This window comes from Eptesicus fuscus, chromosome 22 (assembly GCF_027574615.1).
Source record: "Eptesicus fuscus isolate TK198812 chromosome 22, DD_ASM_mEF_20220401, whole genome shotgun sequence".
Taxonomy (NCBI): Eukaryota; Metazoa; Chordata; class Mammalia; order Chiroptera; family Vespertilionidae; genus Eptesicus; species Eptesicus fuscus.
The window spans coordinates 10,005,810-10,147,862 of record NC_072494.1 but is presented as its reverse complement, the minus strand read 5'-3'; the positions used below and the strand labels follow the sequence as shown (position 1 = coordinate 10,147,862).

Sequence of the window (142,053 nt, the reverse complement as noted above, 5' to 3'; positions counted from 1 at the left end):
AGCTTGCCCTTCATCATCCACCTGGAATGCCTGCCTATTCTTTCGCCACTGCCTGCTCCCTCCTCCTGATTAATGCCACCTTAATCCGGGTTCTTTGCTCAGCCCCACGTTCCCATATAACCACTGGAGAGACAGACAGTTCCAGGCAGGCAGACTGTGAATCAGCTGTGTATTTCCACATGTGGATTCCATCTCCCACAGCTCGGAGCCTCCCCTGAGGCAGGAGGGATGCCTCAGTTTTCCCTTGGGCTCCTCCAAGGCTGAGGCAGGGCTGGGAGATATTTGATAAATGCTATTCCCCAACTTGCTAAATAGCACCCATATTGAGACGGAGGAATTTAGGGAACAAAGACTTACCTAGAATCTTCAGAGCAAATGTTTGCGTCAATATGTTGTGTCCATCCGAATTATATAGGTTTACCTCGTAGCTGTCACTATCATTTCTTTGCAGATGTTTAATTTTCAGAGTTCCATTTTCAAATACTTGGTATTTTTCCTTATTCTCGTTAGTAATCATGCCATTTATACATCGTATAATCCTCCTTCCGTCTTTTTTCCATGCTATGTCATGTAGTATATTGTCCTTCTTTGGAGGATCAGGAATGATCACGATGTCATGGTGCAGGATACCCAGGACCTCGCTAGCTGGAGGAGCTACACCTATAAAAAGCAAGACAGTCTCTGAGGCCTTGAGACTCACTGCCAGGCACAGCTGGCTGTGACCTCTCGGACTCTGCACTCACTTCAGAGCCTCCAAAGAAGCTTGGAACGGTGGCAGTGGAGACCCGCACACCAACTTACCTTTGGTAGAAGGGATGAAAATCAGGAGGAAGCTGGCTAAGATCTTACATGCGAAGTTCATCTTGGGGGTTAGTTTCCTTATTGTGATTCTGAGCTTTAGCACAAGGAAGTAAAGTAAGACTGGAAGAACCCACCCCTGTGAGCTTAACCACGTGCCTCTCTTTTTTGCTTCTTTTACAGTAGCAGAGAGAGTGCGTGTACACACACACACACACACACACACACACACACACACACACACACACACTCACACACAGAGCAAACCAACGCTGCGGATGTGCTCCTTTGCCGAAGAAGGCATACTGAGGAGTGTGTGTTTTCTTCTCACTTTTTAATTCTCACCAGCACCTTGGGGAGTTTTATCCCCCATTGAAGAGACAGAAACTGAGAGGCTAAGTGAATCACTCAGCATCATCCCTTAGTTAACAGGGACCCCAATTCTACCAGGTAGCCCACCTCCTAATCATGCTGCTAAAATGTCTCTGACAAGACCACATGGAAATGTAGGTAGATGTTCAAAAGTGAATAGCAGCATATAACTATTTATCCTATGGTTATTAATACTAGGAAATGAAGACGTATGAGATAATTATAAAAGTGGATTTCTTTTTTCAAAAGGTGTTCTTGAGGTTCTAAAACTGTATTATGATAAAAGGAAACAAATATAAATTGAGTCTCAGCTCTAAATGTTTGAAATATCCAAATCTTATGTTCAGCATACATTTGTGTAACTCTATTAAAAATTCACAGTTAGGCAAATAAAAATGTGTTCCAAAACAAACAAAAATGCATAGAGACTATGAAATACTATTAAGCAACCAGGACAAATCATTAAAAAAACATTTAAGGTGGGTAACACTATTGATGGTGAGAGAAAGGAACCGATGAGGAGAGAAGGAGAAGGGAGGGCGGACTTGGAAGGAGAAAGGAAAAGGAAACTGGTGATGCAGGCAGAGTAGCAGAGTGTTGGGTACAGTGATGGGTGCACAGAGAGGTCTAGTCCCAGAAAAGGGGACACCCAAAGGCAGCGCCCCAAAATCAGTTTCCAGTGTTATGCTTCTGTAAGAGAGAGGGAGTAACAATCTTAAACACTGGGCTTGTTTTCTGTTTCAACTTTACGTACAGATACAGATATTATCTCCAAAACGTGGCCCAGGAAATGAAATTAAGCCAAGCAATGGATCTCAGCCACTGGGTCATAGGAAGCCTGAATAGAATGTTGGGCTCATGATTGTGTGACAAATCCCTAACTCACATCATCCACAAAAATGTGCTGTAACTGGGTTAAATATTTAGCCATTAAAACCTATAATAATATTAAAAAATATAAAAACATTTTTCACTTTTTTGAGTAGGAAAGGCCTGCCTATGTATACTATATGATCCAAGGGTAATAAGGAAAAGATGGACATAATTGACTACATAAAAAGATAACATTTATATATAGGCAAAGAGATGAACAAAAATGAAAAGACATGGCAGGAAATAGTTTAAATACATTTGAAAAATTATTAATATCCAAGAAATATATTATTCCTATCAATAAGAAAAAGAAAACTCCATTTTTTGAAATGGGTAAAGTATATAAATGAGCAATTTATAGGAGAAATACTTTATAGAAGAAATATCAATAAACATATGAGAAGACATCTAAAATCACCATAAAATACCATTTTCAACATTAAATTGTCAAACTCATAAAATATAAGAATGTAGGGAAGAAGAGGGACCTTTATACAATATTGGAGGAGTTTTAAATCCATACATCCTGGCCAGGGTAAAATTTGATATTTACCACAAATTTTAACATACATATATGGATAGATATATTTATTAAATAAAATTTTGACTTGAGAAATTTGTCATACCCAAATAGTTGCATAAATATGTAAAAATTCTGTTTGGGGGTGTTTGTTGGAGCATGTTTTGTAACAAATATTGAAAACAACTAACACTATATTCATATTATGAAATATTGTATAACAGTTAAAGAAGACCTAAGAGTAAGATTATATGATATGATTGATATGATATGATCTATATATACTAATAAAAGGGTAATATGCTAATTAGAGTGGTTGTCTTCCGGACATCTTTCCAGACAAAGCCGCAGTGGCTACAAAGGCCAAGGCTCAGGCAGCCATAACCAGCTGCAGTGGCAGCAGCATTGGGGTTATGGGGGTGGTGCCTCCAGAGGGAGGCCAGACGGGGGGCCAAGGCACAGGCAGTTTGGGGTGATCAGGCTGATAGGGGAGGGCAAGTTAGGGGCAATCAGGCTGGCAGGAGATCAAGGTAGGGGCGAGCAGGCAGGCAGGCAGTGGGGTTAGGGACAATCAGGCAGGCAGGCAGGTGAGTGGTTAGGAGCCAGCGGTTCTGGATTGTGAGAGGGATGTCCGACTGCTGGAAGTTGGACATCCCATGAGGGGTCCCAGATTGAAGAGGGTGCAGATTGGGCTGAGGGGCACACCCCCACTCCCCCCCTCCCACCAGTGCACGAATTTTGTGCACCGGGCCTCTAGTATATATATAAAAGCCTGAACGACTGAATGACCAGTTGACCGGTTGCTATGATGCGCATTGACCACCAGGGGGCAGATGCTCAACATTGGAGCTGCCCCCTGGTGGTCAGTGCGCTTAAAAATGAAGTCTTTGTCCTCTTTTAGAAATGCGGAAACTGAAACTCAAAGACTGCATGCCTCTATCCAGGAATCCAGCGTACGGTGGGGCTGGCCATTGGGCTCAGAGCTTTCTTCTCCATAATCACGTGATTATACAGCTGGTGACAGATGGGCACCTACTTCTTCTCGCAGACATTAATCCACGCAGGGACTTCTAGGCTGGGCGACTCTTGCGTCAGGAACCCAGACTTCACACAGGAGCGGTTTCCGTGGGTCGGTTCTGTCTTCCCTGCCGTGTGGGTGGAACACAAAAGGAAAAGAAAGCTCAGTGTTGGCCGAGGCGTGGGCTCTCAGACTCAGTCTCCCACACGGGATGTGCCTCGGCGGCTGACTGCATGAGGCTGCTTTGAGGGAACAGCCATCCCTTGCCTGGCAGTGAAAATGGCTGTGATTTGGAGCTGATACTGATGTGACCACCCAGACACAACCAAGCAGACTGGCTGCAGACAGACCCATGGCGTCGCCTCGCCGATCACCACGAAAGCCGTGGCGTGCTCCGTTTTCTCTCCTTTTCCACGCGTCTCACCTGAGCTTGTGGGAGGTCTAACAAGGCCCCAAAGAGAGGAGACGGATGCTGTGCAGGCAGGGAACCTGGACTTGGTGATGCCCCAGGAGGTGTGGGAGGCAGGATGACTGTGCCATCTCAGTAAGAGGCAGACAGTGCCCCCGCCCCCGAGTTTGGAGCTCAGGTCCCAGGGGCTGGGGACTAGGCTGCTGACTTGAATATGGGGGGCAGGCTCAGGACCCTCAGTTGAAATGTGGAGAGGAGACCAGTGTCCTGGGCAGTGCCTGGCCCCCAGGAGAACCTCAGCACTTAGCTCACCACTGCTGCCCGGTGTGGCTTCATGGTGGGGATACGCTCTGAGAAATGCGCCGTCGGGTAGTCTGGTTGTTGTGCGAACATCACAGAGTGCACTTGCACCCCGAGAGGGTACAGCCTCCTGCACACCCGGGCTCTATGGCCGAACCCAGTGGTTGGCAAACTGCAGCTTGCGAGCCACATGCGGCTCGCGAACCGCAGTTTGCCGCTCTGTTGATTAATGAGTTTGCCGACCACTGACCTAGACTCTTGATTCCAATAATTACAGGCTGTTGTTGTTCCTTGTGATTAAGCCCCTATCCCAGTGGTCAGCAAACTCAGTCAACAGAGCGGCAAACTGCGGCTCGTGAGCTGCATGTGGCTCACGAGCTGCAGTTTGCCGACCACTGGCCTAACCTATTGCCCTGGGCTGCATGCCCAGACAGCATGTTACTGTACTGAATACTGTAGGTAACTAGCACAATGGGAAGTATTTGTGTATCTAAACATATCGAAACAGAGAGAGGTACAGTAAAAATGAGAGATAAAAAGGGTTTCACCTGTGTAGGGCCCCTGCCCTGAATGGAGCTGGCAGGGCTGGAAGCTGCTCTGGGTGAGTGAGTGTGTGTGCAGACTTTATAAACACTGCACACTGAGGCTACACTAAATTTATAAAACAACACGAGATTAAATCAAGCACAAGAGAGAATGATGCAGTCAAGAGACGGGGTAAACACCAGATGTGTGAGGCTGCTGCTGGCGGAACAGGCCCGCTGTGTCACAGCGGACTCCTTTACGAGAAGAGAGAGGACTTAGAGAACGGGGCGGGGCAGATGGAGAAGCAGTGACGCTGGAGGCTCTCAGGGCCTCTGAATACTATTCAGCAAGACAGTTGGGACTTTAGACAGATGAGAACTAGGACACTTCGTCTAGACGGTTTGGCCCAGTGGATAGCCTGTCCGCGCGAGGACCGCAGGGTCCCGGGTTTGATTCCAGTCAAGGGCATGTACCTTGGTTGCAGGTTTGGCCTTGGTCAGGGCACATGAGGTAGGCAACCAATGACGGTCCTCTCTCTCCCTCTATTCCATTCTCTCTAAAAACCAGTGGAAAGAATATCCTCGAACCCTTCCTAAGATTTCTTAGGTGTGTATTACTTTTCTCGGCTTCTTCTTTCTGTATAAAAAGAAGACTCCTCAGGATGGCTTAGCTAGGAGGCCCGTAGTACCTGGGAGTTTGTGATGTTAGGTGTGACACAGGGGACACAGGAAAACAGGGTTTCTCAGCTGCCAGGCTTGGGAACGCGAGCCCGGGTTTCGAGGAGATGGTGACAGCTGCCCTGATGGAGGGAAACAGACTGAGGGCCCAGGAGGCACAGAGCTGGCCCGACCGGAGGAGGGGCCCACGTGGCTTACACGGAAGTCCACGCAGCCCCCCAACAAACAGCACGAGCCCAATAAATGCTGGGTGCATGGACAGTTGAACAGATAAGGTGAGAGGCGTGGTGGCGAGGTGGAGTTCAGGCTAGAAGGCCCAGGTTTAAAGCGTGCGTTCTAACTTGTCCTACTTGCTGGCTGTGTGATCTTCAGGTCTCTCCTGGAGCCTCGGTTTCATCCTGTCTGAAATGGTGAGGTGGGGGAGGGGAACAGTCACGCCTCTTTCTCAGTTTAGCTCACAAAGTTGTGGTGAGGGCTAGATAAGGTCAGTGATGACGGACTGACCTGCACTCCGGAAACGCCGGGACCGTGGCCACGTAAAAACCCAAGGGGAGGTTTCTGGGAATACGATCAACCACGGCCAGATCCCAACTCCAGGAGAAGGGCATGATCTTCAGGGGCAGGTGCGCTGGGCAGAGAGAACCATCACAGCGATCACTGTTACCAACTCTGCAAATCTATCCCTTTCCAAACCTTCTGCTGTATTTCAAAGGACCTTAGGGCAGAGCCCCTGCCTGCTGCTGCCACCCTCTGGCCACAACCTGAACTTCACCCTTGCTAATTTCACTGCAGGTGGTTAGAAAACCTAACTTTGTACGCAAACTATTATGTATTTACGTAGTGTTTTCAGTTTACCCGTTTCCCCCTCAAAAATAATACAGGTTCACCTACACAGTGTCCTTGAAGCATAAGCATTTTAAAAAATTGATTTCAGAGAGGAAGGGAGAGGGGGAGAGAGAAACATCAGTGATGCGAGAGAATCATCAATTGGCTGCTTCCTGCACTGGGGATCGAGCCCACAACCTGGGCATGTGCCCCCAACTGGAACCGAACCTGAGACCCTTCAGTCCGCAGGCCGACACTCCATCCACTGAGCCAAACCAGCCAGGGCAGCATAAGCATCTCTGTAAGATGAAGAAATTAAATGGATTTCTGTGGAGACTTGGCCAGGAAATGAGCCCCGATTCTCTGATTCCAAGATTGGTGTTTCTTTCTGTGATCACTAGGGGGGTGTCAGTTGGTGCTAGGGTTACTAGACTAGTTCCCAGAATCTGAGCATGGCGCTCTCTGGACCTCCTCTCCTACCTCCCACCGGCCACCACAGCCCCAAACTCCCCACACAAGGGGGGACCACAAGGATGAGCAAGGCAGGCAGGGCCCCTGTCCTCCCAGGGATCTCAGACCGATGCGGGAGGTGCGCCTGGCTCCAGGGGCCACAAGACCCTTGAAAAGTCCGATAGGTTCAGGTGGAGAGGTAGGTGGTGCTGGAGTTGGACCTTAAACGACTAACGAGGTGCAGTTTATAAAGAGGTTGATGAAGGACATCGTGGGCCGAGGACCTGACAGCAGTGAGGCTCAGACTCCGGGAGGCGTCAGTGCAGTGGTGTTAGTGGTGGTGGTGGGGATTTAATAGTCTCTTCTATGCTTCATGTCTTCCACGTATCATTTATCAGATGTGTATTGTCACAGGCACATAGTCTGTTTGTGTCTCAGGATAATAGCAAAACCAAAACTTTTGTTACATGGTGTTCATTCAATGGAGACACAGATAATAACATAAATAAATAACATGTAAGTATTCAGCTAGTGAAAATTCGTAAGAGAAATAGGTAGGAGAGGGGACGGGCAAGGTGGGTGGGGGATTTGCACTTGTAGGTACTGAGGGCTCACTGAGGGACAGAGCCCGGTAAATATGTGGGGGTGAGACCCTCGGGGCAGGGGAATGGCTGAGCAAAGGCCCTGAGGTGAGACCCTCTTGCTGGGTCTGAGGACAGAGAGGAGAGAGGAGTGAATGGGGAGCGGGTGGGGGATAGGGGTGGGGGGTTGGGGGAAGGAAGGGAACTCAGAGAGGCAGAGTGGGGGCAGGAGGCCAAGGAGGAAGTCCTAGGAGGCTTTGTCCGGACCCTCAGTACTGACTGCTGTGAAGTCTGGTTCTTTCTGTGAGTTTAAAGGAATGGGAAAGGAGCCTTTTCTATAGTCTGACTTATAGATTTGCCTTTTTTAGATTCCACATATAAATGAGATCATATAGCATTTGTCTTTCTCTGGCTTATTTTGCTGATCCTACATTTCTCTAGGTTCATCCATGTTGTTGCACATGACAGGGTTTCTCCTTTTCATGGCTGAATAATATTCCATGACATATACAATATTCACACAGTGGAACACTGAGGTTGTTCCCATGCCTTGTCCATTGTAAATAATGCTTCATTGAACATGAGGGAGCATATATATCTGTGAGACGGCAATTTCACTTCCTTCAGATATATTCTCTGAAGTGGGATTGCTAGATTGTATGGCAGCTGTTTTTAATTTTTTTAGGAACCTCCATACTGTTTCTATAAAGATTGTACCATCATGTTAAGTGTTCTTATGACAAAACAAAGGGACACAAGGAAACTTTAGAAGGTGCTGGATATGTCTATGGCCTGAATCGTGGTGATGGTGTGATGGGTCTGTGCATGTGTCCAAACTCATCAAATTGTCTACATAAAGTATGTGCAGTTCTTAGTCTACCACTTGTACATCAATAATGCTGATTTTAACAACCAAACGAGTTCCCGGGAAGGTCCCTGGGAAGGAGGTTGCCTCCAGGCCTTCCCCCCACCCCCATGGGCTTTGTCTGTAAACATGTAACTAATCTCTTTTCCTCCCCATGGGGCCAGGGAGGTGTCGGGTGCCCCACTTGTTCCAAGTGTGTATTAATAAGCTTGGAACCATATTGGCCGCTTTGTGGTTGGTTTTCTGCAGCCTTTTGCAGCCCGGAAAATGTCTCTGATTAGAAGCCCCTGCTGTTTTATCTCTTCCATGTGAAACCCAGTCAGTCTCCACACGTCCGCTGGGGGTTGGTGAGGAACATCGAGTGTGCAGCGAGGGGAAGGGAATTCGAAAGGGAGCTAATGTGGTCCGTGGGGAGTCGCTGGGAAGGAAGCCGCTCTGGAATGGGGGGAGGCGGGGAGCCTGCAGAAGGCTTTTGCACTGTGTATTCTGTGTATTACGTCCGCTCAAGGCAGGACCCCACGTCTGCTGAGCGCGCCCCCAACATGTACAAAGCGGCTGCGAGGAATGTTATTGTGTGCTGACTTGCAGGGGGAATTTTTCTCACAAGGCAGATTTGATTTCCTGAGAGCCATATGCCTGCTTTTCTTTTTCCCAAAGAGCCCGCAATCTCATGTGGGGGAAACTCGGAGTTTTATTGGCTTTCGGAGCCTGGGGAACTGGCAATGGTAGATAAATAGAGACCACATGGACCGGAGCTTCACAGCAGTTCCCTGGGCTGTGGATGGGCTGTGAAGAGACCCGTGGGCAGAAATGCAAACCGAGTGGTGGGAGAGCCACGGGTAGGAACCAGGAAATGCGGGCCCTGCGCCCGCTCTGAGCTCTGTGCATAACTCCTCCAAACCACACTTTCTCATAACGCGGGGGGTGGGGGGGGGGGAGGGCGCGGTTGGCCTGTTTATCTGGCAAAACCCGCATGAGCATCGACGGGAGCTCTGTGTGTGACACTGCTTCGGGACTCAAACAGGGAGCCACAGGTCAGTTATGGGTACTACACGAGGCTGTAACTTACAGTCTGACCAGAGTTGAGGTGTTCATTTGCCCACTTGTTAGGCACATATGAATTGAATGCTGTATTAGAACACTGTCTGAAAGTGGCAGTAAGCCAACTGAAAATACCTGACTCAAAATAGGGAAATGATTAGCTCACTCATTCATTCATTCATTCATTCATTCATTCAACCAGTAAGTTGACAACACTTTATCGAGTTCCTGCTATGTGCCAGTTGCTGTTCTAAGAGCTGGATTTGTAGCAGCAAACTGACAGCCAGGTTTTTATAGGATGTGTGTACTAATGGGAGATACAGATAAGAATAGCCGTAGAAATATATACGTGCTGTAAAGGGGATACTGGGTGACAGGGAAGTGCCATGTTAGGGAGGAATCATCCGGGTTAGCCTCACTGGAAAGGTAGCAGTTGAACAGGACCCTGAAGGAAACGGGGAGCAAACCAGGCAGCTGTCTGCTGGAAGAGCAGTCCTGAAAGAGGGAACAGCAAGTGCAAAGGCCTGCCATGGGAGTTAAAAGGTCAGGGGGATGGAGTGGGCTGAGTGGTGAGAGGTGAGGTCAGAGCGAGCAGAGGTCATGCAGGGCCTGGACATCATGGCGAGCACCTTGGAGCTGAGCGGAGAGCTTTTAGAGGGTTTGAGCAGAACAGTGGGGTGACCTGACTTAGGGTTTAAAAGGGTCTCTCGGTTCTCTGTGGAGAAGGTGCATCGAGACAAGAGTGGAGGCAGGGAGACCAGTGTGAAGGCTGTTGCCGGGTCTGAGTGGGAGGACTGGGAGGGAGCAGCGGCCTAGGAGAAGGGGTTGCCGTGTGCATGCAGCTCAAAGACAGTGGGTGGGACCTGCCTGTGGGTTGGATGTAGGGTGCAGGGGTATAACATGGGTCTAGGAGTGTTCAGGCCCCGCTGGATCCGTGAACTCAAACCATTAAATCGGGCCCTGTCTCTCTGTGTCTCTCAGCTCCGCTTTCTCCTGCACTGGCTTCGTTCTCAGGTGGGCCTCCCACGTGGTGGGAAACATGGCCACCAGCGACTCAGGACCCACTTCAGGAGGCTCTCTCAGAAGAGCAAGGAAGCTTTTTTCCAAAGTCTTCAACAACTGTCCTCTCTAATCTCATTGGCTTGAGCAAGGCCAGGTGCTCAGCCCTGAGCCAATGAGAAGAGCCAGGGCGTGAATGACTTTGCCAGGGTTAGGCCTAAGCCACAAGCTCCATTTCTGGGGGCTGGGAGGACTCAGGTCCCCCTCAGCATGTGGGAAGATGCAGATAACGGCAAGAAAGCCCAGTGTGGCGATGGAGAGAAGGGATGGGTGTGGGTTGGCCACAACAATGCACACTTCTGTCAGGGAAAGCGTAACAAGGGCATCCAGTGGGAATGGAGGGAGCACACATCAAAGATGCACATTGGCCTGGCCGGTGTGGCTCAGAGGTTGAGTGTTGACTCATGAACCAAGAGATTACCGGTTCGATTCCAATCAGGGCACATGCCCGGGTTGTGGGTCGATCCCCAGTAGGGGTTGTGTAGGAGGCAGCCAACTGATGATTCTCTCTCATCATTGATGTTTCTATCTTTCTCTCCTTCTCCCTTCCTTTCTCTCTAAAAATCAATAAAAACATTTTTTTTTAATGATGCACATTGGTGAACCATTATGTGTGGGGGCTGAGGGACAAGGGAGCCTAGAGAAATTTCTGGAACAGCTTAGGCAAGGATGCTCATAGAGATGGGGACCATGGGATCCAAAGTACATTTAGGTCGCAAATGGGTGAGATGATGACATGGGTTTTGGACCCACGCATGAGAGAAACACGTGAATGACTAACCACAAGTCAAGGCAGAAAGAAATCGATGTTAAAGGAGGGGAATAAGCAAAATACCCAGGGGAGGTGATAATTGTGGTGCCTGCAGGTCAGGCAGACGTTTGGATCTGGCTGTCAGCGGGCAGGCGAGGAGTTCCTCTGTCGTTGATAACGAGCTCTGCATTATCCACGCGCTGACCCACTGGGTGCGGAGCGTCCTTTTCAGCTGTCCACCCCCCCTCCGTGCGTGTGCCCGAGCTGCTAATGGTAACCCCATCTGACCGCACCGTTTCCTCTTCCTTCCTGCCCCAGGCTCAGCCTGCTGTTCCACCCAGGGAACAGCCAGGGAAGGTAGCCTGCAACTGAGGGGCAGAGAGCACTTAGTCTGGCTGCAGATGGAGGAACCTGGATGGCTTTCAGAGGAGAAGCATGTGGAGGAGGGGGGAGGGGAGGAGGGGGGAGGAGGGGCCCCACCCATAATTAAAGCCCAGCCCTTCTCATAAAGGAGAAACCAAATGCAACCCGTGCAGCTTCCTCCAAGACTGGGAGCTACAGAGAAAGAAATACATGCCCATCTGCAGAGGAAAGGGGAGAGAATGAAACGGGAATATGCTGCATCAGTTAAAGCTTCCTGGGAAAAGATAAAAGTGGCAGAAAATCCGAATGAGATCACACCAGCCGAAGCAATTAAGGGGAAAATAAGATGTGCTTTTACAAATATCAGGGGAAAGGAGATTATGGGGAGGAAATAAGACTTAATAAATGCAGAGGACCATGAAATTAATGATGACCGCTAATGGCTGAAACACCCAATTCGTTCTTTGTTAGCCTTTAACTAGAAAAACAAAGAGAAGAAATTGAGTGCTTAGAAAGGAAGGGCAACGGGAGAAAATTGGATGCTGACAAGGAGGAAGTGTCTACCCCAAGGTCCTCCATCTCTGCCAGCACGTTCTGCCAGGTAACAGCCCCAGCCCCGTGTGCGCACTGGGCTGGTGGGCGCCATGCTCTGTCTCCTGAGTTGAATGAACTGACAGAGCTGGGAATGAAGAGGCGAGTGAGGAGGGGAAACTAGGAGAGACCAGACCAGGCACTCCTACTCAGAGGTGAGTTGGGGAATATATATATATATATATATATATATATATATATATATTACATATTAAATAAATATATATTAAATATATATATTTAATTGATTTCAGAGAGGAAGGGAGAGAGAGAGAGAGAAGCTTCAATGATGAGGGAGAATCATTGACCAGCTGCCTCCTGCATGCACCCCACTGGGGACTGAGCCTGCAACCTTGGTATGTGCCCTGATGGGGGAATCGAACCGTGACCTCCTGGTTCATAGGATGACACTCAACCACTGAGCCACACCAGCCAGGTCCCCACACTAAACAGCAAAGAAAGTCGGCTGGCCCTCAGCATCATTCCTGCCCTGTGTCTCGGGCTCCCTCCCTCTCCCCTGCAGAGAGCCCTCTCAGGAGACTGGTCTGCTTTTGAGAAAGGGAAGGAAGTTCAGTGAGCCTGGGGTGTGCTGAGTGGACAGGAGTGGCTTCCCCTTGTTTGCTTCAGTGAGGAGATCAAGCTGATTTCTCTAACTTGCAGCCAGAGTCCTGACTAACACAGCCAGGCACGGTGACAGGCGCTGGTTACAGAGGCGTGACGACAAGGGGACAAGGGCGCTGCTCTCAGAGAGCTCGCTGCCGGCACGGGAGACACCCTGCAAACATCTGCCAGACGGTGTGGTGAGCGCAGTAATGTGGGCATGCGGGCGAGGTGCCCTGGTGGCTCAGAGCGGGCGGACCAGTGAAGGCTGCCGAAGGTCGCTTCACCTGCTCCTGACGGGTGGCTGGGATCCTGACAGGGGCAAGGGAGCACTTTCCAGGCAGCTGGAGCCCCTATGCGAGGGCCGAGGGCCCTGACACCACGTGGCACCCTCTACACCGGCCGTTCCCTTTCCTTTCTAAATCTTTCCACTATCTCCACCCCTGGCGGCCCAATATTCTCTTCTAACTCAGATATTCCTCACTAGAGAGAATTCTAGGAATAGATTAAGCTGCTGGCTAAACTCAAGTCTTAGGGACAGCCTCACCTCCCTGAACTGCTTTGCACAGAAGACTGAAATGTGAGGATAGTGCTTAACCAAGCATTAGATTTTCTGACTTGGAGGTTACAAGCCAGAAAGTCTAGATGGCTTAGGCCTTTGGAGGCCATTGGAAGCCCAGAGCACCCCCAACAGCTTCCTTCCTTCCTTCCTTCCTTCCTTCCTTCCTTCCTTCCTTCCTTCCTTCCTTCCTTCCTTCCTTCCTTCCTTCAGGGGCACACTGGGCAAGGTCCCTGCCCTCCCAGAGACTAAATCGCCACAGAAATGAGGCTATAACTGCAAACGGGAGAAGTGTAGGGAGGGAGCACGGGTACTGGAACTCAGGACCCTGGGGGGACATGGTCTGGCAGGCAGGTCAGGGGAGGCGGCCCTAAGGAAGCACCACTGACCGGGCTGGGAAGGATGGATGGGTAAGCCTTTCCTCAGCCAGGAGCAGGGGGGGGGGGGGGGGGCATTCCTCCAGGCATTCACAAGAGCAGGGGCAGCAGTCCATCCCCACCCCCTCGCTGTGGGAGAAGATGTGGGAAAAAGAAGGTCGTGTGGCTGGGATGGGGCATGAAGTGAGACAGAACTGGAGATGTGCACAGGCCCAGAGCAGGCAGGGTGAGGCCAAGATTCTTTTTCTTAAATTGTATCTTTATTGTTGAGATGTCCTCCAACGTCCTCCATTGCCCCCTCCACAGGCTCCCGCCCCACCCCAGGCCTTCACCACACTATTGTCTGTGCCCATGAGCTATGCATTATGCATATAAGATCTGCGGTTAATCTCTTCCCTTTCTCCCCCTCCTCCTTCTCTCTGAAATTTGCCACTCTGTTCCATGCTTCCAGGCCTCTGGACCTATTTTGTTCATCAGTTTATTTTATTCATTAGATTCCACATATGAGTGAGATCAAGTGATACTTGTCTTTCTCTGACTGTTTTATTTCACTTAGCATGATACTCTCTGGGTCCCTCCATGCTGTCTCAAAGGGTAAGAGATCCTTTTTTTTTTACTGCTGCATAGTGTTCCATGGTGTAAATGTACCGCAGCTTTTTTATCCACTCGTCTACTGAGGGGCGCTTGGGTTGCTTCCAGATCCTGGCTATTGTAAATAATGCTACTATGAACACAGGGGTGCATATATTTTTTTTCTGATTGGTGTTTCAGGATTCTTAGGGTATATTCCTAGAAGTGGGATTGCTGGGTCAAATGGCAGTTCCATTCTTACTCTTTTGAGTAAACTCCATACTGTTTTCCACAGTGACTGCACCAGTCTGTATTCCCACCAGTCCCAACAGCACTGGGAAGCCAATGAGAAGTATAAGTAGGGGTGTTTCAATCTGTGTAAAATAATTGGGAGTGAGGCCACATGAAATGGTTCAGGTTCAGATGACAGGTGAGGGTGGGGCTTGTGTTAGTGCAGGGGGACTGGAACTGTGGTGTGGGTGGGGTACGGAGAGGAAGAAATCACACATCAGGATGGAGAGAGGCTCCATTAACCAAGATGGGGACTCTAGGAGAGGACACATGGGCCCCTCAGCCTCAGCCCACCCTGTTCATGCCAACACTGTCACCATCGCCCGGATTGTCCTCTTGACCTATATTTTGATAATCAACAGCAAACCCAATGGAGGGTACCTGGCACAGTCGGACAACAATAAGACCTTGGTGTTGTAACTGTTACTGTCATTCTGTATTGTTTTTGCCAACATTTTGTGTGGGGGTGGGGGAGAGAAGAGGCTAATAATCAAGACAAAAGAACGGAAGAGGAGCTACCCACTTGAAAACATACTGAAGAGTCATACAGTGTTGGAATTGAAAGGGAACTTACTAAAAAAGATGTCTCTCCCAGAGCAACTCGGACCCTGTGGAAACCCCCCCTGCTTTGGCGTTTCCAACCCCTGGGAGCACACCGGCTCTGAGAGCAGCGGTTCCATTGTGAGGGCTCTGATAGCAGGAGACGGGCTTTCCGGCATTGAGTCGGGATTTATCTCTGCGCGACTTCCACCCATTTGTCTTGGTTCCATTCGCTGGAGGCAGAGCAGGTCAATGTCCCTTTTGAACGTGGTGCCCAGAAAGGGACACAGACTCCAAATGTGGTCTGACTTAGCGAAAGCCCTGTGGGGGATTTAGAGGAGGAAAAAATAAAGCCCCTGAGTTAATCAGCTTTAAAAAATGACAGTCATAGAAAGCGCCCATCGGCAGAACCTTAGAGACATAAACTAAACAGAACTTTCGAAAATACCCAGCTGGTCCCTTTTCCCGAAAAGGAAAATCACACCTAAATATGTCCAACTCAGCGATGCTGACCCAGTTTTTTAAGATCTCTGAAAGCAAGGGTTCCATGGATGTCTATGGCGCAGAGGTTTCTTACCCATCCATCATGATAACATATTTTCAAATCAGTGTTTTCTAGTAGGCTGATTTGTTTCTGCATTTTCCTCTCTCTTGCTATTATCTCACTTACCACATGCATTGTCTTCCTAATGAAGCCGCTTATTGTATCATATTCCGGGAGTGCCCTTCTCCTGCTCCGGAGTGCTCCAGTTCCTGCTGCCTTCATTAACCACACTTCCTCTATTATTTCCCTCTCTTTTGAATGGGATCCGTATTTATCCTTATATTGTTACATAATGCTCTGCGTGATGGATGTGTTCTCAAAACTGCACGCAAATCCAATCGTTGTGAATTGAGTCTCTTCAATTAGAAGTGCCTTCCGAATGCATTTCGAGTGTCATTATTTAAAGGCCCTCCGTGGGAGGCGGCCCCGGAGAACGGGAAACGCTGGGAAACGCCCAGATCTGGCTCTTTCTCTTACAACCTTGACTGGTTACTTCATCTGTAAGCCCTGCTTTTTTAAAAAATATATATTTTATTGATTTTTTACAGAGAGGAAGAGAGAGGGATAGAGTTAGAAACATCAATGAGAGAGAAACATCCATCAGCTGCCTCTTGCACACCCCCTACTGGGGATGTGCCCGCAACCAAGGTACATGCCCTTGACCGGAATCGAACCTGGGACCCTTGAGTCCGAAGGCCGACGCTCTATCCACTGAGCCAAACCGGTTTCGGCGAGCCCTGCTTTTTAAGCCGTGAAATGGGGATACTACACCGCCTCAAGATGTTGTAGAAGATAAATGAGCAAAGCAGCATTTCCGCACCCTGGGAAATGGATGTGCCTTCGTCTCTTTAAAGTGGAGGACCATTTTTTTAAAGTGGGTGATGTCAAAAATCTATTTTTCAGGTTCAGACATTTCCAATCACACATTCTCGCAGCGGCACCCAGCATCTATTGATTTCACTCTCGGGCTCTGCCCTCCGGGATCCCACCTGTTCTGGGCAGACCTTCTCATCTGGTCCAGACAGAGGGCGACATCTGCTGCTTTGCCGGGTCCCCGGGCGAAGTCACACTCCCTCTGCTCTCGCTGTCCTTGTCTCTTTCTGAATAGCTGTACCCGGCCTTCTTCGTGTTATCTGGGTCTTTTTGTTTCCCCAAAGCTCTTCTCCAGAAGGGGGCGATTTTGCCTTCACTGGAAGCATCCATCTCCCCTACGTGACCTGGAGTTGCCCCGAGAGGCGATGTCCACAGGCCAAGTGCAGAGCAGCCTCGCTGGGAAGTTGTTTCCACAGCCTGACGCACAGAGCAAGTCCCTTCAGCTCTCCGGGAGTCCGCTTGTCACCTGTAAAGTGAGCAAATACAGCGACATCCCTGGTCTCCAGGCCGGAGCTCCCAGTGCTTGGGACCCACAGTGGGAGAAACGGAGAAAACTATTCTGAACATTTTAAAAACTCGGAGAGAATGAGCTTTTACCCAGGCAGCGCTGCACTGGAGAATGCAAACTCAGTCTCTTGATCTGGCCGTCAGGATGTCCATAATGTGAGGGGTCACAGGTAAGATCGTGCTGCTCAGCACGTGCATCAGGCAGGATTCTCCGTGGCAGAGAGAGAAACAGTCTGATGAACGTCAGGAACATCTAAATGCCCTGGAGAGGTGTCGGCTAGCTCCAGGACAAGCAGAGAAGCCGAGGACCGGGCCCTGGGAACGGCAATCTACGGCAAACTGAGCGATGAGGCAGGCGCTCGGCAAGGCCACCCACAGGGGCCGCCGGGTTGGGGGTGCCGCTGGACCCCAGACACTGGCCCACGAGAACCGCCGCTCGAGGACGCAGGATGCTGCTGCCTCACAGGACGAATTCCAGACGAGGGCTGCTGCTCTGTGTCACTCACACCAGAGACAGAGTCCAGTCTTCACCTCCCCGAAGAAGTCTCAAAGGTGATCAGAGGTGGCCAGGGGTCCGGGATGGTGGCCAGTGGCTGTTTCTTCAGTCGACTTTATGTGGTTTCACTGATGACCAAGGAGAGGCCAGTGCCTGCGGACCCAGGGCCTGGAAGGCCAGGGAGGTGGTCGTGGGTCCTTCGAGGAGCTTCCTGGAGAATAACACAGACAGGGAACTCTGGTGCGTGTTTACCTCCTGCCAGACACTGTGCGCAGTGCATCATCTCCACTCTCCCCTCATTCTCTCAGCCCACCAATGACGTCACTTCACGGAGCAATAGGGGCAGGAAGTTATCTGGCCCCATCACAGCCAGTGGGAAGCCAGGCGGGAAACCTGGGTCTGTGACTCCCGAGCCTGAGTCCTTAACCAACACCCCTGCAGCTGCGCTGTCCCGGACGGTGGTCGCTGGCCACAGGAGCTACGAGCATTTGATTAAAATTCATTAAAATGGAATTGCGTTTCAAAATCCACTTCTCAGCCTGGCCGGTGCGGCTCAGTTGGTTGGCGTGTTGTCCCGTACACTGAAGGGCGGTGGGTTCCATTCCCAGTCGGGGCACATACCCAGTTGCGGGTGATACTTATGCTGCTGCTGCATGCAACTTTGGGGTAGGGGAACCCCCTGGGGGCAGAGCGGCGTTGGCTTCAGTTGGCATGGAGGATGCCCTGGGGTGTGCAGTCACCTTGATGCTCCGGGAACCCCTACACGGGCAGAAATTCCTGAACACGAAGCAGCGGCCTCTATTCTTTCCTCCTTTCCCTTTGCTTCTCTCCTTTCCCATCGTGGCACCTGCCAAATGTGAGTGGGTTTAAACCTGCTCTTTGAAAAGGTTGCGAGGCTCCCAGCTGCTGGGAAGTCGGGTTTTGAAGAACACATTTGCATCTTTTCTCAGCTGCTGCCTTAATTACACATAATAAAGGTGTCTCGTTATAGATGAATAGCTGATGAGCCTGAACTGTAACAAAAAGGTCTTGCCAAGAGCCATTTCCTTTGTCAAGAGAGGACTTGCTCAAAGGCAGCAGGGAAGCCGGGAAGCCGTGACTCATTCTTACGCCACCAGCGTGACTACGAGAAATTCAGAAACTCGGGTCCTGGGAGTGGCTGTCGCTCACACTCGGAGCAGCCACAGCGTCCTCAGCCGGGTTCTGCGCCCGCCACCGCTGCCTCTGCTAGAAACGTGTGACAGGAGAAGACCGTGCGTGACCGGTGTGCCAGGGTCAGCGGACTTTGCAGGCTGACCACCCGTTTTGTAAATAAAACTTTATTGGCACACAGTCACACTCATTTGTTTACACATACATCGTTGTGGCTGCTTTCAGGCTCCAGGGGTGGAGTTGAGTCGTTGCCACATTCAGGATGTGGCCCGGGAAGCCGGCAATGCCGTCTGCAATGCCGTCTGACCCTTTCCCAGCCCCTGGCTTAGAGGGCAGGAGCTGGAGTAGACAGGTCTCAGGCCTGCCCATTTGTAGTTTTTAATGTTTAGTAAAGTATTATTTGATGCCAGAGACAGTACCTGCACCAGGCGTGTGGAGTCCTGCTCTCTGCCACAGGGAGCGCGGGGCCTCAGAAGCTCAGGGGATGGGCACCAAAAGTGGCCCGAGGGGTCGGGGGACGCTTGCCAACGGAGGCAACTCCTGGGAGGCATGGGCTAGGAGAAGCAGCCAGAAGCCGTGTTCCCGGCAGGAGAGAGACCAGGAGACAAGCCCCGACCTGGTGGGTTTGAGGAACCCGGGGCAGTTGATACGGCGTGAACTCGGGGCAGGTGGGAGTGGGGGGGGGGGGGCAGGAGGGCCTGTGGGGCCAGAGCATGAACAGACTTGCTTGTTATGTAAGAAGCTTGCACTGCGTCCTGAAAGTGATGGGAACCAGGCAAGAGAGGGCTAAGCGGAGGATGGCGTAACCAGAGGTGCACTTAGGAGGCTCTTGTGGCCGCAGCCTGCACTGGGGCTTGGCGTGGGCCTGGGATCAGAGGCCAGGAGAGGCCGCCGTATGGAGATGACCTGGGGCCGGTCCAGGACCCCAGCGCCCAACTGCCGAAGGGCAGCACAGACCTCATGGCCTGTCTCTAGCCAATGGGAGCCTGGGAAGCTGTTTCCACTTCCTCCCTGTGCCAGGCGAGGGGGCAGGTGCCATCTGGGTCTAGTTTCATGAAACCGTGGCTCCAGGAGAGGGCAGTGGTTTCAGGCAGTGGCACCTCTGATTCCTGATTGAGCTCTGCCTTCGACCTTCCCTCATATCCCAGCCACCTTCAGCGCCTCCGACGCATCACGGCCACAAACTGGTGCCTGTGACTATGCCACGGGCCTTGGCGTCCAGCTGAAGGGCGGGTATTTGAGGGGCCCAGGCTCTCAGGCCTGTCCTGTTTTAAGCTAAGTGTTTAGGGCCTTGGCACCCGAAATGCAGCTGCATTTCAGAGGCGTGGGGTTGCCGTTCTCCAGGGGGAGAGGCCCCGGCAGATGTGGAGCTGTCAGCAAGGGGCAGCTGTGCCACCCAGATGTCAGCAGGAGATCGTCTGGGGCTCTTGGTTTGCACCAGACGCGGTGGCTTCCGTGCGACAGCACCCACACAGCGGAGCTCTTGGTACTTCACGTCTACCCTCTCCCTCGCTCACCAGTCGTGGGGCACTTTTGAGGATTCCAGGATGGGAGGGGGGTGCAGTGGGTCCCTGAGGGGCGGTGTGTGCAGAGGAGCTGGGCGGTGGGTGCCCTCTAGGGGTCCGGTTCCAGCCATGCGTCATGAAGGCTGGACCAGGAGAAGGTCAAGACAGGCCTTGTCTCTCAGAGGGTTTGTGCTGTGGGTGAACCCCCTGCATGCGAGGCGCCTAGGGAAGTTCCGAGGCGAAGTGAGGAGGACAGGTGGGGTGGGGCGGTGGGGTGGGGCGGTGAGGGGGGAGGGAGGTTGCGGCTGGGAGCTGAGTAAGCCACGTGGGGGATTCCTGCCCATGACGGGCTTTCACGGCTGTCTGAGGCTCCCCTTATACCTGGCTGGCACGGGGCTGAGTTAGAGGCTTAGGAGGCTAGCAGGCCATGCAGATGGGCAGCGTGGGCAGGTGGAGACTGGTCTCCATCCAAAGGGGGCGCCACGCCTCATCTCCAGCCATCGGTTGGGGACCTGGGGGACAGTGTCATCAGGTCTCCTGGCCCTTGAAGAGACCCAGATTCCTGTGGGCTCTCTCCTCCATCGGTCAGTTTTTCTAGGTCAGGCTGTGGTAACAAACAGCCCCCAAACGGCAGTGACACACAGTGAAGGTTCGTGGCTGTTCCTGCTACACATCCGTGGCAATGGCTGTGCTCTGTGTCTTCTCATTCCGGATCCAGGCCGAGAGCAGACGCCATGCCAGGTGGCCAGGGTCACTTCTGCTCGCTCACGCCCCATCAGCCCAAGCGTGTGCCTGGCCAAGCCTGAGCGAGGAGAGGATAAACGCCTTCTCCCCCCGCCTCCCCGGGAACACACTGCCGCTCACAGGGCCGCCGCTGGGAGGACAGAGCATCATTAAGGCAAGAACACGACCTGCCACTCTCCCTCTTCTTAAATGTTGGCAACAGAGTCAAAAGCATCGTAAAAGCTGGGCAGAGCCAAACAAAACAGAGGGAGACATGGGACTCCAATCTGCAGCCTTGATTTCCAGGGTCACAGATGGAGTGCACGGTCTTGCTCTCTGCCTGCCGCACAGACACTGCCTCAGTCCCCGGAGCTAATCCTCTCAAAAGGAGAGAAATAGTTCCTGTGCCTTGACGTTGGGGGTGAGTCCACACTGCCTCTGAGTAAGCTCTGCCTCCCTTTCATAGATGCTCGGAAGTCCCCTTTAAGCAATTCGTTCATAGATATTCCCCAGAATCTAGGTCGCTTGCCATTCTGTGATTTGCAGACTTTATCTCCTCCCATTTCTTGCATTCAGGACGTTCACATGGGTGGTCAGTCCTACAGGTAAAGCCAGGGCCTGCTCAGTGGGGTGCTTTTTGCTTGGTTTGTTTTGCGTGTGTGTGTGTGTTGTGTGTGTGTGTGTGTGTTTGTTGATTTTTAAAGAGAGTGGAAGGGAGGGGGAGAGAGAGAGAGAAATATCGATGTGAGAGAGATACATCGATTGGTTGCCCCCTTCAGGTGCCCCGACCAGATCCAGGGATCGAGCCTGCAACCTAGGCACGTGCCCTTGACTGGAATCCAACCCAGGACCCTTCCGTTTGCAGGCTGGTACTCTATCCACTGAGCCACACTGGCTAGGGCTCAATGGGGCACTTTTTGTAATTTGTACAAAGGCTTTCCTAAATCTGGGCCTGACCCGCCCCTCCCTAAATTAGCAATGACTGCTCATTATCCTCTGCCTCGTTTTTCTTTTATTGTGGACTGTTTAGAAGAGCCTTGTGGAGAGCTGCAGATTCATAGAGCTCCTGCCGGGAACTGTTCTAGACCCCGGATTGCTTTGGGGGGTAGGGGGGAGACAGACATCACTTCCTGTCCTTGGGTTCCAGACGGAGGGTTGACTGGTCTCGGTTGTGCTCTGGGGCACCTAGGGAATGCTGTGTCCTGTGCTAAGGGGGAAAAGCCGGGGGCACGGGCCCTGCTCTCCCCGAGGCCTGCCTGGTGGCGGCAGCAAGGGAACCTGCCTGCTGTGGCCTGCAGAGTGTCATTGGAAACAGCGCCCGACTCGGGGTGGTGGCCATACATTCAGAGCCTGGCGCCCTGGGCATCTCAGAAGTGTCTGAGGAGTACTTTGAGGGGGTGGAATCCTGCTGGGGCCTTTAGGTATTTAATGGGTCCAGGACATCTGCTCAAAGTGATTCTATGTGGCTTCATCCCTCCCTCCAGCCAGCATTCATCCTGCCTTTTCCATTCTGAGCACCAGTCTTCTTGATGGAGAGTTTGGAAGTCGAGTACAATTTGAAGAGTTCTGCTTTCTTGTGTCATCTGCTAGCAAAGTAACAATTAGCCCCAATTAGCCTCTGTTTCCTCCTGAGCCACCTGCTCACTGAGTCTTGCAGAGAGAGACCCACCTAAGCCTTCTCTGGATGTTTCTAAAACCTGCTTTCTCAATGGGTTTAGGGCCCTCCTGTGGCTGGGCCGTGGATGCCGCCAGGGTTGGGAGCCCCTTTCGGGATCCCTGTGACTTCCACTCTGCCGAGCAGGATGCCCAGAGTGAGGTTCAGGGAGGGCAGTTCTTCTCATTTCTTTCTTTACATTCTGAAAGATGAAAATGTCAGAGGCATGAGGAGAATTTATCGGACACCCGTGTCAAGTGGAATGAGACTCCCGCTGTCCCCACTCTATCTGGCTGCCGTCCAGCGCCGCCCCATGGGCCGTCCGAAGGCCGGGCAGGTGCCTTTGAGCCCTGAGGGCAGAGCCACCCGCCTATGCATGCGGACAAGCGTAAAAGGGACAGCTAGCTCATCAGCAGATGGCCGTCTGGTGGAATTCTCCGTGAGCCCTGTGTCTGCACACTCCCTGGGTCTCACCTTGTCCAGCCCCCAGCTGAGCCACTTCCGGTTTCTAGCCTCTGCTGCTGGGTTCCTCCCTCTACCTGTGTCTGACTCTCATAGACTCTCTTCATAGATCTGACTCACTCCTGTCACCCAGCTTCTGTCCTTAGATTGACCTTTCCCTGTCTGCTCTTGAATGGACCGGTTTTGCATCGCGTGTAGCTCCTGCTCCCAGTGTGCCCGTGCTGGTGGCCAGTTGCCTGCTGCCGGGCCAGTTTTGGCGCTTCCTGGCCTCGCCGCATGCTTTTTAGGCCTCGCACCCCCTCTTCTTACATCTGGTTGCACAACCCAGAGCACATGCCGGTCTCGCTTCCTTTCTCTCTCAGCTTCTCCACGACTCTCCCTGCCCTCGTGGCTGGTGGATTGCCGTGCAGGCACCTCATCTCATCTCTCCCCTTCCAGCCAGCTGGCCTTTCGAGGAAGGACACTTCCATGGCTGTCCCCCACCCCGTCCCCCAAGGCTAAGGAGCCCGCACAGTCACACTTGTCTCCCTGAGCTCAAAACCCCAAGATCGCTGACATCAGTACCTGCGCTACGTGCCGTGGACTCCCGGGACTACACATCTTATCTCTTCAGTTGTTTGTTCCTGGGGATTATCAGATATCCCTGTTTCCTGTTGTTTTCACTTCTTTTCTTTTATCAAGCTCTATAATTGTGCTGCTTTAGCTCATGCTTCCTTTAAAGAATTTTGGTTTTTAAACATGACAGAAGTTCAACTCTAACCAGCTCAAGTGATAGAATTTGTGGACTCATGTCACCCAAACTAAAGGGGCGGGAATAGGGATGGGCATCAGCGATGACAAAACTGGACCCTGGAGGCTCCGGGACTCTCCTCGCCCTCTTGTCCACCCACCCGCCCGTTGCAGGCAGCATTGTGCTCCCCAGGTGGCTTTTCTCTCCGGGCTGGGCGCACGGACTCCAGCAGCTCCTGGTCCACATATTCCCCATCGGAAGGGCAGGGCTTGCTTCTCAGTTCAAAAACCCTTGGAAGGCCCGGCCGGCATGGCTTGATGGTTGAGCGTCAACCTATGAACCAGGAGGTCACGGTTCGATTCCTGGTCAGGCACATGCCCAAGTTGCAGGCTGTGATCCCCAGTGTGTGGCATGTAGGAGGCAGCCAATCAGTGATTCTCTCTCTCAACCACTGCACCACACCGGCCGGGCTGTAGTTTTTACATCAGCTCAGCGGACCTGGACCAAGTCTCCAGCAACACGTTCACTGGCATAAACCGACCCAACACAACTTTGGCCTTGATCATAGCAACACACGGCACTGGACAGAAGCGGTGCTTATTGCTAGAGCAATGGTTTTCACAGTTTCCAGCGCAGCAGAAGCCCCTTTATTTATCACAAAGGAAATGGCCTGCAGAACCCCAGTATGTAGAACAGACATGTGCCCAGCTGCTGTCGAGGGCCCTTTCCTTGTGACACCCTCCACAGGAGCCCTGGGTGCCTCGGGACCCAGTGAACAAGCAACTGTAGCCGAAGAGACATCCTTGTTCCCTGGAACCGCCTTTGAAATGCCCCCGCATTGACTATGACTCGTACGTGTGTGCGATGTGGGTTTAATCTGCACCCCAGGTGGTCACTTCTCTCATTGGAAATGCACACCAAGAACTCTTGAGTTCTTCGCTGAAACTGGTTTGGCTCAGTGGATAGAGTGTCGGTCTGCGGACTGAAAGGTCCCAGGTTCGATTCCGGTCAAGGGCATGTACATTGGTTGTGGGCACATCCCCTGTAGGGGGTGTGCAGGAGGCAGCGGGTCGATGTTTCTCTCTCATCGATGTTTCTAGCTCTCTATCCCTCTCCCTTCCTCTCTGTAAAAAATCAATAAAATATATTAAAAAAATAAAAAAGAACTCTTGAGTTCTTCAGTGATCATCTCTAATAATCAACAAGGCTTGCTAATTAGCATAATGGATGGTAAAAATGCATTATATTGGGGACATACGTCATGGTCCAGAGAAAATGATTAAATAGAGAGGCTCCTCATCTTGTGAGAACAGGATATAAGAATCCAGAAGATGCGTACCTCTCGCCTGGCTCAGTTCTTGAACAATCCTGGGTGAAGGTGCGGAATCAGAGGATTCCTGTGCGCTTGACCTCCTGCTAGAGGGCCAGCAGAATTCCCTGTAGAGTAGTGTTGTCCGCTGCACAAACGCCTTCACGAAATGTCCTGTCGGAGCACCCCAAAGGACACAGAACTGGATTGTCGTTGAGACTATAGAACAGGTTTCAGGATGGTTCCTCTGCCTGCTTGATAATATACGTTTGTTATTTGAAGCAGAACTGAGTCTGACACCTGCCTTTGTTGTAGTCTGATAGCAAGTTTATGAAGGGGAAGAACAAATGTCGTCACCTCTCTAAGGTTGGATCCAACTTTTGTGGGGTCTGGGATAGACACATTTCAAGGGCCTTCTTTGAGAAGAAGCGTTAAAAATTACAAATACAGCCGAAACCGGTTTGGCTCAGTGGATAGAGCGTTGGCCTGCGGACTCAAGGGTCCCGGGTTCGATTCCGGTCAAGGGCATGTACCTTGGTTGCAGGCACATCCCCAGTAGGGGATGTGCAAGAGGCAGCTGGTTGATGTTTCTCTCTCGTCGATGTTTCTAACTCTCTATCCCTCTCTCTTCCTCTCTGTAAAAAATCAATAAAATATATTTTAAAAAAAAATTACAAATACAAAATTAGGTACAAAAGTAAATATTGATGCATAATGAGAAAAGAAATGATAACATATTTTGAATTTTAAAAAGGTAATACATGCCACGAGGATCTAGAGAACAACGTGATATTTTAATGAATAACTGGTATAGTTCCATAATAGATATGACTACATTTTTGGCTGCATATCTTTTATGGCCTCTTCATGGGACAACTATTCTGTAATATTTTCTATAGAGAGAATAAAATAATTCAGTCCTTGTTCTAACTTGATTGTTCAAAATTTTTTTGTGTTATTAACTTTTTAAATTAATAAAATATGCAACTTCAGTGGACATGTTCACTGTAGTTCTTCCACAGGATTTGTACCCTATAAATAGAGGACTTCTGATCAATTTGATTTTGCATAGTTTCTTCAAAAAAGAAAAAAAAAAACATGGACTATTTATAAACGCATACACTGTAGATAGAGCATATTCCTGACAGTTTCCTTTGCTAAGAATTGATGACACTGAATGCTCCTCCAATTACAACATTATGCACCACGATCAGAAGAATTTTCCACACCGGGTGTAGAGCTAATGGAAAGAAAGGAGCTGAAGGTGAATGAGATTACAGATTTTTATCATTTGTTTCTGTGTTGTGGTCAGAAAGCCCGCTATTGTAAATCATGATCTTATTGAAAAGAACACTAAAAATAATTCTACAGATGAGCTTCTAGTTTTGCACAATTAAAACCTCTTTTCTCTTCCTCTCCTTACAGCCACCCAGTGTGGGATGCTGTAGAACACGCTCATGTCAAGCTGGCTCTCTGGCCCTGAATCTCCCTTCACGTCAATATGTAAGTTTGCCCAGTGGGTGCTAAGATTATTCCTGCAAAGGGCAGATAGAAATCAGTTAACTACACATGACATATCTGCAAATCACACAAATACACCCCACCAAACCCCACCTAAATGTATTACCAACTCAACTTTCCTTAGCTGGATCCCCCAAATGCCTGTGGTCACTCATTGCCACTTGACAAGAGGGGAAATTGACCAAAAGGTTGTGTGTTGTTTTTTTAATTTTAAAAGTTTATTTTGGCATTGAGAAGACACAGAATGTGATCAACATTATCTTCAATCTCTCTTTAAAGGGCATGATCTGAAAATATTTTAACATATATTATGTAAAATCCACAGTAGTGTTATCTGGGAAAGTCTAGGAGATGATTTTCAGATATATAATAATTTTCAGATATATAAACTTCACATATTTTGACACAGAACTGGCGGTATTTTTTCGAATGCTAAATATGCTTACATTACACTACATGCTAAAAATCTCATTTCTACTCTATTCATCCCACTCATATCATTCAGGGAACAATTTGTTGGCAAATCTTACACTTTATGGTTGAACTTGTAAACAACTCAAACAGTAATTGAAATGCTCATATCCTCCTACTTTGACAAGAGTGTTAACAGAGAAATATGTGGAACCTAAAATCCAGAGCTTGAGTCTTGGTTCCACCATTTACTATGTCTGTGCAAAAGGGATTCTTAAAAGAAAGGGAGAGTAGCTTAATGGATTGTGGTTCACATATCTGTCCTTTGCAAAATTTATAGAAACAGCTACCATGTAAACAGATTGCTAGGGACTCGGGGCCTTGGAGGAGCCCATCAAACGAGAGCGCTTATATTTAGATTCATCTGTTTCACAGTCCATTGCCTCTGCACTAGACTTTTGGGGCCACCGATGTTTACCTAACTGGGAACAGCCCAATTGGCTTCGGTGGGTTTGCACCCGAGGGAGTAAGTAGAAGACTTTTATAAGCTCCTGCTTATAATCATCAGGAAAAGTCACATATAACTGCCAATTTATTTATTTATTTGTTTTTTAACAAAACTCCATGGCCATAAATGCAATTTAATGTAGTAGAAATTACTAAAATCCACAACAAAGGATTGGAGCATAAGGAAGGGTGGAGGGATTAATCACAGGAGGCTTTCTGGAAAGGATAAGTTTTGAGATAACTTTTGTAAGAGGTGAGACACACACACAAAAAGGGATGATGCATTCTAGGAAGATACCGAGGGTCTTAATACACTGAAAAACATCAACTTGTTTATAGGAAACAGCTTCAAGTTGGCTGGGACAGAGTGTTTGTGAAAACATAAAATTAAATTCTATTAAGATTGTTTCTGGACATAATGGAGTAACCGGTACCCAACTAGCCCATCAAGTGTAAACAACTAGAAAACTACATAACATTATATGAAGTAGTTATTTTTAGATATTGAACAGCAGGCATTTCAGGACTGTGATTCCTGAGAGAAAAGAATCAAGTGAGGGGAGCCCTACCATAACCCTGGCGTTTTACTTTCATACGGGCCGGAAGGAGGAATCCAGCCCTCTCTTGGTTGTAGTAGATTTGTTTTGGATCTTCTGTCCAAAGCATTCCCACCCCCTTTTCTAGAGAGACCTCTCCTTATCCACAGGACAAACAGAAGAGTTGCCTTGTTTTTATATGACCCCCGCCCCCCCGCCATGCCCACTCCCTACAGTTGATTGGTCCAGGCATGGACACCTAATCTCAGCTGGACCAATCATATTTCGTCCCTGGAATTTTTCAAAAGAGGACTTGATAGTGCCAAAGTCATTAAGTACCAAAGAGTCTCTACAATGGTAAAGGTGTGAGTACAGAATCTGCTAGTTGTTGCCAACCATGTTAGACACCAGCACAGAGGAAGATGAAAGACAGGTGATGGATGGGAGTCTGGGCAGTGCTCCCCTGTGTTCCAGCTGTTCCCAAGCCCAAATGCACCCCCTCCTTTCCCATGATTTGGTTATTCAGTGCTCTGTTCCGTGACCCAGAAAATTCCCCTGTTGCCTAAGTGAGCTTGAGTCACTTGCAGCGGAATCCTGACTAATACCCAGCAAACCCCTTCCCCCCCCCCCCCCGATTTCCTCTGATACACCCCTGGGCCTCTGTACCCTCCCCAGGTACACCTGTAGGGTGACACCAGGCCGGAACCAGCTGCCAGCCAAGGACCATAAACCCCAGCGCTGGTCCTGGCGGATGCTCACGTGCCGCTGAGCGCCAGTGTACCAGAGCCATGTGTTCATGGCAACAGCTGAAAGAGCCCACAGAAGTCTCATCCTCAGAGCAGGGGCCTCGGCTGCCAGATTGTCAGGACCCTGGGGGCAGAGCTTAATGTGCATAACTATTTGCAATGCACAGTTTCCTTTTTACTCATTTAGACTAAATTAAATTCATTTCGGGATTCTCAAAGTTATTGCTTATTGACTTCTTCCCACTTTACTTCAAGTTCTAGGTATATTCCCTCCCAAGCTGAAAGCCACTCCTGTCTGTCTCTACTCCCTGGATGCCTCAGCGGCCTGGAGAGGTTCTACCCCTTCAGTTTGTTAGGATTAGCAGAATGCTAACTCCTTAACTGCAGGGAAACTACACACACAAAAATAAAATCTGCAGTTCTGCAAAAAGGCAAACAATCTTAGAACTCCCCCCTCTACCCCATCTCAGCGTGCGCGCGCACACACACACACACACACACACACACACACACGCACATGTACACACACCAGGCCTGGCTGAGAGCAAGAAGCCCACCTCACACACACACACACATACACACACACGCACATGCACACATACCAGGCCTGGCTGAGAGCAAGAAGCCCACCACACACACACACACACACACACACACACACACACACACCAGGCCTGGCTGAAAGCAAGAAACCCACCACACACACACACACACACACACACACACACACACACACACACACCAGGCCTGGCTGAAAGCAAGAAACCCACCACACACACACACACACACACACACACACACACACACCCATCTGCAGACAGAAATGCTGGCATTCGTGAACTGTCACTGTGCGGAGGACAGCAGCTGTGCTATTCTATGATTTATAGAGTAGATTTGCATTTCCTTGCCTTTGAAGCTTGCCTATAATCTGCCACATAAATATTTGAAAGACAGGATGGTGGAAACAGACCTAAGCAGCTTAATCGAACACTTGGCAGGTAGAGGACTTGGTCTGGTGTTCATTTCAAACGGCCCCGTTGCCCCGGGGCATCTTGGTGTGTGTGTGTGTGTGTGTGTGTGTGTGTGTGTGTGTGTGTGTGTGTAAAATTGAAATGCAATGTTTAAACCCAGTTCTGCAGACAAAATCCCACTTGAAGGAAAAGCCCGTCAGAAGACAGGTTTCGTTTCATGGCTGGTCTCCTGGGCCTGAAGCTGACTGGCTTCCTAAACTCTGCTTGGGGGCGGGGGGGGGGTGGGGGGGGGGGGGCGGGAAGTGTCTCAGCCACTCCAGGAGCTCCACCTGTGCTAATGGGGTGACCTGAGCCCCGCCCCTGGCAGCCCCGAGGACACGGAGGTGCAGCTTCAGCAGGGACTAGGAGCACTCCTCTCCCTGAGACAATTGGAGCTTTCACTATCTCAGGGAACCCCTGGGGGGTGGGGTGCAGGGGAGCCTGGATTTTCCATGTGGTACAGAGTACTCTCTGGAGGTACTATAGGTTCATGTGAGGTGGCCATAGTCACAACGCGTTCTAGCTCATTATAAGCTCTAAGTCCTGCAGTAAAAACAACCTAAGTTTGTTAACTTAATTGTTAGAGCAGAAAATGTGCACTTTTATTTTCACAGTACTCTTATTAACACTCCACAGAATAAGCAGAAAATGGGAAATGGTGCCCCACTCAAATTCAGTAAGTATGTGCCGACTTTCTGTGTTAGAGGAGGGGGCGCCATAGGTGGTCTTTATCCTCAAGACAAACCAGGAATGCCACTCGGGGCCTTGGCCCTTAGCAGGGGCCAGACAGGGTTGGTGGGGACACTGAGGGATGGGGCGCCCCAATCTAAAAGGACCTAATAAGCCCTAGCCAGTTTGGCTCAGTGGATAGAGCATCGGCCTGTGGACTGAAGGGTCTGGCTTCGATTCCAGTCAAGGGCACATGCCCGGCTTATGGGCTCGATCCCCAGTGTGGGGTGTGCAGGAGGCAGCCAGCCAATCAATGGTTCTCTCTCATCATTGATGTTTCTTTCTTTCCCTCAACCTTCCTCTCTGAAATCTATAAAAATATTTTTTAAAAAAGAAAGAAAGAAACATCAATGATGAGAGATATTCATTGATTGGTTGCCTCCCTCTCGCCCTCTACTGGGGATCAAGCCCACAACCCCGGGCATATGCCCTGACCAAGAATCTAACATTGGCCTCCTAGTTCATAGGTTGACGCTCAACCACTAAACCACACCAGCTGGACACCCCTATCTTTTTATACCCCCAGTAGATGTGACCGAGGACATCTCTGCTACACAAGTTAGGCAGTGGCCAAAGAGGCCTTCACCCCCAGGGGTTCTTTGTCAAAGTGTGTTGGCTTTTCCTGTCTTCACTGGGCTGAGCCCACAGCCAAGCCCCTTGTCCCCTGGCCTCAGCAGCTGTGCCTCAGACCTGACCTGAGCGGGGCTGCAAGTCTGAGCAGGAGACCTGTGGCAGGTGATCTGTCCCCAGCCTGGGGCAGGAGCCGGGCTGGGTGCCAGGAGCAGTTTCGGGTCAGTCGTTAAGCACAGACTTTGCCCCAGCCAGGCAGTCACCCCATTCCTGCCTCAGGGCCTTTGTACTTGCTGAGCTCTATCTGGAATACCCTGCTCTTTACCTGACTTGCACTCCCTCTTCCATCCAGTGCACCTTCTTAGAGAAGCTGTCCCCTGATGGGCAGTGCAGCCTGCTCACTCTCTGCTATCCTGGCCTGTTCATTCCTTCCGACACTTCCAGCAACTACGGTGCCCTTGTTTATCTGTTTACATGCCGATTCTCTCTTTCCCCGCCCGAATGTTAGCTCCTCAGCTCCTCTAGGGGAGGGGTCTTGTGCACCGCTGTCCATGCATCTCGACAATGCCTGGTGCGTGGTAGGTGCTAATAGATACCCACTGAAGGAATAAGTGGAGTGAATGCTGCTGCCACAAGCCGGGTGCTGGCTCATCCAAAATACCCTCACTCCATGCCTCCCCACCACCCACCCCGGTTCCTCACAGAACCCCACATTGTGTTTGGCAACCTCCCCTGCTCGGGACTGTGCGTTCCACTGAGCCAGCATGTTTGCCCGTGTTAGTGGCTGGTTTCTGAAATGATACGTGACATCCTTTTGGCAGAACCGTGAGCACAAGTTTGCTGGGTCCGTCTAGGAGATTCTAGAAGAGGTTTATCCCTCATTGAAAAGGAAGCGGATGACGCCTAGGCCAGCTGAAGACCCCACCTCCTTGATGACATTACTGAAAACAAGACTCCTTGCTGTGGGGCATGATCAGTTTCTCAGTATAAGCCACTGTGAGTTGCATCTCTGTTACCTGCAGCCAAAGGCATTTGAACCCTAGAGACTGCGGCATATCCTGTCCCTTTGTCCTAGTGACTGCCACTGGCCTGTAGACCGGAACACCGGCTTTCATCCCCAAGGTGTGGCATCAGGTAGACAGGACCTGGTGAACTAGTTCCTTCCTTACTTCGTCCGTGCACCCAGCAAACCTCACTGAACCCTGTGTACCAGCCACTGTGTGCGCAATACTGACAAGGCAAGGTGCCCGCCCCAAAGGGGCCAGCGCCCATGCCCCTGGAGGAAGAGCTGTAAACAGAGACTGCCCATCAGTGCACCCGAGACAACAGAGGGTCCTTGATGCCACAGCAGAGCTGAGAGCAGGAGGGACAGGCACCTGAGAGCAGGGAGCTGGGAGGGCAACCGAGCAGGTTTCACAAAGGAGGTTATATCTGAACTGAGCCTTGGACAAAAAGCAAGAGTCGCCCAGATGGACGAGCCGGCCAAGCGTCTGTCAGGCAGAGGGAGCAGTATCCCCTGTTCCAGAGAACTAAAAAGTAAGCTGGGCCACCTACAACGAGCCAGGCCTTCTGCTCCGAGATCTAACATTCATTCTGCCTCTCTCATCTTGAGGGTTGTGTGCAAGGTAAATACTATCATCCCACTTTACACTATGGAAACCGAGGCTCCAAGTGGTGGTGACTTGCCCAAGGTCATACAGCCAGAAAGAGGCAGAGCCAGCTTTGTACACAAACATCGGACTCCAGAACCCGGATTCCTTCTCCCATCCCAGCAGCCCTCAGAAGTGGACCCTGCTTGGGCAGCACACACCCACCCAGTGACCCACCGCACTGAGCTGCAGCTCTGTGAGCGGAAGAGAAAAGTGAGTGAGCTGGCATTCTCTCCTGGGGGGTCCCTTTCCTTCCCCAGGGCTGGGGTGCATGGTTGATGGAGACAGTGGGCAGAAAAGAGAATGTAGGTGACCTAAAAATATCAATCTCTCTCATACTGTGTTTATTTAAGCTGAACGACTGTACTCGGCATTGTCATCTCACCATTTCCTTTTAAATCCTGACAGCTAAATATTATCCTAAAAATGTACCAGCCCACACATTTTTGTTAATCAGCCTGCTACTAGCATTACACAGATGGCAAAAGAAAGAAAACCCACCGGTAGTTACGACTAGCCTCCCAGTTACGGTAACTGGCCTTGCGCTCACAGGGACTGGGCTTCGAGAAGACGGCCTTAAATAATGACCAGGAAGATGAAATAAACGTTCAGTCTCCAGGCACTCTGGGGCACTGCAAGCTGGCCCCCCGGTCCTGCAGGCACCCTTGGTTGGCAAGCTCTCTTTTCCATGAAACAAGGGCTATGGCAGCCACCCATCATCATCATAGAATAATGGCACCAGCTAATTTCCTCGAGGCTTCAGGCTCAGCAGGGAAGGATGGAATATTGCAAGCCAGCAGAAGCCAACCAAGTGGTGATACAGTAGTTCTGTTTTACATTACATTAAGTGTTACTATTTCTGAAGGGAATATCTGTGGAGCGCTGGGGTAACCCATAGCAACCAGCTAATAAATTGTAACTTACACTGCCTCAGCTTATTGGAAGGGTGGAGAAAAACAGGGAGGGGGGAGAGATCAAAAATAAAAATAAGGCAAATGCTGGCAAAAAATGCCATATCCCCTCCCCCCACACTATCTTCCCTGTGCGCGCACGCGCACCCACACACACACATACAGGCTGCATCAGCATTCTAGCAAAATTACTTAAGGTGAAATGAGACAATTAGCAGCTCAGGGTTTAGAATTCTTGACCTTTGTGCTTATGTTTATGATAAGGGCTGCCTGAAAGCTCAGAAGGTGGACTTAAGTGTTTCCGACTCTGGGCCCCACCCTCTGCAAGGATGACCCTCTGCATCGTTTTACAGCCTCCTCCGAGGGTGACAGTCCGCAGCATCAAGCTTACACATGGAACTGAACATGCAGTTCACCTTTTCTCTCCTGCTGTCTGCAAATAGCTCATGCCTAATTGCCCTCATACTTCAAACTCCCAGGAGGCTGGTGAGCCTGGCTGCGCTGAGCCTACTCCCTGGCCTCTGCTCCCATGGATTCCGCCCATCCATTAGCTCCCGTTCCCTGAGCCATTCAGTCTTTTATCCCCTCCATCCGTCTCCCTGAGACTTGGACAATGGATCCATATTTACAGGGAATTATTCATGAGGCACTTCCAGGCCTTCAGACAGTGTGCTCACCTGTTAGGGCTGATTAACTGTGCACACGCCCTATCCGTCCGTGTGAACAGTGCTGAACTTAGTGAAATGGCTCCCTACTGTAAAATGCCCGTCATTCAGCCGCCTGGGAGGAAGTGACCTGGGATCCTACCACCTGAATGAGTGTCGCTGGGCACCTTTTCTCTCTCTTTTTTTTTTTTTTAAAAAAAAAACACATTTTGATTGATTTCAGAGAGAAAGGAAGAGGGAGAGAGAGTAGAAACATCAATGATGAGAGAGAATCATTGATCAGTTGCCTCCTGTACGCCCCCCACTGGGGATCAAGCCCACAATTATTGCACTCATGAAGCTTCCTGACTAGGAATCAAACCGTGACCTCCTGGTTCATTGGTTGATGCTCAGCCACTGAGCCACTCCAGCCGACTGGGCGCCTTTTTGTTTTTCTGCCCAGCCATCTCTGCTCTGTATATGGAAGAGGGATGCCAGGCAGTGTACCCACACTCAGGCTAGTGGGGCATCCTTGTCCCTGCCCCTGGGAGACTAGCACAGGGTACAGAGATGAGTGTGGGACTGGCATTGGGCACTCAGGAGCAAGAACCATCTCAGGCACTTACTCACTGGGCGTCATTTGGCAAAATCGTTTTGCTTCTGGGGACTTAGTTTCCTCACCCGTGAGTGAGGACACGTCTCAGTGAGCATGCTTTAGTCTGCAGGAACAGGAAGTCCAACTCTGAGAGAAGGGGACGTATTTTCTCACAGGCCGATGGGTGGGCAGGCTGGAGGCTCCGCTTCCCTTCCTGTGATTCTCTCCAGGGTGGGTTCCTTTCTTCCCAGGTTCTCCACACCCGAGCCTGTCTCTCTACTGCAGGGCTTGTCCCGCTGTATTGCAGTTTGTGTGTTTCTCTCCTCACCGAGACCCGTCACTCATCTCTGAAAGCCCCGCCTCCAGCTCAGTGCCTGGCACTATGTAGCCAGGATGAATGGATGGGTGGATGAATGAGTGAGTGATTCTAAGCAGTGCCACTTCTCAGAGAAGGAAAGGGGGATTTGGGGGAAAGAAAAAGCTGGAATATGTGTGAAAATGTTCTGTAAACTGTGAGATGCCGCGAAAACATTAGGAAATGTTACAATGATTAATTATTGCACTCAGGAAGCTTCCTGCTACAGAGCGGCTCTTGGATTGCTGGTGTGAGCTCCGCGGCTCACCATATAGCGGGGGGCTTTTGATGGGACAATGGAAGAAAGGCAGTTTCCCAGGAAAAGTGGATGACTTCTGTCCCCCGAAGGAAGAAAGACCTGACAGAGGGAGAGCACCATGGGGAGACACAGGAACTTACAGACGCAGAGGGAAGACTCCGTGTGAGATGGAGACAAAATGAAGTTGCGCTCCCACAAACCAAGGAGCACCTGGACCACCAAAAGCTGGAAGAGGCCGGGAAGGACCCTCCCCTGGAGGCTTTGGAGGGAGCATGGCCCGGCCCGCACCTTGATTTGGATGTCTATGTTATAGCAGCCGAAGGAAACACACACACACACACACACACACACACACACACACACACACACACACATTCTGTTGGGTATAAGCAGACACAGACTCTATTTTCTTTCCTGCACTGCCTTTCCATACCCACCCTATTAGGCCGTTGGCCCCCAGATGAAATCTCACGTGGATTCCATAGGTTTTCCTGGTCATTTCGAGACATTAAAAGTCCAAGTCTGTCTAAAATCAAAACCTCAGTCCTCATCCCATTTTCTCTTTCCACCTGTAGGGTTAATGGAACTCAGAGAAGGTGGAGAACCAGGGATATTTAAGGCAGTGAACTATTCTGTATGAAACTGGAATGGTGGTTACACGACATTAAACACTTGTCAAAGCCATTGAATGGACAGTGCAAAGAGGGAATCTTAATGTACACTTAATGGACCTTAATTATTGTAATAATTAAAATATATACTATATCACAAAGAAAGACTTTAACACCCACAGTGTAATTAATTACAAAGGTCAAGGAGTGTCCTTACAATAAAGAGAACCGAAGGTCATTCCCTTAGCCAAAGAAACTTGGCATCACCGTGAGGGCTGCTGACCTATGGCCCCTTGCTGTGTGCAGGGGGAGGCACACATTATCAGCTGCATAGTATTCTTGCCTCAACACTCAGCCTGACTGTAATCATGAGGAGACGATCAGCAAAACCTAGGACATTCAACAGGGCCACGATCTGAACTAATACTGTCAGTGAAGACAAAGAAGTCCAAGGCAGGAGACTCTTCCAGATTAACAGAGACTGAGGATATATAACAACCAAATTGCACTGAGTGAACTTCATTGGGTCCTGGATTATAAAAATGCTGTGATATACAATTTTTAGATAGTTGGGCTGCATAGTGGATAACACTTGCATTAATGTTGAATTTCTTCAGTGTGATAATGACATCTTTTTTTTTAAATTTCCCCTGGTTTCTCTTTTTTTAATTTATTTTTATTGATTTCAGAGAGGAAGGGAGAGGGAGATAGAGATGGAAACATCAATGATGAGAGAGAATCATGGATCGGCTGCCTCCTGCACACCCCCTACTGGGGATCGAGCCCGAAACCCGAGCATGTGCCCTTGACTGGAATCGAACCCGGGACCCTCCAGTCCGCAGGCCAATGCTCTATCTACTAAGCCAAACCAGCTAGGGCAATAATGACATTTTCGGAGAGTGCTTTATTCTTAGGAGTTATATAGCGAAGTGTCGTTATGTCTGAAACTTATTTTGAAATGGTTTAGCAAAAAAAAATTATGAATACACTGATGTAACACACACAACACACACCACTAAGAAACACACACACAGAGAAAAATGTGGCAAAATACCAACCAGTGGATCTGGGGGAGGGGTACGGAAATATTCAGTGCACTGTTCTTTCAAGCTTTCCGTCGCTTTGAATTGTTTCACTATGAACTATTAGGGGAAGACAGCAGATAAAGTGTTAATTCTAGTTGCTCATTAAGACATTGTTCCTGTTAGACGCTTACATTTGGATCCCCCCAATTTATGACTGTGCATTTGTCTTTGGTCTTCTTTCACCTGGGCTACATTAGAAAACTCGGGGTGATCCTGTTGGGGTACGCACATTTGTACAGATGCATCATTCTTGCAAAAACAGGAACTGGGCTCCTGCTGCATATTCCTGCAGGGCCTCTCTCTCTCTCCCTTTCTCCCCTCTCTTCCCACCAGAGACCTCAAGTGCCCCAGGCACTTAAGTGACCTTGGTCCCTGCCCTCTAGCCCTGCATGTCCTAGATAAGACTTCCAACGCCCACCTCCCACTGGGACGAAAAAGGACAGCGGGGCTAAAACTTAGCTTTGGTTTATCAGGCCCTCAATAGAGGTGGTGTTTGGACAGGGTTTCGGTGGAGGAGGGGCTCTGAATTGTGAAAGGCTCGGTCTGGCCCTGGCCGCTGAAACGCAGATCAGGCTGAGCCCGGGATGCTAGGCCCTTTGCCGAGTTTCTAGAAAGAACAGGTCCCTGCTGCTGCTTGTCCCGGAAGCCGGAGAGGCCAGCCCCTCCCACTGGCCATTGGCAAGTGGCCCTTTGCCCTCTGGAGTCTCCAGGCCTGGCTGTGCTCACGTACAAGAGCCACGCACCTCTGTGGGATTTCGCCTTCTTGAGACATCATCCCTCAGCTTTCCTTGAGTCCATTACTTGCTCCCAAACAGGGCCAGACTTTTCCACGGGCAGAACCAGTGAGGGGATTCTGATGACACGGGAGCCTGTGGGACCTGCCTCACTGGATGTTATGACAGTCAGACCTGACATCCACTAGGCATAGTGGGCAAAGCTCCGCAGGGGCCCACAGAAATGTTTTAACTTCTGGTAACATCAGAAGAAAAAATAATGAACTCTTAGGGTCAAAGGTTCGATTCTTCATTATGCCAGCACACTCATGACATGTAATTGGTAATATTTTTTACAGAGGAAGCCCTACCCCCACCCTCCAAGGAAAACCTGGCTCCTGGAAGGTCATGACCCAGCCCTGAGGTCTGGTTGGCTCTGCTCCCCACCCCGCCCCCAAACCCAGGGTCCCCAGAAGAAGCCCCGGGGGCCTCAGGACCTCCACTCTGTCCCTTCCTCTGCTGTGATGCCTTCTCAGCTCCTTTCCCCACGGCAGCTCAGGGCTCAGGTTTTCATGAATCTGCAGCAAAATGAGACAAAGGACAATGGGATGAGTTCTTCACCATTTAATTTACACCAGTGAAAGGACTTTTTTTTTTTTTTTTTTTACTGAAATCATGTACTTCTTTTCCTTTTTTTGTACTAAAATATCCTTTTGTCTGTAACATTATGGTAATGGCAGGTGATATGTATATACACATTTTTAATATTTTTATTAATTTCAGAGAGAGGAAGGGAGAGGGAGAGAGAGAGATAGAAACATCAATGATGAGAGAGAATCACTGATTGGCTGCCTCCTGTACACTGGGCATCAAGCTCACAACCCAGTCATGTGCCCTGACCAGGAATCGAACCATGACCTCATGGAATCAGCCACTGAGCCACACTGGCTAGGGCAGCAGGTGATGTTTGATGAAATAATGAATGACCATCATTTCACAACATGGAAAAGGTCGTTCTGTCCCTCCCCCAGTTCTGTGGTCATTGTACTGCTCTATGAAACCCTACACTCCGACAAGCACTGGCTTAGACCATTTGAGTTTATTTCCAAGATGCTCTCTCAGCTCATCCTTCCAGAAGCCATCTCTGGCCCAGGCTCTGGGCTCTGTAGGTCCCTGCCCTACTTATAAGAGGCCTCGCTTCCTCTGGTGCTTTTAGCATTTCCCCTGCGTCTCCCTGACCATCCTTCAGGAAGGTGGCCCGAACCTCACTGCTTCGTGTCTCCTCTGCTTGGCATGGTGCCGGCCACTGGTACCTGCCCAATCAGTCTTCGTTGACTGAATGAAGAAGTACATGGATTCCCAGAAAAATTAAGTTAATGGGTAGAATTTCTCCAGTGTTTAGTCTTTTTCTCTCTACATTTTTATTAAATCCTTGGCACCTGTTACTGCTTGTCCACTGGCCAGTGCTAGCAGATGACAGCAAGAATTAGCAACTAGCAAATGAATATTGATGGGCCCAGACGTCATGCCACGTTGAACAGTTTGTTTTTTTTCTATGGACAGGTGTTTGGGCTGATGGTTGTGGTTTTATATTGTGTGTCAGTGTCTGTACATTTGATTACATTGACCACTTCTAAGCAACTTAAGCACACAATCGCTAAATAGATAATTTCGTGCTAAATCGTAGGCTGTGTTTTGATCTTAAATTTATCAGTTTTTTGTGGTGCTCTGCGAAGGGGACCACGCCTGACGGGAACTCCGCTGTATAAACATGTTAGGGCCAGAACACAGAACTGCTGTGCTGCTGCATTGGGCTCGGGGGGCAGGTTGTAAATGGCATGGGGGCTCTCTGCGGTGATAGGAGCCTAAAAAGGAGGTGGGATACAGGAGGAAGGGTTGGCGAGGTGGGTACAGGCCAAGGCCAATGATCTGTCCCTGTTCCCCCTCCCATTGCTCGGGTCTGAGTTAATTGTCTCTTGTTTGTTCTTGCTGAGGCGTTAGGTGAATCCGTACTAGTGTCTGTGGATATTGAGGGCATAGCAAGTACCTAAAACAGTTATTATTGGGTAAAAAAGAAATGTCTCTGCCCCCCGTCCACCTCTCCCCCACACAGAACACTGGGGAGCAAAGGGAAGAAATCCTTCCTCTGTGATTCTTTATTTATCAGAAGGAAACATCTTTTCTAAGAGGCAGCCAGCAGATCTCCGCTCATGTTCTTGATCAGAATTGGGACGCATGTCCATGCCTAAGACACTTGCTGGCAAAGGGAACAGAATTATATATTTTTTTCCCCCAACCCACTGGCTTTATCCAGGTTTCACCCTCTGTCTACTGGTCCTCTGCAGTAAGGATATTTCAGGTCCAGGGTCCATCCAGGATCACCTGTTGCATTTCAGATGTCAGCCCTCTCTAGCCTTCCTTCCTCTAGGTCAGTCTTGGTCTTTCTCCGTCCTCTCTTCTGTGACATTTTGAAGAGATGGGGCCAGTTATTCTGTGGGACGTCCCTTGACTTGGGTTTGAATGATACTTCATTAGACTCAGGTTATGCATAGGTGGCAGGTGATCGTGACTTGTTCCTATTGGCGGTGTTAACTGTGATCACCAAGTCCTGGACATGCCCTCCGGGTTTCTCTACCGTAAAGTTACGATTTCCCCCTTTGTGATAAACAGCTAACCTGTGGGGAGAATATCCTGGGAACAGAATGACCTTGATTGGCTCAGACTAATCAAGGCTCACAGCCTTGGTGAGGGAAAAGGCTCTGACACCCCTGAGCACATGGCCACCACGTATCTGAACAAAACTGAGTCCCGTGTCAAGGAGGAAGTAGCAATCGTGCCAGCCAAGGTCACTCTACACCATAGGCTCTATCAAGCCTGGCCTACCAGAACACCAATCCTGAACTCTTGGGTAGTAGTGGGCAGAATGGAGCCCTCACCTCCTGCAGGAAGATAGTAACAATGGCTATCATTCATTTCTATCTCCTCCTCCTCCAACTCCTCCCTTATCCTCAAGCTCAGCCAATGACCCTGCCGAGAAAACAGAAGCAAGGAAGTTCCATAGTCTTCTACCTACATCTACCCACCCACTTACATCATTGCCCACATTTTCTGCTTTTCCTCCTACATTATGTGGGATCCATCTTGCTCCCAGCTCGGGCCAGTGCCTCCACTTGTATCCTAGGTCCCAGCCCCACTCATGTACTCAGGTACATCACCCAGCAAATCTCCCTCCTGTCTCTCACATCACTTGATTTTCCTCTCTCTACCAGATCCTTCCCTATCCATAAATGAATGGTCCCAACCTTAGGACACCTCTCTTGACTGCCCATCTTCTTACCCCTGTCCCTCTATTTCTCTGTTTCCCTCTATATCAGGATTCCTCAGAAGGGTTATCTACAGCCACGGCTCCAACTCCTCTCTTCCCATTCTCTCTTTAACTCCTTCCAAGCGGACTTCCATGTTTATTACTCCATCAAAACTGTTCCTCTCAAGGCAACCAGAGACCTTCATTGGCTAAAGCCAGTGATCAGTTCTCAGTCTTTATCTTACTGGATCAGTGATGATTATAATTAGGCATAATCGAGTCCTGCTTTCTCCCGGAAACACACTCTGTTTCTTGGTTTCCAGGGCTCCACACACGCCTGGTTTTTCTCCCATTGCACTGGCTGATCCTTCTCTGTCACATCTGCCATTCTTCTCCCTTTCCCAGTGTTATAGTGTCCCTCGGCCTTTTCTTGTCCTGCCTATACTCACCTCCCTGGTGTTTTATCAGTCTCGTGGCTTTAACGATCACCTGTATGCTGACGGCTCTCTTGATGTGTTTCAGCCTGGACATCTCCCCTGGACTCTAGACTCTAACGTTCACCTACCTACAGTACACCCTAATTCGAATGTCCTTAAAGCATCTCACATTTAACATGATTTGTTATCTATTGCTACACAGCAGACCCTGAAGCTTAGTGGCAATCCGGGCTGGTCTTAGCTGGATGATCCACTGGCTGGCCTTACCTGGGGTCACTCATGCAACTGAAGTCTTCTGGAGTCTTCACTGGGACTGGATGGTTTAAGATGCCCATGCTTATTGGCCTGGCCATTAGCTGGAGCAATTGACCAGGACACATTGGCTGTCCTCCATATGACTGACTCCCCAGCAGGTTAGGTTAGCCTGGGCTCCTTACAAGGCTGAGGCAGCATTCTAAGAAGGCAAGCCTCAATGGATGACTCATTGGGGTATTAAGGCAATCATCTCTCATCACGTCAAACAGCATCCATAGCCTCTCCTACCCCTGCCCCAATCTGCTCCACCTACAGTCTTTCCCATCTCAGTCAATGGCCATCCCATCTTTTGGTTGCTCAGGCCAAAACCCCTAGAGGCATTCTAGAACTCTTCTCTTGTTCTCACACTCCTCCTCACGTCCATCATCAAATTCTGCAAGCTCTTCCTCAAACACATATCCTGATCCAACCACTTCTCACCACCTCCTTTTCTACCACCCTCTGGCAGCTGCCACCATCTCTGGCCTGGGTTATGGGTCTGGCCTTGAACTGGTTTCCCTGCGGCCACTCTTGACACCCACAGTCTATTTTCAACACAGCTGCCTGAGCAATCCTGGGAAAACATTGATCAGATTGTATCACTCCTCTCCTCGTAACTCTCCAAAGTTTTTACAGGGGCCAACAAGCACCCACAGGACCGCACTCCCTGGTGCCTCCTGCCCCTCCCACGCACACGCCTTTACCCCTCTACCCCCCTGACCTCATTTCCTTCTACTCTCCGGCCCTGACTTACAGCTCCCGCCACGCCGGCCTCCTAGACGTTTCTCAGCGGCACCTGGTGCCCTCCGGCTCAGGGCCTCTGCACTTGCTCTTCCTGCCGCCCAGAATGTTCTTCCCTCAGACGTCTGCACGCAGGGCTCCTTCACCTCCTCTGGTCTTAATTCAGATGACACTTACCAGGGAGTTTCTGATTGCACCATTTAAAGGTGCAATGGCTCCTCTTCCAGCAGGCTTTTATCCCATTCCTGGGTTTAGTTTTCTCATAGTGTGGTAGGCAGTTAGACAGACATGAGCAGAGCAAGGACGATGGGCCAGGTACAGAAAGTCACCAGGGCGGAAAGCCCCTGGGTGCCTAGCAACGGGTAAAACTGGAAAACAAGGACCGTGCCCCCAGGGTGACCTCTCCTCCCCCAGCATATCACTGGTCATGGGGTGTAGACCCCCTGGCCTTCCATAAGGCTGGTCATGCAGTTCGGACCCTCCGTGACCTTTCCTCCCCTGGCAAGTCGCTAGCCCTGCAGTAGACCCCTCAGAGGAGAACCTAGGGGCTGAAGCGCGGCCTCCTTGGACTCCCACGCGGCCCTTGTACAAACTCCCTGAAGCATTGACCCCTAGAGAGAACATCTAGGCCTCAGTTGTGTTTCAGCTCCAGGCCCAGAAAAGCAGCAGCACCAGACAAGGGATGCATGGCTGACTTCAGGACCAGCTGCAAGGACTAATGACCCCCTGCCCTGGTGCTGACCAATCAGTGGAGACCACCACCCTGAAAGGACACACCTGGAAAACTGAGGAATATTCTATTGAGATCCTCCCGGCACTCCCCCAGGGAGCTCCCCTAAAACCCCCACGTTAAAAGCCCCCGGGAGGGAGGAACCAGCTGGGCTTTGTGGAGCACCCAGCGCCTGTCCCCACCCCCTCCCCCAGGCGAGTTTGCCTTTTCTCTCTCTTTCTCCTGAGCTCCAAGGGCCCTTCTCTTGCTGTAACTTGTTTTCTGAGCCTATTTCTTCCCCAGCTCACTTCTCCTACCTCTGTGACGTTCTAAATAAACTTTCTCTCACAGTTTGAGTCTTGGCTCTGAATTGTTTCTTAGCCAGAACTCAAGTACCCAGGTTTCTGAACCGAGGTCCTGTCTAACACCTGGTGCCATTTCGTCGGGGCCAACAATGGCACTTTCATCATTGGCACAAGGTTCACTCTGTGAGAGCGGGAGCTCCTTGTTATCTCTTTTGTCTACCAAGTACCTGGCACAGGGCCTGGCATTTAGTAGATGTTTAATCATATTTGTTAAGTGACTGAATTCATTGACCATCTACTATGTCCTAAGTATTACACCCAGTGTATGGCTGCTGTATTCCCCAAGCTAACCCTATTTTTAAAAAATGCACTATAACATCTCCTCATATAAAGCACCCATTTTACAGATGAGGAAACTGAGGCTGGTTGGTTAAATACATTATCAGAGGTCACAGAGCCAGTGGAAGAGGAAGTATGGAATTCAAGCTCTTAACTAGGAAGATACAGTCATTTGCCGTCCCTGTGTTCTCTCATGCCTTAGAGGGGGGTTGACAGCTTGGGGCCCTCTGGTCAGCATCTTCATGGTGTGACTGCCCACTGCCTTGCTGGAGTTGCATTGCTGATGCAATCCACGGTTATGAAAGAAAAGGAGAAGGGAGAGGGGAAGGAAGAGGAGGCAGAAGGGGAGTGTGGGACTAGATGGAGATGGAGGTCCCGGAGTCATCCAGCTGCCTCCTGAGTCTACAGTAGAATGCGTACAGAACCTCCAGGAAAGCACCTACAAAGAATAGAAAGAGAGCCGCTTTAAAATGGACTTGGAGCTGCCATCCCAGAGGAACTGCCTTGCACGTCCTCAAGCCTTTGGAATGTTAAAACAGGGCACAGTAACCTTAGGGCTGGGCCTAAAGCCACATTGTATCCCCAACTACTGTTTGCAAAGATAACAAGAAAGCAGATCATTTGACTACTAGACTGAAAGTAAAACACGTTGTTTAGAATTAGCATCACTAATTAGCTGGTCTGCACCTGTAGAAATGCCTCCTTCCACCGATGTAATCGGTCCCCTTCCCTTTCTCATAAATACCTCTTGCTTTGTCTCCTAATTGGAACACTATTTGTGTTTCTGCCTGAATCAGTGCTTCCCGACTAGCTAGCTATTCTTTTGGATCTCAAATAAATGCTTATTGCCTCTCTCTTTGGCTTTTATTTTTGGGTTAACACGCCCTTGGGAGGACTCGTGTGTTCCCTCCAGCTCATGGTACTCCTTTCAAACCCTGGGGTTAGGTCTGTTCTGTGTTCCCCTCCGTGGTAATGACTGACTTCCCCGGCTAAAAACGAGCCTTTTAATAAGCAGCAGAACTTGGGGAACAAATCGAACCCCACCCCATCTGTACTCCCAGGCAGCTCATTCCCCTCGGGCAAGATTAGGCCTCCTCAGATCTGATGTGGGATTCGGAAACGGTTGTGAGTTCCCACCACTGCACAGGGTGACAGGGCCTGCGGTGGGTGCAGATGAAAGGGAACCGCTGTCTGACATCTGGCAGCCAGGAGGGGCCGAGGCTCTGCAGAATTCCACAGGTCGGCCATTGTTGCAACGGGGCTGCTGACGGTCTGGGACTGAGAGAGACACACATTCTTTTTAATTTTATTTATTTTTTATCAGTGCAGGACCAAGACAAACGGCTGTGGTTGATAGAGTCTGGAGAAAAATAGCAACTGCTGTGTTTGGGTTATCATATGATAGCTCACAAAGAAAGGGGGCTTTGTTCTATGTTGGTTTCTTTAGTCAATTAAATATTTAAAATCTGCCATGAGGCCCCTGCTGTTTAAGTGGAGACACTTCACAGATATTTCATAGCCACATGTGTGGCTACTTAAGGATTTCTCTTTCTCCCTCTCCTTCTCCTCCTCCCTCCCTCCCTCCTTTCCTTCCTGCCTCCGGTCTATCTTCCTCCCCTCCTCTTCTCTCCCTCCTTCCCTCTCTCTCTTTCTCTCTTGCTTGTTCTGTCTCTCTCTCTCATTGCCCTCTTCTCTCTCCCTTCTTTCTTTTCTTTCCCTTCTTTTCCTTCCTTCCTCTTCCCAATTTTCCCCCTCCCTCCTTCCTTCCTCTTCCTTCCTTCCTTCCTTCCTTCCTTCCTTCCTTCCTTCCTTCCTTCCTTCCTTCCTTCCTCTTCCTTTCTTCCTCACCCGAGGATATTTTTTCATTGATTTTTAGAGAGAGTAGGAAGGAGAGGGAGAGACAGAGAGAAACATCGATGTGAGAGAGACACATTAATTGGTTGCCTCCTGCGTGCACCCCTGACTAGGGCTGGGGAACCTGCAGCTAAGGCATGTGCCCTTGACCAGAATCAAACCCAGACCCTTCGGTCTGTGAGCCGATGCTCTATCCACTGAGCTAAACTGACTTAGGGCACCAATTTTTCTTCTTTAGTTCAATCTTTCTCTTTCTACTTCTTTTTTTCCCTTTCTGCTCCCCTGCCTTTGTCCATAAATGGAAAATTGTAAGTAAGGAAAAGAAAGATTGGGGGGGGGGGAGGGCGGGTCATAGAAATGATAAGTGCTTATGAAAGAATCTTGTTTATGTTCATGTGTGATCATTTGAGTTGTGAACTCAAGGCACACGTGTGGGCTCCAGCTTAGCACTTCTCTGCCTTTGGCTAAGATCAAGCTTGGGAACACAGTCCGCTTCCTGTAAAGCCTCCGGGGAGATGCTGTCCCTGATTAAGTCCCAGGGGCCCAGCGTCTGGGCAGGTGGGACTTGGGCATCCCAGGGAGATGAGCAGTGGTGGCGGAGGACTGATGTCCCTCGCCAAGGGATTTTGTAGATGGCATGAAGGAGGGTGATCAGTAATGAAGGCTTTTGTGTACAAATAAAAACAAAAAACTCATCTCCTTTGACTCATGGAATAAGACTCTCTTCCCATAAGACCCCAAAGATCTGGCCTTTGCCTTCCTTTCTGAACTGTCCCTCCACCAGCCCCTCCCCCGCTCTCTCTGCTCCTGCCACACTGCCTTTGTCTCTCCAACACGCCCAGCGCTCCTGCCTCAGGGCCTTGGCACTTACTGTCCTCTGAGCCTGGAATGCTCTTCCCCCAGATCTCCCTGCGGTTTCAATTGCTCTAGCAAAGTCTTCCCTGTGAGTTTTATTTCTTTGAACATGGTACACATCATTGCTCTGCGGGCTGTGTCGGTGACTGCAATAGCTCAGGGTTTCGTGGGCCTGTTTCAGTTTCCTGTCGTCTCTGTCGGTGCTCACTCATGTTGTCTTATTTCCTGATTATATTTGACTGTGTGCTGGGAATTCCGTTTTGGCGTCATTGGAGGCCCAGGGCGATAGGCCCTTCTTCCTGAAAGGATTTCCATTGGCTCCTGGAAGGTGCCCGGTGCTGCTCCCAGCCGGGAACCAGTTTAACCCAAGTTCAAGGGTTAAACGTCCCCTCGCCTTCTGAGGCCACCCAAAGCTCAGCTGAGTTGTGTAGCTACTTACTGCATTTCCTAGCGGCCCTCAGGGCAGCAGGCCTCTGCGTCATGGTCCTCCTCTTCTCCTAGCTTTTGCCTAGTAATTCCCCAACACTTTACTAACTTTAAAAAACAACAACATATATATATATATATATATATTATTGATTTCAGAGAGGAGGGGAGAGTGCGCGAGAGATAGAAATATCAGCCGAAACCGGTTTGGCTCAGTGGATAGAGCGTCGGCCTGCGGACTGAAGGGTCCCAGGTTCGATTCCGGTCAAGGGCATGTACCTTGGTTGCGGGCACATCCCCAGTAGGGGGTGTGCAAGAGGCAGCTGATCGATGTTTCTCTCTCATCGATGTTTCTAACTCTCTATCCCTCTCTCTTCCTCTCTGTAAAAAATCAATTAAAAAAAAAAAAGAGAGAGAGATAGAAACATCAATGATAAGAGAGAATCATTTATCGGCTGCCTCCTGCATGCTCCACACTGTGGATTGAGCCTACAACCTGGGCATATGCCCTGACCGGGAATTGAACCGTGACCTCCTGGTTCATAGGTCGACGCTCAACTACTGAGCCAAGCCTGCTGGGCTCTTCACTAACTACTTTTTAACACTACTTAAATTTTGTCCAGGCATTTCAGTTGTTAATGGGAAAATGGGTCCAAATTTCCTGGTCTGATAATACCAAAAGCAGCAGTCCTTCTCCCCCCGCCACTCCCCCCCCCCCCCCCCCCCCCCCCGTTCCTCCCGTGACTCAATTCCTCATCCGATCTCTGTGCAAATGTCACTTCCTCAGAGAAGCATGGCTGTGCCATCGAAAATAGCCACCCATCTCCCTGCATGTTCTGCTTTATTTTTCTTCATGGCCCTTACCACCACCTGACATTTGGGGCACATTTATTTGCCTACTTGCTTATTGTCGGTTTCCCCAACTAGAATTGATTTACTCATTCATTTAACAAGTATTTTTTGAGTGCACGCATCTACGAGCTAGGCCCTGTTCCAGGCATAGGCACACACTCGAGAACAGAGACCAGCTTCTGGCCCCTGGGGAACCTACATGCCTGTGGGGAGCACAGACAATAAACAGAAAAATAAATGCAGAATTAAACTCTGCGAGGATGGGACACTTGCCCATGTTCTTTAGCACCCCGGGGTGTAGAACAGTGTCTTACGTTATGTTTTTGTTAAATATTTGTTGATATTTTTTAAAAGAAAAATTCTTGTTCTAATGTTATTTTTCAGTAACATTTAGTCACTGGTGTCTCAACTGTATGTTGGCTTACTGCTTTTTTTCTCTGAAGCATAGTAAGGGTTAAACGGGCTTGTGTGTCGGCTTGGAAATAGAATCACTGTATATTATATGACTGTTACGGGGAAATATGTGCTGAGTTCCAAATGATTAACTTCCAAGTGAACTTTGGGAAACTGTCAGCCAGGCTCCTTTACATTTGGGTGAGATGTGCCAGCGTCTTCGCACTCCTTTCCAGAAAGAGGTGAGGTGCCAGCCAGATCGGCCTGGCAGCCCTGGCGACCGGTGGGGAGCAGATGTCTCCAAGGGGGCCCCGCACCCGGAGGCTCTGTGCCCCGGACGCTCACGGTCGGTCTCGGTCGTTTGGATTCTTAGAACAGCGGATCGGTGGTGGCACGCCTTCCCTGTGCGAGGACAGAAGCTTTGTGATCAAACTCACGTGGTCCCCCCCCCACCAGAGGGGCCAGGCAAAATCCCTAAGAGTCCTCCACCTGGACCACTGCCTGGCTGACCGAGGCAGCCAGTGCTGGCAGCCAGCCCAGCGCCCTGGGACTCTGAGAGAGAGGGAAGCGGGGGTGGGGGGGGGGGGTCGGCCAGTGGAGCTCAGAGAAACCACGCCAACATGACAAGTGTGGCGGCATTCAGCCTGAGCCAAAATCCTTGCCTACGCACAGGCTCAGGGTCACGTGCCTGCTTTCACAAAGGGAGGGAGTTACCCCAGGAGGGTAGAACATAGGCCGCGAGCCAGAGCTGGGCGCGAGGAGAAAGAGATCTAAGGCTGCTGTTGGGTTAAAAAAAAAATCAGGATTTGCTGAATTTAGGAAAAGAGGAATGGAGAGCCATGAAACACTCAAGGTTGGGGTAGGCAGGAAAGGGAACTTCTTGAATGGAACACTGATGAAAAGGTGAACGCTTCTAACTCTTGATCTAGGTGACAAGCTATGTAGTTGAGGGACCCATCAATCAAAACCAGAAATGGGCTTGCACAGAGGAGATGGGATCATGAATTGGAGAGAAGCTGTCATGGAATTTTGAGCTGGAAGAGCCCATCTTGTTTAGTCTCACACACTGATGTTTGGGTGGGGCCTGGGAATCTGTACTTTTATTTTATTTTTGTTAATCCTCACTCGAGGATATTTTTCCATTAATTTTTCGAGAGTGTGGATGGGGAGGGTGAGAGAGAGAGAGAGAGAAAGAAGAGAGAGAGAGAGAGAGAGAGAGAGAGAGAGAGAGAGAAAGAAGAAAGAGTGAGTGAGAGAGAAACATTGATGTAAGAGAGACACATCGATTGGTTGCCTCCTACACTTGCCCGGACCAGGGCTTGGGATAGGACCTGCAGCCCAGGATCATACCTTTGACCAGGAATTGAACCCGAGACCCTTCGGTGTGAGGGCCAACACTCTAACCCCTGGCCAGGGCTGAGAACCTGTATTTTCAATGCTTGTGGAAGAGTTCATGCACAGCCAGTGTGGGACCCTCTGCCTACTCTAACCAACTTCATTTTCCAAAGAAAGCTGGGTCCAGCGAGGTCAAAAGGCAGCATAGGTGGCAGAGCCTGGACTAAGCCAGACGTTCCGGCTCCTGGCTCCCTGCGCCCGGACTGTGTGAGATTCATAACTAGTGACGAGAATAGCTAATGAGGACTGACTACCCTGGACCAGGGATTGTGCTAAGTTCTTTCTTTATATGAACTCATTTAATCCTTACAACCTCGCTGTGAAAGCAGGGGCCATTGTTACCTCCCCTTCTCGGAAGGAGGAGTGGAGGGTGAGCGAGGGGAAGTAACGTGACCAGAGTTAAGTGACAGTAAAGGCAGGTCTGAGGCCCAAACCCGGGCTTTCTTCTTCAGACCCGCTGTGCTCCGTCAGCCGGAGAACAGGCCAGCACAGCTTCGGGGTTTTGTGGAGGAAGGACCGAGTCTTATTCCTCCCGCTGGGAGAAACCAGTCTTCAGAGTTCATGGGGGCCGTCCAGCCCTTCTCCAACGCTAAGTGGTGCACCTCAGGTTCTCAGCACCCACCTGTGGGGGACGCCTCGGGGACCTACTTACCCCCTCGCCACCCTGATCTCAAAATATAACAGTCAACTCGATTTTTTTAAAAAAGGCAGATGGCATCCTGTGGGAGCTATTCCTAGTCTTCAGCTTGGGGACCCTGGCCTGTGTGGGAGGGTAATCACCAGGAAGAGAGCGAGCTATCAGGAGGGTTGTTGAGCGGCTGCTTGGGAGGTGGGGAGCTTTGCCCTTCCCACTTGGCATTTCAAAGTGCAGTAGAGCAATTAGCATCCGTGCTGTGAGCCCTGAGTGTCAGGCTGTCTTTACACGAAATGCCTCGCCCTCAACAAGACAACTTGGCTAACCATCCCCTTTCTCTCCCCACCCTCCCCGTTTGTATCTTTATATCACTTATGGTCTTTTCAAAAAATTTATCTTTATCGTTGAAAGTACAGATGTCCCCTCTCCCCCCCTCCATCGGCCCCCCTCCACGCCACTCCCTTCTGGTGTTAGATTAGCCTTTGATTACAGCTACAATAGGTCTGGAGACCTCCAACTGATAGAATCACTGGCCGTATCTTAACCTCAAACAAGTTTTGTGTTGTTGTTTTCCCACAGGGTTTCATTTATTTTGAAACACTAGCTTCCAATGGGGGGGAAAAAAAATTAGGAAGCATTCGACGAAAATCTGGATTTCCTGTTTTTCTTGAAAAGTAGGAAAATCAGGCAACACTAGACCTTTGTTCCCAACTGTGACGCTTTGCTGATGCTGTGAGTCAGCCTGGCTCCTGCAGGCTTCTGAGCTTAGTGCCCCGGGGAGAAGGTTCAGGAGGGAGTCTCCCAAACCATCCCACTGGGCAGCTGATTCCTGGCCGACCCAGGAGGGGCCTCAGCATTCCAATGTAAGATGTGACACACACACACACACACACACACACACACACACACACACACACAAAGTGTTCAGACCAGACACTTCTTCCCTTGTCATGGCTTTCTCCGCCTGCAAGTGAAGGGCCACCATCGTGCCCCTGTTCAGCCCTTACTTCATTTGTTTCCATGTATGGAGGGCAGAGGCATTCTTTTGATTGAATTTCCTCTCCCTGCCTTACAGTTAGCACAGCTCATTAAATATCTTAGATGGTTCATCACTGTGGAAATTAGGGAGATGCTGTGCCGGGAACCAGCCTGGGGTTGACAGGTCATTTAGAAGGATGCAACAGGTCAGTGTGGTAGGAGGTGAGGTAGGTTGAGAAGAAACAACTGAGAAGGAGTAATTGAGTGCAGGTCCAAGGACAGAGGACGTGGCCTGGCAGAGGCCCAGGGAGTAAATGCTTGGGAAGCACGGGGTTGGGCAGCTTGGGGGGGTCAGAGAACTCCAAATAAGACTTAGGTGGGGCTTTTGGAAGATTCCTTGACTCCCCCCTTTCTCTCCCCTCCATGTTCCATTGAGTCTCCTTTCAAAATGCTTCCAGACTCCACACATTTCTCTTAACCTGCATCTTTACCACCCCAGCCCTAGCCGTGGTCATCGCTCACCATTGTGACCATAAGAGCCTCCTTTTTAGTGCCCCTCCTCACTCCTACCCTCCAAAGCTCCATCCTGTCACTGCAGCCAGAGCCACCTAAACTGCCCCCAGCCTGTGAGGTCCTACAGGTTTTGGCCTCTGTGACCTTTTTGAAAACAACCCCCCACCCCCCTTCTCTCTCAGGCCTTTTCAGACACACCTTTTAGTTTCTGAGCATGTTAAGGAGCTTTGCACTTGGTGTTCCCTAACCTTGGAATGTTCTTCCTGCAGAAATCCCCAAGGCTCCCTCCCTCCCTCCCTCCCTCCCTTCCTCTAATCAGGTCTCTGATCAAACGCCACAACCTCTGTGAGGCTTTCCCTGACCGCCACACCTGGAACAGAATCCTCCTCCACACCCCCCACGCATGCACACACAATTCCCTTATCCCACTTTTCCTCAGAACACACGTCATGCTATGTTACACATTTATCTGGGTTTTCCTCTGGAATATAAGTGCTGTGAGAGCAGAGACTTTTCTTGGCACATAGCAGGTGCTCAGTAAACAAATGAAGGAGTCTAGCAGGGGGGGGGGAGGAAATGCCAGAGTTGGGGTTGTCTTGGGAGGAAGAGGTAATATTTAACGCACAAGAGGAGATTTCAATACAATACTTGGCATATGTGATAAATATTTAATCCAATTCAATTCAATTCAAGTATTTATAGTGCAATTACTATATGCAGGCCACAGTGCCAAGAGTTGTTTGCAATAAATGATTAAGGGCGGATCATGCTGGCCAGGGAGCGGGGTGGGGGCAAATAAGACCCCCTTAGTTATTTTTGAATCCCTCATAGCATGTTCTTCATTGCCCTGCATGCTGTGGGTCTTTCTTCGTTTCTCTCTCTCTCTCTCTCTCTCTCTCTCTCTCTCTCTCTCTCTCTCATAAATGAATTATCAGCCTATTCCTTCACTAAATCTTTTCACTATCATACTGTTCAGTAGGGTGAAAAAAGCATCTTACAAACCCATAGTCCCTTTCTGAGTTCTGAACTCCACCCAGCCCCCCAGTCCCCAATCTCTCAGGCCTCTGCAGGCACCACAGTTGCTTTTGGACATCTTCACTGCATGCCCGCAGGCAACTCAAACTCAGTCCTTTCAGCCCTATCCTACTCTCCTGATCTCAGCCTTTGAGGCTGAACAGGTTTTTCTGGCCCATCCTCACCCTCACCCCCAGGAGCCTACCTCCCCACATCAAGGGACCTGCTCACTCCTCTCCCTCCCTGTTGCCACTTCTGTGGTTTGGTCACCATTACCTTTTGTCTGGATTTCCGGCAACACCCCCAGACGCCTGTAGAACTCCCCTTCCATCCACCCTCCACTCCTAGGCCAGAGTGGTCTTCCTACAGTGGACAAAACCTCGCTTCGCTAAGGCCCTGGGCTAAAGTCCAAACGCCCTTAACAGCGTCCAGAGCGCTCCTGGTTCAGGCACCGGATTTCTCCTCTGCTCATTGTACTTCCTTACAGCCTAGTTTGGGCCCAACAGAGATTTCTGATCCTCTAAGTGGGCCACTCTCCCTCTCTCCCCTCTGGGTCTGCCAGGATGCTGAGTCCAAGGCCTGTGACTCCTCACTTTCCTCTCTCTTCCTCTGCTGCCTCCTCTGCTCTTTGATTCTTCCTAGAAGCCTTCCTGGGTGACCAACTCCCCCTCCTCCTCATGCCTCGACCCCCAACATAGGACTTATGTCCCTGCATGTGCTTTGTCAACACTTTTTTTCTTGCCATCCCTGTTTTATTGTCTCCTCATGAGACTTCAAGCTCCAGGAGGTCAGGGCTGTCCTGTTCTACCTTGGTCACCGTGTGAGATGCCTACCCAGCACCTAGGTGGGTTGGATAAGTATCAAATGAATGAAAATGCACTTGCTTGGATAGGACCTACTCGTGAAACAATGACAGCTTACAGTTACTGAGTGCAGAAGATGTGGCAGCACCATTCTGTTTTACACGTGTATCCCGGGCATCTCATATAACCATGACAAATGGGGAGACGGAGGTACAGAGTCCCGACCACGGTTTGTCTTGAGGAAGTGGAGGAACCAGGGTTAGAACCCAGGCTATTTCAGAGTCCAATTCGGTCTCAGCTTCTAGGAAGTTCGGTGCTAGAGCGAAGCGCAATATGGGTTGCACTACATGAAGAGGCGCACGGCCACTAAGAGGGCTTTGTTTTGGTGCCGCCCTCCTGGAGGCCCTGGGCTTTCGCGGGGCTTTGGGAAGGGCCTGTGCGCCTAGCCTGCGACCCGGGAGGCTACCAGCGAACCCCTGGTTAACTTTCAGGGCTGCTGGCCCGCACGCCAGATGTGTCCAGGTCCTTGGGTGGCCCTCCCCACCGGCAGGTGCGGCCTCTGCGTGCCCCGCCCCAGGCCCCCAACAGTCAGGTCCCGGCCAGGCCCCGGCCAGGCCCCCAGCCCCGCCGCGCGTCCCCGGGTCTGCGGGAAGGGGCGGGCCCGGGGGCGGTGCCTCTGGCCCAAGCAGCACCCGCGCCCCGCGCTCTCACTGCCGGTGCGGCGGCCCGGGCTGGAGGGGGCGGGGACTTGGGAGGGGCCGCGCGGCGGCTGGTGCCGTAGCCGGAGGACTGGGAGGAGGCGGCGCGTCCCCAGAGGCGTGCGCCCGGGCCAAGCGACCGGCAGACGGACCGGCGCGTAGAGGGAGAGGGCCGCGGGGAGGTGAGGATAGGGGAGCGGGGGCGACGCGGGCCCGGGCGGCAGCGGGCGGAGCGGGCCCCGGGAGGGCGCGAGGAGGGGCGGCGGCGGGCCGGGCGCCGGCTGCGCTCTGGGGTCGGCCCCAGACCCTCCTCCGGCCGGTCGGGCGCACAGCGAGCGTGTCCCGGCAGCGGAAAGCGCAGCCTCGGCGCCCTTCTCCCTCCGTCTCTTTTCTTTCCACTCAGCGGGAAATAAACACCCGGGAAGGTAAAACAATAGCGGGGCCACCAGGGACGCGGCGCGCGCCGGGCTCCCACGTAGGGGGCGGGAGCCGGGGTGGAACCGGGAGTGGCTGCCCCACCTCGGAGCCCCAGACCGAATTGCGCCCGCGGAGGGTGGGGCTGCCCGTGGCGCCGGGCTCGGCGGAGGCGAAGGGAATTCCCAGGAGTGAAGCATTTTGGCAAAAGTATGGCAGGCACCATCCGGCTGCCCACAATTGCCCTCTCTGGGCGGGGAAACTGAGGCGGAGGCCAACATAGCGACTTGACCAAGGTCAGAATGTAAAGCGTCTGTCCTGGTCCGGGCAAGGGACCCAGGTGTTGGGTGGGCTCTGCCCCTCCCTGGGTTTTGTGGCAGGCGTGTTGGGCTTTGATAAATCTTTGTTGTGTTTGTTTTAGAAATCTGCCGGCATTGGGGACCGCCTCAGGGCTCGGAAACGCCAACTGGCTTCGTGTGTACCTGGCAGGTCAGGGGCTGGTGGCAGCTCCGTGACCTCCCATCATGGATGGAGAGCACTTTTCCAAGAAGAAACCCAGGCAGTCGCTGTTAGCCAGGGGCGATTTGGCTGTGGAAGGTTTTGACAAAACCTGCCCAGTCCCCTGTGGGGAATCCGAATGAGGGAGAGTGCAGACACCTTCACTGGGAAGCCAAGGACATTTCTGTATAATCAGCGGATGAAAGGATTTTCTCAGACTCTTTTCCCCTTTTCCTGGAGGATTAACCCACCGCAATCTGTAATTCCAGTGGAAACCGCAAGGCACACGATGTGGCAGGAGCCCAGAGCGCCTGCAGGATTGTTCTGGACCCTTTCTTTGCATCGGGGAGTTTAACACGCCCCACCCACCCGTGGCCCTCCCGACTGCCTCCTGCTGATCTCTTCTCTTTAACCTTTTCTTATTTTCTGAGTTAAGTTCTCTTTCCAAAACTGTCCCCCGGAGCTGAGAGTGGATTGCCAGCAATGAGAGATTAAGTCCGGGGAGAGGAGGAAGCGCCCGTGTTGTGACTTCTCTCCGCTGCCGACATGAAGTGCTTTCTCCCGGTGCTGAGCTGTCTGGCTGTGCTGGGTAAGTGGCATTGCTCTCAGCGCGATCGATCGATGGGAAAGTTTAACCTGCTGTTGGTTCCTGTAATTCCGTGTGGTTCTTTCCCATCAACACCAGGAGATGTCGAGACACCAAGAGGCGGCCGGTGTGTGACAGGTTGTGTGGCACAGGTTGAGTGGCACGGGTTGGACTGGTGTACTGAGAGGCCCATTTCTGGCCGGGGAGGAATAGTGGAACAGCGTGTGCGGTCTGCAAGAAGGAACATTTGCTGCCCTTAAAGTGTCTGTCCCAGGCCTGGAAGGGGTGAGGTCCCCCATCTGCCCGTCAGTGGTTTGGGGACTCCATGTGGGTTGTGGGCTGGCTCCTTGCAGTATTACAAATGTGCTTGAGTGACTTCACCTCTGTCATGGTCCATGTAAATCCTTAACCCGACGTGGCGACATTATTCCTACTGTGTCCGGGAGGTGGGTGTGGTGATGCTGCGGGGGAGGTGGGCGTGGTTGGAAAGGGGTTGAGGGGTGCTTTGCCCTACCTAAGCAGTTTGGATACAAACACGTGTTTGAAGGGACTCGTCCTATGTCCCCTCACCAGGGAAGCTCCGATTGTGCTCTGGCAGGAGGAGAGGCTGGAGGGATTGGAGCTGCCTGGTTTGGGAAGGTATTAGGGTTCGTCTTTGTGCCCCCACAGACGGTCAGAATGCTTAGAGCTGGACGAAGACACTGGTGCTGAGAGGCAAACCTTGGACGCCTCTCTTAAGGCTTCTCTTCCCAGTGCCTAACACGTGTCCATCCTCAAATTCAGAACTACTTTCCCTGCCATTGAGCCCCGTCTTCAGTGAGGTATGTTAGGACGCACTGGGGCTCGGATAAGCTCCCTGGCCAGGATCTGTCTCTCTCTGCATTGCCCCAGGCCTCACACGTGGGCACACCTCTCCGGATGGCTGGGTCCCCTGCGTTCAGAACCGGCCGTCACTGCTGCCTGGGTCTCTGCACCTCCAAGTCCAGGTTTCTTGTGTTGATGAGGTTTGTCCAAGACCTGCTGGCAGTGGAGATTGCTTTCATGCCTTGTCTACACCCCGGTGAGAGTTCCCAGGTGGGTGGACAGAGAACGGAGCCTGGGGTTAGAGAACCCGAGTTCCAGTCTCGGCCTCACCGGGATTGACTGGATTGACGGGATTGACGTCTGAGCCTCCGTAGAATGGGACGAGGCCTCCACGGGCTATCATCTTTCTTGACAGTGAAAGGCTGTGAGTGTTCTGAACATCTTGACTGTTTTGAAAAACGTCTGAACACATCATAAATGTGTGCAGTCACTGGTTTGCAAACTTGGGTGGAGGTTGGAATCACTGGGGGAGCTTTTAAAAGTCCAGGCGGGCCCAGCCATCATGGCTCAATGGTTAAGCATGGACCTGTGAACCAGGAGGTCAGGGTTCGATTCCCAGTCAGGGCACGTGCCTGGGTTGTGGGCTCGATTCCCAGTGTGGAGCATGCAGGAGGCAGCCGGTCAATGATTCTCTCTCATCATTGATGTTTCTGTCTCTCCCTCTCTCTTCCTCTCTGGAATCAATTAAAAAATATGTTAAAAATAAAAGTCTAGGAGGCAATCCCAGACCAATTCAACCAGATTCTCTGGGAGGGTGGCCCAGGCATCTGACTTTCAGTCGTCCTAGGTAATTCCAGTGCGTAGCGCACGAAGGAAGCAATGTGTAAGTTCATTAGTGCCAGCCCTCCCTGCCCCAGCGCATGCACACACCCCGGGCCTGGCGGCAGAGCCTCTGCCCAGGTGTGGGTTAGGATAGTGTCTCCCATGTGCTCAGGTGGACTCAGAAGGCAGGAAGCGCTCTGTTCGCCAGTCCTAACGATCCGATTGCCATTTGTGATTCTCTGTTTGTCATTCGCTTAGTGTCTGGGTGCAAGTCAGTAATTAGTGGTTCATGTGGATTCAGGAGGACCAACAAGGAAAGCCCTCCGGGAGGTTCAGGTGTGGGGTGGGTTGTGTGGCGAAGGCGGGAAAGAGGCAGAGTGGTCGGGTGGGGCCCAGGGCTGAGGGAAGCACCAATGGGAAAACAAGGAGTGTGACATTTGTGCCTTTTGTTTCTTCTGGCTGCTCGAGGACTGTAAGTCCCGCTGCTCCCAGTGCTGGGCCGCTCTGTGGAGTGGAAGCTTGGGCCCTGCCACCTGCACTGTTGTCTTCCCTTCACTCCCAGCCTCGCGTATAAACAGGTGCCGTGGGGGACAATGAGCCTCAAGGTGGCCTTGAAGGGGAATGGTGGCAGGAGACGGACGTGGTGAAAGTGGGGAGGTTTGGAACTGTTGGACACACATTCATCTCTGCCTGGTCTTTTGGGCCCCACTGGGGACATCCCCTCTTTTCTCCTTCCTCAGTGGCTCTGAGCATGGTGGAGGGGACCTTGGAGAGCAGAAGGTATTTGGAGAGGGGACATAACCCACGGTGGGGTCTTGTTTCCTGCTTGCAGTCTGGCGTGGAGTGATTCATGGGGCAGCGTTCTTGCTGTGTCATGCAAATTAATGTGTAATGTGACTTTGAAACAGCAAAGAATCCCAGGTTTTATGCCCATGTGAGTCACACCCCTGGAGTAAAATTGTGTGTGTGTGAACAGTAGGATAAGGCTAAGTGCTCTGCAGAGTGAGACTGATCCGAGGTGCAGCCAGCCTCCTGAAAGGCAGTGTGAGTTAGGGAACCCTGGGGGATACAGGGTGGGTCTCCAAGATGCGTGTGGCTCCTCTAACATCATTAGGCCTGTGCTTTCTGCTCCCAGCTTCCTCCTTTCTCCTTGTCTGGGTGCTGACTCCTGCCCTTTTGACCACTGTCTTGTTTCTTCCTGTTGCTGCTCTGGGTTCCCATCCCACTGGGGAGCCATTGGCTGCCACAGCCACCCTTGTTCCCATTCTAAAGCCTGGACCTGGTTGAACCATGAGGAGGAGAGTAAAGTTCCACCATGGAGAAGGGGCAGAGGGAGAGAAAGAGCGAGCTGGTTGTGGCTGTGCCTGGGAGCAGCCTGTGTGAGTGACAGTGACACAGGATGATGACAACTCTGTGGGAGAGAGAGACTAGGATTTGTGTCTGAGGAACAGGGAGGGAACTATCAGGGAAGATGAATATGAGCTTTAGGCGCATAAAGCAAATTTCGATTTTGCATTGCCAGGAAGAGTTATGCCTCCCAGCCCAGTGCTGATGCTGCAAACAAGATGAAATCGCTTTAAAAGTGTTAGCCACAGAACACTCCCAATGGAGGCGGTTGGGACCTCTCTGGATCCATGCAGGAGAGCCTGTCGGCGGCTGATGGTTCTGTAGTCTTCTCTGATGGGAGAGGATTTCGCTTGGAGAGCGTGGGAAGCCTCTATTTGAATAGGAGGGGCTCAGGAAGCGATCACTTACTTCCCAGTTAGGAAGTTTCTTTGGGGAGCGACCAGAGGGTGTTTCCAACAGAGAGAGAAGGGAACTTGGATGTCCTGTGGGAGTGTGCCCAGAGGCAGGGCTGGGCTGATCAAAGGCAGAGGTAAGGAGGCAGAGAGGAGTGAGGTGGGTCAGGGCCCTCGGAGGAAGGATTCCCGGATTCCGAAGGGATAGATGAGGATAGTGATGTATGGGTGAACAAACACCCTCTCCCAACAGTAGTCCCAGAGGGAGTTCACCTCCCTTCCTTGGGGGCCTTTTGACAAGGGTGTCAGAGAAGGGAATTCTTGTCTGGAGGATTAGCATGGCTAATGATGGCCATGCTAATGGATGTCTTTCAAGTGTGTGATCATGGAGCCACCTCTGGGCTCCCAGGGCAGTGTTAAGATGTCTCAATTTCCAACATTTTTCATTGCAGCAAGATAAGAACAGTGGCAATATCACCTCTCCTAACTCAAGACTTACTGTGAAGCAAACCCCATCTCATTAAATCCTCAGCACAACCTTGCTGTGTAGAGACCTTGTCTGATCACCTTTCTGTAGATGAGGGTCCAGGGAGGTGGAGGAACTTGCCGGAGGTAGATCACTGTACCAGCTAGAAATGTGCTCCACAGTGGTAGGACCCAGGCCCTTTCTGTCTTGCACCATGTGCACGCCTCCATTCCCAAGGGCATCTCATGACCCTGATGGCCGTGCTGAGAGGGAAAAGGATAGGTAAAGGGCAGGCCCTCTTAATTTCAGGATACTTCTTGGAAGTTATACACATCACTTCTGCTTATATTCCCATTGGGTAGAATTTGATCACATGACCATACTTTGCTGCAAGAGAGGCTGGGAAATATTATTCTTAATTCTGAGTGTCCATGTGCGCAGCCAAAATCTAGAAATTCTGTTACTGTAGAGGAAGTAGAGGACAGATTTGGGGGACAGCTACTGGTCTCTGGTATAGTCACAGAGCTAGCCAGTGCCAGAGTGGGGTTTCGAAGCCAGAGCCATTTGTTTCCAAATCCTGTGTTCTTCCATCCAACAAGCTGTGCCCTCTGTGAGCGTGATGCTTTGTTGGGAGGGCACGAGCTAGATGAACCAACAATAGTTACATGGGAGGCAGCGTAAATCAGCACGTAATTAAACATTAAATGTTGTGGGTTTAGCCGTAGGACTGTAGTGTTTATAGAATGCTCATGTGCCAGTCACTGCTAAACAGTGTACATGGCATGACCTTCTGTAGAAAGTACTGAAGGGCCCTCCCTCTCTGTCATGTTCATTCCTGTAGCCCCAGAACTCAGCCTTGTGCCTGGCGCAGAGTAACCAGGTGTTCAGTTAAGTTGTTGATGAACGAAGTAGGTATTGTTTCTGTGTTGGCTCCCTCAGTCAAGATGGGGAAATTCGAGGCTCAGAGAGTTTAAATCCTTTTGCTCAAAGGAACAGAACTAGAACTTAGCAGAGCTGGATTGGAATCCATGTTTTTTGGCTATAGTGCTCACGCCTACTTCACCAGGCAGGGGTTCTCGAACCTTTTTTTGTGCCATGGATCCTCTTGGCAATCTGGTGAAGTCTCTAGACCTCTTCTTAGGATAACACTTTAAAGGGCATAGATACAAATGCATAGGATAACAAAGAATATAAATGGTATTGGAGCATAAGTTATCAAAATATTACGAGCCAAGGTTATGATGTAGCATTTAATAACATTACAGAACAAGGTCTAACAGTTACCATAATTTGGGCCTAATGAAAGTGAACATGCTACTTTTGAGCTCTCTGCATGTATCTGTTGTGACACAGTCACGGGCTACATTCATAATCAAAGGCACTGTTAACATGCACTGAGAGGTTGGTGCAGATAAAGATGTCGGGGGGTTTTGTGTGTTCTTTTTTCTCCCCATTTAAGTTCACATCCATTCTGAATTCCATCCACAGACTGTGAAGTTCAATGTCGGTGGTGGTTGTTGGGCAGAGGATTGGGGCTGTGCTTTCAGATGGCAGGGTTCGGAGGGGGCGGGCATTCTCTTCCCAGCAGAGTCCTGATAATTCAGAGTCAGACTCATAACGGTGCTAGAGTCGCCCTTTAGAGACTAGAGAATTGACTGTCAGTGGTTTTAGTACCAGTTCACGTGGGACAATGTGGACACGGAGGATTGGCTTGGATGTGTTGAGTTTGGAATCTGGGCTTAGCTTGGTTCCCTGGAGCCCAGGCCTGGGCCCTGCGTGAAGTGGCTCCAGGTGCTGGCCTTCCGTGGTCCCGGCCTTGTGCGTCCTGAGTTACGGCTCCTTGAGTCATATTTTTAGGTTCCTTTGGGGGCTCCTCATTCGCCACGATTGGACACCTGTTTCTTGGCTGTTTCAAAGGGAGCACAGCTATTCCTCAGAGTTGGTTTTTTTCCTTTAAGGAAATTTAGGACACCTGTGTGTGAATTCCTCCTGATTTCCAGAGGAATAAATGGCTGCAACACAATCAAGCTTATAGTTGTAGGAAATCACATTGCCAAGTTCCCTCATCAAGAACCCTTTAGTGAGGGGGCCACAGTGGCAGGCATTTAACAAAAGCCATGGCAATGGACTTCCCATAACGAAGCCTCAGTTAAGCGGGACTTCGTTTTTATTTTTGGATCTCTGCTTTCATAAAGGCGCAAATCACCAGGTGTGGTAGCAAGGGTTTCTTCTAGAAGTTAGCTTCCAGGCCACTGGCCGCCCAGGCTCTGCATCTTCCGCATCTGTAATTACAGGAGCAGAAGCGCATGATGAGCCTCAGGGCCCTGCAGATCCTAAACCAAAGATTAAATTATATTCATTCTACCCAGGCTGGAAGCGCATGTGGTCAGATGTCACATGTACTTTAAAAAGCTTTATAAAAGCTTTACAATAACGCGAGTTGAAACAAAGTTCCTGCCTAGCCCTCTTTTAACTCTAATTAAATTCACTCGGATGCCCCACCCACCACCATCCAGGTGACCCAGGCGTTGCTGGACACAACCCTGCCCCTGCCCCCGAGGAGATGATCATCTAAGGCCAGAGGTAAAGCAAAGAGCGAACCCCTTTGCAAGTGGCCAGGAAGACACTGATAGTGCATGGTGTCCGAGGACGGCTGTTCACTGTGGAAGGAGGCAAGGCCAGCGTGTGCTTGTTTTCAGCGGGAGGAGTGAGGCTGGACGAGGTCAGGAGTGGTCATTCTGAAAAGGCTCTCTGGACGAGCTGGAATGTCAGGCGTGCCTTCGGACATTGAAGGGTGAGGTCCTGGCAGAACTGGGGGGTGGAAGACACTTGGGCCCATGGGTAGAGCAGCCCCAGTGTTGGTGGGCCAGGACCCTCAAGGTGTAGCTTAGTAAGAATTGGAGAAGGTGTTTGGCATGGGGCCTGGGTATTTGGGCCAGAGACAGATGGAAGATGCCAGAGAGCTGTAAGTGGGAATCCCGGAGGACCCCTGGAGGAGTGGCCAGGGAAGGCAGGAGGCCTTCCTGGAGGGGCAGGTCCAGAGTGGAAGTGAAGGGACCTGTTCTTGTACCAAAGGACAAGCTTTTGTGTGTCCATCAAAACGTCATCTGGGCGAAGACACTAACAAAACGGTGAGCTCCCAGAGATTGTTGTCCAGTCTTCTAGGGGTGGCCTCTTCGCCCCAACTCTCAGGTCCCTAGGCCTCCCCTTTATTAAAACGGGGATGCCAGTGGGGTGCTTTCCCCCCACTATGATTCTTTTTTTTTTTTAAATCCTCACCCGAGGATATGTTTTCATTGATTTTCAGAAAGAGAGGAAGCAGGGGAGGGAGAGAGAGAAAGAGAGAGAGAGACCAGCTGCCTCTTGTACTGATCGGGGATTGAACCTGAAACTTAGGTATGTGCCCCGACTGGGAACCGAACCCACAACCTTTTGGTGTACGGGACAACGCTCCAGGGCCCCATTACGATTCTTTGATGTAGTGGAGTAAGGTCAGGATTGCCTTAAGTCGATGTTACTTTTGTGTATTTAATTCTGTTTTTGTTTATAACACCCATTTTCCCAGGAGTGTGGTCTGCTCCTCCTTTTTGTGGAGACTTCTCAGTTTGCTGTCTCTGCCCTCCACAAGGCACTGGGTCCCGCCTGTGGTGTGTCGGTGACAGAGGCTTGTCATGTGGGGGTTGCCAACCTCCTTCTCAAGGACCCCTTTTATTCACCCCCCTTCCCCCGGGAGCCTCATAAATTTGAAATCTTCCATCTCCCAGACAGACAGCATTTATTAAATATGGTATCAATCTGCTTTTCCTATGCAGCCATCAGTATGATCTCACACTTGATATAATCCAGCTCTAAAGCAAAATCAGTCTGGTGACCTGGGCTGCTGATGACCAAAGGACATAGAAGCCTGACCTGTTAGGTCCCTTAGCCCCTGTATCTTAGCAGTTATGGGGAAGTGGTGTCATTTTCGGTGTTTTTGAAATCTCTAAGGTGGCCAGCTTACGGACTCCCAAGTGTTATTCTGAGAGCTTAGGCAACTAGGTTTTTGTTTGCTTTGGATGGGACAGGGCCTGCTCATCATTGGCCATGTCAGGGAAGTTCAAGATGCCTCATGAATGTGACCAGTGTGCTGGTACAGAGAATAGTGACAGGCCTAACATGCGTGAAGATGCTATCCAGGCCCATTCGTGTCTGCACAGTGTGTTTGCCCATGAATTGGTTGCATTGGTGACCTTGATTGACATTCAGTAGGAAGAGGAACAGGAGACCTGGAGTTGAGTAATTCATTGCTTCAGATCAAACTATATCTATCCTGTCCTGGCCAGGTAGAACCGACTCCTTTTTTTTGTTTTGTTTTTGTTTTTAAAGACGTCCAGAGAATGACACTTCACAACCTCTTAGGTGTAACACCCGCATCAGGAAACCTTAATTTTGATTTGAATTAAGTCGTAATTTAAAAACAGCAGATAAAGTGCTTTAGGGTAAGCGTATATAAAAATAAAGCGATGAGAGATTGGTTTCAGTTTCACAAGGCAGCCTATACTGGTAAGCTTTATTTTTTTGAATTTTAATTTTTCAACAGAGATAACAGTTGAGTATAATTCTATTGTTAAAAAATCAAATAGTACAGACAGAAATTAAAATGTGAAAGTTCCCCTGTCTGTCCCATGCCCCATATTGAGTCTGATATATATTCCTTACAGTTGGATATACACATATATTTTTCTGACATAAATGGAAACATACAGAATATATTGTTCAACAACTTGATTTTAAAGGGGTGATTTACTTCCCTATTTTTTTAGGTTTAATTTTATGGCCAAATCAGAATTGATTTGGTTATTTTATAGCTAGTTGAAACTGTAATTTGTGAAATTATTGGGGATTCGTGAGCCTCATTCAATAGCTATATAATGGAATAATTTTGTCTTTATCAAGGGCAAGAGTCATAATAAAAACATAACCCTTAAATTTGAATGTATTTTACGAAAAGAATTGACTTGTTTATTCTGAATATTTTCTCCCAAAATACAAATTTAACCAGCTAAGCATACATATATTTTATTGACTATTTTAGTTCTAATTTTGAAGCTATGTTGAATTAAAATGAAGCCTATTTAAAGCTTGTTAAGAGGACAACCACAAATGCTGGGTTTTGTGTCTGATTCAATCAAGTGTCCTTGTTTGTTCACAGACTAGAACAAAAGTGAGGGTTTTCCTGACTTTTCAGTTCCCAAATGATTCTTCCATTTAGAATGAACTGGACCAGGGGCACCTCCAAGGCTGCTGGCTCCCAGACAGTCAAGACCTTAACCCCAAGAAAGAGAACTCTTCTCTCTAGTCCCGCAGAAGCAGCTCTTGCTGTAAAAATATTATTTATTTTTTAAAAAATATGTTTGTTTGTTTTTATTTCAGAGAGGAAGGGAGAGGGAGAGAGAGAGAAACATCAATGATGACATGCCCCATACGGGAGCCCACAACCCGGGCATATGCCCTGACCGGGAATTGAACCGTGACCTCCTGGTTCATAGATCGATGCTCAACCACTGAGCCACACTGGCCGGGCAAAATATTATTTCAAAGTGTGGGTTGCTTCTCAGGTTCACGGCTGTGACTTTCTTTAAAACCTCAGGAGCCACTGGAGGTTCACCTTTAGACCCGATTTTTAAAATAGTCGCTGTTTGGAGGGATGGTTGTTGGATTCACATACCATGGTCAACCATTCTTAAACATCCGTTGACCTGCTACACCCGTCCGGAGACCCCGGCTCTGTTAGAATCTTCCTACAGTCCTTCTCTAAGAAGACTTCCATCTGTTTGTTTACCCAATATCTGCGTGCCTGCTCCAAGCGCTCATTGTCCTGTTACCTCACATACCGAGAATTAGAAGGTAAAATCATGGTGAACACGTTAAGTAGTCACCTGATATGTATTTTAATCTTTAACAAATAGATTAATTAAGAACACTGGCATTAGGGAACTCTTTCTATCCCTAAGGTAAGTCTTTTTTGTTATTATTACTTAGAGTCCTTTCTTCCTGTTTTGTTCTCTTCTCTGGCAGCTGAGAGTCAGGCAGCCCCGATGGAGGGCCCTTTAGGAGGAAGAGATGAATGGCAGTGATGGGGGAGGTGGTGGAGGAGGGCCCATAAGGGCAAATTCTTCCTTTTGAAAATACGTGAGTCTATTGAGGAGGGCCCTCATTAACTGCTGGGGATGTTGTCTCGTCTATGGGAGTTGGGAATTTCATACTTAGCCCTGCATTTCTAGGAAGCCAGAACAAATGAGAAATAGAACAGTCCCATACTTCCCCGCAGGTAGGAGAGCGCATGCACCCCAGGCTTTTGGAGGACCCTTCTGCTGGGGTGTGGTGGTGGTGGTGGTGGTGGTGGTGGTGGTGGTGGTGGTGCGGTCGCTCTCTCCTGCTCTGTACTCGGCCGCTCTGAGTCCTTCCAGAGTGACTCTTCTCAGGAAGCCATGGGAGGGGAGGCTGAGGGACAGCTCAGGACCGTGGCCAGTGGGAGGCTTGTTTCCCAGAAGCTGCTGTGGGGGTCACTCAGTGGGGTGCAGGCTCTTCCGGGTAGGCACCGTGTCAGGTAGCCACCCCCTTTGCTTCAGCCCTGAGAAGACATCGCTTTGCACTTTTCTCGCGTGTCACCTCTTCCCCATGCATCCCCGAGTCTGCAGGTCCCAGGCAGGTGGTGCACTGGGCTGGTGGAGATGGCTTTAGCCCCCGAGCAGGTGGGGGCTGCTCCTGGGAGCCTGCCTGCAGGCCATCCTCCAGCCACAGGCAGTGCGCTGCCAGGCCTTTCTGGTTTTCCTCGTTGGTTTTGCTCCACAGTGGTTCTCTGTTGGTTTGGAGATGGATGGTTCTCTGTTGGTTTGGAGATGGATGGTTCTCGGTTGGTTTGGGGATGCGTGGCCTGTTGGAAATACTGCTTCACAGATGGACACGTCTGTTAGTATCTGAGAGGAGTCATTGTGTAAATAGATTCGTTCTAGGCTCACTCCGAAACAGACAGCCCTTTATGACACCGTTTAGAGATGATTTGCTGAACCGTTTCTTAATGTCTCCTGATGTTGCCGAACAGTTTTGCAATCTGCCTTCTGGCGTTTTGCTACAAAAGATCAGGCCCGCATTCCCAGCACCCTGCCCGCTCTTTTCCTTCCCTCCTCACTGCGGGTGATGGGCCGGAGCTGGGTGCTCAGGCACATCTCTGGCTGCGAGCAATGCCTTCCCTTCTCCCTTATCACTTGCCTGTCACAAACCCAGCCCTTCCGAGTAGCTCCCCTGGGCAGTGGGCGTCTAGAAGGGAGAGAGTAGATGGAGAACTAATGTGCCTCCAGACTTGAATTTGCTTTGGAAGAGTCTTTCTGGATCTCAGGCGTAATCCTCTTATTTTAAAGGGGAACTGTTCTGGAGGTGAGGACAAGACTGTGTTGGCCTGGGAGCGGGGAGAATGGACGGAGGGCTGGAAACCCCCATAACGGAAGAGGAGACTGGTGTGTGTCGTCTTTGTTTTAATTAAAACATTACGCAGCCCAAACATTGGCTTTCCCACTGGTAACCCCACCACAGAACTGTCATCTCCCATCGTTGGAATTTGGGGAGAGCCAGGCCTCATTTGACACAAGGCCAGATTCAGTCTCTGCTTTGGTGGGAAATAAGTAAATGTGAGCCCTGAGGACCGGTAGTTATGGGGGATTTATGATTACTGTGTTTGCCTCCGCGTCATCATTTGTTCAGCAGCCCCACGTCCTGGCGCTGGTGCGGTGCCCAGCAGAAATCTGACTCTGGTTTTCTTCTGCACATCTTCCCTTGGCAAATGCAGAGCCTTCAGCTGTAATCAAGGAGGCTCTTCCTCTGTCATCAGTAGCGGGATGCCTGAAGTCATGTGGAGGGTTTTAAGTAACTAATCTCTTAAGACACCCACAGCATAATCTTGTGGGTCCTGATCATCCCGCCTGCGTCCCAGAGATGTGCGAGGTTCTGCAATGAGGCTGGAGGGGGCCCTTGGCATCCTTTGGAGATGGTGACAGGTTTTTGTTTGCTTTCGGCATGGGGATGGGGCCTGCTGACCACTGGCCATGTCAAGAGAGTCCGGGACGCTCCAGGACTGTGACCAGTGTGCTGGCACAGAGAACGGTGACAGGCGCTGCTGTATCTGTGCAGCCTGTCCAGGGCTGGCTCTCCAGGAGATGCTGCAACGTAGATAACAGGCCTGCTGGTCGGTGGTGTCCGCTGGCACTTCTGTTAAATTATATCAGGGGTGCAGCTCTGGCCGATTTAGCTCAGTGGCTAGAGTGTCGGCTGTGGACGGAAGGGTTGCGGGTTCAATTCCCCATCAAAGGCACGTACCTCGGTTGCAGGTTCCCCAGTGCTGGTAGGGGCACGTGCGAGGCAGCCAATCGATCTGTGTCTCTCTCTCCCCCTCCTCCCTCCCTTCCACTCTCTCTAGAAATAATGAAAAAAAAAAATCCTCTAGTGAGAATTAAAAAAAAAACCACACAACACAAAAAAAACAGGGGTGCAGGCTCTGAAATGTTCACATTTTACTTATATCATTTATTAGACTAAATTGGATTATAGTTGCTCTTCAAATTGTCATTTCTTTAGTTTCTAGTTCCACCCCCTCCCTGATGTTAGCTCAGGTTCTTGCCACCAGAAGGGCCCTGCGGAAGAATTTGGTGACTGTTACTCTAAGGGCCGTCTTTGCTACTTTCTCTTAATAGGTAGAAGTCCTAACACAGAGACTAATGAGGAAGATGAGTTTCAATTAGTAAAGTGTCTGAATTAGCGAATATTTTCCGAGAATTCCATTGTTACTACTTTTAAGTGAATATTCTAAGGTAACCCAGGAGAATAGAGCGCCTAATACAGGTCCTTGGGGACCCTGCTTTAGGAGACCAACAAAGAATGATTTGCAATTAGCATGCCAATTGTTTATGTAAATGGTGTTTCTGAAATACCTCATTGTGTTGGAAAATAGTTTATTCTCTTAACTATTTTAAATGGTCCTTGTGAAGCCCCACCTACCTGCGCTGCTGGTAGCGTATATGTGGTGTGAGGACCTGTTTTGTGAAGACCTAAGGCAACCACATCAGCAGTGTCAGAAATTCCAAGCTAAGGAAGTGCCTGGTCCTCACCGCCCAAGATTAGTTAGCTCATTCTGCCAGAAGCTTCCAGCACCCTCGATTGTCTATTGTAACAGGAATTAATAAGTTAACCAACATCTAATGTGCTCTGCTACGTGCCTGGCCGTGTGCTACAAGGAGACACAGCCCTTATTCTTGTGTAGTTTATAGGTTAGCAAAGAAGTCAAGCAGTCACGAATGTATACACATAATTAACCACAGTAGTGAAGCTAGACTTACTTTCTCCAAGATTGAGGTTGCTTTTTAATTCTTGGTTTCATGCACTACACTGTAATATCTATGCCAACAGTAGGATGAGGAGGGGCTGGGGACATCAGGACAGGGGTTATGCTGTTGGTCCTGGTGTCCCCAGCCCCTCCTCTTCCTGCTGTTGGCATAGATATTAGTTGAACTGGAAGGCATCGCCACGTTTGTAGGTCAAGAACAGCAATGCCATACGGTTCAACCTGCTAGTTGCTCAGTCAATGTGTTGTATCGAGTGTTGAATGCATGTCGTAATCAATGAGCTTTTCATAGTAGGCTGCATTTAACACAGTTTTCTGTAGCCAAGGAAATGCCAGCTACAGTTTTAGAAAAGGAAATCCAATTTAAATTCTAATGCTGGTGCTGCCACTTAGAGCTATGTGACCTGGATCAAGTTTCTTTCTTTTTTTAAATGTAAAATATATGTAACATACAATTTATCATTTTAACCCTTTTAAAGTGTATAATTAAAGTAGCATTAAATGCATTTTAAAAAAAAAGGAAGAAAGAAAGAAAGAAAGAAAGAAAGAAAGGAAAAGGCAATCCAGAACTTGAAATAACTAAAACCCCGGACCTGTGATGCAGGGTACCGGGTACTGATGGGCCTCTAGGGCCTGGTGTTCAGTGTGGCTCTGTGCAGCCTGGGTACCTGTCCAGCCAAGGTGGAGGCATGTGTATTTTCGGGTCTGTAGTGCTGTCAGTAGCCCAAAGAATTGGGGGAATTGGCTGGAAAGCTGAGGTGGCAGGCACAGATGAGCAGGAAAAAGGAGGGAGACCTATCAGCACAGCCCAAGGAGGGCCCAGACCACGCGTGTTTTCATGCTCAGTAGATTTGTTTGTGCCCACGACATGCTCAGTTACCTGCCAAGCACCGCCCGCCTGCCCGCAAGCCTCCGTTGAGCCTGAGCAGGTGGGTGGCTGTGGACCGCTGGCCATCGGAGGCCGGGGTGAGCTGAGGAGAAGGCCCAGCTGGGCCCTGTGGGGAGCAGCCCAGTCCTCTGGCCTGGTCCTGCTCCCTCTCTGTGGAACTGGGAGTTGGGCCAGCCTACGGCTTGGACCGGAGCTTCCCAAACCTCTTCTGCTAAGTGCTTTTTTGCATCTGTTTGGATTTCTTGGCCCTCTGTCCAGTTGCTGTGCACACGTGTCCAATTGTGCCACTCTGTGATAATGCTCGCAATTTTCTCACACCCGCAGGGTAATTTCCGGTTCAGCTCAATTCCGCAGCTATTTGTTGAGTCCCTTATCTTATGTGCCAGCACAGGATGGGGGTGGCAAGTTAGGGAAAACACAAACATATGACATCGGTTCCTGCCCATGGCAGACACTGTTGGTTGCCTGCACAGTAGCCATCCTTTTCTCTTCTTCATGGCAGGGCCCTTATTTGCTTTGAACGCCACACTTGCCCTCTCCTTCCCACTCACGGAAAGGTGACCCCGCTTCCAGTCCCAGGGTAAAGACTGATTGATCTGAGCCAGCCATGGAGGCCCATGGTTTAGACATGGGTGTCTGACACAGTTTTGGCCAGTGAGCTATAAGGAGAAGTCTGCTGGGGAGGATTCTGGGAAAGACCTCTTTTCTGTTCAAAAGAAACACGGAAGAGCCCTGACCAGGTAGCAGCTGGGCTGATTAGAGCATTGTCTTAATACACCAAGGTTGTGTGTTTGATCCCGGTCAGGGCTCTTATTCTTTCTCTGTCTCCCTCTCCTCCTTCCTCTCTCTCTCTCTCTAAAAGCAATAAAAATAAAAATAAATAAAAAGAAAGAAAAGAAAAAAGAAAGGAAACATCAGGCAGCTGTCTTGTCACCATGAGGAAAGCAAGTCTGTGGAGGCCATCAGCGGGGACCAGATGGGAGGAACCGGGATCCCTGATGACAGCCAGGGCCGACCCAGCAGGCCGACCGCCACACTCTCTGTCCTCACTGTTTTCACCAGTTGAGTTGGTGTTTTCTGCCTCTTATAGTTGGAGGCAATCTACGTTAGACACTGCCTCCAAGGAGCAAGAAATAGGATTTCTTTTTATTAAACAGTGCAATTCAGATCATCATCAGAGGGCACACTGTTCAGAGCCTGTGGTTAGCCTTGTGGTAGGACAGTAGAGAGGTAGGGACATTGGGGCGAGGGACCCGAGTGAGGAGACTGTATTTGGAGTGGATCCTGGATCATGAGGTAGGATAAGGATTTGCGTAGGAGGAGTAGAAGGCATCCAAGGAGCAATGGCATGAGCCAACCTGTGGAAACGGGAGTGGACGTGGCCTTGTCAGAGAACCACGGGATTGTGTCCTGACTAATCCCACAGGCATCGTCTGCAGCACTGTGGATCGTGCACCTACACTGTGACCCCCCAGTTATGCAGTGGGGAGGTATCATGGTCCTTGAGCAGGGGAGACACTAAGACAGGGGACCTGGGGAGGGAGGATTTGGGAGACCTATACCAGGTCGATTGGAAGGGGAGAAAGGAAAAGCCGAGTGACCAGCGTAAGCTCCTGGAATAATTCAGTTGTAGGTGAGATTTAGTAGAAAGCAGCGGGAACGGGGGTGGGGGGGTGGGGGGTGGGGGACGGACAATGTCAAGGGACTTTTTTAAAGGAACAAGGTAGCTTTTAGAAGCAGCGCTGATGGGATGCTGAGGAGGAGAAGCCTGGAAGATGACTCCAAGAATTTGAGAAAAGACACAAAATGGAGATGTGGAAGAGGAAATTGATTTTAGGAAGATGCTGGCGTTTGCTATTGGGATTTTGTGGCAATAATGGAAGATCTAAGTAACAGGGCCTTGGATTCATGGGAAAATATGGGCTAGTCCTTGGGAATGAGAGGTCAGGGCTTGAGATGATGGGGCAGAGATGAGAGCTCACTAGATTTGCACACACTCCCGATTTTCCAGCCTCGCGCAGTTTGGTTGGGGCCTTGTGACCAGTGTTAGTCAATAACATGGGAGAGAAAGTGACAGGTGTCATCTCCTGGCCAGGCAGCTGGGAACCATCTGGGTGTTCCCCATCTCTTCTTCCTATGCCACAGCGACCTTGGGGCCGGGGCCCGGGGTGTGGCCACAAGGGGAGGAAGGTTGTCCTAGCGTCAGCCTTGTGTTGAGCCACCCCTAGGCAGGAAAGCCTGTGGAAGCCAGGTCTGAAGCTGTGACCGGGGGCACTGCTCACTGCTGTTTGGGAAGGACCCAGGTGGAATGAGGTCTCCAGGCCATAGTTCCCACCTTCTGCTGACTTGATGTGCTCCCGGCTCTGCCCACCTTCTTCTGACTTGATGTGCGTGGGCTGGAGCTGGCTGGCTTTCATCCCACCCCTGAGGCTCGCAGTGATGGTCAGGCCTTTAGCCTTCCAGGGAAGGGCTCCCTCCCTGCTCATGAGCTGTGCTAGTGAGGTGGCTGCTCTCCCAGGTCCCCCGAATATGTCAAGTGGCTTGCAGACGGGCGTGCTGTGGTGGCTGGTATCGCTGGTGACCAGCTGGAGCGCCTCAGTCGTCTGCCTAAAAGCAGAGCTTCGGGGAGGCGTTCCAGACCTCCAGGCTAGACTAGGAATGAGGTGCAAAGCCCGACTTGGTCCTCTTTCCCACTCTCGAGAGGTTCAAAATGTGCCTTTTCCTGAAGGCTCCGTGCAGCGCCTGGCGCTGGGCGTGCAGGGCTCTCTCTTTGTTGCAGCGCCGAGCTCACTTTGCCCGGCTGACTCACATTGTTTTCCTAAGGGCAGAGGCCCCGGCGGTGCTGGGAGGCTCTGGGCGTCTGGGTTTCGTCAGGCAGCGAGGAAAAGTGCAGACATCGAATCCCATCTTGCTTTAAACAAAGCAGAGCCAGACGCGAGGAAAGGGCCTTTATGCGGCGCCTGTCCCGCTCCGAGTGTGAGCCCCGTGGGTCCTGTTTCTCTTCTCCCTGAAAACTTGGCCCCATAAACACCCAGGAGACACCCCTTCAGACCTGGGAGGCAGCCGGCATCGGCCTCTCGGGGGCTGTTTATTTTTGAGTTTGAAAATGTAAAGACAGAGAGGGGCCCTTTCTTTGTCTAATGGAAAGTTGGTGTTCTTATTTTTCCTCCACTTTCGTTTTTCATATTTTAAAAATATTTTTATTGATTTGAGAGAGGAAGGAGAGGGAGAGGGAGAGAGAGATAGAACATCAATGATGAGAGAGAATCATTGATGGGCTGCCTCTTACGCGCCCCACACTGAGAATCGAGCCTGCAGCCCGGGCATGTGTCCTGACCGGGAATCAAACTGTGACCTCCTGGTTCATAGGTCGATGCTCAACCACTGAGCCATGCCGGCTGGACTTTTTCCTCCACTTTCAACAACATAGCGGGTTGCAAATGTTTGTAGATGCCGTTCTGTTCATGGGCAGCCACCCTGATTTTACCGCCGCGCTCCCTGCTTCCTCCATCAGGCGGAAGGCCCAGTCCAGTCCCAGGAGGAGGGTGACACTGGAGCCATCTGTCAAGCTGGCCTTTCCTTTGTCCATCTGTCCTTCCAGTCATCCATCCATCTGTCCACCCAACCAACATTCACTGCGTCTTTATGATTGAGTCAGCGGTGGGCTTTGGAGCAAGCTACTTAACTACTCCAACCGCCCATTCTTCTCATCTGTAAAACAGGAGCTACTCGCTGGGGTTACAGTGAGCCTGAGACGGGCCCTCTGAGCAGAGCGCTTTTCATCATGCCCGGCACATGGCACATGTGCATTCTTGTTGCCCAGGGCCAGGGGTGCCACCCTGGTCAGCTGACTGGCCACAGGTTGCCTTAGACACGAGTGGCCATTTGGAGGGTGGATTTAGGCCATAGTACATAGTTGCTGGGCCATAAAGGCATGGCCTTTGGACTGTATTGTCACCTCCCTCGGGGTAGCTCGCTGTTGGTGTGTCAGTCTTGCCAGGCCATTGTAGCTGGGCTCCAGAAATCTCAGAGCCAGTGACAGTACACACGGGCCACTGAGTGTTCACCAGCCCCTGTCGTCTGATGCTGAGAGCATCCGGGGCCTCACCGCATTGTTTGGGCATTGCTGCCCTGCCTCCCCTGCCCTTCACCTTTACCTTTTTGCCACCTGCCATACCTCTGCCTCTCCACGCCCCACCGGTGTGTAAGCCAATTTCACTCCAAGCCTTGTCGCCTGCGTAAGCTCCTGCTCCGTGCGTGCTGCTGTGACAGTCCTGCCTGTCCTTCAGCATTTCCTCCGTGTTGACGTCGTCTCGTGTACCTCGCTGAGTTTCTCAGAGAGCCTGCGCGGGCCATTCGAGGGCACAGGAGTGGCCGAGGATCTAGTCGGAGTGTCCCGGGGAAAGGGAGAGATTTGTCACTGATGGCGCACCAGGGGCTATGGGGAGAGAGCTGCGGTCCCTGAGTTAGGATCCCCTGAAACGGAGGCATCCGAGAGGCAGGGCACGCTGGTCGGCTACCAGGCTTCCCTGTGGGTGGCAGTGGCCCATGGCCTGAGGGCCCCCAGTGTGTTCCCTGCTTCCTTTGTTGTCCCAGCTTAGCTGTCTGCATTCTTGGGCACGGCCTGGACCATGCCTCTGGCAAGGTCAGTTTCCTGCGAAGGCTGCCAGCCCACACTTCCTGCCCCATTCGCCTCTCCGCCAGCCCAGCGAGGTGAGGAAAGTCTCACCTTCCCTGTTTCTGAGCCGAAAGCCAGCCCGTCTTGGCTGGTGGGTGCATTGTGCTAAGAGGACCTTTTGCAGTAAATTGGACACAATAAAGAACTGGCACCATCCACCGCCAGGCCTTTTAAAGTTCCTAGAAGTCTTTTGGGCCCATCTTCCTTCTGACCTCCCCCCTGCCCCCAAGTCACCAGCGGCCCCTGAGGTACTGACAGTGGTGATCACCAGAGGCCAGGCGGAGGAGCCGGTCCTGGCGCCTGTGGGGAGTGACAGGACTGCGGGAACTTGTGCTCTGTGTCACAGGGAACAGACCACAGAGTGCATAAAGGAGCCCCTGTCCTGCCCACTCAGCGCTGTTTCAGCCACTCTGTGCAGGGGGGCGGGGTGCAGTTATGGGAAGGCACTTACATGACCCCTCGTTGAGGTACAGGAAATGACAGGCCTGGAGCCACAGCCGGGCCTGGAGCAGTGGGCACGTCAGCAGCGGCCTAGCCCGGCCCTCACCACCCCCTCCACCCCTCAGGGCTGTTCCACAACCACCCCCAGCAGCCACATCCATGGGCTCCCCTCCCCCAGCCCCTCCACCCCACCCAGGCCGCAGCCTTTGTCCCTCATTCTCCCAGTGGCTCAGTACTTGCCTGGTCCTCCGGCTCACCCCGGCCTGGGCTGGTGGGAAGGTTTGTGGATGGACATGGGGCCCCAGAAGCCGACATTTGCTGACCCCGTGGTGCCCTGGGCTCTGTGCTTCACTCACACCTCTGGCGGCGGAGACATGGCAAGGCTGTGTGACTTCTGCAAGTCCCAGCCAGCGCAGACCACTTCTCGGAACTCTGGTTAGGGAAAGGGAACCCGGTTCTGTTTTAATCCGCTTTAGTGTGGTACAGTGGACATGGCACAAAATTCATCCATTCTAAGTGTGTAGGTCTCTGAGTGGTGACCGGTGTAAACACAGTCAGCCACTGTCACAGTTAAATATAGGACACTCCTGTCACCCCCACAAGTTCCCTTTTCCCACCTTCGGACCCCGCAACCCGGATCTGATTTCTGTGACCGCAGTGTTGCCCTGCCCATAATGAGGTCCACGCAGCATCCGACAGTCCGACGCCCGTGGGTCTGGCTTCTGGCCCTCAGCGCAGTGCTTTTGGGATTCGTCCATGTGGTTGCTTGTGTCTAGTTCATTCCTTTGGTTGCTGAGCAGCAGTGTTCCCTTGCAGGGACCTACACGTTTGTTTATCGGCTCCCCAGCTGATAGGCACCTGGGTTATGTCCAGTTTGGGGCTGCTACGAATACAGCTGCTGTTCTGTGTATCAGTCTTATGTGGCCATAGGCTTGCCTTTCTCTTGGGTGAGTATCAGCAGTAGTGGGATTGCTGGGTCGCGTGGCAAATACTGTATATGTTTAACTTTATAAGAAGCTGCCAGGTGGTTTTTCGAAGTGACTGCCGTCCCACGTTCCCACCAGCAGCGTATGAAGGGGGCCTGATTCATTTGACCTCTAACCTGGGGCCCTTCCGGTCATGCCATAGTGTGTAGCTGCTGAGGTGTGGTTAGTGGCTGATAACCCCGCTAGCCTGTTCCGAGTCTGCCCTCTTCACAGGGGGTTTCTGGAGAAGTTTAATGTTGGGAACCAGTTGGTTCTGGAGAGGATTCCTCCAGGAGGCCCTAAGGCCCTGGGGCAGCCTCCTCTTCTCCGCTGACGGCTGCCACCATGGGGACACCTCCCTGCTGGCTTTCCTCTGCCATCACTTGAGCTCCCGGTGGAGTTCCTGCTGCTGTAGCTAGATCCACATGCAGCCTGTGGCCCTGGGACATCCCACACCTGTGCTGTTCAGGCCTGGGCTGCTGGCTCCTGGCCAGAGCCGGAGTTAGACGCCCTCTCCCCAAGGGAGCCGAGTGCGGGAGCCACTGGGAGCCCTGGGAACGTGGCCTGGGCCTCCTCGTGCTTGGGGCGAGTTTGCTGGTGCGCAGGCCCGAGCAGGGCGGCTGGCGGCTGCCTCCTGGGACATCTCAGGTCTGGACCTCGCTGCTCAGGGCAGTCCTTAAACAGCCACCAGACGACTGTAGCTGCCGCATTGCTTTCCGGCTAGGTCCCTGGGGCTTTGACAGAGCCCACACCGGACAGGGGTGCTGTCCTGGGGTGGCATGTGGGGAAGTGGAGAGGAGTATGAAGAGCATGTGGTTGGGTTTTACTGTTTTCTTTCTCCAGCGGGCCGCCTGATAAGGAGGGTCCAGATGAAGGAAGCTCAGGTCCTCCTTCCTAAAGGATTGATGTCGCAGAGTGAGAGCGCTGAGCACAGACGTTCTGCAGCTCAGGGGTTTGGGAGGGCGGAGACCAGCTGGTGGACCCACCTGCTGGGCTGAAAAGACTCCTGCCCTTTCCCTGACTCCTGCTAACCTTATGGCCTGGACGAAGTCACTCCTCTTTGGACCTCAGCGTCCTCAGCGTGGAGTAGGAACAATTCGAGCAGGGGCTTGGCTGGTCAGCTGCACGGTGCACGGGAAGGCCCCTGTGGACAGGAAGTCCCTTCTTACCCGTGGCCAGTAGCCAGGGCCACATAGGCCTTGACTGGCCTCCCCGGTGAGCTGTGAGAGTTCAGGCTCACACCAGGAAGCCGCCCACCTCCTGTCCCCCCCTCTGGATCCCTGTGCCAGCACCTGCCGGAGGAGCATGTGTGATTGGGTGTCACTCCGACAGGCTGGCCCCGGGCAATGTCAGCTGAGAATGCGCCCGGCTTGGAAACTTCCTGCTGGCGCCCTCAGACTGACAGTAATGAATGCACAAAAGAGGCCTGAGCGGCCAGGAGGCAGGACTCAAGGACTGTCAGGGGAGTGAGTCCGGCCCCTGAAGATCACCTGAAGAGTGCTGTCCAAATGGGCTTTCTCCCTGATCCAGGGGCGGGGAGAGAAGAAGCTGGGGTTCCACGCTGAGGAGGCTGGGTCTTTAGACGAGGGACCAGAGCTCTGACCTGGGCAGCTGGCGACCTGGGTTCTTTGAGTCACTTGGTCAGGAACTAGTCGTGTGACCTAGGACAGGTTGACCTTCGTTTCAGTTTCTATAAATGAGGGGACAGGACTGGTGAGCGACTCCAGAGCCCTCGGTAGCTTTCACGTTGCATTTGCTGAACGAGGCTCCGCAGAGCAGCAGGCGCCACAACCCCAGCGCCTCTCACAGCTCACGGTGTGCTTGGTGTGCTTTTCGGACCTAGACAGGGTTTGCAGCCTCTTTGTCACCGAGGGTAAATCCCGGTGGTTAATGAATAATTGCTCCAGGGGCAGAGGTGGGGTAGTGAAGGCTGCAAGTGAGAGTGGGTGGGACACACACGTTCCACCAAGGTGAGGTCATTGCAACCAACAAAATGCAGAAGAACCTGAAAACGACTTTGAGAAGCAGTTTTTGCTGGGGCTCCCTGGCAGGTGGCCCTGGTGGCCCCCTGCTGACATCTGCCACCGAGTTCCCAAGGCCCCACATGGGTCGGTGATGGATGACCCTCCTCTTCCGAGGCAGCTCTGCCCTGAGCAGCTCTGGGCCCGCCCCTGCCACACCCTTCGGTTCAGGACTCCTCAGCTGACAGCGCCCGAGGTCCCAGCTCTAAAGCATTGACTTGAGCTTTTCCACGTGTTCTTATCCCTTTGAGCAAATCTGCTTCTTCCACTGGTGTGGGTGTGGCAGGAGTTTATAGCTCCCTCCCAGGGCAAGTTTTGCTCTGTCCCAAACCCCACTCTGTTTGTTTCTTTGAGGTTTATCTTCCATATCCCAGGAGGCCTGGATTTCACTTCCCAGGAATCCAGTGTGTGGATTCCTGTCCCTCAAACTTGGGGACTCGGGTCCCCCCTGCTCTAGCTGCTCGGAGGCACCCAGAATTCTGATATTATTCATCATGATTGATTACAGTTTCACTCAGAAGTATGCAGTATGACCTCTTATCCTTATTGACGTCATCCTGGGTCTTTTTTTTAAAAAACACAAGGACCAGGTTTTTTTTTCACTAAATTTTTTTGGAAATAGGTCATTCTTGTGCATATTAAAAAACAAACCTGGGAATATGAGAACAAATGTAAGCTGTATTTCAGAGTAAAACTTTATGGAACAAAAGCTTGAGTGATTTTTAATGGTGATCATCACATCAGTCATGCTTTTAAAATCTGATAACGTCTTATTCGCTGCTGCCATGCTGTAAAGGGTTATCAGAAATGCTAAGTTGATAACGAATGTTCCCAACTCTCTGACTTAAATCATAACACGAGTGGAAAGCTCTTCTCCTGCTTCCTTTTGTCCTCCACGCCTGCCTCCCTCTGCCTGCCTTCTCTCCCACCTCCCTCCCGCCTGTCCCCGGAGGCTGCTTCTACTGAGATCAGGGCTCGTTTTTCCCTGTGGATGCTGCTTTTCCTTATTACGGACAATTTCAAATGTAAAGTGGAGAGAATAGGATAATAAACCCGATGCACCCTCACCAGCTCCAACAAATATCAGCTCCTGGTTAATCCTGATTTTCTTCTGTACCCTCCTTTCCCCACCCTTCCTGTTGTGGGAAGCTCTAGTCTATTAAGCTGCATGTATTAGTATTTTATCTTCCCACTTAAAATTAATTTTCAGGACAACAGAGAGGTAACATTTTGTCCCCGTCAGATTGGTGGAAATTTAATAGTTGCACAATACCAGGAGTTGACTAAGACGTGGAACAAAAGGAACGCTTAAACACTGACCCTGAGAGTGTAAGTTGGTGCAGGGATATTGCTGACGGATTTGGGCAGTGCCTTGTGTGAGGGAAGGTACTCCCAGATGAACAGTTACATTACAAAGGTGAGGACCGTCAGGCCCCCAAGCCACATAAGGCCCAAGAAATCATTTGGTCTGGCCCTGCCAAGGCATCGGGGGTGAGTTAATTAAATGTTTGACCAAATGTCGCAGGGTAATTTTTAACTTGATAATTTTTTAGGGCCTGCGAATGACATTATAAATATCCAAATGGCCCTCAGCAGAGAAAAGGTTCCCCGCCCCTGATTTACAAGAATGTGTATTGCAGTGAAAGTTGGAAACCACTTACAAGTGAAATTCATCAACAGGAAAGTGACTTCCTTACATTGCCTATGATCTAGAGCAGTTGACATGATTACATTGGAGTGACGTATGTCAATATGGATTACACTCAAACATGTTGTCAAATAAAAAAAGAATGAGGCATAAGAGTACATATAGCGTAATGGCATTTTAAACAGTTTTAAAGCATGCAAAAACTATTGTTTTTGGATTCATATAATATAGCAATGCTTAAATATTCATGAGAGCGATAAATACTAAGTTCAGGATGCTATTTATGGGGGTGGGGGAGGAGGGGGTGATGGGATTGGGAAGGGAGAGAAATAGGGACTTGAGCAGTGTCCCCAATGCTTGCTTTCTTGAGAAAAAAGAAATCTACATAGAATGTGGCAAAATGCCATGATTTGACAGCCCTGGATGAGCGCAGGAATACTTTCCTGTATGCCTTAAACACTTCCTCGTTCAAAGATTGATTTAAGACCCGTGTCATTGTTCTTCGTCATCTGATGAACTTCAGATGGCCATGGTTGTCACATGATGTTAGCATCTACACTAAAGCTAAGAAACATGTCCAATCCTGAGGAAATGCATATTTCCTTTGTCATCTAATACAGTAGGTCATGGAGCCCCCTAAATGTAATGGATTCCTAGAGGCCCATGATTCCTTGTTTCCAGACGCTCACAGTGATAGAAAAAGCCAAGTAATGACGCCCTTCCTCATGGTTCACTCCACGAGGTTACAGAAGAAGCAGTTATGTTGGGTTCTTTTGCTTCGGGGAAGGTAAGCGGAGTGCGGTGGGGGGAGGCGGAGGAGGGCGATCCTTCCTTCCCCGTGTGTGGACGGTGCTTGATGTGGAGCCCCTCTGTTCATTAACACCTGTCTCCACACCTGAGCTTTGCAGTGCCGTGGGGCAGAAGAGCCGCGGAGGAGCTAGGTTTAGATAATGAGGAGTGGTTGACAAGATGTGTCTTGGAATTAAGGGCCCATCTTTCCCAAGGTCCCTGCCTGTCCATCTTCACCTCTGCTCACTGCTCACCTCTGATGACCCTTCCAGCCAGAGCCTACACCGCCCTCTCCGTGAACTCATCCTTTGTCCCTGGCTTTGCACACGCCTGTCCTCTTACGTGGAATGACTGCCTCTCCATACCCATTCCTGGGTGCCTGCCCGACTCCTGCTTACTTCCCAAGACTCAGGTTGAGGGGATCTTCCTGTGACGCCCTCCCTGACTCCCCGGGCTGACCCTACTCTCCCATAGCATCTGTACCCTCAGCTCTTTGTCTGATCGGTACTTGATTCCATGCTCGTCTCCCCACCTGTGACTTTTTTCTGGTCAGTGATACAGGTGGAATGGTTCAGGGTGCAGACTCCACATGTGGCCCTGGACAGGCTACTGACCCTCTGGGGGCCATGTTCATCTGCCAATGGGGATGAGAATGGCACCCGCCTCAGGTTGCTGTGAGGGTTACATGGGACGTTGGAGGCTTTTAGAGGGGGCCTGGCAAGATTCATTGCCCTGAGGGTGTGCTGATGCTACTGTTATTTTCCTGGTTCTTCCCTTCCTTATTCCTGTTCTTTGTCTTCTTCCTTCCCTTCTTCCTCTTCCATTTTCCTCCTTTTTAGCTCAGCAACACGGGAAGATAGAAAACACTGGAAGCAAAACCTACAGGTGTGAATGACTAATGGCGGGCTGGGGAGAGGGGGGCAAATTTTGGAAGGACTAATGAGAGTTGGATTAGATAGATGGGGAATGGAGCCAGAATTTGGAAGCCTTGAATACCAAGAAGAGGACTTTGGACTTGGGGGATGGGCGGGGTGCAGTCCCTGGGCTGTGTTCGGATGGTGGGAAGGGCCTGCCGTGGGAGCCGTGCCTGGCAGTGATTTACTGGGCGGATCAGCCAGGGTGGAGTAAGGACACCGGTTTAAAATAGGCTGGAGTCTTTAATATTGAAGAGCAGGATGCCTGGGTTGGGCTGGTGACGGTGACAAAGGGACAGAGGAGATTCTGGTGAGGAAGGAGCAGGACTCCCGGGGCTATTTGAGGGGGTGCCTGAGGGGGAGCTTCAGGGTTTGGCCCGAAGATTTCCAGCCAGTTGGACTGAGGAAGTCACAAAAAGACTGAAGAGAGCACTCATTTAAGAATTATTATTTTTAATACGTGTGGAATGGCTGAGTCTTTGGCATCCATTGGTGTGTGTTTTGGGAATACCCACTGTGGATGTCAGCAAGAGGCACTGTGGTCTGAAGCACTTTCAGGCAGGACAAGAGCAGGGGAGACCGTGCCCACCCGCTGTCTTCAGAGTGCTCTGCCTGGATTTGGGGGTGCAGGATTCTGTCCTTGACCTTTGTGCATTTTAGTGAGTTTTAATGAAACTTGAGGTTATACTCATCCAGATCCTTTAAAGTCATGGACATGACTTTGAATCAAGAGGGGACAACAGGCCCAAGCTGGTTTGGCTCAGTGGATAGAGCATCAGCCTGCGGACTGCAGGGTCCTGGGTTCGATTCTGGTCAAGGGCACATGCCCAGGGTTGTGGGCTCGACCCCCAGTGTGGGGCATGTAGGAGGCTGCCGATCCATGATGCTCTCTCATCATTGATGTTTCTCTCTCTCTCTCTCTCTCTCTCTCTCTCTCTCTCTCTCTCTCTCCCTTTCCCTTCCTCTCTGAAATTAAAATATATATATATATATATATGTATATATGAAAGGGACATCAGGCATGTTGGTTGATATGGAAGATAAAAAACAAGGCAGGCTAATGGAACAGGGTTAAATGCCAGATTCTGAGTCCAGCTGCCCTGAGGAGGAGGGAGAAGCTGTGGATGGAGGGCAGGTTTTAGTTGACCCATGTGATGTGGCCACCAAACAAAGCTGTCTTGTCTGCACTGAAAGAAATGTCATGTCTGGAACCGAGGGGTGACGGCCTGCTTGGTCCGTGCTGGTCAGACCACACCTGCACGCAGTTCTGGGCAACCCACCTGGCGGCCCAGAGGCAAACTGCAGCCCTTTGTAAGAAATGGGGACGGGCACTGAATCCACGTCACACACTCAGCCACTTAAGGTCTCGGGCTGTTCTGCCTGGAGAGGGGAAGCTTCGGAACGTCAGATGGTGAACTAACAGCCTGTGCGTCGCTCTGTAGCTTCAGAGCCCACTCCAGTGTGCCGTGCCCACAATGTGCTCAGGTATTGCCCGTTGAATTGATATCTGAGGGACTGGGCTTGTCCTGTGTCCCGGATCCCTGAGCCCAGTTTCATTCAAAGTAAAGAGGAACTGTCTCATGCAGGTTCCCACCTGGGCTGCCATCAGTGGGATGTACCTCCGCGGGAGGAATGTCCACAGGTGCAGTGGGTGGGTAGACCAGATGGCCCCAAGCATCGATCCTACTTTACATGATTCAGGACGTTTGGTGGATGAGAGTAAGGGGCGGGGGTAAAATCTGTGATCACTCAGGGTGGCCAGGAACAAGTAGTTTTGTAAGTGAAATCTGCTGGCAAACTTACTTACTTACAAGTGCACCCCCACCCCAAGCATGCTTTTTATAATTTCTAGGTAAAATGCCCTAATTTGAAATAGCATCGAGTAGAATTTAAGTTAATAGTGTGAATTGCAGTCCCATCTGCTCAGCCTTCATGGCCCAGCAGATCTGTGGAGCCATTTGTCACAATTTGTCTTAAAGCCAGGAAGAAGAATCCTCCTGGATGCTGTCCAGACTTCCCGCGGAGACGCCGGCTTAGGACGTGGAAGGGGTGGGTGGTGAGAAAGCAGGGTTGGGCAGCAGGAGGGCCGTGTGCTGGAGGCAAGAGGCGGGGTTCCAACTTCCCTCACTGGCTTGCTGTGACCTTGGTCATGCCACCTCTCAGGCCTCAGTGCCTAGGGTAGCAGGGCCTGGCAGACCATAGCTTCACCAAGTCAGGGCCAGGCTGGGTGACCTTCCATTCATTCATTCATTCATTCATTCACATTCATTCATTCATTCAGCTAATATTTCTGAGCTCCTGTTATGTGTCAGGCACCTTTCTCGTTTTGGAACCTAGGATGCTAAGGACATCGTCATCCATTTCATTGATTCCACTGGGGAGCGGCATTTCTTCGGGGCATAAGAACCATGTGCATGAAAACTGCCCTGAACTCCGGAGAAGGTGTCACCAGCCTTCCTCCTGGTGTGCTCGAGGCCTAAAAGGGAACTGGGGCCCCGCAGAAGTGCATGAGCATCAAGCTGTGAGGATGGATAGCTGAACAGATGCTTCTCAAAGCACCTTCGAGCATAGGAGGACTCGCCAACTGGGTGTGGGAACTCTTCCCGTGGGAGGTGACTGTGCAGTGGGGCTCTCGGGACAAGCGGGCCTGCTTTGTTGCAGGAGAGATGGGGGGAGGCCTCAGAGTGGGGCCCCTGTGAGGAGGAGAATTGTCTGGAGTGGAGGTGCACTGGGAAAGGGCATTCCGGGAGAATAACATGCAACCACAGGTGTATTCATCCCACAAATATTTATTGGGTACCCGCCGTCTGAAGTGCTGAAGGTCACACGCAGATGAGTGAAGATAAGGCTCTGGCTTCAGGTGCCCTAAGCCTAGCGAGGCGGGTGAGGGTGGAGGCACATTCAGTGCAGTGCAGCGGGCACACACACAGGGGCGGAGTGACTGACTGCCGAGGGGGAGGGGAGGCTTCCTGGCAGAGGTGACAATGAGCTGGGCCTTACGTGTGACTAGGTGACTAGGCGTTGGCCAGGGGTAGGGCGGAGAAAGTCCATTCCAGGTGAAGGGCTTTGAAATCGTCCTTACTGTGGGCGGCGGCCAGACACCCCATAACCAGGTGTTGTTCATTTGATTCTTGAAATGATGGGGGATACACTTCACTGCCCCCTGAAAGAGGATGGTCATCTCAGTGTTTGAGGATGAGAATCCTTTGTGCTTTAGCGGCCTCAAGCCTTTTCTGGAACATGGTGTGTGTGTAAAACAGAAGCAAGTCCTTTCTGCTCTGGGTTGGAGAGGTTCTGGAAAGGCTGAGGGGCTGGGAGGCGGAGGATGCAGCCCCGTGCAGAGGCCTGGGAGGTGACGGAGGCGGGACTGCAGGAAGGAGAGGAGGGAATGCGATGGAGCTCAGAGTGCCTGTGAATGAGCAGAATTTAGGGACACTTCCCTGAGTGAGGGGGGAATGGAGAAAAGAGAGAAGGGAGCTTGGACTCCTCTGTGCCGGGAAGAGAACTGGGGAGGGCAGACAACGTGGGGACTGCTTTGTAGGAACAGGCAGGATGGGCAGACACAGTGCATCTATTTCTGGAATTGGCAACTCAGGGGCTTGGTCAAGCTCAGTGACTTAAAATCAGCAAGTTTCCACCTGAAGTGAGTTTTGAGGTGGGGCCCCGACCTTTGGGGTTCTCCTGTTTAGAAGGAGGTTATCAGTTATCTAGTCTATGTAACCGATCATCCCAAATCTTTTTTTTTTAAATATATTTTATTGATTTTTTACAGAGAGGAAGGGAGAGGGATAGAGAGTTAGAAACATCGATGAGAGAGAAACATCGATCATCTGCCTCCTGCACACTCCCCGCTGGGGATGTGCCCGAAACCAAGGTACATGCCTTTGACTGGAATCGAACCTGGGACCCTTCAGTCTGCAGGCCGATGCTCTATCCACTGAGCCAAACCAGTTAGGGCCGATCACCCCAAATCTTAATGGTTTAGAGCAAGAATCATTTTCTTCTTTTTCAAGAATTCTGTAGGCCAGGACTTGGCTGGTGGTCTCAGCTCGCAGCAGCTTTCATTGGGTCACAGTCAGCCAGGGGCTGGGGCCCAGGGCCCGCATCTCACCCCGGGGTGCTGGTCACTCCTGTGGGCTGGCGTGGGCTTCCTCACAATCTGTCAGCCGCCTGCACGGCAGCCCAGAGCTCCACGTGGATGTCCCAGGGAGCCAGGTAGAAGCCTTGGATGACCTTGAAGTTACAGAGTGTCACTTCCGCCGTAGCTCTGAGCCCACCCAGATTCGAGGGGAGGAAACACAGGTCTCTCAATGGGAACAGTATCCAGGCCCCACAGAGCAGAGCCTGCGGGATGGGAGACCTTTGGAAACACCCTTTGGCTCAGTGGGAACTCACATCAACGGATGAACTGCGATTACAGGTAGAGGAGAGAGGAGGGCGCCCCCTGAGGTTTGTGGGCACCCGAGTGACTGGATGAGAGGCAGGGGAGGAGGCAGCCGGTGGCCAAGGAGGTGTGGCAGGGCCGGAGGAGGAGAACCAGGAGCCCAGGAGGTGTGCTGGGCACGCAGCCAGGCTTGCTGTGAGAGCTGGAGGCAGACCTGTGGGCAGGAGGGGGGTTTAGCCAGGACCATGTGGCTCTTCTTTCATTTCATTGTTTTCTCTACTAGCTTGAGCCCTCCCTCCTAGTTTCCCCTTAGATTTCTAAATGACATTTCATTAGGAAAAATTTTAAATTAGCTTTGTTTTTGTCTCCCTGTTTTACTTTGGCATGGCACGTGCTTTTATTCCTTTATTTCCGAAGAGGTGATGCATGCGCGTGCTTAATTAGAAAGGATACGCAAGGATGTAGACAGTGAAAATTTAGTCTGTTTCTCGCCCCCCGCCCCCAGGCACCCCCACCCCCTCCTCCCCGAATTAGGGGTTCACGTGCATCCTTCAGAAAACGTTCTGTGTTGCTGCCTCGGCCCGGGATCCTGTCCAGGCTTTCCCGAACCTGTCCTTTACACGTTGCTTCTAATTCAAGTCAGGTCCATTCCTGCCGGTGGTGCCTCTCTGCTTTGTGTGGTTTCTGAGTGTCCTTTTATTCCCCTGTCCTGACCCTGATGGTTTTTGTCCTGTCATTTCCCTGTACATGTCCCCGGCAGAGGGAAATGTGTGCAGTTAGGGGAGGCCAGGGGCTCTGAATTTTGGTGTCACAGAATCACTTAATCTTGGAGCTAAAAGGGGACTTTAAGGATTGTCAAGGTGTTTTCCCTTGGTTTGTTTGGTTTGATTTTAAATTTATTTTTGTCTTGTTTTGCATGCAGGGAATTCCAACCTAGAGAAGAGACTAAAAGATTCCCCTTCTTCCCCGCTACAACATCCTTCCCTCCTCCCCTCCCCCCACAAACCCCCAAACCAACTCTGCTGTGCTTCGGCGTGGGTGGTGACCTGAGACCCCTGTTCACTGATCCAGCTGTGGGCCCAGTGCTGGAACCCAGGCTACTGCAAATGGTTGGCGGTGGGGACATCGGCACTGTGCCAGGCCTGGGGCCCAGGTCTCCTTAGCTGGCCTTCCGGGGGACAGATGCAGCCGAGCTCGCATGGTACCCGGGGCAGCTCGCGGAAAGCCAAGGCAGTGTCTGCACTGCGCACCATCGATCCATAGCTTCTGAAGCTTTTTTTTTTTTTTTTTTTTTAAATCTGTGAGTGTCCACAAAATTCATCACTTTACAGTGAGCCTGCCAGGGATGCTGCGGTGCAGAGCTCTCCCCTTGCATCCCTGGGCCTCAGACTTCTGGAATTTTGCCTTAAAGTCAATCAAATGCCCTGTAAACACTGATGTCACCAACCCTGCCCCTGGGTTTTTATAACCTTTTTAAAGCCCCTGACGCCTCACCTGCTCCTCCCTGCAGCCCTTTCTCTTTCTGGAGTGGGCTGGTCCCTGTAAAAAGAATTCAAACAGCAGCTCCTTGGCCCCAGAAAGTCCCGGGGCGCTGGGGTCCGTTCTGTTGGCTGCCCAGGCACGGCGAGCTAATCCTGTCAGATGGGCAGCTCTGAGTTAATGAGGGCCACCTCTCTTTTGCCCCCTAGCGCATGGATTTCCTTTAAAGTGCTTCCCAGGTTTGGGGGGGACAGCAATATATGGCTGCAGAACGAATTGCCGGGCAGGATTAAAAACTAATCCCTCAGCAGCCGCGTGCCCATTGGCTGCCTTCTGGGTTTGCTTTCTCTCCCATCTCCGTGCTCCTCATTCAGTGTGCCCTGTGGTTGCTCATTCCGTGGTTATCTTGCAAGCGGCTCCTGAGTTGCTTTTAAGTCCTGGAGGATGTGTCACCATTCGATGACCGTCTGCTGTGCTGAGACCTGGCCGCCACCCGCACAGGCCCGCACCCGCACACAGAGGCCACTGATGAGCGCTCCGCTTCTCAGCACCCCGGGCTGGAGCCTGTGGGCATGGTCAGCGCTCTGGGTTCGATGACACGGAGAGTGTGTTAGATGCGCAGCTCTGGGAAAGCGATAACCTTCACACCTGTATCGTCAGAGCCCTCATTAACGCGGTCATTTCCTGTTTGCAACATCTTGGTTGTCTTCCCTCTCTTTTCTCAGCCAAGCCTTTGTTGATTGAGTTGCGAAAGTCTGGAGTCCCTGAGGGCTCTCCGGGAGCAGGCTCTGCCCCAGGTGACTTCTGCTGTGTCTTGACCTTTTGCCGAGGTGACTAGGTGACGTCCATTTGGGAGCTGTGGGCTGCAGCTGGTGCCGACGGAGGAGGACTGGAGACCAGGGGTTGGGAGCAGCCCTGAACTAACGGGCTTCCGGCATCTTTCCCAAATCGGTCAGTGGGTCGTCATGGCCTGTGAGGCACTTCCCACCTGAACGCTTGCATCCATCCGCTGTTTGACTCCTGTCTGCTCCCTCTGTCCTGCTGAGGACTGGCTGGAGGAGAGGATTTCCAGAGCGTTGGATGGGCCCCAGGAATAGATTCCCAGTCCAATGATGACCTCATCCACTTCCCCCCGCACCTACCCCTGCGCTATCTCCGTTCTCACACCCACCCAGACGCCCAGGCCTGGGAATTGTTCTGGACAAGCTCCCTGGACAGCCCACTGGCTCTCCACTCCTGATTGCATTTCCCAGCATCTGTTCTGCCAGACCCCCTGCCGCCACCCCGGTGACCTGCTCCAATTGGGGCCTCGGTAGCAGGCATCACCGCAGGCATCGTCTGCCAGGGCCCCTTTTTCTTCATTCCGCCAGAACCATGCTCCCCAGACAGAATATATATTCCTTTATTTATGCCCCTCAGCGGCTCCCTGTTCTCCTGGGCAAAGCCGCCTGCGTGTGGCACTGAGCCCACCCTGACCCGTCCCTTTCTGCTGCTTCACCCCGGCTCCCTTAGCCCCTGGTGTACCCCGCACCTAGCAATGGGAAACGGCTGCAGCTCTCTGGACCCCCGGCTCTCCCATGTAGCTCTGCTTATACTCGGTCTGCTCTCTGCCGAGGTCCTGGTTGTGCCCTCACCAAGCAGGAATGCCCGCTTGTCCTAAGTAAAACCTGGTATGAGGAAGCTCTCTTCCCTGAAGCCCCTCCTGACCCCTAGTGGCTAGAAGGGACCCTTGTCCTGTGTCCTCCAGTGTCCTTCCCAGCACAGGGGCACGCGGCAGCCTCTGTGTATACCTCTGTCGCCTTGACTGGGAGGATTGGGTCTTGCAGCTCATCAGCCTAGCACAGAGCCTGGCAAAGCAGAGGCAGGCTCAGTTCGGGTAGAATGAATGAAAAAGGAGCTTGGCGTCAGGCTGGGGCTGTGGTGCTGGCTCTGCAGCCACTGCGACAAGTTGTAAAACGGGGACGTATCCTTCCCTCACAAGATGGTTGTGAAGTTAGAATGAGAAGACACTTGGGCTCTAGTCGGTTTGGCTTAATGGATAGAGCATCGGCCTGCGGACTGAAGGGTCCCAGGTTCGATTCAGGTCAAGGGCACATGCCTGGGTTGTAGGCTCCATCCCCAGTAGGGGGCGTGCAGGAGGCAACCAATCAGTGATTTTCTCTATATCTTTCTCCCTCTTCCTTTCTCTCTAAAATCAATAAAAAATATTTTTTTTAAAAAAAAATAATGAGAAGTGATCCCGATGACTTGGGGAAATGCTGTGCGGTGCAGGGTTGGCTAAGTGCCTGGACTTCAGCAGGCCAGGTCCTCAGTCTTTATTTCCCTGTTCAGGTGACAACGGGAGAAAGCCTCAGTTTCAGGAGCAGCACCTCAGTACCCTGTCTTCTTGCTGAGGGCTTCTCACCTGGACTCCCATTAGGAGGGTGTGCTTGGGAGCGCCCACCGCATAGGGGCGGAGTGGCCACCAGGGGGCAGAGGCTTTGAACCCTTCCTGCTTTGGGGGGCGTTCAGCACATGTTTAGAGCCCAGATCCTGAAATCTGTCCCTCAGGGTTTCTCCAGGGCCTGGGACGCCGCAGCCCGCCCTCGCTCTCAGCAGGGACTTACGCACAGCCCTGTGCGGTGCGTCACGACCTTGGCCCTGCGTCACGACCTTGGCCCTGCGTAAGTCAGAGGCAGCCCGCAGGTTAATGTCTAAACTGCTTTCTCAGGATCCCTGCAGCCATCTGTCGTTCAGGTGCCTTCTTTGTGCCCTGGGAGGACGGTTTTCATCAGGGCTTGTGATGTCTGTCCATGTTGTGCAGAGGCATCGGGTTGAGAGGCAAGAGAACACGGTACAGGGCTCCGAAGGGATCCGCATGGATTTGAAAGTTTAATAACTCAGAAAATGAGGATTTTAGGAAAGCGAGTAAACAGCTTAAAAGAAAAAAAAAAATAGAGATGAGGCCAAACCTGTTCCACCAGGCCCTCACACAGTACCCAGCTCAAATAGAGGGCCGCTGATTAATCACGTGACACGCACACGCCTGCCAGGACACCTGGCCAGCCCGGCTTCAGCAGATTTTGCCATCGTTTTCTCTTTCAACTCCTCCCTATTCCATTAACTCCCTCCCCACCCACTGCAGACCCCTTGGCCACCCCCACCCTCTCCCACTGACATAACCTCCAATTCATCTTCACAAAAATATTCCTTTCCCTCTGACTTCTTTCTTGGGGATTGAAGGGGAGGGTGGTCTGAGAAGTGACTTTTGACCATCTGCCCTCATTACGAGAGAATCCATGCAGAGGGCAGAGAGCTTAGAAGACACAAAGTGCAAGCAAAGACAGCCACGTGCTACCTGCCTCTCTCTAGCATTTTCCTATCGACGAGCCCAGCTCTCCCCACACATACAGGGTGTGGGGTGTTTTTCTCTACAAAAACAGTTTTAAGTCTCTTAGAGCTCTTTTCTTCTTTAGCCTAGTAATGTGCTTTCAACATCTTTAGGTATTATTTTCTTTCTTTATAAATACATTTTTATTGATTTCAGAGAGGAGAAGGGAAAGAGAGAGAGAGAGAGAGAGAGAGAGAGAGAGAGAGACATCAATGATGAGAAAGTCATTAATTGGCTGCCTCCTGCAGGGCCCTGTACTGGGGATTGAGCCCACAACCCGGGGATGTGCTCTGACCAGGAATCAAACTGTGACCTTCTGGTTCATAGGTCAATGCTCAACCACTGAGCCATGCCAGCCAGGCCTTTTTAACAGCTGTGTAATATTTCACTGCTGGGGGAAGTGCTGTGATTTATGTGTCCGCTACCCTGTGGTTTAATGGTGAGGGCAGGAGCAGCTGGAGGATTGTACACATCCGGGCAAGGAAAGGGCAGAGGCAGGAGGAATGAGAGAAGAGAAGGGCTTCTTGGTTATAGCAAACACATTAGAAATAACCCAAATATCCACATTTTGGGACAAAGAAAATGTGGTGTAATCCTATGATGGAATACTATACAGCTATAGTAAAGGAAAGAACTAGAATTATATTTACACATACACATGTGTGTGTGTGTGTGTTATATGTAAATGTGTTTTTTAAAAAGTCTGGAGCAATATATCCCTAAATTATAGCAGTGCCAATCTCTGAGGAAATGCTGGGAGGGGAAAGTAGGATTAGGATTGATAATCAGACCAGACTGGAGGCTTGTAATATTTTAATTAAAATTTTTATGATGAATATTCCAGTTTATTAAATATTGGATGTTGACAATATTTTTGAAGTCACAGTTTAGTAGGCCTCTAGGTGGCAGCTTCAGCATTTAGTAATGAGTGCACTGGGCACCAGCTCAGAGGCAGGGGACCCCACCCGGGGGCTTGGGAGCTACTCTGACAGGACAGTGAGGCAGGTGCGGCTCCGCAGTGCGGTGCCCCAGGCTCCAGGTCGGTTTGGGGCAGAAGCAAACCTCTGGGTTTGCAGTCCTCTTGGCTGGCTCTGTCGCTGGTAGTCACACCTTTTTAGAAGTGGCATCAATAATGTAGCATTTATCAATCATCGACCTCAGACCGGCTCTATTTTAAGAAGCACTGGGGATGTGAGTGAAGGAATGAATGGGTGATATTTTTGTCCTTGAACTTGAAACCAGGCCAGGCCCTCCTTGTCTCACCTGACTGTGAATTTGGTCTTGCCCTCTGCTCTGTCCTCCACCTGCCCCAGGGATGATTCAAAAGTGCAAACCTGATCTGAGTCCTCGCTCTCCTAGCCAGCCTCTTCCTCCACTTCCCGTGCCGGGTGGGGGTGGGGGTTGACCTTACTGGTGCTCACTCCCGCCTGGCTCTGCTGTGCCCTCCAGTCATGTGACAAAAGACCCCGGCAAACATCTTGCTAATCCTGGAACGTGCTGAAATGTTTGCATGTGGCGTGCACTTCCCCTTGCATCCTTCACGACCCCATTCAAATGCCACTGCTTCTGTGAAGCCTTTTTAGACCTGCTTTCTCCTGAGTGGCCTGAACTTCATACCTCACTGCCATCACTTGCTGGTGTGTAATGATAGTTGTGCATTTCCTTTGGGAGTGTCAGCTTAGGATAAAACTAGGTTTTATTTCTTTTTCCCTCACAGTTTCTGCCCTGGTCCCTTCATGTAATAGGTACTGAAAATACGTCGGTTGAAAGTATAGTGTATGTCCTCGTTATCTTTGCCGTGTAACAAATTACTCCAAAACTCAGCGCCTTAAAATAATCATTTTGTTATGCTCATGGATCTGTGGGTCGCACAGCAGGGATGGCTCCTCTCTGCTCCACGGTGTCTGGGCCTCAGGTGGGATCATTCATTCCAAGGCTGGGAGGCGGCTGGCAGCCGAGGTCTGGGAGTGTATGAAGGCCGTTCACGCGCACGGCTGGCAGCGGGTGCTGCCTGTGGATCCCGAGCGGCCCAGTCTCTCCACGGGGCCTCTCCACGAGCCTTGGGCTCCCTGACAGCATGGCGGCCTCAGGACTCGAAGGCACAGGGCAGCAGGTGGCAGTGTGGAAGCTGCATCACTCTCTGTGACCTCGCCTTGAAAGTCACACAGTGTCACAGGCCTGCCCAGGGTCAAAGGGAGGGGACTAAACGCCACCTCCTGATGGTCTGGCCACATCGCAGAAGAGCGTGTGGAACAGGAGCCATCGCTGCTGTGTGTTTGGAAAACACAGCCTGCGGTGTGTGGGAGACCTCAGTTCACAGCTAGAGCTAATGTCAGCACGACTGCTGTTATTAGTAGAGTTAGTGGCATAATGCATACTGAGCACTTATTATGGGCTGAGTGTTAAATGTAGCAATTCATTTCCTCCTCCATCAGCGCTTTGGTGATTAGATCAACTTAAGGATGAGGACACTGAGGCACAGAGAGGTTAAGTAACCAGCCGGGGCCTCACAGCGACTGCCTGTGCGGCCAGAGGTCAGGGAGGGGGAAGATTGCAGAATTATCTCCGTCCCTCGGGTCTGCCGCTGGGAGGTGGCATCGCACTTACCACATGGGAGTCGGTGGCTGTTTCAAAGGATGTTTTTGACGGAAGTAAGGCCGCAGAGGCATGCTCTTGTGCCCGTGGTCTTGGGAAGCTGAGCTGCGAGCCGTCCTGGCTCTGGGGCTCCCGGTGTGTGTAGACCTTGGTTAGGCTGCCCCTGGAGGGCGGCGACATTGACCTCGTGGGGCCTTCTTGTTAAGGTGCTTTCCACCGTGACCGTGTCTCCAGCCCGACTTCAGTGACAACCCCGCTCCTTGCCTCAGGTTCGGCAGCTGTAACGTGCAGTCACTAGGAGGATAGCCCTTATGGGTTTGCTGTGAGCATTAATTAATACATGTGCCCTGGCCGGTGGGCTCAGTGGTTAGTGTGTCGACCCATGAACTAAAATGTTGCAGGTTCGATTCTTGGTCAAGGGCATGTACCTAGGTTGGGGTACATGCCTGTTGGGGTCATGCAGGAGGCAACCAGTCAATGTATCTCTCTCACATTGATGGTTCTCTCTCTCTCTCTCTCTCTCTCTCTCTCTCTCTCTCTCTCCCTCCTTCCCCTCCCCCTTCCACTTTCTCTGAAAAGCAATGGAAAAACTACCCTCCGGTGAGGAATAACAACAACAACAAAAATACATGTGAAGCCCTTGGAACAGTGCCCCGGCCTGATCAGGGCCCAGCAGGGGCTGGCTGTCCTTATTGGTCAGGCTCAGCCTTTGTGTCTGTCTGTCCCCTGGTCCAGAAAGGTTCTTTCAGCTCATGTACTCCTTGTCCTCCCTTAACTGAAGGCCACAGAGTGGGACTTCCCAGGCCTTGTCGCTAGCGTGGCCGTCACTGGCGTGGCCTTCCCGACCGCTCTCTCGGGAGCCTGTGTGTCTGTGAGGCACTGGGTTGCCTGGTGTGTTGGGCAGTTTCCACTTGGGGCCCTACAGACTCCCCACCATCGTCTTCAGGACCAGGTTGGCACAAAACCCAGCTGGTGGTTTAGCATCACTTACCACTGCCATTCACCGACCACAATTCAGTATGTGCCACAGCCTGAAAAGACCGTGAGTCATGTTCTTTGTCACGGAGAAAGGGACCTAAACTTGAAGATCATTTCCTGGTCTGGTCACTGTGGCTGTAATGAAATCGCCCCATTTAGTCAGGAGGATTAAATGAGATTATGTACCCAGAGCAGTGAGGACAGTGCTGGGCACACTAACCTGCTCATCATCCTCATCATTTATCTTCATTTCAAAACAGCACATACCTGCTTATTTTTTAAAAATGGGAAAATAGAGAAGAGGAAAAGGGAGGGAATCACCCATATTCTCAACACTCGAAGATGCATGCCAATTTCATTGGTGTTTTGTTTGGTTATTTTCTAGGTACAGTATTTTAACATAACTTTACTTCAGATGCATTTTTGCATCTTTAACTGAAATTTCATTATTAGTGTTTTTTTAATGCTTTTGTACTTACAAAGATTTTTCCTATTTTGGGATTGCTGTCTCTCATTGGTAGAAATAAGGTGAAATTTAAACATATTCATTTGGTGACTTTCACAGTATTATTTGATCTCTAGGGTTACCTGTGAGACTGTGTAGGGTGCATTGCATTATTCCCAGTTGATAGATGAAAACATACTCTAGTGCAGCCGAGTGCCTTGCAGAATTTTTAACAACGGGGTGCCGATGGGGCTTTGGGGACGCCAGGGCCCCACTGGAAGAGGGGATGTGGTTTGGTGCGGTGGCTCCTTCTGACACGGTGACGTGCTCAGTCACGCACCTTGAACGTAGAAATTGGATTCCGTGCCTAGAGCTGTGGGTCTCCGAGCTCAGGCATGTGCTGAAAAATGTGTGAGAAGCTGGCTCTCAGGCGCAGGGACCTCTCTCTTCACTAACTCCTGAATCGTACCGCCCCTAGCCAGGTTCATCTAGGACTCAGACCAAGGGAAAGTGGAAGCACACTTGGACAAGCAATACCTTGAAAAGCTAGTTGAGTGATATCATGAGTTTGTGTCTGAGGACTGTCAAAGCTAAATCTGAGCCCCGGCTGGGTGGCTCAGTTGGTTGGAGCATCTTTCCGTACACCAAAAGGGTTGCAGGTTCGATTCCCGGTCAGGACACATACCTAAGTTGTGGGTTTGATCCCCTTTGGGATGCATACTGATGGGTGTTTCTTTCTCGCGTTAATGCCCCCCCCCTCCCCTTTCCTCTCTCTAAAATCAATAAGCAAATCCTCAGGTGAGGATTAAAAAAAAAACCTATAAGGACATGGTCTTTCCCACTGACCATTTATTGTCTAAAGCAAATGATTCTTAATCTTTTTTCTTGGCCTTGAATCTCTTTGAGAACCTTTTGAAATCTAGAAAAGCACACACTTGTACATGTGACCCAATTTTGAATTTAATCTCGGGACCCACAGGTATCTATATTAGTCATATATCAGTATAAAACAAATTTCCTCAAACTTAAGGCTTGAAAGAACAGTAAATCCTTCTCAATTTTATTGTAAATCTAAAACTGCTCTTTAAAAGAGTCTTTAAAAAATCTCAATGGGAGGAACTGTGCTCTGCTAACGTGGGAGGAAGATACAGAGTTTTCCACATACCCTCTGGCCCCCCCACAGGCATCGCCTCCCCCATTATCAGCATCACTCACCAGAGTGGCATTTTCTTTCTTACAAACGATGAACTTACACTGACTCCATTATAATCACCCAGAGTTCATAGTTTACCTTAGGGTTCACTCTTGATGTTGCACCTTCTATGGGTTTGGACAAATGTGTAATGACATGTATCCATCATGATAATACCATCGAGAGTGTTTTTACTGCCCTGAAAATCCTCTGTGCTTTTCCTGTTCATCTCCTTGGCCGCTGCAAACACTGATCTTTTTACTGTCTCCATAGTTTTGCCTTTTCCAGAATGTCATCAACTTGGACGCATGCAGGGTAGCCTTTTCTGAGGGGCTTCTTTCTCTTAGGAACATGCATTTGAGTTTCCTCTATGTGCTATCATGGTTTGATAGCTCCTTTCTTTTTAGTGTTGAATAACGATTGCACTTTCTGGATGTGCCACAGTTTATTTATCTATTCACCCACTGAAGGACATCTTGATTCTTCCAAGTTTTGGCAAATATGAATAGAGCTGCTATTAATATCCATGTGCAGGTTTGTGTAGACAGAAGATATCCATTTCTTTGGGTAAATACCAAGGAGCACTATTGCTGAATTGTATGGGAGGATATATTTAGTCTTGTAAGATACTGTGAAACTCTCTCCCAAAGTGTCTGTACCATTTGCATCCCCAGCAGCAATGCATGAGAGTTCCTCCTGCTCCACATCCTCACCAGCATTTGGTGGTGTCAGTGTTCTGCATCTTGGCCATTCTAATAGGTGTGTAGAGGTATCTCATCGTTGTTTTAGTTTGAATTTCCCTGATGACATCTGATGTAGAGCATCTTGTCATGGGTTTACTTGCCATCTCTATATCTTCTTTGGTGAGGTGTTTGTTAAGGACTTTGCCCCCCACCCCCTTTTTTTAAATCCTCACTCAAGGATATTTTTTTCTATTGGTTTTTAAAAAACATGTATTTTTAAATTTATTTCAAAGAGGAAGGGAGAAGGAGAGAGAGATAGAAACATCAATGATGAGAGAGAATCATTGATCGGTTGCCTCCTGCATGCCCCACACTAGGGATTGAGGCCACAACCCGGGCATGTGCCCTGACTGGGAATCGAACTATGACCTGGTTCATAGATCAATGCTCAACCACTGAGCCACGCTGGCCAGGCTGACAATCTGTCTTTTAATTGCTACATTTAGACTATTGACAAAGTGATTATTGATATAGTTGGGCTAATATCTACCATATCCATTACTGTTTTTATTTGTTGCCCTTGGTTTTTGTTTTGTTCCCATTTTTATCTTCCACTTCTCTTCTGCCTTTTGTGTCTAGTTCTTTTTATACAGTTATATATAATACTTTGATCTTTTCTTTTTGAATTACAGAAGTAATATTTGTGTACTGCCAAGTAATTGAAAGAGTGCAAGAATGTCAAGAGTAAAAATGGTTATCTAAAAGGAAAAGGTGAACCCTGCTCAGAGGAGCCTTCTGTCCTAGGCTGAGAGGGAAGATGGGGAAGGGGTTGGGCCAGGGGAGGCCTTGGTCAGGGCTGGGGACCAGGTCTGTTTGTAGGAGAGGGAGCTCTGCACAGCAGGGCCAGTGCCAGGGGAAGGAAATGGGCAGGGCAGGGTGTGGAAGGGGGGGGAATAAGCTGCTGAGAAAAAAAGGTTAATTTTTATTTCTATGTTAAGGTCCACTTCCTAAGAACAGCATTATTTTCAGCGACTTAGGGAGATATTTCATAAGCGGGTGCAGCTGAATGTGTTTGGTTAAAGTCCAGTCCAGTATTTATTTATTTGTCTATAACCTGCTTCCGGCTCGGACAAGTGGTTTTGACCTTGATGCCCCGGGCTCATTCAGGCCACTTAACACTGTTTAACTTTCGGGAGAGCAGTGAGCAGGATCCAAGGACTGAGTGCTTTTGTAAGGTCTGTCAATAGAATCCACTCTGGGTGAGCTCTGTATTGCATCACAGTCGGTGTATCTGATGGCGGGTGCTGCTTGCTTCGGCCCTCTCGCTACAGGGGAAAGACACGTTCTTCATCCAAACCCACGTGGAGTCTTTGGGAAGGGAGGAGCTTAAAGCTCTTGAGAGCCTTGAATTAGCAGAGGTTCTTTCATTTGGGCACCTGGCTGGCACTGGGCAAGCAGAGACACCTTAAAGCAGCGGTCTTGACCCTGCTGTGTGTTAAATTAAAAAAAAATCCTAACGCCCAGGCTGCACCCCAGACCAGTTACATGGGCCGGGGTCCAGGCAGGGTTATTTGTTCAAGCTCCTCAGGAGAGTCCAGGGAGGGCCCGTGGTTGAGAGGTAGTCCCTTCAAGCAAGATGCTGGCTGGTCCTGGCCTGCCTCCAGCCTTCTCAGCAGCGGGTGGGGAGTGACGGGGTGGGGAGTGGTCACAGCTGCCCAGTCACAGAGCACTGAGATGCAAGGAGCCCTAAGTGGTATAAATGCGCTTGCATTGTTTTCAAAGTCTCTACGATTCTGGAGCGCTGCAAACATTTGTTCAAGTGTCACTAGATAAATGTTTGCAAGTGTCATGAAGAGTACATGGTCAAAATGTGATGCAGCAAACTGTAACATGTTGTAAATAACTAACGAGCTGTCCTCTCCATGACTTTCAGTGTAGAAAGGAATGCTGTCAACCAGGATGTATGGAGTAAATTCACATGCCACTTTGATCTGTTGACTTGTAAACTGCCCCCCCCACCCCCACCCCGTCCCCCCAACCCCCACACACACTTTTTTAGTTTCCCTGCTTCTGCTGAAGCCCAGACAGGGTTCTGTGGAAGGTTTTGTTTGGGAGAAGAGATTTTTTTGCAAATAAGAGTTTACGAGCCACAAGCCTTTCCTTGTAAGGTCTGTTTGAAAGTCCGTCACTTTGCATGTTGGACCCTCGGGCTGGAGCACAGACACCCCCGGGCGGGGCTTAGAGCTGAGCCCACTAGGACGTGAGCTGTCCCAGCTGCTCACCAGCTGGATCCACCGCAGATAGGTTTACACTGGGCAGCTGTGGTTCTGTTTGGGAGGGGGTGGGCTGCAGCCGTGAGTGGAGGCGGGTGGCCCAGAGATGGTGTCACTGTCAAGAGGCCACTGGAATGTCCTTGAGTTATCGCTGGCCTGTCCTCTGGATCCTGAGGCACAGAATGTTCCAGCCAGAGGGGCCTAATTATGGGCTAGGCCCTGTGCAGCACACATTATCATCCCCATCTTACAGATGAGGAAACTAAGGCTCCGAGAAGTGAAGTAACATGCCCAAGGGCACAGCTAGGAAGTGACTGACAAAGTCAGCCTTTAGCACACATGCCGGTCTGCTCCAAAGCCTTCTTAGAAACCATGTTATAGATGAGGAGACCAAGGGCCCGAGGGCAAAGCGGCTTGTCCAGGTGACACAGCCCATTCATTCCAGTTCCTGGCAAAGCTGCGCCTACACCTCGCCTGCTCTCTCTGCCCACGGTGAGGTCAGAGGGTTGTCCACTCCCACTTTCTCAGTGACCGGGCAGAATCAGTGTTGTGCTGTCTGGGAATGAGAAGTTAAACCCACCATATCGCCCCGTCCCCGAATGTGCAAAGGAGACCATGATGAGAACATGGGGAAGGCAGGCAGGGGCCACTGTGGGGGAGCATTTCCCGGCCAGAAGATGAGAGCTGGTGGGCGAATCAGAGCTGTGACCTAAGGGCAGCCTTACTCTCGTGTCACCCGTCTGCGCTCAGCTCCCTCTGGTCAGTGTGTGGGCATCATTCAAGTTCACATGCGTTGGGCTCAGCGCTGTCCCCATCCCTGGCGGGCAGAGGGAGTAAGGATTGCGTGCTCCTCCACAGGGTGTCCCGGAGGATCGACTTTTGAGAATAAAGGGCGCAGCCCGAAAAAATAAGGTGTCCACCCCCTCGCCAGCCCTCTAATCAGAAAGGGGCATTTCATCTCAGCCAGATCGCAAGGTTGCTTCTACTCCTTTCCATCTGAGTTTGTGCCAAGGATTCAACTTTTCCTGCTCATTTTGTCAAAAACCTTATAACCAGCCTTAATGTAAATAGTTCTAAAATGCCACGTAAATGACAAACAGAGGGACTAAATGACCTCTCCAAGGGTCAACTGCTGAATAAGAAACAGCACCACGTCCTTGTGCGGTCAGAGCCCACACATGCCAGTTAGGGCCAGTGCTTTCCCACGGAGGTTTAATGAGTAGTCATACGTCACAGAGCCTCCGAAAGCGCCAGGAAGCTGCTGATGGTACTGTCCTGCCACACACACACAAACGCTTTGAGGATTGCTGCCTCCTTTGCATTTTGGTCGGAGACGTAAGTGAGCCTGTTGTGTGTGTGTCCCCCGTAGGTGTCGTGACAGCACAGCGGCAAGTCGCCGTCCAGGAAGGCCCCTTGTACCGCACGGAGGGCTCCCACATCACCATCTGGTGCAACGTGAGCGGCTACCAGGGGTCTTCCGAGCAGAATTTCCAGTGGTCCATCTACCTGCCCTCGGCCCCAGAGCGCGAGGTCCAGATCGTCAGCACCGTGGACCCCTCCTTCCCTTACGCCATCTACACCCAGCGTGTGCGCAGTGGGAAGATCTACGTGGAGAGAATCCAGGGGAACTCAGCCCTGTTGCACATCACCGACCTCCAGGCCCGGGATGCCGGCGAGTACGAATGCTTCACGCCCAGCACCGATGAGCGATACTTCGGGAGCTACAGTGCCAAGATGAACCTAGTGGGTAAGGAGAGAGCTGTTGGTATGTGGCCAGTGTCCGGCCTGCCTGCGTGCATGGTCAGTTCTGGCTGCTGTAACAAAGTATTGTAGACTGAGCAGCTTAAACAACAAGCATGTATTTCTCACAGTTGGGGAAACTGGGTGCCAGCCTCATGAGTTCTGGTGGGAGCCCTCTTCCAGGTTGCAGACTGCTGACTTCTCATTGTGTCCTCACATGGTGGAAAGGGAGCAAAAGAGCACGCTGAGGTCCCTTTATAAGGGCACTAATCCTATTCATGGGGGCTCCACCCTCATGTCCTGATCACCTCCCACAGGCCTCCTCTCCAAATATCATCACCCTGGGGATTAGGTTTCAGCATGTGAATTCTGGGAGGACATAAACAAGCATTAAGTCCATAACATTGACTCACTTCTCTTGAACTGATGGTCCTTCCTTCCTTCCTTCCTTCCTTCCTTCCTTCCTTCCTTCTTTTTTAAAATCTTCACCGAGGACATGCTTAGGAAGAGGAAGAGGGGAGAGAGTTAATTCAGAGTACAGCTTTATTTGACTTAAGAAAAAAACACCTCCCTAGATATTTTAGAGGTCAACCAGTCATGTAAATGAATAAAGCTTGTGTTCCTTGGTAAGGCTGAAACTTAACAAAGATCCAAAGCAGATGTTCAGTATTTCTGAGAAGGTTGACTAGCCCTCTAGCTGGTGAAAGGGGATATGAAAATATGAGGCAAGGATGTCTGTGGTTGATGACCCGAAGACATGACGAGGGCGATGAAGCCTGTGACGTCAGCGGGAAGAGAGGTGAAACCTCGGAGTTGGGCTCTGGGATTCGGGGCGCTGTGGAGTCAGGAAGTGAGTGCAGCTGCAGGTCTTGCTCGGCCCTAGGCGTCTGGAGTCCTGGCCCCACGAGTGGGGCATGGGCACCCACTGGCGGGTAAGCCCCCAGCGATGGAGGGATCTCGTGGGAAGGGTTAGCACTATCAAGGCTGTTCTGTTTTTCTGCCCAAGTCATCATTTCTTTCCTTTTTTCTTTTGCCTTCCTAGTCTCTTCTCGAAACAGTAACGGAATGATTTTTTAAGACATTAATCAAATCATGTCCTTGCCATGCTTAGAATTCTCTAGTGGCGTCAGCCACATTTATAATAAATTCTGCTCTTCACTAGGTTCTGCAAGGCCCTACGTGAGCTAGCTCTTGCCTTCCCATGCCAAGTCATAATTTCCAGGCTTACGTGTGATAATAACAACTGGAATTATCGATCCTTCCTATTGCACACACTGCCATCTGCCCACTCCCTCCACCTCCAGCTTCCTTCAGTGACTTCCTTTCTGACAAGTCTGCACCCCAGCAGGAGGCCTGTAACCCAACCCTGAGCAATCACACACACTGGGGTGTTTTCATCAGTCAGAGGTGGGGTGGGGTGTTTCGTCCCCAGGGAAGAGTTCTGACCAAGGGATCACAGGGCCGCTTCACGTGCCTGAGTCACCCCCTACGGTGACTTCCTGCCAGTGTGGACCACGTGGCACCTCAATTACATGAAAATTGAACCTGTTAAAATCAAGGATGATGATGCTTTTTTCTACCAAAAATAAATATTTTATTAAGTAATAGCCTTCCTAGAGCAATGCCTTGTTGAGGTCAGCTGGGGGGATGTGGGGCGGTGGCTGGAAGGGGGGAATTGAGGAAGTTGTATAGAGATAAAAACTCCCCGAGTTCCAGGAACAATTTCCGTTTGAAGATCAGTCAGAAGCCAATTTTACGTATCTTGAAGCAATACCAGAATGAACAATAAAATCTAATTTCCCCTAAAAGAACATGCTTTGTACACAGTATTTTTAGGGAGTTCGTTTAAAATCAAATACAACCCACCTTTTGTCTGAGTGTTATGAAAATCACCAAGCAAGTAAGAGTAACTGCCAAAAACTTGCAGCCCAGATCCAAACAGAAAACTCCCGTTTCTGTGCTATCTGGGGTCATCCGTGGCCTCACAGCGATGGGTGGAGGCTGTGTGGGGTGGGAGCTTTGCTGTTACCTGCCATTGAGTCTGCTCTGACCCCTGGGGACCCTGTGACTGAGTGATGTCCACGCTGTCCTGTCCTCAACAGCCCTGCTCAGCTCCTGTGGACTCGTGCCTATGGCTTCAGTCTTCCTCTTTTTCTGCTGACTTCCATTTTCCCAGCATTATTATTAAAATATATTTTTATTGATTTCAGAGAGGAAGGGAGAGGGAGAGATAGAAACATCAATGATGAGAGAGAATCATTGATTGGCTGCCTCCTGCATGCCCCCTACTGGGGATCGAGCCTGAAACCTGGGCATGTGTCCTTGGCCGAAATCGAACCCGGGACCCTTCAGTCTGCAGGCTGACGCTCTATCCACTGAGCCAAACCGGCTAGGGCTTTCCCAGCATTATTGTCTTTTGCAAAGAACCCTGCTTTCTCAGGATGTGCCCAAAGCAGGACAGCTTCTGTTCTGTCCCTGTGAACGTAAGCTTCTGTGGCTTTATTGTGACCGTGCCCTGTGGATGCTCTGTGTTCCAGTGATCCCAGACTCCCTGCAGACCACAGCTGTACCCCAGACGCTGCACAAGGTGGAGCAGGACCCCCTGGAGCTCACGTGCGAGGTGGCCACCGAGACGGTCCAGCACAGCCACGTGTCTGTGGCCTGGCTCCGGCAGAGAGGCAGCGAAAGGCCCGTGGAGGTCATTGCCCTGAGCCGAGACTTCGTGCTCCACTCCAGCAGCGAGTACGCCCAGCGGCAGAGCCTGGGGGAGGTGCGGCTGGACAAGCTGGGGAGCAGCACCTTCCGCCTCACCGTCTTCCACCTGCAGCCGTCCGACCAGGGCGAGTTCTACTGCGAGGCCGCCGAGTGGATCCAGGATCCCGACGGCTCGTGGTACGCCATGACCCGGAAGCGCTCCGAGGGCACCGTGGTCACCGTCCAGCCCACAGGTCAGTCTCTCTCGTCCCCGTTCTCCACCCGGTGGGGAGGGTTGTCAGACATGGAGAGGGTGCGCAGACCCCTTCTTCAGTGACACCGGAAAGTGCACGAGGTTTTCATGGGAAGTTAGAGATGGTCCCGCCTGGGGACAAGAGGAAGCTGAGGGATGTATGGGGCCAGGCCTGGGTTCCATTAGCCACACGCCTGCCCCCTTTGGTGGCCTTGCCTGCTTCAGGTACCAATCCTGTTTCTTTCTAGAGGCCATTTGAGATTGGAATCCTTCCATCATAGGTACGAAATCCCGAGCTAGAGAAATTTTGGCGTAAGTGGTTATTTATATACTAGAGGCCCGGTGCACGAAATTCGTGAACTCGGGGGGGGGGGGGGTCCCTCAGCCCAACCTGTGCTCTCTCACAGTCTGGGTGCCCTCGGGGGATGTCCGACTGACAGCTTAGGCCATGACAGGGAGCGGGCCTAAGCTGTCAGTTGTACATCCTTATTGCTGCTGCAGAGGCAGGAGAGGCTCCCGCCACCGCCGCTGCACTTACCAGCCGTGAGCCCGGCTCAGGGCTTCTGGCTGTGCAGTGCTCCCCCTGTGGGAGCGCACTGACCACCAGGGGGCAGCTCCTGCATTGAGCATCTGCCCCCTGTTGGTCAGTGCAAGTCATAGCGACCATTCCTTCTGCCATTTGGTCTATTTGCATATTAGCCTTTTATTATATAGGATATATTTATTGATTTCAGAGAGGGGAAGGGAGAGGGAGAGGGAGAGAGAGAGAGAGAGAGAGTCATTGATTGGCTGCTTCCTGCATGCCCCCTACTGGGGATGGAGCCTGCAATTCGGGCATGTGCCCTGACCAGGAATGGAACCGTGACCTCCTGTTTCATAGGTAGACAGCTGGGCAATGTGGTTATTTTTTATATTATTTCTTTGGTGGTGGTTGATGATTTTCAAGATGCGTTGTCACCATTCTTCCACAGTTCTGGGAGGTAAGTAGGGGAGATGCGTGTGCTGGTGGCTTGCTGGCGGGGCCCCAGGAGGAGTCCTGGTGTGTCGTTGAGGCAGCCCTGGAGCACTGGGTTCCCCGTAAATGCTGTCTCAAGGGGAAGAGCTCGGAAGGGGATTGCTGGAGAAGGCTGAGTGACGAGTTTAAAGCTGGGTCAAGGTGATGGCAGCTCCATGAGCCGAGACCCTCCTGCTCCTCACGTTATCCTCCCACAGGGTCAGAGTGCACCCCTGGCCCCCACGTCTGGCCCCCGCATCCAGCCTGCTACAGATCAGAGCCGGGCGCTGTTGCTGCTGCCTAGGCTGGGCTGGGGCCGGCTCTCCGTGGGCCTTGGGCCCCCTGGCTTTGGTTAAGGGCGGTCACTGTTGTGGTTAAGGAGGTGTGGTGATGGCCCAGGAGCCTTTCCTGTGTTCTGCGGACCTCGGGGGTGAGGCTACAGCTGTCCCGGGGAGTGGAGGCGGGGTCTGTGGAGTCTGAGGTGCATGTGGGGTCCTCTTGTCAACACCTGTTTCCTGACCTCCCTGTCCCTTTGCTGTGGTCAGTGCTCTTGGTCTTTCCATAACCTTCTGTCATTCTAGAGCAGGGCTTCCGACTCACTGACAGTGCAAATTCCTGAGCCCGGCTCCGGGGTGGGGCCTGGGGAGCTGGGTTTCCAGCAGCCTTCCCAGGTGATTTTTCCATGGCCTGTTTCCTATAGTTTGTTTGTATTTTTTTAATCCTCACCTGAGGATATTTTCCCATTGATTTTCAGAGAGAGATTGGAAGGGAGAGGGAGAGACACAGAGAGAGAGAGAGAAACATTGATGTGAGAGACACACCAATTGGTTGCCTCCCGCACGTGTCCATGCCCTTGAGCAGAATCAAACCCCTGACCTTTCATTCTGCGGGCTGACACTCTATCCCCTGAGCCAAGCCTGCGAGGGCTCCATGGTCTGTGTTTTGTCAAGCACAGCTCTAGAGGTCACAGGGCAGAGGGATTCTCTGGCGGCGGATGGATGTGAGGGCTTTTGTGAGGAGGGTTGGGCTCCTGTAGAGGTGGCACCTTGTCTGTAGGCCCCAGAGCATTTGCAGCTTCTGGATCTTCCAGTACTAAGAAATCTCCAGACGGTGCCTTATTTCCTATTTATCTTTCCCTTCCTGGATGGCTTTAATATCAGCTTCAAAAGTCTGGACCAAATTTGGAGTCTTTTAAATAATGCTTTTAAATTGGGTGGCACCAGCGAATCTACTTTATTTTTAATCTTACCAATTTGGAATTAGGAGTTTTTTACATTTGCCCAGCACATATCTCCAGACTACACCAGCCCAGGGAAAACTCCATGACATGAATGTTGATGGCTTCGCTCTGGGCCCCCGTGTTGTTCAGGTTCAGTGCTTGCCGCCCCAGCGTGGCCTTCTTGTAGTTCATTTCAGTAAACTCCCAGTGAGTCCCTGCAGCACTGAAGGTGTGGTGGTAGCGCTGATGATTCACACTGGGTCCCTGCCGGCCAGTGTGAAAGCCAGCAGCTGAGAGCAGGGTGCTAAGTGCTGGGATCGGGCAGAGAGCGCTCCGGGGACGCGGTGAATGTGAAGTGTGTCTACACCAATAAGTTTCCCTCGATGGGGCTGCTGTTAAGGCACATGCAGGGACACCAGCAAGTCTGGTGACTTGAGCTGAGCCTTGAATCTTGGCAGGGAGAAGCCCAAGATTGTTGGCATGCTGGGCGAGCAGAGAGCGGTTGAGTATCGGTAGATGTTGGGTTCCAGATACGAGTGACGACAGGAACGGGGAAGTAGCCTGAAGCCCCGCGTGCTGGAGGAGGAGGGACTGGGTGCTGGTTACAGCCATAGCCTCCCCTACCCCAGGCTCTTTGGTCCTGCTTTCTAGAACAGAGTGTTTTCTCCCGCACTTGACTCCTTTGTCTTACCCCCACCCCAGCCATGGGTGCCTATGAGAGAGGAGAGCTGTCCCATGGAAGTGACAGTCACCACGCACCAGGGCACGGGTGCTGGGACCCCTAGTGGTGACGAGCTCTCCTTTGATCACGCGACCCCCATGCCGGATCAGACACCCAGCTCTTCAAAGGGGGCTTGGGTTCGTTGGCCGTTTCAGAGGTGTGCCGGCTTTTGGTGTAAATAGGTACTTTTGGCGACACCTTCCTAAAGATTTGACAGGTGGTGACTAGTGAAAAGCCATTAGTTTTCATTTTCCTGTGCAGTTTTGTGTCTTATTTCCAGTATTCACATGGCGGTGAAGACTGTATTTCAGATTATTAATATTTGCGTTTATTGGGGTTGGGGATTCAGCACGTAGGCCACTGTATAACTGTCTCACAAACCCCAGTGGGGTAAGTCCCACTACATCTGCTGAAAATATCTGTAGTCATGTGGCTAGTGGAGTTCTGGGCTAGAGGTCAAGGCTAGACCTTGGTGCTCTGCCAGGTCGGTGATCATTTGGAATTCCTTCCTGACTTTTGGGGGTCGAATCCAGGGTGGTGATCATTCGGAATTCCTTACTGACTTTTGGGGGTCGAATCCAGGGCTTGATCATTCGGAATTCCTTACTGACTTTTGGGGGTCGAATCCAGGGCGGTATAAGCTGTAGACAGAGCCCAGCGGTCTCGACTGGGATAACAGGCCTTCAGACCTCTGGGTCTGGCTACGTTGAGTGTCCTCTGTGACGTTCAAACACTTTCTCATCCCCTGGGTGCGGTGGTGCCTTCCCTGGAGGGAGCCTGGGAAGAGGGCCTGGGTGGTGGGGACTGTGCCATGCGTCTGGGTGGCCGGGGCTCACTCACCCCGATGCGCCGCGTTGCGGTTTGTTTCCTCAGACAAAGAGTTCACGGTGCGGCTGGAAACGGAGAAGCGCCTGTACACCACGGGGGAGCCGGCCGAGTTCCGCTGCATCCTGGAGGCGCAGAACATTCCCGACCGCTACTTCGCCGTCTCCTGGGCCTTCAACAGCTCGCTCATCGCCAGCATGGGGCCGAACGCCGTGCCTGTCCTCAACAGCGAGTTCGCCCACCGGGAAGCCCGGGGACAGCTCAGAGTGGCCAAAGAGAGCGACGGGGTCTTTGTGCTGAAGATCTTCCACCTCCGCCAGGACGACAGCGGGAAATACAACTGCCGCGTGACCGAGCGCGAGAAAACCGTGACGGGGGAGTTCATCGACAAGGACAGCAAGCGCCCCAAAAACATCCCCATCATAGTCCTCCCCATCAGTAAGTGGAGAGGCGCCTGCTTCCTTCCCCTCCCCCCTCTGGTCTGGTCCAATAGCTGCATCCCTGAGAGGTCAGGGGAGAGGACACAGTGCTGGGGGGGAGGGCAGGAGGGGCAGGTGGGACTCTAGGGTTCAAGCTGACAGGGAAGGCCAGTTAACTGCTCCCCTGCCCACTTGGCAACCCCCCAGGTAGGCGAACTCAGGGCTATGTTTGCACCTGGGGGGCGGGGGGCATCGCAGACCCCAGGATAGCAGCTCCGCCGGGAGGGAAACCAGGAATTCAGGACAGCTGTTTGCTCCCAAGTGGGAATTAAGTCCCAGGAGAAGTGGGGAGATGCCTACTTGACATCTTCCTTCAGAGGGAGGATTTAAAATCAGAAAGCTCCTTGTGAAGAAGGATTTGCCCTCTGGGTTTTGGCGGGGAGGGATTGGCATTTCCCTCATTTTCTCTTCCCTGTGGAAATTGTGTTTTTTAAAAGTCAGTGGCTGGGATCTCTCACATCTTCCCGGGCTTAGACTTTTAAAGCTGATGTCCAGGGCTGCTCAGGGGGGCTCCCTGCCCCCCTGGGCGCTGGCGTTGTCTGGGTGGGTCACGGTCGTGGCTGGGGACTGACTCTGCCTACCTGTGTTTGCCTGTGTTTAGTCATCCATAGTCTCAGGATGTTCTCATTAATATCTCATTTCTCTCATGGTTCTATTTTTAGTAAAAAGAGAATGAAAAAACTTAGAACGCTCTGAGTTTAAACAAGATGGGGAAGTTTTTAAACTAACCGTTAACCCTTTCTCAGCTGTTCAAACTGTTCTTTCTCTCCCCCTTACCTGGCTTCCTTTTCATTTTTACTACGTTTTTAATATAGCTCTCTTCAAGTCTGAAGGAAAAAGACCACACAAGCGTCTTCCCACTCTTTCTCCTTTTCTCACCAACAGGATTCCTTTCTTTTCATGCTTATTTTTAAAAAACCATATGCACACACCTAATTATCTTGAAATTCTTTTGTTACTAGACTTCCCCCACCCCACCCCCGCAATGCCTAGCATGGTGCTTTGCATAGGGTAGGTGCTTGCGGAGTATTTGTAGGATTGAAACTGTGGAACTGAATGCCCACTCTCTCTACTGTTTTCCTGTCGGTCAGTGTTTGCCTTAACCATGCACGGACTCTCTGCTTTTAAATCTGCAACTAATTCCTTGTTGTGTCGTAAGGATCCAGTGAAGGGCAGCCACGCTGTTTGCTTCCTATATCTTTTGTGCTAAGAGATTTCCCCCCACCCCTTCCAAGAACGTGTTTGATGATCTGTGGCCTGCTGTATTGCTTTTCCAGCAGATGACTGGGTAGTTAAAGTCCCCCAGAACCACCAGATCCTGCCCCAAGGCCACTTGGGTAAGTCTACCAAAGCAAACGATCACGTCGGTAATGATGGTAATACCTGGGACTTTAATGGCGCTTTTCCTCCCAAGAGCCTCAAAGTGCTTCTGCATCTATCATCTTCCCCGCGTCCCCCCTTCAAGTCCCCGTAGAGGCCAATGTCGTGTCCGTCCTATGAAGGAAGAAGCCAGAGCACCAGCCAGAGCCATGGCTGAGCCAGTTCCGTCAGAGGTTGAGCTTGCGCTGCAGTAGAAATCTCTGCTTCTAACCCCATGTCCACTGCTCTGCGCCTAGCCTGTGCTACACCACCAACCCCCTGGTTTGAAAGTTCATTTGAGAACATGCCCTCAGATGCTCATGAGTCCTGTCCAGGTTGGCACTCGGTCCATAGTGTTTTAATCGTCGGCTGCCTTTTCTCAGGCCCAAGAACACCGGTGAATAGTCTAACGGGCAGTGTCTGTATTTGCCTTTGCCTGGGCTGCCGGGATGGTGTGTTTTCTCACAGCCCCACGTTCTAATTGTGCGGTTTTCCAGGCTTGCTAGAATAACAACGCACCCCAGCAGCCCTCACAATACAAGCCAGGCTTACATGAGAGTCCATTGGGGTGACAGTAGGAGGTGAGGGTGACACCCTGCAAGTCGTTCTTCTGATGAAGGCCCGCAAAGGGATTTTACCCCCGGGATGCTGACGTTGCCCTCACTCGGAATCGATACCCTGGGGATGAGTCTTTAATCCAAAGAGGAATCTTGTTGCTATTAATGACGAGATGAAAAGCAATGACCTCATCTAACACTCTCAGTGTCGTGACCCTGAGAAGTAGGAACTGTTAGTATCTCTGTTTCGCACATGAGATTTCAAAGCTTGGGTGGGGTTAGGTAAGGCCCCAAGATTGCAGAATTAGGCCCAGGCCTGCCTCCAAACCCTTGCTTTTAAGCCACCAGTGCTGTGGATGCGGGCTCATCGGGAGTCTTACCATCGCCCTGAGTCTCTTGGGATGGCTCCTGGGGAGGTCGCCCTCCCGGGAGCATTCCTAGTCCCCTTGTGCAGACCTGTTTTAGTTTTATTTATTTTTCATCTAAAACAAGCCAACCCAGACTGAGGAGCAGGTACACTCACCTTAACCAGAGTACACGCAGGGGTTCTGCGCTCACCTTCGCCTCTTTCTGCCTGTGGGGGAATCCAGGGAGAAAGGCTTGATTCAGATGCATGGTCCTGGGTACGGGTGTGTGTCCCCCTGGGTACGGCTGTGCCTCTCAATCTGGGACTTGATTGTATTGATTGATTTAAAATGGTTGTGTCTGTTTCATGTGGGCGGTGCCCAGAAAATTGGAACCAAATTAGTTATGGTAGTTTGTGTTCTTTTATACTTATTATGGCTTTTTGAACTCAATATAGATAACTGTACAAAATAATATACTCATGATTCAGATAGATTAGAATATCCATGATGTTTACAAAAACAAAGAGTTATTGGGGATAGTAAAATCAACCCTGATCATGGAGACCAGTTTTTGAAAACTTAGTATGTTTTAGGTGATTTATATACATGGTCTCATTTACTTCTGTATGAGATAAATGACACTCTCCCTGTCTATAGTAGAGTTTAAATAGTTTGATTGAGTTCATATAGCTAAGTGAGTTAGCAAAGCAGTGATGGGAGTGGACTCCTTATCCCAAACTTTTTAAAAAATATATTTTTATTGTTTTCAGAGAGGAAGGGAGAGGGAGAGAGAGATAGAAACATCAATGATGAGAGAAATTCATTGATCGGTGGCCTCCTGCACACCCCTACTGGGGATCAAGCCCGCAACCCAGGCATATGTCCTGACTGGGAATTGAACTGTGACCTTCTTGGTTCATAGGTCGATGCTCAACCACTGAGCCACACTATGATTGGCAGAATGTTTCACAGCGAGGAGCGGTGAAACCCCAGGGCTGAGTGTGGACAGACAGGACGGCGAGCCTGTGGCTTAGGTCTCTTCCTCGGTGTTAATGCAAGTGTGGAAGCTCGCTCCCTGCACACTCTGTGAAACTAGACCATCTGTGCCCAGGAGTTCCCACAGCCACACACATGTTACTCCAGATACTTCCTATCATTTTATTTTACTCCCTAATATGGTCCTGAAGGACTTCAGATGGCACGTTACGAATGTCAGCCTCTGTTTGACTGCCACAGCACCGAAGGGTGGGAGTAGAATTTTCAAGGAATTCAACCTAATAGAAATCCAAATTGAAAAGCCTTGAACCCCAGCTGAACAAATAACCTGATACATTGTTTTATGCCCTACGTGTAATGGCATTGGTTGTATTTTTTTTATTATTGATTTTTAGAGAGAGAGGAAAAGAGAGGGGTAGAGAAACAGAAACATTGGTGAGAGAGAAATACCATCAGTTGGCTGCCTCCCGCACGCACCCCTACTGGGGATCGAGCCCACAACCCGCGCATGTGTCCTGGCCGGGAATCAAACCAACAACCTCTTGGTTCCTGATTGACACGACACTCAACCACTGAGCCACACCGGCCGGGCGGTTATATTTCTTAGGTTCTGATCCAGCCCCAGGTCTTAGACCCTCATTACCCTGGTCCTCTGCACTCGGCACAGGGCCTCCTAGGTAGTCAGACCCAAATCCCAGGAGCAATGCCCAGAACCAGCCAGGGCCACCCCAGCCAGGGTCAGGGCTCTCAGCCTCCAAGGCCCACCGTGCCTGCAGAGGATGACGCCGTACCCATCCTCCTTTCTCACCTACGGGGAGGGCGCGGTGGAGACCCGAAGCCACAGCTGTGCTCTCCCCCTGTCCCCAGAGAGCAGCATCTCCGTGGAGGTGGCCAGCAATGCCAGCGTGGTCCTCGAGGGCGAGCACCTGCGCTTCTCCTGCAGCGTCCGCACGGCGGGCAGGCCGCAGGGCCGCTTCTCCGTCATCTGGCAGCTCGTGGACAGGCTGAACCGCCGCAGCAACATCATGTGGCTGGACCGGGACGGCACCGTGCAGCCGGGCGCGTCCTACTGGGAGCGCAGCAGCTTCGGGGGCGTGCAGATGGAGCAGGTGCAGCCCAGCTCCTTCAGCCTGGCCATCTTCCACAGCAGGAAGGAGGACGAGGGCCAGTACGAGTGCCACGTGACCGAGTGGGTACGGGCCGTGGACGGCGAGTGGCAGGTCGTGGGAGAGCGCTGGGCCAGCACCCCCGTCTCCATCACGGCTCTCGGTAAGTGAATGTCCGGGAGTCTTTCTGCAGGGCCGCTGGGGAGACTGCCCCCGGGTCAGGAACCCTCCCCTGACCCGTATCGGTCAGTCCTGTCAGGAAGCAGAGGGCACCTTCAAAGGGTTTAATGGAAGGAACACGCTACGGAAGCGTGGGCAGGGCTGAAGGTTCCAGCGATGCATGGCGGGGCCCTGGGGCCGGCGACTTTAACCACTCGTGGGTCTGGGTAGCGGGAGTGAAGCTGTAAGAATTCTGGCCAGAGGACCGAGGCCTCTCAGCAGGACGTGGTGGCCCGGCTAGAGGATGTGCCACCTTCAACACTGGCTGAAGAGCAGGCGCACAGCCACGAAGCTGCTCTTCTGCCCCAGGCTCTCCCCCACCTTGCCTGCTGCCCAGTGCCCAGCCCTCCTGAAAGGTTCAGAGCAGGGCAGACACGGGCAGGGAATCACCTTGATTCCCTGAGTGGACAGACAGGATGGCGAGCCTGTGGCTTAGGTCTCTTCCTGGCTGTGCTGTGCTCCGGGCTGAGTCTGAGCACCTGGAGACTGAGTGAGACAGGTTAACTAATTTGCTCAGGGCTGTAGCTTTTAAATGCCAGACCCACAACCTGAACCTAGGAAACCAGTCGTCTATCTTAATTTTTTTCCAAAGCCTGTGCTTTGTTATTCTCTCTGAGGCTCCTCCTTAAGAAAGCGGTTTCCTCATTAGCATGAAATTAAAAGATACCTTGAGGTTTGCTAAAACCAAAGAAGATTAGATGGACTCCTTATGGGGTCCTTAAAGAGGCTTCCGTCAACTCGTATCTGCCTAATACAATCCGTGTGGTGCATTGTAAAAGGCAGGCATCTGTACTTTGCTGGGAAGGTAGGGTCTGCTGTTAGCAGGAGACTCTGCCGACACTTGTCCTGGAGACTTGGTCCCACTCCCTGAGGCCGTGTTGCCCCTTCCCCCGGGCGGGGCTGCTGGTGCTCCTGAATACACTGCCGTAAAGACGCAGCCCTGAGCGGGTTTGCTCCCCACAGAGTCCTCCATTCCCATGCCACCCCCATTCTAATCTCCAGGTTAGAATGCCATTTACTCTCTAAAAACGTAATCCCAGAGATAGACCTGCTTTCTGCAGTCCCCACACGGCTCCGATTTCTGCCTCTAGAAGCTTCATCCAGAGGTTGCGTTTTCTGATGAGCTCAGTCCCGGGCCTACGCTCAGCACCGTGGGCACCTGTGGACATAGAACCTGTGAGGAAAACTCCGGCGTCCAACAGTGGTAGCTTTTCCTGTCCTGTGAGCTGAGGAATACAAAGGAGTAGGGCTGGTTAGTCGGGATTGTTCCTCTAGAAGTAATTTTACGGTTCCAGGTTGTCCCCAATTCTAACACTTCCTAGCTATGTGGCATTGAGCAAGTTACTTAACTTCTCTGTGCCTCTACTTCCCTATCTGTAAAATGGGTCCATGCAAAGATTAACGTGTCTGGTGGTTCCCACAGCCAGGGGTCACCAAGAGGCTCTGACCTGGGACCCCTGGAGCCTGGCTCTGCTCACCTGCTCACCACACCTGGGGCGCTTCTGCCTAAAGCCATAATCAGAGTGGCCCAAGGGTGTGGCACAGGGAAAACAGGAAGGTTCCCTGGAGTAAGGTCACCTGTTCAGCCTAAATTAAACGACAGCACACGAATTTGCATGGGGCCATGTGGCCACGTGGCAGGTGATGAAGGAAATAGCTTTGGGGCTTTTTTCTCCTGCGTTAGCATGGAATCCCAAGATTTTTAGGAATGGGGGCGATGGACCGCAAATCCAAGTAGGTCCTCCAGCTTCTGAGCCCGAACGGCCATCGGGAGGCCATCGCGAGGGCTTCGTCAGCAGGGATCGGTAATGCTGCTCAAGGCGGCTGCCCGATCTCTCTCTGTGGGGTCTTAGGAACTGTGGGTCTGTGCCTCCACGTGATAGCTAACGTAATCCTGGCCTGGGCATCAAAGCAGACCCGCGAGCCTTTGCCCCGCTAGCTTTGGCCAGGACCCCCGTCGCCGCGTCCTACCCCCTGAGACAACCAAGTGACTCCTCTGGCTTTCGCCTGTCTGTTCTCTCTCCAGAAACGGGCTTCGCGGTCACAGCCATCTCCCGCACGCCGGGGGTGACCTACAGCGACTCCTTCGACCTGCAGTGCATCATCAAACCCCATTACCGGGCCCGGGTCCCTGTGTCAGTGACCTGGCGGTTCCAGCCGGTGGGCACCGTTGAGTTCCACGACCTGGTGACCTTCACCCGGGACGGAGGGGTCCAGTGGGGGGACAGGTCCTCCAGCTTCCGCACCCGAACGGCCATCGAGAAGGTGGAGTCCAGCAACAACGTCCGCCTGAGCATCAGCCGAGCCAGCGACACGGAGGCGGGCAAGTACCAGTGTGTGGCGGAGCTGTGGCGGCAGAACTACAACAACTCCTGGACGCGGCTGGCCGAGCGGACCTCCAACTTGCTGGAGATCAGGGTGCTGCAGCCAGGTAGGGGTCCACGCGCTCGCTCTGGGTGAGACACGCGGGAGGGAACAAAAGCCCTCCGTTGTGGCCGCTTTGACTTCCCAACTTGTGATGTTGAGAAATTTCAAATCCATGGGAAGTTGAAAGAATTAATCTTTTCTTGGCCCGTTGTTAAAGTCTTACCGTGTTTGTTTCCTCCCTCAGTGGGTATTTTGTTGTTGAACCACTTGAGGGTAAGTTGGTATCATCAGAACACTTCCTCCTAAATACTTGAGCGTGAACCTCCAAGAACAAGGACACGTGATTATAGGACGTCACTGACCTTTTCCCAGCTCCTAACCAGGTCCAGCCGGGGATCACACAGCGCTTTTAATTGTCACGTCTCCTTACATCCCTTTACTCTAGAGCTGTGCCCGGCCGGACACCCGTGTGTTTGAGACACGGGCGTGTGTGAGTGTCCAGGCTGTTTGGCTAGAAGCCCTGTCTCAATGTCATCTCCTGTATCCTTGCCACAGCGGTGTGAACACGGTACATGGCCCCCTGTTTGCAGACCAGGGACCCCGAGTGGGGAGGGATGGGGGCCTTCCTGAGCATCTGCTCTGCGCTAGGCGCTTAGGCTGTTATTTTACCAGATTTCCCGGCCGCCCCGGGAAAGGCTGCCCAGCACAGGGCCGCATAGCCGGTGAGGGGTGGAGCCAGGATTTGCACCCTTGCCTGCCCTTCTCCTGCTGGTTTCCTGACCCCAGGCCAGTCTGCTTCTGCTGAGTTTGAGCTTCATTCTTCCGTGGGGCTGAGCCTCTCCCAGTAGGTGGTGGGGATGCCTAGTCAGGGGGTGGGGGTCCTGTGAATGCTCTCACCTTCATCCGGCCCTTCCCCTAACACGGGAGTGGGTAAGTGTATGCCACTCGCATGGTTTCCTCGGAGTCTGGTCTGCCGCTAGGTTGGAAGCTGGGTGAGGGTGGAGCCCAGGCCGTGGTCCCGCTTCCCTCTGAGCCGGGCCCTGAACAGGTGAGCGCGGGCACCCACCCATGCAGCAGACGGTGGGGGTGGATGGCGGGTGACTTTGCAAAGACTTTTTTCTGACGTTCTGACCCACCCACTTTGCGAAGATGGTTTGAACATCTTGCAAAAAGGATTTTTCTTTCCGCTCACGGCCACGGTCCGTGTCCAGCCCGGTCTGCTGGGCCACTTCAGATGGTCACAGTATTGTTTTCAGCAGTGCGGGGTTACCGAGGGCAATGTCTGAGTTTACCCTTCACCTCTCCTAACCCATAAAGAGTCTTTCGTGTCCCCGAGTTTGGAACAAATGAGTCGTATAAACAAAGGGGCCAATCCTTGGCCAATTAGAGCCTAATCCTGGACGACAAGATGCTCGGGGAAGAGGCTGTTCTGCGTAAGTGGGTTTTCAGGTTAATGGAGGGCGAAGCAGAGACCCATTTCCTGTGAGCCCTTGTGTGGGAAGTGCTCAGGGACGCACTCGCCTGCCTTACTGAGTGACTTCGAGATAGTAATTGCCTCTCATGTGGTCTCCTGGCCCCCGGGGCGGGCCTGTGAGCCGCAGCGCGGGCACATGGTTCTGCCGCCCTCCAAGGCAGGGGAAGTGCCGACCCCAGGACCTTGCCTGACGTGCCTTTTTGCATAAATTCCTAATATTTGCTGCTTTCTGTTGCTCCTGAGAATCTGAGGCTGGAGCTCATGAGGGAAGAACAAAGAATTAATTTATCGAAGGTTCACGTTATTTCGATTCTGATCAATTGATGGTGTTACTAAAGGAGGAGCTAAGGGCCAAAAATGGGCGCCAGGCTGTGTGCTCAGTCCTTCTGTTTTCTTTTCATTCCATCCACCGGTGAAAGCGTGGAGATGTTTGTTTCCCCATGATGGTGGCCCCAGGAGGAAACCGAGGCGCCAGGTGTGAGGAGCCTCGAGGGAGGCAGGCCAGCCTGGTACGTGGGAGCCTGGCATTGGAACTGAGCTTGGAGCCCGGGTCTCGGTGCCCAGATACCTCCACTTTCCATGGTAGCGCTTCATTGCCTCCTGGGTAGAGGAAGTGGCTGGAGGCGGAGGATCTGCTCCGAGGACTGTCCGTGTCGGGTGTGGCTTAGGTTGAGTTGTTTGTGTTCTCGCTGTAAAGTGTGCAGTGTCATCGTGCTGGGCTGTGTGTGGTGAGGCCCGTGCCCAGAGGTGCCCAGTCATGGCTCTCGGGGCCCTGGGGAGGCTGCAGGGAGCGAGTTGGCGCCCCGTCCGCACACTCCCCGGGAGTGGCTGAGGCACCGGGAGAGAGCATCCCTTAAGTGTTACTGTCTCCCCTTTATGAAATATTGATGCATTTAGCACTTATTATGTTCCAGGGAGCCTCGTGTTTGTGTTTGCTCCCCCCTCACCCCCCCCCGCCATACACTCTGCTTGGTCTTGGAGCTTTTATTTGGGGGACACAGAAGTGGAAAAGTACCAGAGGTTGACTGCGCCCGAGACCGTGTCGAACACATGTCTATAACCTCCCTTCATCTTCACTGCACCCCGGGAGGAAGGCGCTGATTTTCCATTTATTTATTTTTTAATATATTTTTTCTTGATTTCAGAGAGGAATGGGGGGGGAGAGAGAGAATCATTGATCAGCTGCCTCCTGCATGCCCCCCACTGGGGATCGAGCCTTCAACCCGGGCATGCGCCCTGACTAGGAATCGAACTGTGACCTCCTGGTTCATAGGTCGACACTTGACCACCGAGCCACGCCGGCCAGGGCTGTTGCTTTCCCATTTATAAAGGGAGTAACGGAGGCTCAGGGAGGCTTGCTGAAGTCCAATAAAGAGTGAGTGGGAAGGTGGGACTGGAACGCAGGTGTGCCTGAGTAAAAAGCAATTGGTGATAAAAGGGGACTTTGACCTTTTGTAAGGCTATGTCATCAGAGGTTACTCCTCTGCGTCCTGTAACAGTCTCATTTACAGAGGAGGTCCCTCTCTGTAGATGGCTGACATGCGGAGTCCTTGGCCTGGTCCAGCAATAGCGGCTAACACTTCCTCTGCATTTCTTATGTGCCATCGCCATCCCGAAGTCCTTCCCTGTAAAACCTTACTTACCCACGCAATGCCATGAGCAGTGCTGTTTCACCCACTTTATAGGTGCAGACACTGACTCGGAGGTTGATTAAGTTACCCAGTGATCCACAGTCAGACAGGATTCACATCCAGAGGCAGTCTGGCTCCAGAGTCCAAGCTCTTATTTTATTTTATTTTATTTTATTTTATTTTATTTTATTTTATTTTATTTATTTTTTGTTAATCCTCACCCGAGGATATTTTTTCCATTGATGTTTTAGAGAGAGTGGAAAGGATGGGGAGAGACACAGAGAGAGAAACATCAGTTGGTTGCCTCCCACACGTGCCCCAACCAGGGTAAGGGATAGATCCTGCAACTAAGGTATGTGCCCTTGACGGGAATCGGACCTGGGACCCTTCAGTCCGGGGGCCAATGCTCTATCCACTGAGCCAAACCGGCTAGGTCCAAGCTTTTAATTTTATTATACAGTATTATGGTATTTTCTAGAGAGGTTTTTTTTAGTCTTCTCAGGAACCTTCTTGGGTACCATGTACTTTTCTTCAATTTCTATTCTGTCTGGTTTACCACCCCTGATTTTTTTTTTAATCTCCTTTCACAAACATTTAAATTTGTCTTTTTAAGTTGGGGTCACAGGGTACCCGTAGAGGTTCCTTGAGGCACAGCTTGCCAATGGTGTTGGTGTAGGAGTTTAATTTGTGCCTCCTCCAACTCCTCTGTTTCTTCTAATTTCTGCCACAGGATGGCTCTAAGACTTGGGGAGCTCAAAGCCCGTGCTGGCTTCTCTTCTTTCTGCTCTCCCTCTATACCTCCCCCCTCAAAACATGGATCCTTATCTCTAGTCCAGTGTCTTCCACAGGAAGGTCCCCCACTGCCTGCCCACCCCTCTCTTTTCAGAATATTTTGTTGCATATTCTCATTCCAAAAGAATCAAATAGAAACCGAGGGACCGTTGGCTCACTGCTCCATTTATCCACCTTCTACTGCCGACATCACCCGCTCCCACGAAGGCTCCCTGTGGTCTGTGCCCAGGCCAGCCCTGGCCAGAGCCACCTGCTGAGCTGGCCACATCACAGGGACCTGATTCACCACAATCTCTGGCTGGATGGTACCCCATCCATTTGTTGTGGGTCTGTTATTGACCATTCTGCATGTGTGCTTCTGATTCGAAACGCACATCCCCCAGGAAATCTTCCAGGAATGCCTCGCTCCCGGTCTGTTGTGGGTTTTGCTCAGCCTCGCTCCCATGGACGGCAGAGTGTGACCCCCAAGGGGCATTTAAAGGCAGGACTTGAAGCCGGTTCAACATATTCGATTCTTCGCTCTTAGTCAATTCTGTTCTCTTTTAATTTTGAAGCATTGCTTTGCTTCCTTCTGAATTTCTTTAGCATCAGCCTCCCGCACCCCCCCCCCCCCGCCCCAATTGCACATTCCTAAATACAGAAGCAATAAGGGAAATGTCAGCATTCATTTTCCCAATGTTTACGACCATGCCTGAGTCTGGCTATTAAGTACTGCACATTAAAATCGACACAGCAATAACCAGGCCTGCAGGAGGACAGCCTCCGGTCTGGAAGGCCCACTTGTCAGGGCGTATTCTGCTGGGATTTCACTGATGGGCGGTCAGGATGAATATTTAATACCTCCGGGATGCTGCCAAGTCTGTTTTCTGCATTTCTTACTGCTGACCTAGCAGACTGGGGATGCTGGGGGCTTTTTCTTCGACGTCTGTGAGTCCAGGGCACGTGACAGTGGCTCTCCTTGTCACACAGTCTGGTAGGTGGCAGGCTGCCCCATCCCTCAGAGGGATTAGCCCCTGCTTTATTTCGGGAGAACCTGCGGTTCTCCTACCCCGTGTGCATGTGGCTGCTGCCTGCTGGGTGCTCAGAAGTGGAGTGAGCATGAGGGCGAGAGCCCTGGAGGCGCCCCGGGCCTCATTGTCATGGCGACTCCAGGTGCATCTGTTTGGAGTCACTGAGCTGGGGTCCTGCTCTGTCTGCAGACAGGGCATGTCTGGGTTACTCCTAATTAGCTGTTTCCACTTCCAGACTTTTGTTACTTTCTCCTTTTTTAAAAAAATATATTTTTATTGATTTCAGAGAGGAAGGGAAAGGGAGAGAAAGAGAGAAACATCAATGATGAGAGAGAATTATTGATCAGCTGCCTCCTGCATGCCCCCTGACTGGGGATTGAGCCCGCAACCTGGGCATGTGTCCTGACTGGGAATTGAACCATGACCGCCTGGTTCATAGGTCAACACTCAATCCCTGAGCCACATTGGCCAGGCTTGTTATGTCCTCTTTGCTCCTCCCTCTCAGTGCCTTCCGTAAGCATGTTTGAGCACCTACTATGTGCCACTCTCCCTGCTGGGTGCTGGGGCTGCAGAGATGGGTGTGTCCCAGTTCCTGCCTTGAAGGCTCTCCTGGGAAAGGAGGAGTTTAGGGGTGATTGTGGAGCCGGCTAGGGGTGGGCAGTAGGCCTGAGAGGGAAGGGGCTTCCCTGGGGGTGGGCGCACAGGAGCCGTGGGGCCTTTCGGCCTCGGCACAGAGTGTGGAGAAAGAACAAGCAGCATGCGTGTTTTGATATGACTGAAGCCTGGGATGGGGACGGCTCATCCCAGGCAGTTGACAAGGGCCAGGGAGCCCCTTTTGTACTGGGAAGCACAGAGGTCACCATATGTGATGGTTAAAAGCCAGGACAGGCCCTAACCGGTTTGGCTCAGTGGATAGAGCGTCGGCCTGCAGACTGAAGGGTCCCAGGTTTGATTCCGGTTGGGGGCATGTGCCTTGGTTGTGGGCACATCCCCTGTCGGGGGGTGCAGGAGGCAGCTGATCCGTGTTTCTCTCTCATCAATGTTTCTAGCTCTCTATCCCTCTCCCTCTCTGTAGAATCAATAAAATATATTAAAAAAAAACAAAAAACAAAAAAGCCAGGACAGACCAGTCTGGGTTTGAATCCCACTCGACCACTAACCGGTGGTGTGGCCGTGGGCAAGTGTTTTCATAAAATTGGGGATAACAATATTTACTTCATAGGACTGGTGCAAACCAAATCGTTAATATTTAGAAAGTGCTTATAATACAGCTCACATAGAATTACATAAGTTCGTTAAATACGAATGTCCTAAACTGAGCAATTAGGACTTTACATCATACTCAGAACATATTCTCTGACTAACAGTGTGTAATAGTCCCTTTACTACTCTACAATGAAATTCATGGACGGTGTAACATTTCTACTCACATAACCTTTAAGAGTTGTTACAACGCCCTAATTGTGGATAAAGGAGGGATCTTTAAAAAAGCGGTTCATGTTAAAATAATGGCTTTAACCTGTCCTCGCTCAGGGGCAGCCGTGTGAATAGGCGCAGCTCTTGGGGGGTAGGCGGGTCAGGGGGCAGCAGCGGGGCAGAGGCGCTGCTAGCCTGTCCCCACGTCACGGACGGGGGTTCCGAAATCCAGCGCAGCTTACAGGCTGAACAGGGTAGAGAGGAACCTCCCTTCACCTACCTGACAGACATTAAAACTGCGCCAAACCAGGTGTGGATGGTAAAGGGAAAGCGGGCCCCAGGCTCAGAGACTGTTCTCACCCACGTGGGTGTCACTTGGAAGTCATGCAGGACAGGAAGACGAGACAAGTTGCATGGGGTCATCCAGATACGGGTTTGCATCTAGGCCGGCTCCAGTCCATTGCCTCCCTGCCGACCGGAGGCTGCCCGCAGGTGGCCGTGATGGCCTTGGCGGCGAGCGGCAGGCGGGCTCAGCTGGGAGGGACAGCCCCGGTTGGCAGATGGCAGCTTCGGAAGCTCTCCCCACGGAGGCTGGGCTGGAGGCAGGGACACCGGTATGCAGGGCAAGTGTAAGGTCTGCAAAAGAGGAGATTAGCGCCTTAAACAGGGCATGTCCTCAGGGAGAAAGAAGACCGGGGCTGCCCTAACTGGTTTGGCTCAGTGGATAGAGCATCGGCCTGCAGACTGAAGGGTCCCAGGTTCGATTCCGGTCAAGGGCATGTACCTTGGTTGCGGGCACATCCCCGGTAGAGGATCCGGTAGAGGATGTGCAGGAGGCAGCTGATGTTTCTCTCTCATCGATGTTTCTAACTCTCTATCCCTCTCCCATCCTCTCTGTAAAAAAAAAAAATCAATAAAATATATTTTTAAAAAAAGAAGAGCAGGGGCTGAGGGCAGAGTCAGGATGTGGGACTCTAAGTGTGGGACCTGCTCGACTGTCAGGGGCCTTTGCCACCTCCTTCCCCGAGTGGGTGGGGCACACACACGCTCTCCCTTCAGTGTCTCCCAGCTCTTGGCGGACTTGCTGTCCTCAATTGGAAACACCTCTGCTGTCCAGCCACCGGTCCCCTCCATCCCTCATATCACTGACGACGTTACAGACCTGTAACAGAGCAGCGTCTTCCTTCTCTCCCTCACTCCCTCCCTGCCCACCTCGCCGCCCCGCTGCCTCCGGCTCCTGCTCCCACCGCTGCACAGACACTGCCGAGTCCAGGGTTCCCTGTGGCCACCTCACCATCACACCCTGGTTCTCAAACTTAGTGTGCGGCAGAACCACCCGGAGGGCTGGTGACAGCGCGGGTCCGGGGCCCCACCTGTGGTGTGGGTGATTCTGTGCTCTCAGCCGGTCCCCAGGGGACAGTGGCGCTGCAGGTCCAGGGGCTGCACCCTGAGAGCCACAGGAGGTCAGGATCCGGGACACACTCCAGGCCCCTCGCCGTCCGCAGGCTTCCTTTCTCACCTCCTCGGCACATGGCCACGTGCTGTGCCCTGAATACGGAGCCCAGAGGTCTCACCTGGCTCACCTGTCCGCTCTCTCGGGGGTGCCCTGGCACGCTCCTCCTCTGCCCGGGACCACCTACTCACGTGTTTTTCAGGGCCCAGCTCCGATGTCACATACTTTTTGAAAAGGTCTCTCCCTCCTGCCACAATCTCTCCCTCTTGTCACGTTCCTTTACATTCCCATACCTCCAAGAAAAGATTACTTACATATTTATTCAGTTACCCATTTAGTAAATTGAGTAGCAGATGACTGGGTCATAGTCTTTGCCCTTCAGATGCTTATAATTTCTTAGGAAAGAGAAGGCCTTCAGAAAATTAACTATGTCAATAAATAACCAGTGTTGGGAGGCTGTGGAGAAAAGGGAACCCTCGCACACTGTCGGTGGGATTGTAAGTTAGCGCAGCCACCATGGAAAACAGTGGAGATTCCGCAAAAAAAATTAAAACTAGAGCTGCCATTCGATCCAGCAATCTCATTTCTGGGTATGTATCCAACGAAAACGACAACACTGCTTTCTACCCCTGTGCTCATTGCATCATTATTTACAGTAGCCAAGATATGAAAGCAGCCTGGCTGTCATTGATAGACGAATGGGTTAGAGAGGATGTGGTACGTGTATACAATGGAATAGGACTCAGCCATAAAAAAGAATGAGATCTCGCCTTTGGCGACAACGTGGATGGACCTCGAGGGCCTTGTGCTACGTGATGAGCCGAGTGTGTGCCCGCAGGAGGGGCCTCGCTGAGCCTCTCTGGCCTCCCTCTGCCTGTCCTGCTGGTTCGCAGTGGGGCTCACCAAGCCTCAGTCCGCAGCCTCTCTGAGCCCGCTCGCTCACACTGCCATGTCCACGGCTCCTCGGGCTTTACAGTGTGCGAGCCACCTGGGGTCTTGATTCGGAGCCTGCCAGTCTGCATTTCTAACCAGCTGCCCCGTGACGCTGATGCTGCTGGTCCGTGGACAGCAGTTTTCGTAGGACGTTTGTCACTTACGATTGACAGTTCTCAATCGGACGCTGTGCTGTGAACATGGGACTGAGACCAGCGACCAACAAGAGACAGGCATAGTGAAATGGAAGGCGTGTGGGTTACATACCAGGCTCTGTGCTCACCTCTTTCTAGAAACCATTGCTGATTAATCTGCTCACACTCCTAAGACATGAGGTAGGAACTAGGATGGTTCTGATCTTGCAGAAGAAGTACCTGCAGACCCCGGGGGCTGGGCTCCCTAACTCTGGAGGAAGGTGACACAGACCAGCAGCCTGGGGCGCAGGGCAGCGCCGGCAGGATGCGCGAGTGCTGCCTCATTAGTCACAGGGCTGCAGGCTCGCCTGCGCTTCCGGAAAGGTCCTCCCTGACCTTGGCATGTGGGAGGAGCTTCAGAGCGTGGAGGAGGAGCTGACCCCTCGCCCACCTGCCAGGCATGCACCACGTCTCCAAAACGCCTCTCTTTCAAGCTTTTCGGCGCTTCACAATATTTTGACGCGAGAAGGAAAATAAAAATGGAAATGCTTTGAAACAGTTCCCTGGATTCTTGTCCTCAGAGACCATGTGACTGAACTGAAGTTTAGTCATAGGGTTCCAGTTTCACGTATGCAGTTACTATAGCAATTGAGGTTTCCTTAGTAACTAACCGTTGCAGAAATAATCTGGCCCCAATTAATAATACATTTTAAAGCTCCTTCTGCCCTACACTGAGCAACCCAGTGTTTTTGGCCAAAGACCAGGTGATGCAGGGAGTGTCGTGTGCACCGACATAGATAGATTTGCATGCAATTGGGTGAACTGGGCTGGAAAGCAATGGAAAGGGCTAGTCGTTTCAAGTATTGTAGGAACCTGACCTGGAAAGTCGACTGGCAAGCTAATGTGAATGAGTTTGCAGAGCGGGGGAGCTTACTGGTAAGCCCCGCCCTAGGCCCAGTGTGCCCCGGAGGTGATTGTGTTTGAAGAAGGGATCGGGCAGGAGACTGGGCTTGATCATAGAAAAGAAGAAGCGAAAGGGTGGGGCGGGGTTTCTTTCGTGTCCCTGCGAGGGGTGCCCGTGATGGCTGCAGCAGGCCTGCAGGCGTGAGAGTTCAGCAGCCCTTTGTGCAGTGTCGCCTGATTTACCAGGTGTGTCCTCCACCGAGCTGTGAGCTGTGCGCTTCGAGCTGCTCTTGCAGTCAGGGCGCCGGGATCCTGCGCGCCTCAGCTTGCGGGATCCTCTGGGCCATTCAGAAGGATGGTCCGTGTGTGGCCAGGCTGCCCCAGCGACAGCCTGCGGCCTTCGAAGGTTGCAGGTGCCTTGGTACGTGGGACTCGGGCCTTGATGCTGCTTGTGCACTCCCAGCTCTAAGCGAGCCAGCCGGCCAGCACTGCCCGGGGAGGCCCAGGATGACCCGAGCGCAGGCCTTGGTCTGGAGCAAGACACTGACCGGCTGGGGTGCTGGGGACAGCCTCGGCAGCCCTGGCCTGGCCTCCCTTCCCTGCGGGGCTCTGCCTGGCCCTGGGTTTCTGTCTCAGCCGGGGAGTGGTTTGGTCTCAGAGGCCAAGTGTGAAGAGGGGTGGAGGTGGGGGACGGCTTTACCATTAGCTTCCTAGAGGAACTTGGAGTAGTGTTTTTCCGTGGTGGGGGATGGTAGAGAGGGGAGCAGAGCCAGTGCAGTCATGATGGAGTGGGTGGGGTCCCAGACTCCCTTCCTGAGATATGTCTCCTTAGATGGCGGCTTGTTGTGAGCACCTCAGTTAGAGGGTAGATTCACTCCCGAGTCTGCCCTCCCTCCTGGATGTGGAGCGGGATAGCGAGGGGCAGGTAGGCTGCAGTGGGCTCTGATTGTCCCACTGTCTGTCATTTTCTCCTCAGTCTTCCCTGTCTCGTGCCCCTCCCCCCCCCCCCCCCCCCCCGGAAGATCACTCCAGTGTCCCTGGCCACCTGCTGATCGTGGGTCTCTGGTGTGCTTGCATCCCTCGCCCACTCACTCACACGTCTCAGCGAACACTGACCGAGACTTTCTGAAGTCCAGGCACTGAGCCCAGCTCTTGGGGGGGATGGGGAGGGCGAGGGGAGATGAGAGCGTCCTCTGGGCAGGCCTGTCTTATTCCTTATTCTCCCAGCCCTTAGCATCACAAGGGGACAGGGTGGGCCCATGCTAAACATTTGCAAATCGAATGGAAAACACTTGATCTGGGTCCTCTGGGAGCTGACAGACTAGGATGGAGGAGAGACGTAAGGAAAACGGCCTGAAGATACACAGGGTGCAGAGGACAGCACAGAGGAGGGGCATGTGGCCCAGGGGGAGGGCCTGAGGGAGGGGGCTGCAGGCTGAGTGGAGAAGGGTCAGAGGGAGGTGGCAGAGGAGACAAGCGGGGAGGACAGCTGAGCAGAGCCCAGGGCTCAGGGGGAAGCTGCATGGGGCGTGGGGGCTCCAGGGCGAGTCCCAGGAGATGAGGGAAGACACCTGGAGGAACTTTGTACCGTGAAAAGGAATGTTTTTTCTGTGTCACCTAAAAGCAAGGGAACCATTAAACTGTTCAAGCAGGGAGAGGATGTGGGCAGATTCGTGTTGTAGCTGGATCCCCCTGGAGGCCATGAGAGGCAGGGGAAGCAGGCAGGAGACGGGGAGAGGTGGTGAGGGCCTGAGTGGGGGCCCAGCAGGGAGGAGACGGAGGGAGGGATGTGGGGTAAAGTCAGCCCCTCTCTGGAACCGTGCTTTGGAGGAGGAGCCTGGAGGTGGGGCTTGGACGGCCGTGACCAGGGGCTTGTGGCCACTCTGCTGACCTCCCCGCTTTGCTCTGCAGTGACCAAGCTGCAGGTGAGCAAATCCAAGAGGACCCTGACGCTGGTGGAGAACAGGCCCATCCAGCTGAACTGCTCCGTCAAGTCCCAGACCAGCCAGAACTCCCACTTCGCGGTGCTCTGGTACGTCCACAAGCCCTCGGACGCCGACGGCAAGCTCATCCTCAAGACCACGCACACCTCCGCCTTCGAGTACGGCACCTACGCCGAGGAGGAGGGCCTGAGGCCCAGGCTGCAGTTCGAGAGGCACGCGTCCGGGGGCCTGTTCAGCCTCACCGTCCAGAGAGCCGAGGTCAGCGACAGCGGCAGCTACTACTGCCACGTGGAGGAGTGGCTGCTGAGCCCCAACTTCGCTTGGTACAAGCTGGCGGAGGAGGTTTCGGGGCGCACAGAGGTCACCGTGAAGCAGCCAGGTGAGCAGAGGGGGTGCAACCACCCAGCCCAGTGGGTTTAGTGTGGAGAGGGCCTTGGGTCCACACTGGCTGTGGGTGCAGGCACGCAGGCCATCTTCCTGGCGCAAGGTGGGCCGCCCACTTTGCCTGCAAGGGGTCCCAGCGCCGATGGCAAACTCAGCATCCTTGACTGTGCTGTTGTGGGCGCATCCTCACCAGGGAGAGGCCCGCCGGGCGGCTGTGGTTGGCAGGATGTGGCAAGGCAGGATTCTGGCAGCTCCCGCTCTCTTTCGGGGTTTGCAGCTCGCACCCTGGATCATGGGCTGGGCCAGCTCTCATCCCTGGAATCCTGCCTAGGAAGCATTTTCTGGGCTCTCTCACCTGCTGCCTTACCTCCTGTCCCAGCCCAAGAGGAGTGCTTCCTGTCTCCAAACCTGTGGGGGCAGCCTGACCGGTGGCCTCTGACCTCTGCGAATGCCTCAGCTCCACTTTAGGGCACCCTCATTGTTGAATGTCCCATCCCCATCATCTCCCTCTCAGGTTTCAGATCTGCCCCTAGAACAAGGGTGGGAACATCCGGCCCGCGGGCCATAGGAGGCCCTCGAAATCATTGGGTCTGGCCCTGCCAAAGCATTAGGGGTGAGCTCATTAAATGTTTGGCCAATTACAGCAGGCTAGTTTTTAAGTTGATAATTGTGTATGGCCCATGAATGATGTTATAAATACCCAAATGGCCCTTGGCGGAAAGAAGGTTTCCCACCCCTGCTCTAGAACAACCGCAGAGAGGTTTGGGTCATCCCTTTCCATTACAGTCATGCACCGCATAGCGACGTGTGAGCCGGCAATGGACCACTTACATGATGGTCCCATCTATATATATAACAGCCTAAGCCAGTGGTCGGCAAACTGCGGCTCTGTTGACTAATGAGTTTGCTGACCTCTGGCCTAAGCGACTGGAGGACCCGATGACTGGTCAGTAGCTATGACACGCACTGACCACCAGGGGGCAGACACTCAATGCCGGAGCTGCCCCCTGGTGGTCAGTGCGCTCCCACAGCCGGAGCGCCACTCAGCTGACAGACAGGCGCCAGATGCCTTGGAGCCTCTCCTGTGGACGCTCACCCTGCGTGCCTGAGCTGCGGCAGGCGCAGTGGGGCCAGGATGAGCGGGAGCAGCTTGGTACCCAGCCTGGGTTCGGGCTCCTCTCGGCTGCCTGCTGCTTTGCCCACTACTCTGTGCTGTGGACAGCGGGCTGGAGTCTGATGAGCTGGCGGGTAAGGCCAGGCTGTGGGGGTGCAGAGGTCCACTGATCCCCACAGGCCAGGCCGAGGCACCTGTGCACCGGGCCTCTGGTGAGATTATAAAGGAGCTGAATTCCTGTGAGAAGTGGAAGGCTGTGTGGCTCTGGAGGATTTTTCTCTGACGGGAGCAGTGGGTAATAGAGCCCCTCTCGCTCACAGCACCTCAGTTCTGAGTGCACGGTGACATCCCAGCCCGTTACCCACTCACCCGTTTCAGACAGAGGAGCCTGTCAGCTCAGTGCTTCCGATTTCTTATTCCCACTGGTCCTCACTCCACCTGCACTGCCTCCTGACAGTCTCTGTTAGGGTGACCCACGCCTTACCCAGCAGTTTCTCCCCGATATTCCCAGCCACTCCAGCCCACATCCCTGCTCCGGGAGCAGCACTGACAGCCTGAGGTTCTCTTTCTGACCCTGTTAGGAGGAAGCAGGGGAGGGCTTGTGGGACAGGGTGTACGTGTACGGGCTTCACAGTCCCCCCCCCCCCCCCCCCACTGACTCACCCAGAGCAGCTTCCAGTCCCGCAGGCTCCATTCATGGCGCGCACCCCATACAGGTGCACCCTTGCTCATCTTTCATTTTTACTGCACCTTTCTATGTTTAGGCGCACGAATACTCACCGTTGCCTTACAGCTGCCCACAGTACTGAGTACAGGAACATGCTGTGCAGGCACGTAGCCTGGGCTAGACCCCAGAGCCTAGGTGTGTAGGAGGCTGTACCGACGAGGTGTGTGTGAGCACTCTGATGTTTGCACAGTGACACGGTCGCCTGAGGACTCTTTCTCAGAGCGTATCCACGCCGTTCAGTGGCGCGTGACTGTGTGTGAAGGGAGCGAGTGCGCCCATCAGTCTCCCCTTCTTGTTAAAGAAGCTCTGGAACAAGCATGTCAAACTCAAAGGCTCACACGGGCCAGATAAACAAAGTTTATGTGTATGTGGCCGCAAAAACACGAAAGCTTCCGTTTTCATAGAAACGTAGGTTTATTTCGATAGAGACAGGCCGAATACAAAGGGCTGAAATAAATGAGTCATCATTAACATAAAATAATAGAACATTTTAATAAAAATTAATATTTTTCCTTGAACATTAACTTACCAGACACTGAATAACTGCACAAACTAATAAGCGTAACGCAAATAAGCCTATTTTTCTTGTTCTCCAAAAGCGAAATATTTCCTGTTGTGCACACCAAACAAGTCAGTCCAAGACTAATGACATGGCAATCGGCTGCTAAAATATTTGCTGCTAGTAGTGGAGAGAAATGGTGCACCTGTATGTAAGGCGGGTAAGGGAAAAGAATGCAACATGATTATAGTAATCAGTCATTAGCGAATGTTGTAGTTCATTATTAATAATTAAATATAACAGGATATTGTAAAAATTAAGTTATGAAATTTTTATTGAAACGTTTCTTAATACCTTTATATTGGCTGGGCCGCAAAAATATTCATTGTGGGCCACATGCGGTCCGCGAGTTTGACATGCTTGTTCTAGAACTTCTCATGTAAGGCGGCCCTGAGCTCCCTCTCCAATCCTCCTCCCTGCGTGCTCTACAATTGGTTGTCACTGTCCTTCCGGAAGGGCGGTGGGATGCTGTGTGAGCAGCCGGAGTCCCATCTCCCTGCCTTTTCTCCTGCTGTCCTCTCCCCTGGCATGCCCCTGTCCTGTTCTCTGTCATCACCCCATTCCCAACACGTCACTCAGCACCACCTCCAGGAAGCCTTCCCTGATACCTCCCCTATCACCAGGGGTTTCTTACAAAACACATAGCATAACAAGTGTGTGCTTGCATTTTCCCCTGCCCTCCCCCCGCCCATACAGTAAGCACTTTGAGGTCAGGGCTGTATCTTTGTGTCTTTGGCCACTGGCATGATAAATATTTAGTAAATATTGTTTGAACAAGGAATGAATGGTCTCTTTCCTTGAACACCCGAAGGCCTTTGACTGTCCTCGTAGCCTGGAACACATTGACCGTAGGTATCCATTTATCTCACTCTTCCTCCGAGAGGTTAGCTCTTTTTAACTGAAACAGCATTCTAGGCACCCTGTGTCCCCTTTCCCGTCCCTGTTCACTTGCCTGTGTGTAGACAGGTAATGACGAGCACGCATGCCTAGTCACACCTAGGGAAGTTCATGGATTGTCAGTTATCACGTGTCACGTGCTCATTGTTTACTTGCTTGTGTCTCCCGCTGGGCTTGACGCTCCCTGTGAGCGCAGGTCCTTAGTTTTCTGCACCACTCTGTTCCCACGGCCTGTCTCCCAGGAGCCTGAGGCTCGGCACCTGTCGCTCAGGAGGCACAGGGAGCCGGATTCCAAGTCCAGGCGGGGCTGGCCCTCCTGTTGCTCGGCTGTTGTGTTTCTAAAACGGCCATCGTCCTCCCACAGGGACGTGCTGTGCTAACCTCTGCTGCTGCCCCAGGAAGGAAGCTCTGGGCCAAGTGCGTCCGGTTGGTACTTCCCGGACCTGTGTCCTGCCTCCCGGGCCAGTCCCAGGGGCTTTTGAAAACGGAAGTTGGAAGTGGCTCTTGCAGGTTTCTGTTCTTCCTGTCTCTCTTACTTTCTGACCCGGCTCCCCGCTCAGAGCACACAGGCGCCCCCCGCAAGTGTTCTCTTCGTCACCATCCGCCCTTTCCCTTTTCTCTTTGTGCCGAAACGGTGAGGTTCCCTGCAGATCCTAAATTTTTTTTAAACATATTTTTATTGATTTCAGAGAGGAAGGAAGAGGGAGAGAGAAACATCAGTGATAAGAGAATCATTGATTGGCTGCCTCTGCACACCCCCTATTGGGGATTAAGCCCACAACCCAGGCATGTGCGCTTGAGCGGAATCGAACCCGGGACCCTTCAGTCTGCAGGCCCACGCTCTGTCCACTGAGCCAAATGGCCAGGGCCAGGTCCTAAATTTATCTCGGGTTTTGACAAGAATCCGTACAGCCCTGCGCACTGCCCTAGTTCGCCCGCTTTGAGTCTCGGCCTTAGGTGGGGAACTCCCAGATCCTAAATTTATCCCGGGATTTCCCCCCTTAGGCCGAGACTCAGCGCAGGCGAACTGGGGCCGTGCGCAGGGCTGTACGGATTCCTGTCAAAACACAGTGAACGCTCATGTACGAGGAATATTAACACTGTGAACGGAGAGCTCACAGGACGCCGATGAAGACAGCACATCCCAGTCCCCCTTTTCCGCTGAGATTTTTTTGGTTTGAATGTTTTTCTTTTTGTGTGTGTTTTTTTTTTCTGCTTCTAGCCCCCTCCCCCCTTTTTTATTTTCTGTTGAGAAAGAATACACTATAGAGCTTTTGGAGAATACAAAAGCACGAAGAAGAAAACAATCTTTCAACCCAGAGACACCAGAGAGAGAGAGAGAGAGAGAGAGAGATGAGTGTGTGTGTGTGTGTGTGTGTGTGTGTGTGTGTGTGTGTGTGTTTGGGGGAGACTGCTCATTTAAAATGTTTTTTCTGGTTTTAATTTTTTCACCTTTTAATTATAAAAGTAATCGTGTGCGTTGTGAGATAGTCTGACAGTTCTGAAGTGTAAAAGTAAAAGGTGAAGTCGCATGGCCCTCTCCTCCCTCATGTCCCTCCGGAGGGCCCTCCCCGGCTTCGGTGCATGCACAGCGTCACGGCTTTGTGATGCCTCCCTGGGGCCTGTGATGAGGTGACGCGGGTGCTGTTGGCCTGTGCGTCGTCAGTGACACTTCCCAAGGTCTGACTCTTCAAACCCCTGGTCCCTCGGTGTCAGTTTCCTGCTGTCAGATCCGTTGTGTTCCCACCTTGAGAGGAAACGGTGTGGGGTTTTGCAGAGAGAGTAAGAACTGTGATGCTCAGGGCCAGCCCGAGACCCTATAAGCTGTTTCCTCTGCAGCTCTTTCGTGGTTCACAGCCCAGCACGGTCCCTCCATGGGGCCAGTTTTAAAAATCTCTTGCTTAGCCCGTGGCTCAGTGGTTGAGCATCAGCCTATGAACCAGAGAGTCAAAGTTTGATTCCCAGTCGGAGCACATGCCCGGGTTGTGGGCTCAGTCTCCAGTAGGAGGTGTACAGGAGGCTGCCCATCAATGATTCTCACTCATCGTTGATGTTTCTCTCTCTCTCTCCCTCTCTCTTCCTCTCTGGAACCAATAAAAATATGTATTTTTTAAAAAGTAAAATAAAAATCTCTTGCCTTGGAGGGGTCTCACGGTGCCCTTTCCTGTCCTTTCCTAGCCACCTGCCCTCAGCCCTACGCCGCGTGGTCCGCTGTCACTGGGATGTGCCATCATCTGCACGCGTCGTCTCGGACAAGAGGGCGTGCTTGTCCTCTGCTCGGCCTCTGAGCTGATGAGGGTTATAAGTGGGGAGAGCTGTCACGGTCACATTGGACTCCGTAAAACTCGGACACTCGGGCACATGATCGAGAACTCGAACATACGGGGGCCACGCCTGAGACAGGCTTCCTCAAACTGAGGGTGCTGTCTTCTGTGTTTGGAAGGCGCCCCTCACCTGTGCTTGGAGGGGGGGCCTGCAGGCGGCTTGCTGCTTTCTGACCTCTCTCCCCTCGCCTTTGCAGACAGCCGCCTGAAGCTCAGCCAGGTGCAGGGGAACCTGTCGGTCCTGGAGACGCGGCAGGTGCAGCTGGAGTGCGTGGTCCTGAACCGCACCAGCCCGGCCTCGCAGCTCGTGGTGGAGTGGTTTGTGTGGAAGCCCAACCACCCGGAGCGGGAGGCCGTGGCCCGCCTGAGCCGCGAGGCCACCTTCCACTACGGGGAGCAGGCGGCCAAGAACAACCTGAAGGGGCGGCTGCACCTGGAGAGCCCCGCCCCGGGCGTGTTCCGGCTCTTCCTGCAGAACGCGGCGGTGCAGGACAGCGGCACCTACAGCTGCCACGTGGAGGAGTGGCTGCCCAGCCCCAGCGGCCTGTGGTACAAGCGGGCAGAGGACACTGCCGGGCAGACCGCTGTCACCGTCACGCGACCAGGTGAGGGCCCCTGTCCCCGGGCCTCCACACCCCTTCCCACTTCCCTGTGCGTATGAATCACATGCGCTGCGTAACATTAGTTTGTCAGTTAATCCATTGTCTGCAGTCACGTGTGTGTGCATTCACCGTTTGCATTTGCGTTCAGTATTGCCTCCATTTTTCCCCCTCGTGAAGGGCACGTGGCTTCGGCCTCAGGGGATTCTATTTCTTCACTCGACTATCATTTGACGATTAATGATTCCAGTGCATGGAATGTCTTCCTTTTAAAGACCACATTCAGACTTGGACAAGTGGTGGATGTGCAGGAATCTTGAAACAGGAGCCAGGTGGTTCAGAAAAGGAAGCTTATGGATTTTCAGTGGGAAAAAAATGGATTCACGTGCTTCAGGTAGAAAAAGATGAAGTCCATGCAGCCTGCCCTCTCTCACTTCCGAGCAGCGTTATTGGTGCGAAGGACCAGTCGTGTGGCCTTGTGCTTCTCTTGTCTTTCTTGTTGGTTTCTAACGGACCTGAAAACACACGATGACTAGGGCTGGTTATGGTGACACATTTAAACACGCAATGAAAGGAGACTTGGAGTGGGTTCCTGTCCCCGCTGCCATCATGTCACCATTCACCCGCGTCCGAGCAGCAAGCCAGTGGGCCCTCTATGGCGGGGAGCAGAATGGGGTGCGGCCTGTGTCGGTGGGAACGCCTTGTCTTGTCTGCTCTCGGAGCCTCCCAACGTCCCGTGTGTTGCCGTTGGTCCTGTCGGGGGCTTTCGGGATGTTTTTGTTCTGTCTGAGTAGAGCAGCTTGCCCGTTGGAACACTAGGGCGTCACAGACATGCTGGCCCGGCCCACACGTCACGGACACACTTCGGAGACTGAATACACCCTTTGTGATGAGAAAGGGTCTCCGCGGGGGGAGGGACATCACTCCCCCCGAGTTACTCATCTTTCCCCTGGGCTTTCTTCTTCTTCCTGCGTCGCCCAGGAGCGGCGGCTCGTCTTTTCCCAAAGGTAGAGAAGTGGCAGCTGAACCCCCTGGTCCCCAGCTCCCACCCCCTGTGCAGGTCCCCGTGCGAGGCCCCAGGTGGCCGGGGAGGAGGCGTGCCTCATGCAGCCAGGGTTGGGCGGTTTATGTGCCGTCCTCAGACGCCCCGACTGGAACATTTTACCTTGGAGGGACCCGAGGCCTGAAGAGAAAAGCCACACAGCCAGCGAGAGCAGACGGGCGGCCGCCCCACTTCCCTCCCGCCACAGTGTGCTCCCAACATGGCCTGACCCTGCAGCCCTGCCTCTCACCCTCAGCCAGAGGAGTAGCCTGGACCCCCAGCCCGCCTTCCTCCCTCCCTTTCTGAGCACAGTCACGTGCCGCTTACCCACGGGGATCGTCCTGAGCAACGCGACGCCAGGCGATTCCGTTGTCATGCGAACATCACAGAGCGCGCTTCACACACCTGACGGTGCAGCCTCCTGCACAGCAGGCCGCGCGGCCCCGCCTATCGCTCCAGGCTACACGCCTGCATGGCGTGCTCTGTACAAAACCAGACTAAATCCAGCACAAGAGAAAGTGATGCAACCAGGAGACACAGCAAACGAGACGTATAAGCGGTACAGGCCACACTGGTTTATAAGCAAACCTTTTTTTTATTATAAGTAGAGAGAGTGTACTTTAACATAACGATAAAACGTATCATATAGTAAATGCATAAAGCAGTAATAGTTGTTGATTGTCATTATCGTACCACGCATACTATACTATATGTACAGTATATGTACTATACTATATGTATATGAACAGTATATACAGTATGTACATATACTATACTATATGCACAATATATGTACTATACTATACATACAGTATCTGTACTATACTATATGTATATGTACAGTATGTACATATACTACATGTACAGTATGCCGGCTGTGCTTTATACGGCCGGCAGTGCAGTAGGTGGGTTCACACCAGCATCGCCATGAGCACTGCGGAAGGCCGTGCAGGGCAGCCTTCCAGTGGCGGCGATGTCCCTGGTGGTGGCAGTGTCTCAGCCTAGGGGACTCGTCCTGTATGTGGCCCAGCGTTGACCGAAGCTCGATTACGTGGCGCGTGACTGTATGTAAGTTGACTGTGCCAGTTACAAAACATTTGGAAAACAGAAAAGTGTAGTTTTGAAAAAGAAAATTCTCTATAATCTCACTAGCATTTCATAGCCACCGTTTTCCCTGGTTGCATAACTTTGGTTGTGGGCTGTGCTTTGAGGACTTCTTCCTGAGGTATAGGTTAGATGGATGGAAGACTTGCAGCAATGAAACTCCAGGAGTTCAGTCGCCTAGCACTGCTTAAGGTCGACCGTAGTATGACACACGTGAGGGAAAGGGCTACCACCCCAGTGAGGTGGTCGCCAAGCACATTGGCAGTCGTGTTCGGCTCTCACACGTGGGGAAGAGAGAGCCACCTTCGTCAGACCGCCCGGGAGTCGGGGGTCAAGGACACTGCCTCGGAGCCGTCAGCGCAACGTCGGGGAGGGCGGGGATGGACTTCCTCGGGGCTCCCCCCGGAGAAGGAAAGGAAGGAGTGTTAACCTCTGAAGGGGCATGTGGGTCTATTCTGGGAGTCAGACGTGGGGAACCAAATTGGTAGAGAGGCGTGTTAAGGAGAGGGGAGTTAAATGAGGGTGGAAATTAATTTTGTTGGAAAACCTTGTATTGAGTCACTACTGTAGACGAGGCACTTAGAGGGGCCCGAAGAAGGTCTGAGCAGTTAGACAGAAGAGACGAAGGGAGAGTGGATGGGGAAGAGCGCTCGGGGGGCCGACCTCCTGCTACGGCGGGCCCCTGGCCACCTTCCCCGGGCCACTCCCCTGACACAGTGGCCCGTCGCTAGGGGCGTTAGGACTCAGTGTTAGACTCTGGAGGGAAAAGCACCCTAGACCGCCCCTGCTCTGCAGCGTTTCTCTCCATGGCTTTGGGGCCGCGCGTTAGCCATGCTCTCTGGAGGAATCGGCCAGTGACTGCATCAGCCTGTGGACGGATTTCGTATTCCCCCGTTCGGCCGCTTTCTGTCCTCAGCGCGCCCCCTTTCCTTCCCCCCCAGGAAGGGCTGGGATGGCACGCTGTGCCCTGTCGTGGTTCCGAAGCCCCCGCGTGCCAGCGCGCACACTGAGATTCCAGGTGGGCCGAGGGGGTGCCCAGGGGCTTGGCGGAGCCCCACAAAAGCAGTGGGAACCCAGCCTTGTGTTCGCCTGCGAGAGACATTAAGCCAATTCATTGAAAGCCCAGGACAGTCCTTGGGAAATGCTCCGATTTGGTCTTCATCCAAGGAGACTCCGACGTGGTCGCTCTGCTCTTGTTGATGCTGCGTTGGCATCTTTCACGCGCGTTTCATGAACAGCCTTTAGGAGCTGGGAGAGATGGTTTGTGTAGAACCTACCCCGGGAGCCGTTAACAACAGCCGCAAAATGAAACAGATTCGGGCTGCCTGGCCGTGTCTGTGAGCCGTGACTCACCTGGTGGGCGCCTCCCGAGGCTGCGGTGTCTCAGTCGGGGAGACTCTGCCTGTGTCATCCTCCGAGGGCGGGGTCCCTGCTCAGTGTGAGTCCCCTTTCCGGTCTGGTGTCTGCAGTTTGGCTTCTGTCCTGGGAGAATGTTCTCCTCCTCGGGGTCACGGAGGCGTAGGCAGCAATCTACACGCACACGGTGCAGATGCAAAGGCTGCCGAGGGCGAATTCGTCTCCCAGCGCCGCCGGGGCAAACGAGCCCGACCCTGATGGCTGAAAACACCGACATGTCTTCTCTCTCGGTTCTGGAGGCTGGAGTCCGAGGTCAGGGTGTCCTCAAGGCCGTGCTCCCCGGATGTTTCTCGGGGGGAATCCGTCCTGGCCTCTCTCCCCGGCTCCTCGGGCCCCAGGTGTCCCTGGCCTGCAGCTGTGTCACTCCAGCCCCTGCCTCCGTCCTCCCTGTCTTCTCTGTGTGTCTCCGTGTCCTCCTCCTCCTCCTCCTCCTCCTCTTCTTCTTCTTTTTAAAAATATGTTTTTAGCCGAAACCGGTTTGGCTCAGTGGATAGAACGTCGGCCTGCGGACTGAAGGGTCCCGGGTTCGATTCCGGTCAAGGGCATGTACCTTGGTTGCGGGCACATCCCCAGTGGGGGGTGTGCAAGAGGCAGCTGATCGATGTTTCTAACTCTCTATCCCTCTCTCTCTTCCTCTCTGTAAAAAATCAATAAAATATATTTAAAATATATGTTTTTATTGATTTTAAAGAGAGAGGAAGGGAAAGGGAGAGAGAGGGAAACACTGATGTGAGAAACACTGATTGGCTGCCTCCTGCACGCCCCCTACTGGGGGTTGAGCCCATAGCCTGGACGTGTGCCCTGTCTGGGAATTGGACCAGCGAACTTCTGTGCGACACTTGCCAGTGCCTCTCCTCTTCTTATGAGGACCCCAGTCGCTGGAATTAGGGCTCATCGTAACTTAAGTACATCGGCACAGACCCTGTTTCCAATTGAGGCCCCGTGCTGGGGTTCCAGGGGGAGGTGAATTTGTGAGGGTGGGCGAGGACACACTATTCAACCACTGCGAGGTTTTACAGTGACTCTAACTGCCCCCCCCCCCATTCCCATACGCAGCCATAGTACCAGGTCTGTGAATTCTTCCACGGGCACCCAGGCAAACATAAACAGACATGCACGTCAGAATAAAATTGTCTTCTGCTCACCATGCCGCGTAGGGAACGCAGCGTGCTTCTCTCGAGCGCTTTTCCTTGACCCTCCTTTCCCATCTCTGCACACAGTGCCGCTCATTCCTCTAGCAGGTGCGCAGCATGCTGTGGTCTGGATGTACTACAACGCGTTTAGTGGTGGACATGGAGGTTGTCTCGAGCAAAGAAATTAACAGGCTCTTCTCCCTCCTGTGTCCCCGTCCCCCCCAGAGGCCGCCCTGCAGGTGGACACGGTTGTCCCCAACGCCACGGTGACCGAGAAGGCGGCTTTCCAGCTCGACTGTAGCATCGTGTCGCGCTCCAGCCAGGACTCCCGCTTTGCGGTGGCCTGGTATTCCCTGAGGACTAAAGCCGGGGGGAACGCGGGCAGCCCTGGCCTGGAAGAACGGGAGGACGAGGAGGAGGAAGAGGAGGATGAGGAGGAAGATGAAGAGGACCCAACGGAGCGGACGGCCCTGCTGAGCGTGGGCCCTGATGCTGTGTTTGGCCCCGAGGGCGGCCCCTGGGAGGGCAGGCTTCGCTTCCAGAGGCTGTCCCCCCTGCTCTACAGGCTCACGGTGCTGCAGGCAAGGCCCCGAGACACGGGCAACTACTCCTGCCGCGTGGAGGAGTGGCTGCCCAGCCCCCAGAAGGAATGGTACCGGCTGACGGAGGAGGAGTCGGCCCCCATCAGCATCCGAGTGCTGGACACGAGTGAGTTTTCCCGATTTACAGGGGGAGGATGTCCCAGTTGGTTACAACTGCCTGGAAGATAAAGATCACAGCTCGGTCATGGGTTCATGAGCTCAGTCTCTGATAGGGGGCGTGCAGGAGGCAGCCCATCAATGATTCTCTCTCATCATTGATGTTTCTCCCCCTCCCTTCTTCTCTGAAATAAATAAAAATCTATACTAATAAAAGGGTAATGTGCTAATTAGACCAGGTCGACTGGACATCTTCCGGACGTCCGACCTCCTTCCAAACGTCCGACCTCCTTCCAGACAAAGCTATGGTGGCGGGGCCCAAGGCAGAGGCAGTTAGGGGCCATCAGGCCGGCGGGGGAGCAAGCAGTTAGGGGTGAGATCAGGCTGGCAGGGGAGAGCAGTTAGGGGGCGATCAGGCCGGCAGGCAAAGGCGGTTAGAGACAATCAGGCAGGCAGACAGAGGTGGTTAGGGGCGATGAGGCAGGCATGCAGGTGAGTAGTTAGGAGCCAGACATCTCCCGAGGGGTCCCAGATTGGAGAGGGTACAGGCTGGGCTGAGGGACACCCCTCCTCCCCCATGCACGAATTTCGTGCACCTGGCCTCTAGTATATATATATATTTTAGAAGAATATAAAGGTTGTCCTCATTCTTAGTGGAGGTAGGGGAAGGACAAGTGGCTTCCATGGGGTCGGGTGAGGTTTTCAAGAGCAAAAGCCGACAGCCCAGGTCCTCAGCCCTCACTGTCTTGTCTCCCTCCCGGCCCTTCCAGGTTCCACCCTGCAGTCCGCCATCTGCTCCAACGACGCGCTCTTCTACTTCGTCTTCTTCTACCCGTTCCCCATCTTCGGCATCCTGATCATCTCCATCCTGCTGGTGCGCTTCAAGAGCCGGAGCTCCAGCAAGAACTCGGACGGGAAGAACGGGGTGCCCCTGCTGTGGATCAAGGAGCCGCACCTCAACTACTCCCCCACTTGCCTGGAGCCGCCCGTCCTCAGCATCCACCCAGGAGCCATAGACTGAGGGCCCCCCGGGGACGCCGGCCACCAGGGGCCGAGGGCTCCCACGCTGCCTCTCGCTCTGTGATGGGACAGCAGACAGCGCCCAGACTCCGGACAGCCCTCCCAGAAAACTGTCCGACGCGAGATGTGTTCACAGTCCCCGGCCGGCCCCAGAGGCAGCTGCTGCCTGCGGGCGGCGCCCCGGTGGGTGAGCGATTTCCGGGCCGGTGCGGTCATCCGCGGCTTTAGGTCTCTTGTTTTCGTTCTTGGTGACGTAGTGAGCAGCGCCGGGCGCCACGCCCACTCACAGGTAGAAATAGGTAGACGTCGCAGGGGTCTCACTCTTTCTATTGGACTCTTTTTAAAAACCCGTGGTTTATTCTTTTTTGGATTTCGTAATGTTGTGGACGCATTTCTCTTAGGTACAACGGATGCGAAAAGGAGAGACGGACTTTATAGTGCGAAGGAATCCCTTCCGAGACCTTTGGTTTTGCACACTTGAAAATGCCACCACCGGTGGAGCAAGACACCGACCGTTTTTTACTTTCTTCACGAGACTTGAACATTATGGGAAGTGTGGGCCCAGTTTGTATCTTATCTTTCCCCTCAGCTGGAGTTGTTCTTTTGCTTCAAGAACTGTGTCTGCGAGACAAATCCTGTATAAGCCCATTAGGAGGCAGGAGATGGTGGCCGGCCAGCCTATTCGCCAGGGAGGCAGGAGTCAGCGTCCTCCCAGCCTTGCCAAAAATCCGAAACCTTGGTTGGAGGACAAGTCAAAAGCCCAGAGCGCTCTCGCTCGCAGCGTGGGATGGGGGAGCTTTCAGCAGGGACTGCCTTGCAGGTCGGTCAGAGCCCGTGGTTAGTGGCGGGAGGGAAAAGGGCTAGTTGTTGGCTTGATGCGTCCGCTGAGGGCAGTCTCCAGCTGGTAGCTGAGCAGGTGGGCCTCGGTGCTAAGGTGCTTTGCCAAACTCTTAAGGGAAAGTGGCCAGTGAGCCAGGGAAGGGGACAGCGCTGAGCTGAACATACAAACAGCCCCACGTACCCGGGCAGAGGGCACTGGGCCCCGAACAGCTCAGCCCCTTGCACAGGGGGGCAGCCGCTGTCGGAGCTGATTTCGGAGAGCAGGCAGGAATGACTGCCTCCCTGGAGGTGTGAAGGCTGGGTTTTTCTTCCTTTCCATTAGATTTTCCTCAAAGATACGGATGTCTTTCCTCCTCACCGTTGATCTCTCCCTGCTTTTCGCTGCCGCGCCGCGCCCAGGGAGGTCCCCTCGGCAGGAAGCACCACATGCCTTTGTCCGTGAGGGTTTCCCTTCCCTTCCTCAGATCTTGTCTGTGGTTTAGGTGACGTGGTGGTTCGTTGTGATGGCGGTGTTTTATTTAGATGCCCCTTAGAGTCCAACAAAGGCCAGTGTCACCTGCTGCTTCACAGGCCAGAAGCGTGGCCCCAGGGGAGCAGCAGTGGCTGCAGGTGCTCACCCCTCCACAAGGTGTTTCATGCCCCGACTTTCCCGTGTTTTGCGGGCCAGGGGGGCCATCGCCCTTTCTCAGTGAGCATGCATCTCGAATCCCAAGGGAGTTCCCAGTTTGGAAAAAGCCAGCACGGATTTGGGCGCTAGGTCGAACCAGAGAGATCGCTGGGAAACGCTGTTCTGAGACTGAACAGCCTCCAGGGAGGCCGGGGGGCTCCCCAGGCCATGTGGGTGCTGATCCTGCTCTGGGTCTGGGGTGCTCAGCAGGTGCTTTGCTGTGTCCCAGCTGAAGGGAAGCATTTCCTGACAGGCTCACACCTGCCTTCTGCGCCTTGCAGGTGCACCAGTGCTCTCTCCCCCGTGGGAGCGCAGGCTCACGTGCCCATCCCCATTCCTCGTGCTGCACGAAGGCTGGAGGGCGCATATGCGGCTCAGTGGTGAGGGAAGAAGGCAGTCTTTTGCCCCATTTCGTCATTTCAGGGCTGTGGGCTTTCGGTGGGAAATTGCTGACCTTTAACTTACAGACTGAGTCAACGAGGGAAGAAGACTTACGGACTCTGTCTGAATGGAAAGATGCCAGAGGGCTGTCTGGGACCGGCATGTGCACCTGAGACTTGAGTTTGAATTGATTGACAGCTGCAGAAAGGTAGCTGCTGCCACATCACTACATAGGTGAAGTCATCGTGGGAACTTTGAAAGAAAAGAAACCGAAGCCAGTATTTTAATAATTGTGTTTGTTTTTTTCCTGTGTCTTTTCTATGGGCTTGGGGATACCATCAAAGGGGGGAGCTTTTCCAGCTTTCTATGAAAATCCCCAGGACCTTCCCTCTTTTTGGCCATTTCTATGGAAATGTGGTGTCAGATGAATGGTAATGGTGCCCTCCAGTGGCTGGGAGACCTCATTGCACATTGCCGACCGGAGCTTTGAGACCAGGAGAGAGACCGCCTCTTGACTTCTCTCCATCTACAATGTTGCATTAATGAACCCTACACTGTGCGAGGCACCTCCTCCCAGGACATGGATATGACCACACCCTCTTTGACCAGGGTGTTTCTGTAGCAAGTTTTCATATTCTTTTCAAACAATGGTTTCTCTGCGTTAATAGTTGAAGAAGAAGAAGAAGAAAAGAGGTGGAGTAAGAAAATTACCCATGCATGATGTAGAGAGCTGTTGATTTTGTGTTTTTTTAAAGGAAAACTATTTGTAAGATGTTGCACTAAAACGTTTTATATACACTTCAGACACCTGTAATAAATTATGTTGAAAAT

At 51.8% G+C, this 142,053-nt stretch overlaps 2 protein-coding genes across 2 annotated transcripts in view; one reads left to right on the top strand and one right to left on the bottom strand.

The window, feature by feature from the left end:
- The window catches only part of CD2 (CD2 molecule), a 13,865-nt gene extending 13,003 nt beyond the window's left edge, over positions 1–862 (bottom strand). The window contains exons 1-2 of the mRNA XM_054712246.1: positions 802–862; positions 358–723 (exon numbers count right to left, since the gene is read on the bottom strand). Coding sequence (XP_054568221.1) covers positions 358–723; positions 802–862 — 427 coding nt within the window. The remainder of the gene's footprint in view (positions 1–357; positions 724–801) is intronic.
- A 54,805-nt stretch (positions 863–55,667) lies between these two features.
- On the top strand, positions 55,668–139,452 carry IGSF3 (immunoglobulin superfamily member 3). Its single transcript, XM_028154146.2, has 11 exons — positions 55,668–55,807; positions 100,122–100,499; positions 103,030–103,440; positions 107,247–107,636; positions 108,955–109,014; positions 111,804–112,205; positions 114,288–114,692; positions 126,286–126,696; positions 132,520–132,927; positions 137,842–138,324; positions 139,085–139,452. Exons 1-11 carry the CDS (start codon positions 55,765–55,767, stop codon positions 139,333–139,335), a joined length of 3,642 nt encoding a protein of 1,213 aa, XP_028009947.2. The 5' UTR covers positions 55,668–55,764; the 3' UTR covers positions 139,336–139,452.
- Positions 139,453–142,053: the final 2,601 nt, after the last annotated feature.

What these genes read in the sequence shown, in the direction of transcription:
- IGSF3 (XM_028154146.2), top strand. Translation starts at nt 55,765, where the DNA reads ATGAAGTGCTTTCTCCCGGTGCTGAGCTGTCTGGCTGTGCTGG. An exon ending in TGTCACCGTCACGCGACCAG is followed by an intron (nt 132,928 to 137,841) that starts GTGAGGGCCCCT and finishes CGTCCCCCCCAG; the next exon opens with AGGCCGCCCTGCAGGTGGAC. An exon ending in CATCCGAGTGCTGGACACGA is followed by an intron (nt 138,325 to 139,084) that starts GTGAGTTTTCCC and finishes CGGCCCTTCCAG; the next exon opens with GTTCCACCCTGCAGTCCGCC.